General features: G+C 44.0%; 1 non-coding gene across 1 annotated transcript; it reads left to right on the forward strand.

Moving 5' to 3' along the window:
* The first annotated feature begins 106,963 nt into the window (after window positions 1-106,963).
* On the forward strand, window positions 106,964-107,045 carry trnas-uga (transfer RNA serine (anticodon UGA)). Its single transcript has one exon. It is a non-coding gene; the product is annotated as a tRNA-Ser (tRNA).
* Window positions 107,046-144,179: the final 37,134 nt, after the last annotated feature.

Genomic DNA, 144,179 nt, shown 5'->3' on the forward strand with positions numbered 1-144,179 from the left:
GTCACTGTATTCTCTCTGCTCCCTCACACTCACTGTATATCTGTTATAGCACCGACCCCCGAACAAGGCTCATGGTCCAACACTGTCATTGCTGCATGAAGCACCATCCCTCTCTCTCTCTGTCTCTGTCTCTCTCTCTCTCTCTCCCCCTCTCTCTCCCCCCCTCCCTCCACTTCACCCCCACACTAATAACACTGCATGAATACAACACTGTGGACTGGCTCCCTCCAGACACCTCACCATGACCCCCTCCCCACCTACACCAGCACTAACAGCAGGACCACCCACTCCCACCCTCACTCTCTCCCTCCCTTTCTCCCATTCCAGGAGAAACAGCCTGGAATAGGTCAGAAATGGCCAAGCCAGGTGGTGGAGTGCCGGATATCCGTTCCCTCACCCCCCCCCCCGCCATGTGGGGTGGACCCTGGTAGGAGCCGGAGAGGACAGGGACGCCTCATGTGGAGATTCTGAAACATCCACGTCCCACCGACCGAGTAAGGAGCAATGTTCAGTGAAGGGCAATTCTCACTTTAAACCCACTGGCAGCTCCATTTCCCCCTGGCACAACTTAGAAGCCGTGGCCCTGATGCCATCTCCCTTTTGTGTCGAGCTGGTACAAATGGAATCCCCACGGTCTCGGTGGGCAGGAGGGTGGGCTCACATCACATCGTCACCACCACTTCCCAGGAAGGGAGCACCGAGACTGCCTCCTACACCTCCCCCAATAAACAGCTCAGATACTGAAACTAAGTTGTGAGAGTTACTGCTCTCCCCACTTGTCCTGACATCTTCAACAATCTGTGCTCATATACACCCAGCGCTCTCTGCTCCTGCAGCCCCTTTATAATGGCACAGTCTGTTTTAAATTGTCTTTCATTGTCTTTCCTACCAAAGTGTATCACCTCAAACTGCTCTGCACTGATCCCCATCTGCCAGAAACTGAACACTGCAGCAACGTGTGATTGTCCTGTTAGAATTCCACACTCTCCTCCATAGACTTCAGATAACTTCCAGGTTCGGTGCCACCTACAAACATTGAGATTGTTATAGTGTCACAGTCCCCATGAAACAACTGAAATCCTGCCCCACATACATGAGTGTGAGTAAGTGAAATACTGATATATTCCTATGGACAGAGTCGAATAATGACATGCTGTCAATGGAGCAACAAAAGTCCTGACACACACCAGACGGAGCGAATGAAATATTGACAAACCACAGAACAAGAGAAATCGGATAGGTCCCACTTATCGATATTCATCAGGGTATAATGTGATGAAGTTGGAACAGAGAGGGAATACTATTATAAACTGAGAGCTTACAAGCTCCTGTGGTATGAGAGGATAGAAAACCCAGAAACAGTATATTGCTATAGAGCTGGAGTCGGGTAATAAGAAGTTAAGAGATAGAGGGTCCCAGAGTTGTGAATAGTTCATGTAAAATGTTCACTTTCAGAGTGAAAAAAATAAATTGATGATTTTATTTAAACAGTAGAATTTGGCAGATCTGTCCCGCATATTTTAACAGTTTACGAGACGAACTGAGTATTTCTTTTTGTTTCATTTAAATTACCAGATGAGCTTCACGCAGTGTCCTAACCATTCCCGTGTGTGTATCTGTGTGTCTCTGTGTGGGGCAGGTCTGCCAGTCTCTGTGGTGCTTAAAGTGATGCAATGCCACCCTCTGCTGGCCTCCCCACGCCACTGCACAGGCATTGGCAGAGGGTGAAAACCAACAGGGATTCATTCAGAGAGGAGGGGGCAGAGGGCAGCTGCTCACAGCACCATCCAAACTGATGTCCTATCCATGGACTGATCTAAATGTTCTTTAAACGTTGTAACTGTACCTGCTTTCACCACTTCCTCTGGAAGTTCATTCCACACACAAGCCATCTTCTGTCTAACATAATTACCTCTCATGAATTTCGTAAATCTTTTTTCCTCGCACCTTAAAAATCCCTCAGTTTTGAATCCTCAACCCTAGAGAAAAGACATCTATTTAACCCTCATTATTTTATAAACCTGTGCAAAGTTACCCTTTAATCTCATATTCTTCAGTGAAATAAGTCCCAGTCGATCCAGTCTCTCCTTAGAGCTCACTCCCTCCTTTCCCACCAACATCCAGGTTATTCTCTTCTCAATCCTCTCCAGCTTAATAATATCAACGTCAGTAATATCAAAGTGAATAGTCAAGGTATTTTCTAAGGATACACGGAGCCCAAAACTAGAGGACATAGGCTTAAGGTGAGAGGGGAAATATTAAAGTGACCGAAGGGGCAGCTTTTTCAGGCAGAGGGTGATGTGCCTATGGAATGAGCGGGCAGGATGACCAGACTAGACACAGTGTTCCAGAAGAGGTCTCAGCAATATCCTGTACAACCACAACATGACATCCCAATTCCGATAATCAAAGGTCTGTCCTATGAAGACATGTGTGTTAAACACCTTCTTAACCACACTATGTATATGAGATGCAAATTTTAAAGAATTAAACCTGACGGCCTAGGTTTCTGTACTACAGCACTGCCAAAGGCTCTACTTTTAATGTATAGGTCCTGCTGCCGTTTGATTTATCAAATCCAATACCTCGCATTAATCCAAACGAAACTCCATCAGCCACCCCTCAGCCCAGTGTGTGATATTACTGCCACCTCCCCCTCCCCCTTCAATTTTAAAATGCCCATCCCTCTCCAGGAGGCCTGCACACTCCGGCCTTGATTTTCACAAAGACCCTGAGCTTGGGTTGCCTTGTGTGGTTAGGGGGAGGAGGGACAGATTGCAGACACAGTCAGTGGGGAGGAGAGGCTGGACAGTAATCTGCGGCCTTGTGTTATTTCATGGTTTTAGGAAAAGGGGAGTCACACGTGAGAGTTGGGTAAGAGTGATCGGTGTTTTGGGGCCAGAAATTAAGCTCTTCCTTCGTCTCTGGTGTTCAGTAATAAATATCTATTTGAGACCCTTCATTGGGCAGAGTGTGTCTGCAGGATTTCTTTCCTTAATATTGCATACTACAGATAATAGCACTTAAAGATGGTCATAGTTAATTTCAATGGCATAGCATATACACTCAATATCCTACAGTTGAGACAAATATCTTGCATTTGTTTAACAATACAAAGTGTTGTTTGTAATTCAGTAATGGGAACCTAATTATAATAAATCCACATCAAGCTGAAAGTGGGCACTAAAGTATGACCCAAAATCTGGGTATGGTAGTGCAGTGGGTAGTGTCCCTGTCTCTGAGCCAGAGCTCTGGATTTGATTCCAATTCCTGAACTTGTGTGGTAGTGTTCCTAGCTCTGGACTAGAAGTTCTGGATTCAAGTTGTGCCTGTTGCAGAGGTATGTCCCAGCATGTCAGGACAGTCTGATGAACAAACACACAGGAGAATACTGTTACAGCTTTATGGGTATTGTTGAGTGATGCTAGTGTCCCTACCTCCGGGCACAAAGGTCTAGGTGTAAAGCCCACAGAAGTGTCTCAGGATATATCTGAACAAACTGATTAAAGTGGATTTAGATTGTGACTGGATGGAGAAGGAAGAGGTGTCAGTATGGCACTTCAGAATTTAGGCCCAGAATGACTGAAAGTTCAGCCATTCGTGTTGATTGGGGTCGCATTTTGCAGCCGTAAAGGTTTATAAAATCAAAATGGCCATAGATAGGGTGAGTAGTCAGGGGTTTTTCCCCAGGTTAAAACTAGAGGGCTTTGGTGGAAAGTGAGAGGGGAAAGATTTTGAGGAGGCCTAAAGGGCACCATTTCACACAGAGGGTGGTGTGTGTATGGAATGAGCTGCCAGAGGAAGTGGTGGAGGCTGGTACAACTACAGCATCTAGGTACTGAGAGACCTGGCGAGCTTTTCCAGCAATTTCTGTATTTCTTTAAAACAATGCATTCAGTTTAACACAGGTATTCTGAATAAGTTAAACATTTTTATTTTCTAATGACGCAGGGACATATAAATACATCTTCAAATTGACCGAGACCATTTTTCTGCTCAGGGTATGGCTCTGTGTATGACAGCAGCAATGATGCACCTACATGGAACAGGAATGTGATGGAGACACAGTTTGGACAATGTACAAGGAGACCTCACATGGTCCAGTTTGGGAGAGGATGACATTACTGTGTGATTCAACTCAGAGAGGTAGAAAATGTAATCTGCCTGAGAAGGATTGGCCTATTGCACTCTCTCTCCTTCATTGTTCCTCATCACAGCAATGTGTGCGAGCTAAAAAAAACCCTCTACAGTCATCGTTACCGTTCTTATTTTTATGGAATCCCTGCAGTGTGGAAACAGGCCCTTCGACCCAACAAGTCCATACCAACCTTCCGAACCCATTCCCCTATATTTACCTCTGACTATTGCACATAACCTAGAAATCCCTGAACACTACGGACAATTTTGCATGACCAATCCACCGAACCTACACAGTTTGTGGTAGGAAACTGGATCACCCATTAGAAGCTCACACAGACAAGGGGAGAATGTGCAAACTCCACACAGATAGTCACGCAAGGCTGGATTCGCCCCCAAGTCCCTGGTGCTGTGAGGCAGCAGTGCTCACCACTGTACTACCCTTTGGATGATCCCGAACCAGAAGTCACTGGAATCTCCTCACTGCCTAAAGCAAAGGGAATTCAGCCAAATCTAAACTCTCCCAGGATGAAATCCCATTGCTAGCAGCTGTGTGAGTACAATATCTTCAGAAGCAGAATAACGTTTTGGACAATCTCACAATTTTTCCTTTGTCACGAGTTTCAATAATATCTGGACCAAGTTATTTCAAGTTAAAATTGCAGAGATTTTGTGTGTGTGTGTGTGTGTGTGTGTGTGTGTGTGTGTCAGCATTTTTAGAAAGGGAAATATTGATTATATAATTGCAATACTCAAACAGTTTGCCATTCATCTTTCCATCATAGTTTGAGTAACATTGCTCTGGATCATAAATGTGTTGTTTTAGCAATTAAAGAAACTAGCCTGACTTGTTCCTAAAACTGACCCTGACCCAGTCTGAGACCGATATCATCGGCCATATCACCAACCTGGTCACATTTAACATTTGTTGTGAGCAGTGGAGGAGTGGGACAGGAAAAGGAAACAGTGACCCAAAAAGCTGGGGAACTATAGACGGGTGAGCCTAATGTCCATGGTGGGTAAGTTGTTGGAGGGGATTCTGAGGGACAGGATTTACATACATTTGGGAAGGCAAGGGCTGATCGGAGTAGACAACGAAGCTTTCTGCATGGGAAATCATGTCTCATTAATTTGGTTGCGTTTTTTGAAGAGGTGACAAAGACGATTGATGAAGACAGTTTGGTGGACATTGTCTATATGGACTTCAGCATGGTGTTCATTTAAAGAACAAAGACCAAAGAAAATTTACAGCCCAGGAACAGGCCCTTCTCCCTCCAAGCCTGAGCCGATCCAAATGTACTGTCTAAATCTATCGCCCAATTCCTAAGCATCTGTCTTCCTCTGCTCCCCACCTACTCATGCATCTGTCCAGACGAATCTTAAATGAATCGACCGTGCCTGCCTCCACCACCTCTGCTGGCAACGTGTTCCAAATGGCCACCACCCTCTGTGTGAAGTACTTACCGCGTGTATCCCCCTTAAACTTTCCACCTCTCACTTTGAAAGCACAACCTCTCGTTATTGAATCCTTCACCCTGGGAAAAAGCTTGTAGCTATCCACCCTGTCTGTACCCTTCATGATTTTGGAAACCTCAATCAGGTCCCCCCCAATCTCCTTTTATCTCGTGAAAATAAACCTAACCTACTCAGCCTTCCTTCACAGCTAGTATTTCATCCTGATTGGTAGACAGATTAGTAAGTTTCAGTCACATAAGATAGTCACAAATGGCGTGAAGGAAGAGCGATATTTTTCAGCCTGGAGGCTTGTGACCAGCAGTGTGCTGCAAGTATCAGTACTGAGTTCACTGCATTTTATCATTTATGTAAAGGATTTAGATGTGAATATTGGGGCAATAGTTAGTACGTTTACAGATGACATCAGAAAGGTGGTGTAGTCGATTATCTCAGAGTACAACAAGACCACAATTAGATGAGACAAAGGGTCAAGGAGTAACAGATGAAGTTTAATTTAGATAAATATGAAGCTTTGCATTTTGGGAAGGCAAATCAGGGCAGATATTATATACTTCATGGTCAGGTCCTGGGGCATGTTGTGAAACAAAGGGGCATAGGGCTGCAGGTTCATTGTTCCTTGAACGTGGAGTTGCAGGTAGACAGTGTGGTGCAGAACACATTTGGCACATTTGCCTTAATCAGTCAGAGCATTGAGTATAGGAGTTGTGGTGGTATGTTTCATCTGTACAGGATGTTGGTGAGGTCACTTTAAGAATACTGCATACAACTCGGTTTTCTGCAGAAATGACTTACACGGATGTTCCAGGACTGGAGGCTTGAGCTAAAGGGAGAGGCTGGTTAGGTTGAGGTGTTTCCCCCTGGAGTGTCAGAGGCTGAGGGGTGACATTATAGAGGTTTATAAAACCATCAGGTGCATGGATATTCTGAACAGCCACGTTCTGCTCTCCAGGATTGGGGAGTCCAGAACAAGAGGGCAGAGGTTGAAGGTGAGAGGGCGAATAATTTAGAAGGGACCTGAAGGTAAATGTTTCACACAGAGAGTGGTGTGTGTACAGAAAGTGCTGTCAGAGGAAGTAGTGAAGGTGGTTACAATCGCACATTTAAAAAGTATCTGAAAGAAGAGGGATATTTACCAAATGCTGGCAAATGGGACTGGATCAGATTTGATATCTGATCGGAGTGAACAGATTGGACTAACTGGTCTGTTTCCATTCTGCATGACTCTCTGATTCTATAAGAGGGATGATGAAAAATTCTGTAAGGTCCTTTCAAGTCGTACTTCTCTTCTCTGGAAGTTTATCATGCCTCTATGTTTACATTGATTGAAAGCTGCATTAGTAAAATATTTGACAAAGAAGTGAGTCACGGATAATGGGATATAGACAGGAAAGTGGAGCTGAGGCCCCAATCTGATCAGCCAGAATCTTAGTGCCTGGTGGAGAAGGCTCAAAGTATCTAATGACCCACTCCTGCTCCTCAGTCCAATGTTCCTGTGTTCCATTCAGCCCCTCAAACCTGCTAGACAGGAACAGTTGGAGGCCACTTGCTCCTATAACCTGTTGCACAGAAACAGAGGAGACCATTCAGTCCCTCAAGACTGTCCCACATGCTTTGAGGTGATTTGGGAAATGTAATTGGAAAATCCAGGCTGGGTATGAAAGAGGCCCCTCATCTTTCTTTAGAAAGCTTCCCCTATCTGCAGCTTGAGCTCCATTTGTTGATCATGTTGTAGACCCAGATTCACTGTGAAAACAGCCCACATACCTCACCCAGAGATGGCTCACAAAATCACCTGGTCTCCCTGACTGCAATATGCAATACCAGAACATTCATAAAAATAACACTCACTAACATTCCAATAACAGAATGTGAGAGCATCAGAAACAGCGGCATGTCGTTCACTCCCCAAACGTGCCTTGCCCTTCACGAAGATCATGGCTGATCTGCTTCTGGGCTCAAATCCTCTTTCATACCCAATTCTTCATAGCCCTCACCTCTCTGACAGGTCAATATCCATCTACCTCCTCTTCAAATACTTTCAGTCATCTCGCTCCCCGAACACTCTTGAGAAGAGAAATCCTGACATTCAATCCCACCTGTTTGAAGAAAACACTTGCTGCTCCGATATCATGGTTTATTGATATGAACAAAAGAGGTTGAGACAAGGTTGCCGGTAAAAATGACTGGCCCCGATATCAAGGCAGTGGTTGACTTCTGTTGACATCAAGGAGCTGAACTTAATGGGAATCAGAGTAACCTCTCCAGTGTTTGGGGTCAAACCTGGCACAAAGGAAGATGTTCACCATCTCAGTCCTGGGTCACCTCTGTGGGAGATCCTCAGTGTAGCTTCCTCTTCACAAACATCTTCAGCTGCTTCATCAATGTCTCCCCGCCCCCACCTTCCCCACCATAAGATCAGATTTCGGGATGGTCACTGAAGATTCCACAATGTTCAGAACGTTTTGTCCCCCATCAGCTCCTGAACTGGTCTGTGTCCATGTGCAACAAGACCCAGACTCCATTCAGGCGTGTGCTATTAAAGTATCAGTAACATTCATTTAACAGCACTGCCTGACACTGCACATTCCCACAGTAAAACAAGGGTTCATTCAGCACCTCACACTGGTTTCACGGGAATATGAGGAAGCCATTCAGCCCATTGACATTATTGGAGAAGAACAGGGATAGCCCATTCAGTGCCTCCAGCTTATTACTCAGGAAGAGAAGGAGTCTAGTGTGATGGACTAGAGCCCCTCGAAAATATTTGAAGGCAACATCCTAGACCTTTATGTTTTCTTAATTTAAAGGAAATGAAAAGTATCTGTTCCAGATGCAATGTGACTGGTCAAACTCCTCGGTGTGAAGCAAAATACCATCCATTTCAACATGAAAGAAGAAATAACACCACAGAAAGAGGAATTTAGAATAACGTAATTCTATTGGACAGCTTAACAGAATAATAGATCTAGGAACTATTACTAATGAACTGTTCCAATATAGGGAAATCCCATAAACACAGCCCTTGGCAAAAAGAAATATTCAGACACAGAATGTCACAAATATTTATCCAATCCAGGAATTAAAAACAGCATCAAGAGAAAATTCAGAGAGAGTAGCAGCCAGGAGACATTTACTGAAGCTTCCAACTCTATGGAGACCCCAATAGTTTCTGATGTTACTGAGAAACCAAAACCCAGTGATCCTAATCTGTGAGAGCTGGCCACACCCATTCAGGCTGCATTAAAATAAACCCAAGGCCTCCCTCGCTGTTACTCAAGTGGTCTTAACTAACCAGCTTCGTAACGATCGTTCAATCTCTCTTAAAGGAAACCCGGACAAAATAACCTCTTAAAGCTGCAGCACCATCACACTTGTCAGTACATCGAGCTGTCAAACAGGAACCAGGGATAACCCAGTCAGTCCTTTGGCCCTGGCCAATTGGACAAGGAAGAAGCCAGTCAGTCCCTTGAGTCACTTATACAGGAACAGCAGGAGGCCATTCCCACCTCAATACACTTACACGGGGGCAGAATGAGGAAATTGATTCTGATTCCTGATGAATGTCTTATGCCCAATACGTCGATTCTCCTGCTTCAAGGATGCTGTCTGACCCGCTGTGCTTTTCCAGCAATCGACTCTCTTCTCTGATCTCCAGCATCGGCAGTCTTAAGTGTTTCCTGAATGATGCTCTAACATGATGAACAAGTGGAGCAGAGGCTGCACAGACAGAGTGCTCCACGATGTTCCTCTTGGCTCTGTTGCTTATGATACACACGTGGGACTTTAACGTGGTTTTCAAGAGGTGAGCAGGGAAGCCATATGTCTTGTGCGAAGTCTCAAGAAGGCATCTTTCATCTCTGAGAAGGCAGTCTGGTGTTCTCTATGTAGGGTGGAAGCTGGTGGGAATGTCTACCTGTTTCAGATGGAAGGTATTGTGGCTGCTGTTGGGGATTGTGAGCAATCTGACGTTCAGTACAGGGTTCACACGCCGACTGCACAATAACGTGGGGAGAGTTAATTTAGGCATATAAACTATTAGAAAGGTCACGTTAGACTGATGAATTGACTCTCTAAGATCAAATAATGCTGATCTTGTTCATGTTGACCTTGTCTAGTGCATGTCCTGTTCAGTGTAACCTGTATGCCTTACTCTGTCCAAGTCTATTTCCACCCTCTGATCTGTCTGGCCATGCTTACTATGATCTTCCTCCACTGCTCATAAACAAAGTGTTTCCCTGTACTGAGGTACACGTGACAATAAATCAAACCAATCAATCCTGGGTAAATTATGGAATTTCTCTCCCTGTCAATGTCTCTTTTGGAAATAAGTGATCGCTGCCACTCCTCGTGTTTCAGCATCACCATTTCTTCGTCTCTCACAGCTCTACAGATTAAACATTCAGCTTATTCACTCTATCCTCATGTTACCATCACCCGTGTCTGTGGTAAGGAGATCATTCCTTAAAAAGGAGATCAAATCTCTAGAGAGTGCCCCTAATGCTCTCTCAGCAAGGCTCTACAACAGCAGGAAGATGGCTTTACTTATGTACTCGGATCATCTTACAATGAAGGGCAGCGTACCATTGACTGCACCCATTACTTACACAGGGTTTGATTCGGAGCAGTCAGCATAGACTTGTGAGTGGGAGATCATGCATCCCAAATTTCTTAGAGTCCTTTGGTGAAGTGACCAAGAAGGTTAATGAGGGCAGAGCGGTAAATGTAGTCTCTTTGGATTTCAGTATGGCCTATGATAAGTTTCCACATGGCAGGCTGCTCAGGAAGGTTCAATCACGTAGAATACTGGGGGAACTGGCCAATTGGATACACAGTTGGGTTGATGGTAGGAAGCTTGTTAGACTGGAGGTTGGGTCCATAGCTTTTTGTTATCTCTGATTTGGATGAGAATATACAAGGCATGATTAGTAAGTTTGCAGATGACACGAAAATAAATGGCAGCATGATCAGTGAGGACATTTATCAGAAATTGCAGCAGGACCTTAATCAGGTGGGGAAGTGGGCTGAGAAATGGCAAATGGAATTTAATATAGAAGTGTGAGGTCTTGCAGTTTGGAATCTCAAATCAAGGTAGGAGTTTCACAGTGAATGGGCGGGCCTTAAGGGGTGTAGTGGGCAGAGAGACCTTGGAATTCAGGTGCACGGTTCACTGAGAGTGGAGTCACAGGTAGACAGGGCAGTGAAGAAGGCTTTTGACACACTGGCCTTCGTCAGGCAGGACATTGAGTATAGAAGTTGGGAATTTATGTTGCAGTTACGCAGGACTTTGGTAAGGCCGCACTTGGAGGATTGTGTTCAGTTTTGTCAACTTGTTATAGGGGGGATATAATGTAATTAGAAAGAGTGCAGAAGAAATTTACAAGGACATTGCCAGGACCCAATGGTCCGAGTTATAGGGAGAGGTTGGACAAGCTTTGACCTTTTCTTTAGAGTGTAGGAGAATGAGGGAGTCCTTATAGAGCTGTATAAGATCATGAGGGATATGGATAGGGTGAATGCTCTCAGTCTTTTCCAAAGTTTAGAGAATCGAGGAGGAATGGGGATCAGTTTCAGGTTAAAGGGAAAGGAATAAAAGGGAACCTGAGGGACCATTTATTTACATAAATGGCTGGTACTTGGATGAGCTGCCAGAAAATGTGCCTGAGGGGGATGCATTAACAACGTTTCAAAAGCATTTGGATAAATATGTCGATAGGAAAGGATTAGAAGGATATGGGACAACTGCAGGGAAATGGGGTTAGTATGAATGTACATTTACAAGGTGGAGTCGAACCTCTTTGTTAATTAAAACCAAACACCCAGAAAAGCTCGCCTCACCTCGTAATCTGTTAACATATGAGTGATACGATCTCCTACATTCCACTATTTAAACAAAAAATGGCAAGTTAGTTTCTTAACTTTAATAGTGAACACTAAACAAAAACTATTCGCAAATACAAGCCCCTCTTTTCTTAGCTACTTACTATCTGACTCCAACTCTGTAAAAAATATACTGTTCCAACAACCCACATATTAAACGTTACAATCTCAAGACCACACAGTCTCTATCTTCCCCGCTGTCTGCACTCTTTCAGCTGCTGATCTCCCTGGGTCATTTTTTTTTTAACTGCAAGTATGTTTTACATGAACATGTGTCTTTGATAGAGAGTGTTTGAGATGGTCAGTTAGCACTCCTGCTCTACAGCAGTAAATCTGCTGTTGGATGGCAGCGGCTCTCCCTCCAGTGTTCAAATGCTGGATTTATTTACTTCCAATGATACAATAATTCTCATAATTTGATTGATTTCCAGGTGTACGAACAATAATATTCAAATTCCATTGGCATCGGATATTCTGAGCATTATTTAAACTCTTTGATTGCATTTCAATTGCTGTCAAAAAAACAACCAAAAGTCAGGCTTCCATTTCCCATCTAATTGTTACATTTGGAACAGTCCGACCTTTAGCTGGCATCTGTGGCTGTACTTTCGATTCAGCAAAACCCGTCCTATCTTAAAGTGAACAGACATTGATTAGCTTCCAGACAGTAACTCACTCCGCGCTATCTGTTATTCTGTATACTAACCTCCTTGAACCCCTCAATTACTTTCCAGGCTGTAACACACCCCAGAATATCTGTTGTTCTGGATATAAACCACCCTGAACCCCTCAATTAGATTCCAGGCTGTAACTTCCTGTCAGGGTTGAAAGGGAAGACTGGTAGTTATTGGGAATGCTGGCTGACTAAAGAAATTGAGGGTTTCGTTCAGAAAAAGAAGGAAGCATATGTCAGGTATAGACAGGATCGATCGAGTGAATCCTTAGAAGAGTAGAAAGGAAGTAGGAGTATACTTAAGAGGGAAATCAGGAGGGCAAAACGCGGACATGAGATAGCTTTGGAAAATAGAATTAAGGAGATTCCAAAGTGTTTTTACAAATATATTAAGACCAAAGTGTAACTAGGGAGAGAATAGGGCCCCTCTAAGATCAGTAAGGCGGCCTTTGTGTGGAGCCACAATAAATGGGAGAGATATTAAATGAATATTTTGCATCAGTATTTACTGTGGAAAAGGATATGGAAGATATAGACTGCAGGGAAATCGATGGTGACATCTTGCAAAATGTTGCAGATATACAGAGGAGAAAGTGCTGGATTTCTTGAAATGGTAAAAGGTGGATAAATCCCCAGGACCTGATCAGGTGTACCTGAGAACTCTGTGGGAAGCTAGAGAAGTGATTGCTGGGCCTCTTGCTGAGATATTTGTATCATTGATTGTCACAGGTGAGATGCTGGAAGACTGGAGGTTGGCAAACGTGGTGCCAATGATTAAGAAGGGCGGTAAAGACAAGCCAGGGAACTATAAACCAGTGAGCCTGACCTCGGCAGTAGGAAAGTTGTTGGAGGGAATCCTGAGGGACAGGATGTACATGAATTTGGAAAGGCAAGGACTGATGCGGGATAGTTAACATGGCTTTGTGCGTGGGAAATCATGTCTCACAAACTTGATTGAGTTTTTTGAAGAAGTAAAAAAGAAGATTGATAAGGGCAAAGCAGTAGATGTGATCCATATGAACTTCAGTAAGGCATTCGACAAGGTTCCCCATGGCAGACTGATTAGAAAGGTTAGATGTCTTGGAATACAGGGCGAAGTCGCCATTTACATACAGAACTGGCTCAAAGGTAGAAGACAGAGGGTGGTGGTGGAGGGTTGTTTTTCAGAATGGAGGCCTATGACCAGTGAAGTGCCACAAGGATCAGTGTTGGGCCCTCTACTTTTTGTCATTTACATAAATGATTTCGATGCGAGCATAAGAGGTACAGTTAGTAAGTTTACAGATGACACCAAAATTGCAGGTGTAGTGGACATCGAAGAGGGTTTCCTCAGATTACAACAGGATCTCGACCAGATGGGCCAATGGGCTGAGAAGTGACAGATGGAGTTTAATTCAGATAAATGCGAGGTGCTGCATTTTGGGAAAGCAAATCTTACCAGGACTTCTACATTTAATGGTAAGGTCCTAGGGTGTGTTGCTGAACAGAGAGACCTTGGAGTGCAGGTTCATAGCTCCTCGAAAGTGGAGTCGCAGGTAGATAGGATAGTGAAGAAGGCGTTTTGTATGCTTTCCTTTATTGGTCAGAGTACCGATTACAGGAGTTAGGAGGTCATGTTGCAGCTGTACAGGACATTGGTTAGGTCACTCTTGGAGTATTGCGTGCAATTCTGGTCTCCTTCCTGTCGGAAAGATGTTGTGAAACTTGAAAGGGTTCAGAAATGATTTACAAGGATGTTGCCAGCGTTGGAGGATTGGAGCTACAGGGACAGGCTGAACAGTCTGGGGCTGTTTTCCCTGGAGTGTCGGAGGCTGAGGGGTGAACTTATCGAGGTTTACCCTGGGGTAAGGGAGTCCAGAACCACAGGGCATAAGTTTAGTTTGAGAGGGGAAAGATATGAAAGAGTCCTAAGGGACAACGTTTTCACGCAGAAGGTGGTACGTGTATGGAGTGAGCTGCTAGAGGAAGTGGTGGAGGCTGGTACAATTGCAACATTTAAGACGAATTTGGATGAGTATATGAATAAGAAGGGTTTGGAGGGACATGGGCCAGGTGCTGCCAGGTGGGACTAGATTGGGTTGGGATATCTGGTCGGCATTGACAGGTTGGACCTAAGGGTTTGTTTCCATGCTGTACATCTCGATGATTCTATGACTCTATAACTCACTCCGGGCGACCTGTTATTCTGCATATAAACCACCCTGAAACCCTCGATTAGATTCCAGTTTGTAATTCACTCTGGGGTATCTGTTATTGTACACATAATCGTCCTGAATCCCTTCATAAAATTCCAATCTGTAACTGACTTCCAATTTTAAGGGACTCTGTACATTAGCCACTTCAATCGTTTGATTAGATTCCAGTCTGTATCATACTCCTGAGTATCTGTTATTCTGTATATTAACCATCCAATCCAAACTCTGCCAAATTTGTCCACAGTGTTCAAGGATGTGTAGCTGAGGTGCATTAGTCAGGGGTAAATGTGGGGAAGTGGATCTGGATGGGTTATTCTTCTGTGGATCAGTGTGGTCTTGTTGGGCTGAAGGGCTTGTTTCCCCACTGTCGGGATTATATGAATCACCCGGAACCCTCTCTATTAGATTCCAACGTGTAACTCACTTCCATGTACATGTGACTGGCATGTTTCAAAAACACCCCAAAACCTTCAATTGTATTCCACTTCGATAAACACAAGGCGCTGCATTTTGAGAAAGCAAATTTGAGCAGGACTTATATCTTAATGGTCAAGTCCGAGGGAGAGTTGCTGAACCAAGAGACTTTGAAGTGCAGGTTCGTAGCTCCGTGAGAGTAGAGTGGCAGGTGGATAAGATAATGAAGGCAGCGTTTGGTATGCTTTCCTTTATTGGTCAGTGTTTTGAGTATAGACATTGAGAGGTCATGTTGTGGCTGGACTGGACATGGGTTAGGCCACTGTTGGAATATGGCATGCAATTCAGGTCTCCTTCCTATCGGAAGGATGTTGTGAAACTTGGAAGAGTTCATAAAAGATTTACAAGGAGGATGCCAGGGTTAGAGGATTTGAGCCACAGGGAGAGGCTGTATAGGCTGGGGCTGTTTTCCCTGGAGTGTCGGAGGCTGAGGGGTGACCTTATCAAGGTTTATAAAATCATGACGGGCATGGATAGGATAAATAGACAAAGTCTTTTCCTTGGAGTGGGGAGTAAAGAACAAAAGGGTTTAGTGTGAGAGGTAATATGAAAGAGTCCTAAGGGGCAACTTGTTCACTCAGAGGGTGGTACATGAATGGAATGAACTGTCAGAGGAAGTGGTGGGGGCTGGTATAATTGCAACATTTAAAATGCAGTTCGATGGGTATATGAATGGGAAGGTTTGGAGGGAGATGGGCCAAGTGCTTGAAAAAGAGACTAGAGTAGGTTAGGATATCTGGTCGGCATGGTCGGGTTGGACCAAAGGGCCTGTTTCCATGCTGTACATCTCTATGACTGTATGACTCTGTGATTTTGTGACTCATTCCTTGTTATCTGTTGTTCTGTATGTAAACCACCCGGAACCCCTCGATTAGATCCCAGTCTGTAACTCACTCCTGGGTATCTCTTCTGCTGTGTGTAAACCCTAAACGCCTCAATTAGATTCCAGTCTGGAACTCACTCCTGGGGATCTGTTATTGGATCTGTGAAGTGATCCTTGTTGGATGTTAGGCCGAAGACAAGATAAACTAAATGGTCAAATGTTACATTGAGAGCAAGAACACAGAAAGCTCCTGGTTCATTTCTGTCCTGTTACATATCTCCAAGTTTCAAATTGGGGCTGAACTTCTGTCACAATGGGGAAAGTCTCAAAAGCTGTTTACTGTCCTGCATGAATGCATCATCATAACATGAATTCTCTTGCAAGATAGGAAATGGAGACAGCTCCTGGAAGGTGTCTGTATCTCTGTGTGTGTGTGATTCGGTGTGTCTGTGCATGTCTGTTTGTGTGTGATTCTGTGTGCGTATTCAATGGTTTATATATTTTCAAACTGCATTGATATTGCCAGTCTCTCCTGCTTTTCCTAATTTATACACACTCAATAGACAATAGACAAAGACAATAGGTGCAAGAGTAGGCCATTCAGCCCTTCGAGCCTGCACCGCTATTCAATATGATCATGGCTGATCATTCCTAATCAGTATCCTGTTCCTACCTTATCTCCATAACCCTTGATTCCACTATCTTTGAGAGCTCTATCCAACTCTTTCTTAAATAAATCCAAAGACTGGGCTTCAACTGCCCTCTGGGGCAGAGAATTCCGCACAGCCACCACTCTCTGGGTGAAGAAGTTTCTCCTCATCTCTGTCCTAAATGGTCTACCCCGTATTTTTAAGCTGTGTCCTCTGGTTCGGCACTCACCCCTCAGCGGAAGCATGTTTCCTGCTGCCAGAATGTCCAATCCTTTCATCTTATACGTCTCAATCCGATCCCCTCTCAGTCTTCTAAACTCAAGGGTATACAAGCCCAGTCGCTTCAGTCTTTCAGTGTAAGGTAATCCCACCATCCCAGGAATTCACCTCGTGAACCTACGGTGCACTCCCTCAATAGCCAGAATGTCTTTCCTCAAATTTGGAGATCAGAACTGCACACAGTAGTCGTGTAGTTTTACTGATATAAAATGGTGGCTGTGGACAAATCTAAAACGTTTGCCTGACCGATTTGTGTCAGGAATACATTCAGCAAGGGAGAGGGGGCAACGTGTCAAAAGCCATTTCCATTCATTGATGCCAGCAGAGATAGGAAATGGAGACAGCTCTTTGAAGTTGAATAAAATGCAAATGCCAGAACCTTTTTACAGTGAATGCGGAGAGACAATGTGACATTCTAGTAAGGTCTGCCTTACTTTCCAAGCTCCTAATATATGAGAGAGACATACTATACAAAACCTGATAAAACTCAGCCACTGAATTGTAGATTTGCAGCGTTGAATCAGAATCCTGCCTGGCTAGGCCTCATCCCAAATTGAAGGGTTGCTCAAATTCCACACTGACCTTCTGTGGGTTCAAATTGTGTGTTATCTACAAATAAAAGAAAATAATGCACCTGCAATTGAACAAAGCTTTTCTGGAACTTTGTGTCTCTGTTGGTTTAAGTATCTTTCAACAGGATTGAATATAAATGAGACAGTGAGAGATAGGTAGCACTATAACCAGAATGTCAGTGCAGTATAAAAGGTATGTTAATACTTTCAGTGTAAGGGGAAAACAGAGGAGGATAGTCCTCAAACAAGGAAAATTGGGAGTCAGTAAAGTTGTGTAGTTTGTGACTGCATTATGTTTATTTGAGTCAAGATTTGAAACCACTTGGCCAATAGTACACTTTATGACTCACTCCCAGTTACACGTTATTTCACATAAAAAGGTTAACATATCCCTCGATTAGATTCCAGGCTGTAACTCCCTCTGGGCTATCTGTTATTCTGTATCTAAAACTCCCTGAACTCCTCGATTAGATTCCAGGCTGTAACTCACTCCGGGCTATCTGTTATTCTGTACATAAACCATCCTAAATCCCTCGATTAGTTTCCAATCTGTAACACACTCCAGGCTATCTGTTATTCCGTATATAAACCACCCTGAACTCCTCGATTAGATTCCAGACTGTAACTCACTCCATGGCATCTGTTATTCTGTACATAAACCATCCTAAACCACTCGATTAGGTTCCAACCTGTAACACATTCCAGGCTACCTGTTATTCTGTTTATGAACAACCCTGAACCCCTCAATTGGATTCCAGGCTGTAACTCACTCTGGGCTATCTGTTATTCTGTATATAAACCACCCTGAACCCTGCAATTAGATTCCAGGCTGTAACTCACTGCGGGCTACCTGTTATTCTCTATATAAACCACCCTGAATCCCTCGATTAGATTCCAGATTGTAACTCAATCCGGGGTATCTGTTATTCGTATATAAACCACTCTGAACCCCTTGATTAGATTCCAGATTGTAACTCAATCCGGGGTATCTGTTATTCGTATATAAACCACCCTGAACCCCTTGATTAGATTCCAGATTGTAACTCGCTCCGGGGTATCTGGTATTCTGTATATTAACCACCCTGAACCCCTCGATTCGATTCCAGTCTGTAACTCACTCCGGGCTATCTGTTATTTTGTAGATTAATCACCCTGAACCCATTGATTTGATTTCACTTCCTGACATGTTAAGCTCATGTTTCCAACACAATCTAATCTCAATAATGATTAATGTATCACTGGTCCTCCTATCTGCTGGCACTATCATCATGTTAACTTTCTAATGTTTACGTACATGATCACCTGTAGCAGTGAGTCGCAGGTAGACAGGGTGGTGCTGAACACATTTGGCACATTTGCCTTAATCAGTCAGAGCATTGAGTATAGGAGTTGTGGTGGCAGATTGCATCTATACAGGATGTTGGTGAGGCCGCTTTAAGAATACTGCGTACAACTCGGTTTTCTGCAGAAATGACTTACACGGATGTTCCAGGACTGGAGGTTTGAGCTTTAGGGAGAGGCTAATTACGTTGAGGTGCTTCCCCCTGGAGTGTGAGAGGTTGAGAGGCAACATTATAGAGGTTTATAAAATCATCAGGGACATGGATATTCTGAACAGCCATGTGCTACTCCCAAGGATAGGGGAGTCCAGAACAAGACAGCAGAGGTTGGAGGGGAGAGGGCGAATGATTTAGAAGGGACGAGAAGGTAAATATTTCACACAGAGAGTGGTGTGTGGACAGAAAGTGCAGTCAGAGGAAGTGGTCAAGGCGGGTACAATCACAGGAGGAATATTGGCCAAATGCTGGCAAATGGAACTAAATCAGATTTGATATCTGATCGGAGTGAACAGATTGGACTAATGGGTCTGTTTCCATTCTGCATGACTCTCTGATTCTATAAGATGGATGATGAATAATTCTGAAAGGACTTTTCAAGTCGGAATTCTCTTCAGTGGAAGGTTATCGTGTCTCTATGTTCACATTGATTGAAAGCTGCGTTAGTTAAATATTTGACAAAGAAGTGCACAATGGGACGTAGACAGGAAAGTGGAGCTGAGACCACAACCTGATCAGCTACAATTTTAGTGCCTGGTGGAGAAGGCTCAAAGTATCTAATGACCCACTCCTGCTCCTCAGTCCCATGTTCCTGTGTTCCATTCAGCCCCTCAAACCCGCTAGACAGGAGCAGTTGGAGGTTACTTACTCCTATAACCTGTTGCACAGAAACACAGGAGACATTTCAGCCCCTCAGTACTGTCCCACACGGTTTGAAGTGAATTGGGAAATGTAATTGGAAAACTCAGGCTTGGTATGAAAGAGGCCCCTCATCTCTCTTCACAGAGCTTCCCCTCTCTGCAACTTGTGCTTTATTTGTTGGTCATGTTGTACACTCATATTCAATGTGAATACAGCCCCCATACCTCACTCAGGGATGGCTCATAAAATCCTCTGGTCGTCCCTGTCTGCAACATTCAATAACAGAACATTCATGAAAATAACACCCACTAACTTTCCAAGAACAGAATCGGAGAACATCAGAAACAGGGGCATGTTGTTCACTCCCCAAGCCTGCCTTGCCCTTCTTTAAGATCATGACTGATCTGCTCCTGGTCTCAAATCTTCTTTCCTATCCAATTCTTCATCGCCCTCAACTCTCTGACAGGTCAATTTCCATCTATCTCCTCTTCAAATACGTTCCGTCATCTAGCTTCCCGAACACTCTTGAGAAGAGTGATCCTGACATTCAATATCACCTGTTTGAAGAAAACACTTGCTGCTCCTACATCATGGCCTATTGACGTGAACAAAAGAGGTTGCGTCAAGCGTTCAGATAAAAATGACTGGCCCCGATATCAAGGCAGTGGTTGACTTCTGTTGACATAAAGGAGCTTAACAAAACTGAACTTAATGGGAATCAGAGTAACCTCTCCAGTGTTTGGGGTCAAACATGGCACAAAGGAAGATGTTCATCATCTCAGTCCTGGGTCACCTCTGTGGGAGATCCTCAGGGTAGCTTCCTCTTCACAAACACCTTCAGCTGCTTCATCAATGTCTCCCCACCCTGAACCTCCCCACCATAAGATCAGAAGTGGGGATGATCACTGAAGGTTCCACAATGTTCAGAACATTTTGTCCCCCATCAGCTCCTGAACTGGTCTTTGTCCGTGTGTAGCAGGATTCAGATTCCATTGAGACTTGTGCTGTTAAAGTGTCCGTAACATTCATGTAACAGCACTGCCTGACACTGCACATTGCCACAGTAAAACAAGAGTTCATTCAATACCTCAGGCTGGTTTCACAGGAATATGAGGAAGCCATTCAGCCCATTGACATTATTGGAGAAGAACAGGGATAGCCCATTCAGTGCCTTCACCCTATTACTCAGGAAGGGAAGGAGTCTAGTGTGATGGGCCACACCAGAGCCCCTCGAAAATATTTGAAGGCGGTAGCCTAGATTCTAATGTTTTCTTATTTGAAAGGAAATGTAAAGTGTCTGTTCCAGATGCAATGTGACTGGTCAAACTACTCGGTGTGAAGCAAAACACCATCTACTTAAACATGAAAGATAAAATGAAACCAAAGAAAGAGGAATTTAGAATAACGTAATTTTATTGGACAAGTTAACAGAATAATAGATCTAGGAACTATTACTAATGAACTGTTCCAATATAGGGAAATCCCATAAACACAGCCCTTGGCAAAAAGGAATATTCAGACCCAGATTGTCACAAACATTTCTCCAATCCAAGAATTAAAAACAGTATCAAGAGAAATTTCAGAGAGAGTAGCAGCCAGGAGACATCCACTGAAGCTTCCAACTCTGTGGAGACCCCAATAGTTTCTGATGTTACTGAGAAACCAAAACCCAGAGATCCTAATCTGTGAGAGTTGGCCACACCCATTCAGGCTGAAATAAAATTAACCGAAGGCCTCCCTAGCTGTTACTCAAGTGGTCTTAACTGGCAAGCTTGGGAACAATCGTTCAATCTCTATCATAAAATAAACCAGGACAAAATAACATCTTAAAGCTGCAACATTGTCAGTACAATGAGCTGTCAAACAGAACCAGGGTTAACCAGTCAGGCCCTTGGCCCTGTCCAATCAGACGAGATTGAAGCCAATCACTCCCCTGAGTCACTTACACAGGAACAGCAGGAGGCCATTCCCACCTCAATGCACTTACACGGGGGCAGAATGAGGTAATATTTGCTGAATCCTGATGAATGTCTTATGCCCAAAGCGTCGATTCTCCTGGTCCTCGGATGCTGCTTGACTCACTGTGCTTTTCCAGCAATTGATGCTCTAATCTGATCTCCAGCATTGGCAGTCCTCACTGTCTCCTAATTGATGCTCTAACATGATGAACAAGTGGGGCAGAGGCTGCACAGACTGTCTGTTCCACGTTGTTCCTCTTGGCTCCGTTGTTTATGATACACACGTGGGACTTTAACATGGTTTTCTAGTGGTGAGGAGGGAAGCCATATGTCTTGTGTGAAGTCTCAAGAAGGCATCTTCCACCTCCAAGAAGACAGCCTGGTGTTCTCTATGTAGGGCGGAAGCTGGTTGGAATGGCTAAATGTTTCAGATGGAAGGTATTGTTGCTGCTATTAGGGATTGTGAGCAACATGACGGTTCAGTAGGGTTCACTCACCGACTGCACAATAACGGAGCGAGAGTTAATTTAGGCAAATAAACTATTCGGAAAGTCACGTTAGACTGATGAATGGACTCTCTAAGTTCAGTTAATGGTGATCTTGTTCATGTTGACCTTGTCGAGTGCATGTCCTGTTCAGTGTAACCTGTATGCCTTACTCTGTCCAAGTCTATTTCCACCCTATGATCTGTCTGGACATGCTTACTATGATCATCCTCCACTGCTCAAAAACAAAGTGTTTCCCTGTACTGAGGTACACGTGGCAATCAATCAAACCAATCAATCCTGAGTAAAGTATGGAATTTCTCTCCCTGTCAATGTCTCTTTTGCAAATAAGTGATCGCTGCCACTCCTCGTGTTTCAGCGTCACCATTTCTTCGTCTCTCACAGCTCTACAGATTAAACACTCAGCTTATTCACTCTATCCTCATGTTACCATCACCCGTGTCTGTGGTAAGGAGATCATTCCTTACAAAGAGCATCAAATCTGTAGAGAGTGCCCCAAAAGCTCTCTCAGCAAGGCTCTACAACAGCAGGAAGACGGCTTTACTTATGTACTCGAATCATCTTACAATGAAGGACAGCATACCATTGACTGCACCCATTACTTACACAGGGTTTGATTCAGAGCAGTCAGCATAGACTTGTGAGTGGGAGATTATGCTTCCCAAATTTCTTAGAGTCCTTTGATGAAGTTACCAGGACGTTTGATGAGGGAAGAGTGATAGATGTAGTCTCTATGGATTTCAGTAAGGCCTTTGATTAGGTTCCACATGGCAGGCTGCTCAGGAAGGTTACATCTCGTAGAATGTGGGGGGAACTGGCCAACTGGATACACAGTTGGCTTGATGGTAGAAAGCAGAGGGTTGAGTGGAAGGATGTTTGTCAGACCGGAGACTTGGTCCATTGCTGTTTGTTATCTATGATTTGGTTGAGAATATGGAAGGTATGATTAATAAGTTTGCAGATGACACTAAAGTAATTGGGAGCGTGATCAGTGAGAATGTTTATCAAAAGTTGCAGCAGGACCTTAACCAGGTGGGGAAATGGGCCGAGCAATGACAAATGGAATTTAATATAGAAGCGTGAGGTCTTGCATTTTGGAAACTGAAATCAAGGGAGGAGTTTCATTGTAAATGGTCTTAAGGGGTGCAGTGGGCAGAGGGACCTTGGTGTTCAGGTGCACGGTTCTCTAAGAGTGGAGTCACAGGTCGGCAGGGCAGTGAAGAAGGCTTTTGGCACATTGGCATTCATCAGGCAGGATATTGAGTATAAAAGTTGGGAAGTAATGTTACAGTTACACAGGAATTTGGTAAGGCCGCACTTGGAGTATTGTGTTCAGAGTTTGTCACCTTGTTATGGGGACGATGTTATTAAATTAGAAAGAGTGCAGAAGAAATTTACAAAGACGTTGCCAGGACCCACTGGTCTGAGTTATAGGGAGAGGTTGGACAAGCTAGGACCTTTTCTTTAGCGTGTAAGAGACTGAGGGAGTCCTTATAGAGCTGTGTAAAATCACGAGGAGTATGGATAGGGTTAATGCTCTCAGTCTTTTTCCAAGGTGTACAGAATCGAGGATTAGAGGGGATCAGTTTAAGGTTAAAGGGGAAGGAATAAAAGGGAACCTGAGGGGCCACTTCTTTATACAGAGGGCTGGTACAGGGATGAGTTGCCAGCAGATATGGTTAAGGGGGGGTACATTAGATTAGATTAGATTACTTACAGTGTGGAAACAGGCCCTTCGGCCCAACAAGTCCACACCGCCCCGCCGAAGCGCAACCGACCCATACCCCTACATCTACCCCATACCTAACACTACGGGCAATTTAGCATGGCCAATCCACCTGACCTGCACATCTTTGGACTGTGGGAGGAAACCGGAGCACCTGGAGGAAACCCACGCAGACACGGGGAGAACGTACAAACTCCACACAGTCAGTCGCCTGAGGCAGGAATTGAACTCGGGTCTCTGGCGCTGTGAGGCAGCAGTGCTAACCACTATGCCACCGTGCCACCCACGAACAACCAATTAACAACCCATTTCAAAAACATTTGGATAAATATGTGGATAGGAAAGGACTGGAAGCATATGGGCCAACTGCAGGGAAATGGGGTTAGTGTGGATGGATATTTATAAGGTGGACTCGAACCTCTCTGTTAATTAAACCCGAACACCCAGAAAAGCTCGCCTCACCTTGTAATCTGTTAAAATATGAGCGACAGAGATCTCCTACATTCCACTATTAAAACAAAAATTATCAAATTAGTTTCTTAACTTTAATAGTGAACACTAAACAACAACTATTCGCAAATACAAGCCCCTCTTTTCTTAGCTACTTACTATCTGACTCCAACTCTGTAAAAATATGCTGTTCCAACAATCCACATATGAAACATTAAAATCTCAAGACCATACAGTCTCTATCTTTCCCGCTGTGTTCACTCTTTCAGCTGCTGATCTCCCTGGGTCATGTTTTTTTACTGCAAGTAGGTTTACATGAAAATGTGTCTTTGATAGAGAGTGTTTGAGATGGTCACTTAGCACTCCTGCTCTACAGCAGTTGCTCTATTGTTGGATGGCAGCAGCTCTCCCTCCAGTGTTCAAAATGCTGGATTTATATACTCGCCATGAAATAATAATTCTCATAATTTGATTGCTGTCCAGGTGCCCAAACAATAATATTCAAATTCTGTTGATTTCTGGTATCCTGAGCGTTATTTAAACTCTTTGGTTGCATTTGGATGGCTGTCAAAACAGCAACCAAAACTCAGGTATCCATTTCTCAGCTAATGGTGACATGTGGAACAGTGTGAGCTTTAGCTGGCATCTGTGGCTTTAATTTCTATTCAACTAAACCCGATCTGTCTTAAAGTGCCCATACATGCTTTTGGCTTCATAACATCTTCCTGCTTCAGAAAATAAAATGAACCAGCAGAATGAAAAGATGGCATCATTCGTTTTCCTCTAATTCTTAATCCCAATTATATGAAATACAAAAGTAGTAATCTCAGTTAAATCATTCATATTAATTCTGCACACCAATACAACACTGGAATAAGTCTAATCTTATCTACACTGCTTTCCTTTAAATCCGCGAAAACCCATCTGCTATCACATTGTAGGGGCCACAGCCTGTACAGTTTGTGAGTTTCAAGTCGGTAAGGTAAGACTCCAATTAAATAGTCTCATATTCTGGTCTTTAAATATTTCAAAAAATGTGAGAGATTTGTTGTTGTCCACAACCATCTCCGACAATTTGTTTGTCATATAAACATTAAAATATTGTCAGGCCAGTATGAAAATTAATCATTCTTTTTCAATAATGAAGATTTTGTATTTTTTTTTCTGGTGGATATTGAGTTTTTTCAACAAGTAGCCAATTAGCCATACAATTCCGTCATCCTCTTTCTGTATCAATACATCTCCGACCCCTATATCCCAAGCATCAAACACAATTTTCAAAGGGTTTCAGAATATTTGGTGTAGCTAAAACTGATGTGGTGATTAATCCTGCTTTAAAATTCTCAAATGCCTCCTGGAATTGTTCTATCCACCACAATTCAATGTTCTTCTTTAATAAGTCCATTAGAGGTGCCAATATGCTGCTGAAGTTTGGGACAAACTTCCGATAGAATCCATTCAGTTCCAAAAATCGAAGCACCTCTTTCTTCGAGGATGGTCATGGAATTTCCTCAAAGCCCTTCGTATTTGTGTTCCATGGGGTCAACCTTCCATGTCCAATGCAATATCCCAAGAATGTTACCACTGCTTTCGTGAATTCTGTTTTCTTTAAGTTTCTTACTGAGTTTGCTTCTTGTAATCATTCAACATTATCGGTCAACTGTAACATGTGAGCTTTCAATCACTTGCTAAAGATCACTACATCATAAAGATAAGCTGCAAAATTTGTTCATATGGCCACAACTCTGTTTCTGAGTCTTAAATGTGGCTTGTGCATTATTCATCCATATGAAATATTCGATAAAGGTTATTTTGTCATCTCTGGTATCTTTACTGGGTAGTTAAACTGACTCCACATTTTTTTTTATTTGAAAGAGGCCACTAAACCTGGCTTTGAAGGGATTTCTTACCACTGGTGACGATACTAATACGTCATCCCCACGGGAAATCTTCAAAGTTTCAGAGTTTGTATCTGCCACCTCCTTCACTCTATGCTGTGCTCTTCAGATACTGTTTAGCAAACTCACCTACTCCATCTACTCTCTCCTTCACCTCACACACAGAATCCAGGTGTGAGATTTCCGACTTCGGTCCTGTCAATTTATATTTAATTAATTTCAGAGGAGCTCTCACTTCATGTACGAATATTAACTCAAAGGAAGTAAAGTGAGTAGATTTATTTGGGACATCACTAATGGCAAACACTTCAATGGGACACCTTTATCACAATCATTTGGCCAACCCTGACAGTAGCTGTTAACATAGTCTTCAGCATCTGATGCTAACTTTACAAGGCTCCCTGGGATTCAGGATGGGACGCACTTGATTTGAAGTGTTGTATGCCTAAGCCATCCATGACTTCCTTAAACAGCTGAGCGGTAAAATGAGACCCTTGGTCTGACTGAATCTCTCTGGGCAGCCCACAGCGTGTAAAGAAAGCTACCAACTCCTCCACCTCCCTTTTTGCCTTGGCACTCCAATAATGGAATTGCCTCTGGAAATCTGGTAGACACATCCAAGAAAGTAAGCAAATATTGGTTTCCACTTTTACTTTAGAAAGGGGAGCAACACAATTTATCATAACACACATGCAAGTTCTTCGAATGCAGGAATTGGCAAGAAAAGTGCTGGTTTTGTTACTGCCTGTTACTTACCTACCATTTGGGATGTATGTCACGTACAACAAAAATTAACAGCGTCCTTGTGCATTCCAGGACAGTGGAAATGCTTCTGTACCTTAGCCTGAGTCTTCTATACACCTAAGTGACCGCCTGCAGTTAGTTTATGAGCTACCCATAACACTGTACGTTAGTGCTAACACAATCTGGTGCACGTCGGACCATTTCCCTTCTGCAGTAACCTATCGGGGTCTCCATTTTAATTTTATGATTCTATCTTTAAGTTAATAACGTTCAACAATATATTCTGATTCCTTTTCTGTGTGTGTGCATGTGTATGTGTGTGTGAATGTGTGTGTATATTTCTGTTGTAAGTCCATTAGCCTTTCTGGACTAAACCCCTCTGCCTGATCCTCTGCCTGTTCAGGTTTATCCTGCACCGTTACATCAAACAGGGGGTCAGTTCACTGAGCATCAACCCATTTGTCTTTTTCGTTCGGTTTTACTTCCTGCTGTAACTTATGACAGTGGGATCTTGTTACTACACAGTCTGGAAAAATTCCTGGGTAATTTTCTTTTAACTCACCAATTCCCTAGTCTTCCTTTGGCTTCTCCACCACAAGGAGTGCCTATCCCTTCTCACCTCCTGCTAAATCGTTCCCAAGAACAAACTGTATTCCTGGACCTGACACTCTGTTACTCACTGTCACTGTTACTTCCCTAATCTTGATTTGGCATTCCATCCTGATGTTACACAAGGGAATGCTTAATTTATGTCCCCATTCCACAAATTAACACACTCTTGATGAACATGCCAGAAAGAGTGAAAAAACCTTTCATCTCTTCCTATTAGAGGGTGAGAGAGTGAGGGCTGCAGATGCTGGAGATGAGAGTTGAAAAGTGTGGGGCTGGAAAAGCACAGCACGTCGGCAGCATCCGAGGGGCAGGGGCGTTGACGTTTCAGGCATAAATCCTTCATCAGGAAAATGGGAGGTAAGGGAGGGGGAAGGAGGTTGAGAAATAAATGGGAGGGTGGGGATGGAGCTGGGTGGAAGGGAGCTTGGAAGGCGATAGGTAGATGCAAGTGGGGTGTGATGGTGATAGGTCGGTGAGGAGGGTGATAGGACTCCTATCAGTGGTAGGACAGCTGGAACCCTCAAACTGTTCCGCATCAATGTTGACTTCACCAAATTTCAAATCTCCCCTCCACCAACCTCTCCCAGATCCAACCGTACAACCTAGCACTGCCCTCTTGAACCGCCCTAACTAGACCTCTTCCTTTCCACCTATCGACTTCACCCTATCCTCCGACATATCACTATCACTCCCACCTACATCATCTTATTGCCTTCCCAATGACCCTTCCACCAGCTCAGCTACTACCCTCGTATTTATCTTTCAGCCCCCTTGTCCCCCCACCATGTTCCTGACGATGGGTTTGTGCCTGATATTCGATTGTCCTGCTGTTCGGATGTTGCCTGATCTGTTGTGCTTTTCCAGCGTCTCACTTCTCAACTATTACAGACTGAGCAGATCCCATATCTCACAAAATTATAACTTCTTGTCGTTCTCCCCCTGTTCTTTCTGAGTAAACTTTATCCACAGAGGTGAATTCTTTTGAGAGATCAGGCACTACCTCCATACCCAGCCCTTGCCTAGGCTGTGCAATTTCCTGCAGCTCCTCGGCTCCACTTGGGGTCTCCTTTACCAGTTTCACTACTGCCACTGGGCTGAGCCTCTTCTACCACATCTTTCCCCAAAGTGTCTTCCTTTAACGCCCAGCACGGTGTGTCCCAGTTTACTGCAGTGAAAACAACTTTTCCACTGTGCCCTTCCTAAACCACCAGCACTGTAATTTTATGTGTTCCACTCCCTTATAGTGAGAGCACCTGAGGCCTTTCACCACCTTTCAACCCCCTTGGGCTTCTTTCTTCACCTGTGGTAAAATATTGTGAACTACTGTTCGCTTTGTAATGTGTGATCGTCCCTTCTCCCAATTACTATCCCTCACGGGATGAAATTCCTGCCAGAAGCTAAATTTCATCACATTGCACAATGCATATTTACCTGCCATTTCTGCCGCGCTGCTCACTTCTTGAACTTTCTATTCATTCACATGAATTTTTACTATCTCTGGAAGTGAGTCTTTTAACTTCTCCAGCAGATTAATCTCCCTTCAGGCCTCACAGGTCTTATCCATTTTTAAGGCCAGCACCCACTTGTCAAAATGACTGTTGTTAATTCTTTCAAACTCAATATAAGTCTGACCTGGTTCCGTCTCTATTTTTCTGAACTTCTGTCTATATGCTTCTAGTACCAATTCATAACCAATCAAAATAACCAATTTAACATCTTGATAATCTCTTGATCCCTCATCTGACAGCGCTGCACATACCTCACCAGCTGGGCCCATCAGCTTAGTCTGAACTAGCATGACCCACAAGTTCACTGGACACGGCATCTGCCTAGCCATTTTTTCAAATGAAATGAAAAAGGGTTTGACAATTTTCTCAACGAAATATGGCAAGTTACTAACCTAGTTGTATACATCCCTACGTTCTCCCTTCATCTCCATCCTGTTAATTTAAATTTCTTGTCTAATTCCCAACTTCTGAATTTCAAATCCCCTCTCTCTTTCTTTTTCCTCTCTTTCTCTTTCGTCTCTCTCTGTTTCCATCCCTTTATTTATCTTCTAACTCCAGTTGCCACATTTGCAATTTAAGTTTTTATAACTCTACTGCAGTTGCCTGTTTCTCTGATACATCAAAGTGCTTAACCAACTCCATTACAATTTCAGCTTCCCTTTTCTCCCTGGTTGAACCCAATTCCAACCTATTTGCTAATTCTAACAAATGTACTCCTTCTGTCTTTCTAAACTTCCTTGGAAAATTTGGGAACCTCTTTAGTAATGTGAACAGCCATTTCCCTCACTTTTCATTTAACCAACCACAAGTAACAAAATGAAACGAATTTTCCCACTGGTTTTATTTGAAGATCAAAGTCACTAATTGCAATGAGTTGGAATTTGCTGCGACCTGTTGTATCTCAAATCTGTTCAGATCGGTCCAAGTGCCACACGGCAAGGCCCCAAACTGTTATGACATCAATGTCGAACCCCTCTGTTAATTAAAATCACAGACCTAGAAAAGCTCACCTCACATCATAATCTGTCAAAACGTGAGCGATAGAGAACTCCTAAATTCCACTAATAAACAACAAACAACAATTTATATCTGTGCAAGTAAGCTCGCTGAGCTTGAAGGTATGTTTTCAGAAGTTTCGTCACCATGACTTGGTGACATCATCAGTGAGAGCATCTGCTGAAGTGCTGGTGGGATATCCCACCTCTCTATTTATAGGTCTTGGTTTCTTAAAGTGGGTGATGTCATTTCCGGTTATTTTAACAAGAGAATGTAGACAGGATCTAAATTGATGCGTTTATTGATGGACTTCTGGTTATAATACGATTCCTCTAAGAAGGTCCTTGCGTGTCTTAGTATGTGTGTGTGCTTTGTCCCAGTCAAAGTGGTGCCCTTCTTTGTCTGTATGTACGGAACGTAGTGATAGTGGATCATGTCTTTTGGTGGCTAGTTGGTGTTCTGTTGTTTATTTACAATGTGTTGTGCACATATGAAAAATGCGACTTATCTGCACACACACATTGATTAAACAGTGTATATAAAATCATTTTTCCACCATTGAAACTGTCCTGTTATTGTGTTACGAGGATAGATTAGATTAGATTAGATTACTTAGTGTGGAAACAGGCCCTTCGGCCCAACAAGTCCACACCGCCCCGCCAAAGCGCAACCCACCCATACCCCTAACATCTACCCCTTACCTACACTACGGGCAATTTAGGATGGTCAATTCACCTGACCTGCACATCTTTGGACTGTGGGAGAAAACCGGAGCACCCGGAGGAAACCCACGCAGACACGGGGAGAACGTGCAAACTCCACACATTCAGTTGCCTGAGGCGGGGCGGTGTGGACTTGTTGGGCCGAAGGGCCTGTTTCCACACTAAGTAATCTAATCTAATCTAATCTATCCTCGTAACACAACAACAGGACAGTTTCAATGGTGGAACAATGATTTTATATACACTGTTTAATCAATGTGTGTGTGCAGATAAGTCGCATTTTTCATATGTGCACAACACATTGTAAATAAACAACAGAGACACAGTTAACGAAAAATGATGCATATGATGTATAAAATTGATAAAACATTAAAACATGATTTGATCCTCTCAACGAACCCTCCTTTTCTGTGATTCCCAACTCTAATCTCTCATTCTTACCAGGATGTGTGCTCCAAATTCTTGATTCTGGTGTCCCAATTTATTTCAGTTAATCCCCTTTCTACCGGGACTTCAATATGTTGGCCTGGTGGGTTCTTTCCAAAGCTAGTGTCTGTCATATTATTGGAGATAAATATTCTGGCATCAGACTCAGCATTTGAACATATTACTCTGTTGTACATGCACTGTACCAAGGACCACAGCACACAGTCATTGCCAAAACATTGGGGGATGTTCATCTACTTCTTTCGATAATGTAGCTTTCTCATTTTCCAGATCTCCAGATCTCTATCCTCTCTCTCCTTCTCCCTTTGTAACTAGTTAAGAAATCCACCAATTATTCTTCGTGTCCCGTCTCCCAAAACTCCTCCTTTCGCTTTATATGTAATGCTCTTTCAAGATGTAATGTGGTTATAATTGAGCAATGTAACTACAAAGACATGCGGGCGTAGCTGGCCAGAGTTAATTGGAAGGGGAGCTGAGCAGGAAAGACCATGGAGCAGCAATGGGAGGAGGTTCTGGGGAGAAATTCGGAAGATAATACCAGAAATGCAACCCAAAGAACTTGAAACATACTCAAGGGAGAACAAGGCAGCCATGAGTGATAAGGCATCAAACCAAAAGAGAAAATATACAATGTGCTGAAGATGATTGGGACTCCAGAGAATTCTTTGGCTCTGAAACTACATAAGGCTGGCATTACTGACACTACAGAGCTCTTAATCATGGTCAGGTAAAGAAACAGGGGAAACACATTCACTTTAAACACAGCAGATTGGTATTTCTCAATGAAAAATATTTAGGTGAATTAAATATTTGAATTAAGATCAGTTAAATGCTTTTGCGGAATGTGTCAGATTGGAAGCAACACCCGGGGAGAGAGACCCTCAGCAGGATGAGAGTTTGAAAATGGAAGTATTTCCACATCAGAAACCAGGTTAGGTCACTGAGTGCAGGGCTGATGGGTGAATGGGTCACAGTGAGAATTGGGGAACAGACAGCAAAATTGCATTGCAGATATTGCAGCTCGAAACTGTGTATTCACGTAGTGCTGTAGATCACAGAAGCAGGAGAAGCAGATCTGCATTCAAACACAACCTGTAACTTTTTGCCAGGGTAACACCTCAGTCTGTCATTGGCATCAACACCATCTATGGCTCAGTGACGAGGGTGGGTGAAGATGTCAGGGTCAGAATCACGTGAACTTTACCTGATGCTAACTCATTAAAGCTACCAGACTTGACCAACAGATCTGTTCGAAGCAAACTACTCCGAGGTCTGAAAGTATGAAACCGGACAGAAAACCCAGCCTCAGCATCAATGTCGGAAAAGGGAATGGGAACACAGTCCTGTCGACCCTGTAGAAACCTCCTTCCTAACATCTGAGAGCTTGTGACAGCATTTACAGAGCTTTCCCACAGACTTCACAGAAACATTGGGAATGGAAAACACATTGAGCCTCCCCATTCTAGTTCATGGAAAAACTCTCCTCAATGCACTTACCCCACACGATATACATATCCATTCATGTGAATAACCTTGGGAAGCTATAAAATAGGCGGTGCAGTAGTACCTTTGGTCCATCGAGTTTGCGAACCAATTCAATATAATGATGGTTGGCCCTTCATTTCCACACCGTACTCCTGCTCTCCCACTATCCCTTTACTGTCTCTAAATCCTTATTTATAATCAGTGTCTCGGTTTCCAGGTGCGAGAGAATTCCCCAGGTTCCCGATTCATTGAGAGCAGATATTTATTATCATCTCAATGCAGAGTGACTGCCTGTATCTAATACTGTGGCCCCTTGTTTTACAAGTCCCAGCCAGGGGAATTATCATCCCTGCTTCCAATCTGTCTCACCCTGTCAGAGTTTTATATATCTCACTGAGATCTCCACTCATTTTTCTAAACCCCATGGAATACTTGCCCAGTCTCCCATACTCTGCTCCCATAACAAGCCCGTCATCCCAGAGACCAGTCTGGTCATCCTTCACTGCTCTCCCTCAATGTCAGGTTTGTCCTTTATTAGGTAAGGAGACCAAAACTCCCCACAATAGTGCACAATGTTCAAGATGATATCTCACCAAGGCCCTGTACAGCTGCAGTAAGACACCTTTTCTCCTGGACTCACATCCCCTGAAATGAAGATCCACACACCATTTATCTTCCTCACTGCTTTCTGTTTCGGCAATATTACTTTCTGCGACTGGTGTACAGGGAGATGCAGATCCTTTTCAGTGTTACAGCTCCCCACTTGGTGGGTCTGTGTACACTGGGCAGCGTGCCAATGCCATGCCCAGTATTGACTTCTGGTTACAGAACTCACTGCACTGCAGGGGCCTCAGAGGTTTATGCAGAAGGAAACAACAAACAGGAGCATACGTCCCTTTGTAGATCAACATGTTTCAACCAATGCCTTTCAAATGGTAGGCTGCCAATTTATCGTTTCCACCAAAGAGCACACCGTCTCCTCTATCCACATTTTTCTCCATCTGTCACGTATTTACCCATTCACTCCAATTGTCTTCTCGGAGCTTTTTTATAACCTCCTCACCCATCCACAATCCCACATCCGTTAGTGCTGTCAGCAGGCTGGGATATATTGTATCTGATTCCAGTAACCAAATGTTTAAAGGGCATTGTGAACAGCTGGGCCCCAAGCACCGATCCCTGCGACACCTCAGCAACCGTCCTCTGTTAATTTCTATTTATTTATTTCGTGAATCTGGGTGTCACTGGCTGGGCCAGCATTTATTGCCCGTCCCGAGTTGCCCTCGAGAAGGTGGTGGTGAGCTGCCTTGTTGAACGCTGCAGTCCACCTGCTTGGTTGACCTCAAATGCCATTAGGGAGGGAATCCCAGGATTCTGACCCAGTGACTGTGAAGGAGCGGTGATAAAATTCCAAGTCAGGATGGTGACTGGCTTGGAGGGAACCTGAAGATGATGGTATTCCCATACATCTGTAGCCCTTGTCCTTCTAGATAGACATGGGAGTTGTGAAGATGGTCTCTGAGGATCTTTGGTGGATCATTTTATTGCAGCATGTAGATAGTAAAACACTGCTGCTGCTGCTGAGCGTTGATGGTGGAGCATTGTGGATGAAGGGACAGTCAAACTGGCTGCTTTGTCCTGGATGGTATAAAGCTTCTCGAGTGTTGTTGGAACTCCACTCATCCAGGCAAATTGGGAGTCTTCTATCACACCTCTGACTTATGCATTGTAGATGATGGACAGACGTTTGGAAGTCAGGATGTGAGTTACTCGCCGCAGTATTCCTAGCTTCGGACCTGCCCTTATAGTAACTGTGTTCATGTGGCGAGACCAGTGAGTTTCTGAGCAATGATTACCCACCAGGAATTTGACACTGGGTGATTCAGTGATAGTAATACCATTGAATGCCAAGGTGCAGGTTAGATTGTACTTTACTGGTGATGGTCATGGCCTGGCATTCGTGTGGCCTGAATATTACTTGCCACTTGTCAACCTGGATACTCTCCAGATCTTGTCGTGTTTGAACATAGACTGCTTCAGTATCTGAGGAGCCACAAATGTTGCAGAACATTGTACAATCATTGGCGAACATCCCCACTGCTGACCTTAAAATGGAGGGAAGGTCATTGATGAAGTAGCCCTGAAGAAGTTTTCGGTCACTGCTCGAGGGACTCCTACAGACTTGGAGCTGACTTGACTGACCTTTATCAACCATGACCACCTTCCTACGTGTCAGGTATGATTCTAACCAGCGGGGAGTTTGCCCCTGATGCCCATTGATTCCTGTGTTGCTAAGGCCCCTTGATACCACACATAGTCGAATGCAGCCTTGATTTAAAGGGCTATCGCTCTCACCCCACCTCTGGAATTCAGCTCTTTTGTCCATGTTTGAATCACGGTAATGAGATCAGGAGCTGAGTGGCCCTGGTGGAGCCCAAACTGGGCGTCATTGACCAGGGCATTGCTGAGCAAGTGCTACTTAAAAACACTGAGACCTTCCACCACATTACTGATGATCGAGAGGAGACTGATGGGATGGCAATTGGCCGGATTGGATTTGTTCTACGTTTTACATACAGGAACAATGATTAGTTGGGGAAATTTTCCACGTAATCAGGAAAAGCCATTGTTGTAACAGTATTGAAATAGTTTGGCTAGGGGAGTGGCAAGTTATGAGCACAAGTTGTCAGTACTATTGCCAGAATGTTGTAGGATTATGGACCCTATGGAGTATCCAGTATCTCCAATCGTTTCTGGATATCGTGTGGACTGAACCAAATTGGTTGATGACTGGTAACTGAATTGCTGAGGACCACTGGAGGGGGCTGAGATGGATCATCCACTCCGCATTTCTGACTGAAGATTGTTGCGAATGAATCAGCCTTATCTTATAAACTGAAGGGCTGGGCTCTTCCATCATGGAGGAAAGGGTTATTTGTGGAATCTCTTCCTCCAGTGAATTGTTTCATTGTCCCCAACGTTTCTCGGCTAGATGTGGAACAACTGCAGAGCTTAGATCTGTTCCTTTGCTTGTGGGATCACTTAGCTCTGTCTATCACTTACTGCTTATGCTGTTTGGCGCATAAGTAGTCCTGATTGGTGGCTTCACCAGGCTGACACCCCATTATCAGGTATGGCTGGTGCAGTTCCTGCCATCCTGCACACTCCACTGAACCAATATTGATTCTCTAGATTGATGGCAATTGTGAGGGGGATATGCGGGAGGCCATGAGGTTATGCAGGAGTACAACTTGGCTGCTATTGATGACTCACGACACCTTATGGACATCCAGATTTGAGCTGCTAGATCTGTTCGAAGTCTGCCCTGTTTAGCAACGTGATAGTACCACCCAAAATGGTGGAGGTTATTCTCAATGTGAAGGTGTGATTTTGTCTCCACAATGACTATGTGGTGGTCTCTCTTACCGATCATATCATGGACAGATACTTCTGTAACTGGCAGATTAGTAAGGCTGTGTTCAAGTTTGTATTTTCCTCATGTTGGTTCTTTCCCCACCTGCTGCAGAACCAGTCGAGCAGTTCTATCCTTTGGGGCCTGGCCAGCTCGCTGTAATGCTGTCGCTGAGATACTCTTGTTGGTGAACATTGAAATCCCCCACCCAGAGTAGATCTTGCGTCCGTGCTACCCTCAGTGCTTCCTCCAAGTGTTGGTCAGCATGGAGGAGTACTGATTCATCAGTTCAGAGAGGCTGGTACATGGTAATCAGCAGGAGGTTTCCTTTCCCATGTGCAAAGTAATGCCATGAGACTTCATGGGATACAGAGTCACTGTTGAGGACTCCAAGAGCAATTCCCTTCTAACTGTATCCCACTGTGCCGCCACTTCTGCTGTGTCCGTCCTGTTGATAAGACAGGAGATATTCCGGGTAGGTAATGGGGTGTCTGCGATATAGTTATACTCACAGAATCATACCTTACAGACAATGTCAGGCTGTTGCTTGACGAGTCTGTTTATTTCTTTTCACCGTTTCCTGCCAGCTGTCCCATTCTGGAAACATAGCCATATATTAGCCCCCAATCCACTCAGATTTGATTTTGCAAATTGGGCTTGGAGCTTTACCAAAATCTTTCTAAAAGTCCACATGTTTTACATCCATTGTTTCTCTTTCATTTGTCTCCCATTCTGTTTCTCAAACATAATTCCCATTTCATAAATCTCCGTCAGTGTTGCCTATGACCATCACTTTCAGCCACAATAATTTCTCCTCAACCATTTACTTGCCATGTTCTATGTTCAATGTACTCTATCATTTTCCTCCACCAGACTCGGTTTTCCTTGTATTGTTTGAAAGTTCTGTGAAGACAGAACTGAAGTAGTGGCTTCATAGTTCTGCCATTTCCCTGTTTCCCATTCTCTATTCTCTGGTTTCAAACTGTAAGGAAACTGTACTTGTTTTCTCATATTTCTCACATTGACATAATTTAACCAGCTATTACAGTTCACTCTTTTAACCCTTGTGAATATACTCTTCAGAAAGCCATCAATTCCTGCCTTAGACTGCTCAATAATTGACCTTACACACCATCCACTCACAGGAGCACAGACTCTGTGCCAACAGAAATACAGCACAATCTATATTAGTCCCACTTTCCTACACCAGGCCCATAGCCTGGAATGTTATGACACTTCCACGTGCTCGTCCAAATACTTTTTAATGATTGTGAGGTTACCCGTGATAATCCCCCTTCTCAGGAAGTAATCCCAGAACCCCACATCCTCAAGGTGAAAAAAATATTTAAATCCTCTCTGAACCTCAAACTTTTCACTTTAAAAGTGTGCTCATTTGTTCTTGACCCTCTGACTAAAAGGAACAGCTGCTGTCTATCCACCCTGTCCATGTCCCTCATAATCTTATCCTTGTGAATCCCTGACCCCTCAGCTTTCTCTGCTCCAAAGAAAACAACCCGAGCTTATCCAGCCTATCTCCATAGCTGATATGCTCCATCCCAGGGAACATCCTGGTGAATCACCACTGCACCCTCTCCAGTACAATCACATATTTCCTGGAATGTGGCTCCCAGAGCTACATACAGTACTCCAAAGCCCTGTATTGCTCTTATAATCTACTCCTGATTAGGAAATGCTACACCCAAGGTCCAATTCTTAACTAGTCCATTAACCTGTCCAGTCATATTCAGGGATGTGTGGAGAAGCACACCCTGAGGTTCCCAGTGTGCTGCCATTCATTGAGTCCTCCCCTGTCTGGTTCCTTCTCCCAAAGTGCATCAGCTCATATTTATCAGGGTTACATTCCATCTGCCATTCATTTGCCCATCTGACCAATCATCTGCATCTTCCTGTAACTTAAGGCCTTCCTCCTCACTGCGAACCATCCGGTCAATCTTAATGTCAAACATACAGTTACTTATCACACCTCCCCCACTCTCCACCTAGACCTCTCCACATTCACATCTTTTTTTATGAATAACACAAACAATAAGGGACATAGCACTGATCCCTGTGGTACACCAGGGGACACTGGTCTCCAGTCACACAAACAGCCTTCTCCCACCACCCTCTGCCTGCTGCCATTAAGACATTTCTCCTTGTAACCTGTCAAGGTATCCTTCATATTGTGAGATTTTGCATTATTTCTCAGTATCCCGGCTGGAAATTTGTCAGAGACCTTCTTACAAAACTAAACAATCGACCTCCTCAAACTAATTCAATCAAATCCATTAGATGCGACTTCCTTCTGATAAAGTCACGATGATTATCTCTGATCAAACCTTGTGACTCTGATTGGAATTCGATTTTCTCCTTCCCTATTTTATCCTGTAGTTTCCTTAACAGTGATCTAATACTCACTCGTCTATAGTTCCCTTGTCTATCTCTCCCACCCTTACTGTGAAGTGGAATCGTATTCGCAGTCCTCCAGTTCTCTGGCACCTCCCCTATGATCAGATTCTAATTAAAATATTCAATCAAGGTCATTCCTCCCTTGACCCCAACAGCCGCCTGTGATACAACTCTTTCAGACATGGAGATTGGTCCTAATTTGTACAGAACAAAGCCTCAAATCCCTACTCGTATTTTACATCAATCTGTTCAAGAGTTGTCCAGTCCATCTTCTTGAATTCTGTACCTGCATCCTCCTTCTCCCAAGTAAAATAGATGTGAAGGTCTCATGTTACAATCCATCAATATTCTCCCGCTTGACACACAGATTGCCCCTTTGGTTTCAAATGAACACTGACTCTTTGCTGATTATTCTGTTTGACTTGTCCGTGTAGAATATCGTGGGATTCTCCCAGATCTCGCCTACTTGTACTTCCTCATGTCCCTCTGTTACTCAGTCCTTTCGATGTTTCTAAGATTCACTACGATCACCTCTCATGTTTCGAAACTTCAGATTACAGGCTGAGTTACCCCGTCAGACAACCTTGCCAACTTAGGGGTTAATGTGGAGAATAGCTTTTGCAGTTCCTCTGTAGTCAGTATATTCTTTCTTAGATTGGGAATCCGAGCGATACACAATATTCGAAGTGTAGTCTCATTAACACTCGATGCAACTGGTGTACGACATCCTCTATCTTCCAATTACATTCACATGAATGTAAACCTAATTTTTATTTCCCATTTGCATATGTTCTTCCTAATACCTCTCAGTTTAACTTTTCTTATGAGCTCAGTGTGTGAGTTCTTTTAAAAAGCTCATGAATATCCAACTATACATTATCCATTTGTTGTTCATTGCCTATGTCCACAAGAATCATCTTCAAACCATTCCAAAAAAATGTTTGTCACTTCTGGTTTTCCATTCATCGGTGCATTCTCACACTCCCCAGTTATGTTTTTACCTTCTAAATATCTAGTAGCATGTGCTTTGTAATCGAGTCCAAGAGATACCTGACTGCGGATGACAGGTGAACTGGTCTGTAGTTTACCATTCTCCAAATTCATCTCTCCTTAAACCGTTGGATAATATTTATAACCTTTGCCTTATCCAGATTGGATAAATGCATTTCGGGAATGTGTCGGAAAATAAAGTGAAAATCCGCGATGCAATCAACATGTCTGTTGCTGCTTCCTCTGAAAATCTTGTTTGAAGTACATCTAGTCTGTCAGATTTATAAATACTCAATTCAGCTTTCTTTTCAAAGATGACCTCATCACTGATAAGAATGATCTTAGACTTTACTTACACAAGTCCCATGGTCACTTGGTATTTCTGGGAGAATTTCTGGACATTCTTCCATGGAGGTAGACACAAAGGAACTGTTTCTTTTCCCTGCGATTTCTCTGTAATCTGAAATAAGTTATCCTGTCTGCACAGCAACTGTTCCACATTTGACTTTGTTTTTATTTTTTTCATACATTGATAGATGCTTTTTAGCAGTCTTTATGTTTTTCTTCCGTTTGCATGCTTTTTCTCTTTCTGATTTTGGTCATCCTTTGCTGGGCCCTACATTTCTCTGAATCCACTGGCTTACTGCAACACTTGGCATTTTTCTAAGCTGCTTCCTTTCATCGAATAGGTCGATTAAGGTGGGGTTGAAAGTGATAGTCCGAGAGGAGGGTGCACCAGATTGATAGGAAGGAAGGTGGACACATAGGAACATTCAAAAGGGCGGTGCTGACTTGGAAGGTTGGAGTAGGATAAGGTGGAATTAGGGGAAATGGGGAAATCAACTATGATCCCCTGTGGTTGGAGGGTCCCAAGGCAGAAGATGAGGTTTTCTTCCTCCAGGGTTCTGGTGGCTCCGGTTAGGCGATGGAGCAGGCCCAGGACTCTCATGTCCTTGGCAGAGTGGGAAGGGGATTTAAAGTGCTCAGCCACTAGGCGATGGAGTTGTTCAATGTAGTTGTCCTAGAGATGTTCGCTGAAATCATCTACAAGTTGACCTCCTGCCTCGCCAATGAAGAGAAGACCACATTGTCTTTAATGGATGCAGTATATGAGGCGTTCTGTCTCCCTTCATCACCTTTCACTTTCAACCCCACCTTCATCTACCTATCGTAATCCCAGCTACCTCCCTCCTGCCGCACCCTCTTGTCATTTATCTCTCAGCCCCCTAGGCCCATAAGCTTCATTCCTGATGAAAGGCTTATGCCTGAAACGTCGATTTATCTGCTCTTAGTATGCTGCCTGACTGTGCTTTTCCAGCACCACACTCTTCGACTCTGATCTTCAGCATCTGTCATCCCCACTTTCTCCTCACACCTTCATGGTCTGCATGACTCAGATTTCAAATGATTACTTCAAATACAACAAAAAACTGTCGTGTACTCAAACAGCATAAAAGAAAACCAATACATTGTGGTCACTGTTCCCAAAATGTCCTTGCCAGCAAAATTTTCAATTAGCTCTTCTGATCACTCAACACCAATTCCTAAATAACCTGATCTCGAGCTCAGTGCTCAACATAATGTTCATGTAAACCATCTCACACGCGGTCATGAAATCCATTTTCCCAGCATTAGCATTCAGTTGGGTTAACACAGTTTAGATATAATGTAAGCAGTATATTATTACTGCAGTACCCACAAATGTGTATATCTCATTTCCTGTTTTATCATATGTCCAGCATTTATATTGCAGCTTTCACTTTGAGATATAACTCCCATCAATGTTTGCTCCATCTTACTAGATTCTGTGGAATCTGAGCGATGTGGGCTCTGGAGAGATTAATGGTAGAGATCATCTCGCCACATCATTTATTAACTTCTCAAACTTTAATTTCTCCAGATCTCCCGTTATGCTGATGGAGTAGAGAAGGACAATGATTTTCCAACAATGCTCTATATTCCCCCAGAGAGCTGAGACAGCTCTAACCTGGGTGGGAACCTTACAACAGGCTGGTAAAATGTTGCTGCTGCTGTACAGGGTCTTAGTGAGATCACATCTGGAGTAGTGTGTACAGATTTAATCTCTTCAGTGAAGAAATGATGTTGTTCCATTGGAAGCAGCTCAGAGATGGTTCCCTCAACTGATTCCTGCAATGAAGGTGCTAGCTTATAACGAAAGGATGATCAGGTTGATCCAGTAGCCATTGGAGTTTGCAAAAAATAAGGTGACCTTATTTCAACATAGGTGACAGATGTAGTCAACGAGTGAAGCGAATGACACAGATAGTGGAGGAACCATTCCGTTCTCCAGTGTGTTATGCAGGAACAACAGAAGGATAATCAAGCCTTCGACCCTGTTACACCAAAACAGGATGAGGCTATTCAGCCCCTGGAGCCTGATATACATTTACAGAAGGAGGCCAATTAGCCATTCAACCCTATAACAGTAGGCCATGCTGCACCAGTATCCTGTTAAACAGCAACAGGATCAGTCCATTCAGCCTCCTCAAGTCTGTAACATAGGAACTGGAAGAGGTCACACAATGACTGGAGATTGTTACACTGGGATAACAGGAGGCCATTCAGACCCACCGAGCCTATTGCAAGGGAATTAGATAAGGATAAAAACTATCTGAGACTTCTTTAATGAGAAAGGAAGTAGTAATTTCGACACGTGTCTGTTGTATGGGAACAAGATAAGACCAATCAATCCCTCGGAACCATCTCCCGGATACATGAGGAGACCGTTCAATATTTCGATGGAGAAGTATGAGAAGACCCATCAGCCCATCAAAATGTTAGAGAGCAACAGTAAGATTCCATAATCTCCCAATCCTCTAAAGGATCAACGGGCGCAGATCATTCTGGCCTTGGAGACGACAACATGGGAACACCAGAAAGACGTCAGCCCATCGAGTTTGTACACCAACAGAATGGTGAGTCCATTCAGCCACACATGACTCTTACTCAGTAATTGGAGCAGATCTCTTAAAAACGTGTGCCCATTAAATAGGAATTCAAAGAAAACGTGAAGGTTTTCGAAAGGGATGAACTTATAATAATGGTTTACATTAGGGACTAAAGTGTAACAATAAACCATTGTAATTTAAGGCAAATTGTTAGAGTCCATTGTTCAGGACATTTGCAAAATTAAACCACAATCCGTCAGAGTCAACATGGTTTTACAAAGGACAATCAAGTTTGAAGTGTTTGCTTGAGTTATTTGAAGATGTCACAAAAAAGGTGGATCGTGGGAGATGGAACATCTCAGGTCTTCCTGAAGGCATTGGATGTGTCGCTTCTCCAAAGACTAAGTGGTAAGATCAGACAACATGGGTTTAGGAGTAATTTATTCGCTTGGATGGAGGATTGGTTAACCAACAAAATGCAGTCAGATGGAATAAATGTGTCATTTTATTTTGGCAAATGCAATTTGTGGGGTACCATTGATTTCAGTACTCATGCCTCAACCATTTGCGATCGATGGTATTACTGTACTCGGTTGATGGGATAGAAAATACAATGTCACATTTTCAGATGACTCTCACATCGGTGGGAAATTACTTTGGAATGACGATGCAAGAGATTTCAAAACTATATGGATAGGTTGCGTGAATGGGCCAAAAGTTAGCAAGGAATATTAAAGGGAATAAATATGGGGCTATTCATGTTTGCCAGGATAATAGAAAGACAAATTATTATCTAAATGGAGAGAAAGTTCAAAGTGCTTAGGTGCAGAGGGATCTGGGTGTCTGCTTGCATATCACAGAAAACCTGCCTGTGGGTACTGCAAGTAATGAGAAATACAAGCATAATTTCAGTGTTTATTTCTAAAAGGATAGAGTAGAAAGGTAAGGAGTGTTGGTGTAGCTACGCAAGGCATTAGTGAGGCTGCAACTGGAGTACAGTTTGGGTGTCCTGCAGAATGAGGTATTTCCATTGAAGGCAATTCAGAAGAGGTTCATTAGAATGATTCCATATTTGTAGTGTTTGCCTTATGAAGAGTAATTGAGCAGCTTAAGCATATACTCTCGAGTTTATAAGAATGAAAGGAGATCTCATTGATGTCTGTAACATTCTAAAAGTAATTGAATGTGTAGATATGGAGTGGAGTTTTTTTCGAAAGTGGAACAGAGGCCGTGTTGACATCAGTGTCATCGAGGGGTTGGATTCCTCACAGATGCTCCTTGTTCTTATTCAACCCTTCGACAGTGTTTCACAGGAATGGGGGAGGACTGGGTATCATACACGAAGCAGGCACTCAGGATAAATCAGTCTCAATCAGTTAGAGGGAATGTAACCAGTAGGGTCACACAGTGACCAGCGCTGGGTTCTCAACTATTTACAATCTATATTAATGATCAGGTGGACGGAACAGATATACAGATGCTGAGTTTGGTGATGTCGCTGTGGTAAGCAAGAGAATAAATTATCAAGAGAGGGTGGAGAGTCTGCAAACAGATTCAGAAATGTAAAGGCAATAGATAATAGTTTAGCAGGTGGAATTTAACATGATATAACCTGTCATTTCATTTACAGGAATAATAGAAAGCAATATGTTACTGAAATGGAGAGGGATTATCGGACTTAATGATACGGTGTACTGGGGGGGTCACTCAGATCCGTTCAGACATGGGAGGTTTTGTTCCATCCCTGATCGTCTGCTCCCAGACACTCCAAGTGACCCAATTGCCTCCGTACACATGGAATACTTTGATCTGGTTAATTAGATTAGATTAGATTAGATTAGATTACTTACAGTGTGGAAACAGGCCCTCCGGCCCAACAAGTCCACACCGCCCCGCCGAAGCGTAACCCACCCATACTCCTCCATCGACATTTACCCCTTACCTAACACTATGGGCAATTTAGCATGGCCAATTCACCTGGCCTGCACATCTTTGGACTGTGGGAGGAAACCGGAGCACCCGGAGGAAACCCACGCAGACACGGGGAGAACGTGCAAACTCCACACAGTCAGTCGCCTGAGGCGGGAATTGAACCCGGGTCTCAGGCGCTGTGAGGCAGCAGTGCTAACCACTGTGCCACCGTGCCGCCCATAATTGGTGGTGGGAATGGTGTTTTGAAACGTGCATCAAGGGGATGGACTTTATCCAAGATATATTCATTCCTTTCTACGTGGAGACCCGATGACGATGGGAATGGCTGACTGCTTCTGAATGAAGAGACCATTACTGCTGCCAGTTCAGTGGGTATTCGCCAACATGATGTACTGGGATGGGCACACTGTGACATTAATGGAGAGGGAGAAAACTCCTTCAGTTCCTCTACCTCTCCCCATTGACATGGATACTCTGCAGATGCCATGGACACCATCGGGGATCCCACTATACTGGATATAACCGGCAGCTTCCTGCTGAGGGAGAAACAATCTATTTACCTCATCCACCATATATATACTCCACCATCGAATGTTGACATTGATGTTGAGACACTGGGAGAGGATGGATATGTCACCCAGTCTTGCCTGGAAAGTTCTGGATCATAGAAGCTGAATGAAACAGTGACCCTAACAGCCACTGGCAGCACCGTCCTCCTCCTGGTGTGAAGCTGCAGGTCGTGTTGAAGGAGGTGACACCGCTCTGTGACCAGCTCCTTGTTCAGTAAGGGTCCCCTCATACTTTGATCCTGGGTTAAGTGGAGTTTGGGAAATTGGTCCTGGAAAATCCTGGGTGGATACAGCAGATCCCTTTCCCCACACACACTCACTCCGTGGTTTCAGAGCTTCCCCTCTCTGCAGCCTCTGCTCCATTTGTTGTTCATGTTGCAGACCCAGATGCTGGAGCTGCAGTCCCCATGCTCCATCCAGAGTTGGGTCACATAATCCTCAGATCTCCCTGAATGTCTGAGGCAACTTACAGCACAACCTCCAGCAAAACATCCCCTGCCCCTCCACTAAATTTTCAATTGCAGAAGCCAGTCAGAAGCCCCTCACTACAAGTGTTTTGGACCAGACCAGATTCCCTCAAAATATTTCCAGAAGGCCGTTTAGACCCAAACCTTTCCTTATTTTAAATATAGATGTGAAGTGTGTGTTCCAGTTATGTTGTGACTAGTCAAACCACTCGACATTGAGCAAAATATAATCTATTCAAATGCTTTAGTTAAAATACAATCAAAGAAAAGAACGTTTTGGAATAGCTTATATGTTGGAACACTTACACAAACAATAGATACCGTACCTGTTTGGTTTACACCGCATGGCACAAAGATATATTCAAATACAGATCCTTACAGCAGTTTTCCAATCCAGGGGGAAACAAGCTGAACAGAGATCTCAGAGAGAAAAGCATCTGGGGATCATGTATTGAAACTTCCAACCCTTCTGGGATCCCCAGCAGCTTCTGAATGCTGCAGCTAAAAGCAAAATGAGGTAATCTGGTCTGGGAGAGCTGGCCACTGCCCTTCCATTGTTACCAAAGTTTTAATGAAACCTAAAATCTCAGTTATTTATTTAAACTGTTTTCAGACAGCTGTTCTACACCTCTGCCTTTAACACCTCTCTTCAAAAAAAACCAAGAGAAATAATCTTTTTACAGTGATAGCATCCTCACAACTCCATCTTTAATAAAATAATCCATCAATACATTTGGATTCATTTTAGACATCCTAATCTTCCTCGATTAGTAGACTGAAATGCATATATATTACATTGACTCTGAGCATACAAATATTCACATCTATTTCGATTTCAGTCATTTTACTCCTGCCACAGAATGCCTTTGACTTTCTTCATCCAAGTCTCCACACTTAGGTTTTATCGCCCTGTCACCTGTATAGTTTCAAACTGAATGGCAGCAATAATAGGCTCAATGGAAACAGACTGGTATTTTTCTCCCTAATCTTCTCCAAAAACTTTAAGGGGTTATGATCAGTGATAAAGATTTGTCTCAGGTATGTTATTGGCAATATAAATCTGAAAAGTTGTAACGCCAACACCAAGCTCAAGGCCTCCTTCCCCATTGTGGAATAAATCTGTTGATGTTTCCACTGGACACTCCAACCACACGTTACATAATGGAGCACTTCTCATCTCTCCAATAGACCTTTTGAATGACATAGCTCCTCATGTCTCAGCATAAAAGAATTACATGCTTCTGTATCTCTTAATGCTCTAACCTCTTTACCTGCTACTCCTGGCCTATGCCTGTAAACCTTAACAAGACCTCGCACATTCTTCTCCATCTCTCACAGAAACCAAACTTTGATTTCTGAACTCAATCATCATCATCAGCCATTTCAGCTTCTAATCTTGCCGTTTTAACTCTGCTCTTCCACACGAGTTTTCACGGCTGCAGGAAGTGAATTGTTGAACTTCTCCAAAATAAGAATCTTTCTAAGAGTGTCTTAGGTTTGCTCTGTTTTGAATACCCTTACCACCTTTCAAAATTACTGTGTTTGATCCTTTCAAACTCAATGTGCGTTTAACCAGAGACCCTCTTTTAGATTCCTGTAACGCTGTCTGTCAGTGTCTGGCCCAAGCTCATATACACTTCAGATGGTTTTCTTCACCACTCCATACTGGCCAGATACCTCCTCCGATAGGGATGCAAATACCTCTCAGCTTTGGATCAAATAAATTCACATGGTCACTGGTGTCTGCTTTTGTTTAGCCACTTTCTCAAATGAAATTCAAAAGGCTTCCCCATCCTTCTCATCAAATTTAGAGAATGCCTGGATGCATTTAAATAGAACCTCGTTAGGCCATTGGTGACAATAGGGTTGCTCAACCGCACTATCCTCCTCATCCCACCGACATTCTACCTTCATCTCCACCTTCTATATCAACTTTCCTCTCTAATTGCTACCGTTTTAAGTTGAAACTCTCTGCTTTTCTTCTGTCCTTTTCTCTCTTTTCTCTTCGTTTCCCTTTCTTTTATTTCTACTTTTCATCATAATTCAAACTCTTTCAATTCCTTCTCAGGTTCAAAGGCCATCATTTCAAATTCAATTCCGGCCATTTCCAAAGAGTCTGATGGCGGTTCCACTAAACGTAATTGCCGATATATAGCTGTAATTATCTCTAATTTTCTCACAGACAATCGCAACCACAACTCCAGGTTGTCTGTCAATTCCTAAAGCTTTACCATCATTACGTTTTGTAAAACCGCCAACTTCACTTTTCCACACCCAGAGAACTCTTAATGACTGAATCTTTATACACAAAATACTGTTGAAAACAACCGAATTCAACATCCAGAAAAAAGACACTATCAACTACCATACACGACCTTTGAACCGAATTGCCTCCTGGTGCATACTCTCCAATGTCTGCATGAGCTTATTCTGGATGATTTGGTTTCCTCCCATAATCCAAAGATGTGCATGTCAGGTGTATTGGCCATGATAAATTGTTCATAGTTTTCAGGGATGTGTGAGTTAGTTGCCTTCGTCGGGGTAAATGTGTGATAATAGGGTAGAGGAATGGGTCTGTGTAGGTTACTCCTCGGAGGGTCGGTGTGGACTTGTTGGGGAGAATGGCCTGTTTGCAAATTCTAAACCCAATTTTGTATTATCGATTTAGAACCGGACAAGAGTCCCCTGTTTGCTATAGTCGAACCAGGCTGCCTCAAACTATTTTAAGAAGGTAGGTTGGATGCCAACCTTTCCTTATTTTAAAGGTAGACGTGAGTTGGGTGTTCCAGATGTCAAACTATTCAAACCACTCACCATTAAGCAAAATACAATATATTTAAACACTCTAATGAAAATCCAATTAGAAATGAAGATGAATTTAGAATAATTTTTCTATTGGCAATCTTAACCGAGTAATGGATACAGTACCTTCTACTAATGAACTGTTCCAATATATCAACATCCCATAAACACACCCCTTGGCAAAAAAGAACATTCAGACATGCATTCTTGCATACAGTTCTCCAATCCAGGAGGAAACACCATCAAGTGAGGTTCCAGAGAGAATAGCAGCTGTGGATAATTTACTGAAACTTACAACCCTTCTGTGACCTGGTGATTGTTACAGCTACAATATATAAAAAAAACTAGAAATCCTGGTCTGTGCCAGCTGGCCATTGTTTCTGCTATTTATTTAAAAACCCTAAAAGCCCCATAAGTCATTTACTTGAGCCGTTTTCAGTCGGAAGTTTTGCTTTTAAGGTCTCTTACTAAATAAAAGGGAGAACATAACCTTTTATTAAAAAAGTGACAGCATTGTCAGGCAATTTATATGCGTGGTCCTTCACTCAGTGGGCTTCCTTTTGTTACTGATCGCATGGTCACCTGAGAGCGACAGCCACAGGTACAGACCAAGTTACAAGGATGTTTCTCATAACTTCAGAAACACGCCTGTCCATGGACCATCACATGGGACATACCAGGAAGTGAACAACAGCTTGACACACCCCATTTCAGTATTTCTGAGCTACACAATGCCAGCACTCGATACACTAGGGAGGCCAAAACCCAAGGACAGGGAAAGAAAGAAAGGGACAAGAGATTCACATTAAAGACAGAAACAGACAGTTAATTAACTGAAAAGATGTTGTGGAAATATGTGGAAAACGTCAGGGCAGTGGGACTAACTGGCGAAGTGAGATCTTCGTGAGTAAAATTACAAGAATGAGAACATTGAATAAAGACATTGTCAGATCAGCTGAAATGGTTTGTTACATCAAGTTCTCAATGTGCTTCACAGAACACCACAAACAACATAAACTGGGACAAGATGACAGCCCAGCATGGAGAGCTGTGCAGACCATGCTAGTGTGTTGCTCAGTAAACTGCACTATCAGCACAGCATAGAGAGTATTGCAAACTCTACTATCATATGCTAACTATACAACAGATTTACTGCTTACAGTGGGAAGGTTTGCTCTCTCTGCGCACGCGCACGCGTGTTTATGTGTGTGTGCATATGTTCATCAGAGACTGAGAGAGTGTGTGTGTGTGCGCGCGCGATTGGCGTGGTTGAATGCAAAACTCATTGTTTGAGAAGGAACGCACATGGAGGAAATTATTTTAAATACGAACAACAGGCAAGCTTTTTGTTAATCAGTAGAGAGAACGAGAGAAGTTGCATGGACAGATGAGCTAAGGTGTTTGAGAATGTTAAAATAAAGGCATTGCCATACACAATAGCAATATACATCCGCGTGCACATGAATGACAGATGGATGGGAGTTTGGTGTGAGGTTGAATCAGATTTGCTTCGTCAGGTTTGAAGCCGGGAGTGTCAGCAGCAGATTATTGGCTTCATTAAGATTGTATTTCATAGCTCAAGGTTCAAACAACAGATGAAATAAACCAGTGAGATATATTCTGGAGTGGTGAGTATTTCAAGTTAGACATGTTCAGGATATGGTGTCAAGAATCAGCTCATAGTCAAAGGGATCTCCCACAGTTGTGACCTGACTGTTTCAGCTGCAGATATTGGCCAGGAATGGGATGGAAACAGTGGAAGGAAGTGGAGTTTGTAACCAGAAGAGTAGAAAGTGTCCTCCAGCACTTAACAGCAAAGGCAATGAGACAATGCATTGTGGTTCTCCCCTGAAACTGAATAGTTCAACATAGAGACCCGTGAGTTACACTGCCAGAGCAGAGAGCGAGACAGTAATTGAACACCTTCATTGATGCAGTTAGTAGTGGTCTGTAGAGTGAATGTCTGGATTGTGAGATTCAACAGGAACAATAACAGTGGCAGGAAGTGTAGACAATATGAAATAACAATAATACACTCATAACTGGTGTATAAAAAACAAAACCTGGATAGTGACACTCACCAGGAACACCAACGATAGCCAGGAAGGGATAATAAAAGTATTGAATAATGAGAAGAGCGAAATAGATCTGCGATGATAATGGCAACAAATAAAATTCAGAAAGATACCAAACATAATCAGATAAGCTCCTGTATATTGTTGGAATATTCTTGTCTAATGTCCTCAGATTCTGATCCATTGTTGGAATATTTCAGTCTAATGTTCTCAGATTCTGATTCATTGTTGGAATATTTCAGTCTAATGTTCTCAGATTCTGATCGATTGTTGGAACATTCCAGTCTCATGTTCTCAGATTCTGATTTCTCCTCCCCTTCTCTCTGGATCTGCTGATCCCTGTCAGTGCTGTCGGTGATGCTCTGCTCATGTTATGGGTTGACACATTGAATGGAGCCCATTTATCATTAAAAGATTGAAACCCTCCACTGGGATAATTAGAATCCATGGAGATTGGCATTAATCACAGTCACTGAACAAATAGGCTCAGTTAACCAATTCAAAACATCACTTTTCATTTACTGGTTTTGGACGGAATGGATAAGGGTTGCTGAGGGATGGACCATAAATCTTTCAATATTTTTAATCTTTTTTCCCTTGTATATAAGAGTATTAACAGAACACTGCAGCGGCCTATATATGTTCCACTCTGCTTATGAAAATAGGCAGTTACAAAATGATAGATCTGCTGCGTAAAAAAACAAACGTCGGGTGGGCAAGTTTCTAGATACCTGAAACAAAGTACGGTACTTATTGACCAGTGTGAGGCTACTCCTGGTTTTAATGCCCTGTTTTCAAATCCTTTCATAACCTTGAGTCAGACCATTGAGACTGCTGCTCAGTAACAGACCAAAGCAATTCTGTCCCTATGGGCCCCTTACAGAGGGATAGGAGAAGGCCATTCAGCCCATATTAACCTGTTGCTAGTTGAAAAGGTAGAAAGTTGGAATATTGGCACATTTTGCCAACAGAATCATTCAAAACAAAGAGATTTGTCGCTGCAGCTGTATGAGGTGTCACTGAGAGGGCACCTAGAGTACATTGTGTTGTTTGTGTTTCTGTAACTGAAAAGGAATGGGTCTCCATTAGATACAGTTTACCGGCTGCTCGTAATCCACAGGTTGCTGTGTCTCGGATCTGTTACACAGGGACAGGAGGAGGCCATGCAGCCTCTCTAGTGTGTTTAGAAGAACTGGAGGAGGCCATTAAGCCTCTTGGGTCTATTACAGAGGGACAGCATTTCCAGTGTAATACAGAGGGACAGGATGAGCCTATTCAGTCTCCCGAGCCCGTTATAGAGGCACAGGAAGTGTTTATTTAACTTTCAAGTTTGTTATGCATAAATATTAGTTTTAAATTAAAGTGAATCGGAAATACCTGATGTCAACATTAAAGTTCTAACTTTGAACAAGGCCAATTTTGAAAGTGTTAGGTGAGCCCTGTGAAAGGCTGATTGAAATAACCTATTCACAGGTAAAGGGATGGTTGGAAAATGCAAGGCCATCAAAACTTGGTTTCAGAGAGTCCAGAGCCAACGTGTTCCTATTAGAGAGGTGGGCAAGGCTGGTGGGTGCAGGGAGTGCTGGATGGCTAGATATATTGATGTTATGGTCAAGGTAAGGAAGGAGGCGTATGTCAGGTAAACAGAGCTGAGATCAAGTGAATCCCGAGAGGTGTATAAGGGCAGCAAGTGCATAGTCAATGGGGAAATCGGGCCAGAAAAATGCGGACAAGAGATTGCTTTAGAAATTGGGTTAATGAGGCATTGAACAAATTCTACAAATCCTTCAATGGCAAAAGATTAACTAGGGAGACAATAGGGCCCCTTAAAGATCAGTAAGGCTACCTATTTATGGAACCACAACAAATTTGAGGGATACTAAACAAGTATTTCTCCTCAGTATTTAATGTGGAGGAGGTTACAAGAGCGAGAGAATGAAGAAATATGCAATGATACCTTGAAAAGTGTCTATATTACAAGGAGGTGTTGGACATTTTAAAACACATAAAGGTGAACTAACCCCTGGGACCTGATCAGTTGTATCCCAGATGTTTGCGGGAAGCTAGGAAATAGATTGCTTATGCATTTTGCTGATATATTTGTAACATTGATTTTCACAGGTGAGGTGTCAAAAGACTGGAGGGCTGCTAACATAGCGCAATTATTTAAGAAAGTAAAGAAAAAACAGGTAACTCGAGATTGGTGAGCATGACGTCAATGGTGACTAAATTGTTGGAGGGGATTTCGAGGAAAAAGATCGATATGTATTTGGAAAGACAAGGACTGAAGAGGGGTTTGTACAATTGAGATTACGTCTCACTGACTCGGTGGAATTTTTTGAGGATGTGATGAAGATGATTGATGAAGGCAGGACAGTGGATGTTGGCTTTATGGAATTCAGTAAGAAAACCAAAATGTTCTACATGGTAGACTGGTTAGCAAGGTCAGACTGCCTGGGATCCAGGGAGAACTCGCCATTTAGGTCCAAACTTTTCTTGAATATTGGAGACAGGGCGTGACAGTGTCATTTGTTCATTAAACTTGGAGACCTGAGACCAGTGGCGTGCCGCAAAGATCAATAGTGGGCCCACTGCCTTTTGTCACTGATACAAATCATTTACATTTGAGTATATGAAGTATGGTCAGTAAGTTTGTAGATAATACCAGATTTGGTGGTGTCGTCGACAGTGATGAATGATCTCTCAGACTATAATGGGACTTTGCTTAGGTGAGCCGAGGAGTGGCAGATAGAGTTTATTTTAGTGAAATGTGAGGTGTCGCATTTTGGCAAGACATATCAAGGCAAGACCTGTAGGTAGGGTCCTGTCGAAAGCTGCCAATAAAGGAGAATTCCATACAAGTTATCGAATCCCTACAGTGAGGAAACAGGCTTTTCGGCTCATCGAGGCCACACCGACCCTCTAAACAGTATCCCACTAGACAAACCCCTACCCTATCCCTCTGAGCCTGCATTTTCCATAGCTAATCCACCTCGCCTACACATCCCGGGGTACTTTACTCAATTTAGCATGGCCGATCTACCCTTATCTGTATATCTTTATACTGTCGGAGGAAAACATAACATCCGGAGGAAACTCATACAGACACGGGGAGAATGTGCAAACTCCACACAGTCAGTCATTCAAGGATGGAGTTAAACCCAGATCGTTGTGCTCTGAAGCAGCAATGCTAGTCACTGAGCTACTGTGTCACCTTGTGGTGCAGGTTCTCTGTTCTTTGAAAGTGCCATCACAGGTAGACAGTGCAGTGAAGAAGGCACTTGGTGATCTTCCCTTTATTGGTGCGTGCTTTGTGTCTAAACATTTTCACGACGCGTTGCATCTGTACAGGACATTGGTTTGGCCACTTTTGTAATATTGCCTTTAATTCCAGTTTCCCTGCTGTCGGAAAGATGTTGTCAAACTTGAAAGGGTACAGAAGAGATTTAAAAGAATGTTGCAGGTGTTGGAGGGTTACAGCTACAGGGAGAGTTTGAATAGGCTGGGACTATTTTCAAGTGTTGAGGCTGAGGGGTGATCTTAAAGGGGTTTATAAAACCATGAGGGGAATAGATAAGGTAAACAGTCAACGTCTTTTCCCAGGATAGGCGAGTCCAAAATTAGAAGACAAAAGTTTAAGGTGAGAGGGGAAAGATTTAAATAGGGACATGAGGGATAACATTTTCACACAGAGACTGCTGTGAGTATGGATTGAACAGACAAAAGAGGTGGTGGAGGCAGGTACAGTTACACCATTTAAAAGGTATTTGGATGGATACATGCATGAGAGATGTTCAGACGGAAATGGGCCAAATGCTGGCAAGGGGAACGAGATTTATTTAGGATATTTGGTTTGGCATAGACGACCGGACTGAAGGATTGTTTTCTGTACTGTACATCTCTGAGACTCTATTGCCTTTTGAGTGTATAACACAGGAACAGGAGGAGGCTACTCAGCTTCTGAATTCTGTCAGTCAGATTGTTTGCTCAATTACTGAGAGCAAAATACAAAAATACATCATTCAGATTTTGATGGTGATTTACAGAATCAGGAGAATTGCTTTTAGTCAACAGAAGCTGTAAGGAATGTGAAGAGGCTATTCAGTCCCTCAGTTCCATTCCACAGGAGCAGGAGGTGAGCACAGAGCTATTGGAGCCTGTTACACAGGAACAGGAGGAGGACATCCATATTCACAGACTTGGGATCAGGAAGCAGTCATTCAACTGCTTGAGACTGGGACACAGGAACAGGAGGGAGTCATTCAACTGCTCGAGGCTGGAACACAGGAACAGGAAGGAGTCATTCAACTGCTCGAGGCTGGGACATAGGAACAGGAGGGAGTCACTCAACTGCTTGAGACTGGGACACAGGAACAGGAGGGAGTCACTCAAATGCTCGAGGCTGGGACATAGGAACAGGAGGGAGTCACTCAACTGCTTGAGACTGGGACACAGGAACAGAAGGGTGTCATTCAACTGCTCGAGGCTAGAACACAGGAACAGGAGGGAGTCACTCAACTGCTTGAGACTGGGACACAGGAACAGAAGGGTGTCATTCAACTGCTCGAGGCTAGAACACAGGAACAGGAGGGAGTCACTTAACTGCTCGGGACTGGAACGGGAGAAATCAGGGGCGAGTGAGGCCCCAGGGTCCTGTTATGCAGGAACACAAGGAGATTATTCACTCCCCATCAGTATGGGTCACTGGGAGAGAAGGGAATTGTCTTGTTTCAGACAAAAATATCAGAGCTTTGAAACTGCTGCTCAGAAACAGGGAAAAACAGGAGGTATTCACTCAACTGCTCGAGCCTGGGACACAGGACCAGGAGGCATTCACTCAACTGCTCGAGGCTGTGACATAGGACCAGGAGGCATCCAGTCAACTCCTAGAGGCTGGGACACAGGAACAGGAGGCATTCACTCAACTGCTCGATAGTGGAACACAGGAACAGGAGGTAGTCACTCAACTGCTCGAGACTGGGACACAGGAACAGGAGGTAGTCACTCAACTGCTCGAGCCTGGGACACAGGAACAGGATGGAATTACTCAACTGCTCGAGATTGGGACACAGGAACAGGAGGCAGTCACTCAAATGCTAGAGGCTGGGACACAGGAACAGGAGGCAGTCATTCAACTGCTCAATACTGGGACACAGGAACAAGAGGCAGTCACTCAACTGGTCAGGACTGGAACGGGAGAAATCAGAGGGCGAGTGAGGCCCCAGGGTCCTATTACGCAGGAACACAAGGAGGTGACTCACTCCCCATCAGTATGGGTCACTGGGAGAGAAGGGGAATTGTCTTGTTTCAGACAGAAATATGTGAAAAAGTTGCATGAGCGAGCCATTCAATCCTGCTCCAACATTCTCTAAGACCACGGCTGATCTGATTGTGATTTCCTCATTCCGCTCTCTGCAGCCTCTGCTCCATTCGTTGATCATGTTGCAGACCCAGATGCCCTAACTGCAGCCCCCATGACCCATCAAGAGTAGGTCACCAAAGCCTCTGGTCTTCCTGAATGTCCCACAGCAGTTTAAAGCACAGTCTCCAGGAAACGGTGCTCAACATTTCCACGAATGTACCAAAACTAGAATTAAGTCAAATGACACTCAACTGCAAGTAAGAAACCTGGTCTGAATCAGTAACAGTTGAGGGGATTCCTCATGTTACTGAGCACACGATCAGCAGCGAGTGATTAACACAGGCATTCAATGGATAGGCACAGAGCAAGTGACAAAGATGTGCCTGAAAACTGCTCGAAACCTATTGTTCAAAATGGAGCACAGGAAAGGATACTTGGAAGTCAAAGAAAATGCAAGCTATGCATTTTTCACATTGTTTTTAAGCATCTTAATGTTAGAAACTGATGCTCTCGGGTGAGCAACATTCAAGGTAAGAGGAAGATATGGGACAATTATTCACATTAAAACTGGACAACTAAAACTGGATGTCAGGGTTTAAATACCAACAGTTTTAAATAGCAACAAATGGGAGGGATTTGGGAAATAGACAGAGAGAGAGACTTAGATAAAGTGCTATGGGAGGATGTGTTCACAGGTTTCAGAATGCTGAAGTGAAGGCATTTGGATGGCATCTCACCACATAAACTGGTATTTCCGGGAATGAATAATTAATGGGATATTGGAGTGAGGTCAGACAGTGACATGGAGTCTTGGAGATATGCAGCACGGAAACAGATCCTTCAGTCTAACCCGTCCATGTCGATCAGATATCCCAAATTAAACGAGTCCCATTTGCCAACATTTGGCCCATATCATTGTAAACCCTTACTCTTCATGTACCCATTCAAATGTCTTTTAAATGTTGTAAGTGTAACAGCCTCCTCCATCTCCACTGGCAGCTCATTCCAAACATGCACCAACCTCTGTTGGAAAAAGTTGCTCCTTCGGTCATTTTTAAATCTTACCCCTCTCACCATAAATCCATGTCCTCTAGGTTTGGGGAAAAGACATTGGCGATTCACCCTATACATGCCCCTCACGCTCCAGGAAAAATCACCCCAACGTACTCACCCTCTCCCTATTGCTCAAATTCTGGCAACTACCTTGTAAATCTTTTCTGACTCGCTTCAATATTCATAATATCTTTCCGATAGGAGGGAAACGCGAATTGAATGCAATACTGCAGAAGTGGCCAAATTAGGTGCTGTACAGCAGCAACGTGACCTCCCAATTCAAAGCACTAGCCAGTAAAGGCAAGCATACCAAATGCCTTCTTCACTATCCTACCTACCTGCGATTCTACTTTCAATGAACTATGAACCTGGATTGGAAGGTCTCATGGATCAGGAACACCCCGCAGAACCTTACCATTAAGTGTATACGTCCTTTCCTGATTTGCATTTCCAAAATGCAGCACCTCACATTTATCTAAATTAAACACCATTTGCCACGCCTCAGCCCATCAGCCATCTGACCAGGATCCCATTTTATTCTGAGGTAAACCTTCTTGCTGTCCACTCAACCATCAATTTTGGTGTCATCTGCAAATTTACCAATTATCGCTGCTATGTTCGCATCCAAATGATTTACATAAATCCTGAAAATACTGGACCCAGCACGGATATTTGTAGAACACCACTGGTCACAGACCTCCTGTTGGAAAAGCAACCCTTCACCACCACCCTCGTATCTTACCTTCGAGCCAATTTTATATCCACGTGGCTAGTTCTCCATGTCTTCCATGTGAACTAAACTTGTTAACCAGTCTGCCATGTGGAAAGGGTCAAATGTTTGACTGAAGTCCATGTCGACAAGGTGCACCTCTCGGCTTCAATGAACCCTCTTAGTCACTTCTTCAAAATAAATCTCCGTCAATTTAGCAAGACACGATTCCCCAAGCTTCAAGCCTTGTTACCTATCCCTTATCAGTCCTTGCCATTCAAAATACATGCAAACCTTGTGCCACATAATCCTCACCAACAATTTGCCCTCCACTGACGTCAGCCTCACCGGCTTTTCCTTACCATCCTTCTTAAATGGTTTTAGTAATTCCAACAAGTTATCAAATCTCCTATCTCCCGGTACCTCACCTGTGGCAATTGACAATACAAATATCCCAGCAAGGGGCCCAACAATCACTTCCCTTGTTCTCGGGTACACCTGATCAGGTCCTGGGGATTTTCCCACCTTTACAGGCTTTACGAAGTCCAGCATCTCCTCCTCTGTAATGCAAACACTTTTCACGATACCACTGTTAAGTTCTCTGGCTTCCATATCCTTCTGCACAGTCAAAATGCTTGTTCAGTGTCGCCTCCATCTCCTGTGGTTCCGCACATCGGCGGCATTGCTAATCTTTAGATGGCCCAAAACTCTCCGGAGTTACTTTTTTCTCCTAAATGTATGGGTAGAGTACATTTGGATTCTCTTTAACCCTATTTGCCAAAACTATCTCATGTCCCCATCATGGCCTCCTTATATCCCGCTTAAGTATACTCCTACTGGCTTTAGACTCACTGGACATTGACTTTAAATCTGGAATTAAGAGGCTAATGATGATGACAAAGACATTTTCGATTTTTGGAAAAAACCCAACTGGTTCGCTGACGTTCTTGAAGTCAGTAAACTGCCACCCTCACGTGTCATTGGTTACATGTGACTCCAGATCGACAATAATATGTATGACTCTTAACTGCCCTCTAGGCAATTAGTAATCGGCAATAAATGCAGGCCCAACCAGCGATACTCTCATCCCGTGAATGAATACTGAAACCCCTCGATTCCTCCTCTCTCTACCTGAAATATGTTTCCCTCTTATCCATGACCAGACCCTCAATTTCTCCAGTCCTCCAGCATTCCTTACACTTACCAGCCTTACCCTTCACCCTAACAGGGACATACTGTGTCTGGGCTCTTGACATCTCATTTTTGAAGGCTTCAATCTTCACAGTTGGCCCGTTATTTGCGAATATCTGTCCAAATCCAGTTTGGAAGTTCTTGCTAATATCATCAAAATTGGCCTTACTCAAATCTCCTTTTCCATCTCTATTTTAAAACTAACGGAATTATGATTATTTGTCCAAAGGTGCGTCCTAACTGATATCTCAGTCACCTGACCTGCCTTATTTCCCAAGCGTAGTTCATGTTTAGCTCGTTCTCTGTGATGGAGAGTATTGGATAAGCAAATGCAGCTTTGTTACTGTTAGTGGGGGTCAGCAGTGTATTCGACTCATTGGATTGAATCCAACAATAATTCGTCTCCAAGCTATTTTCACTGAGTGTGACAGAGGGATCGACTGCACAAAGCCGAGTTCGTTTCCTGGTGCTATCTTATAAAACTTTTCTCATTAACCCCCACCCCATGGTGTCCTTCTCATTCAATGCCAGCCCTATTCTCCCACCCATCATGTCTGGAGGTATTCAACATCGCCCAGATACCCCTGGATATTCCGTGATCCCTGGCACTGGTGCCATCTTTAAAAGGCCAATAGGCACACGGTGGAGCTTTCTCAGTTTGGAGCTGCCCTGCACAGTTTACCCCGAGTATTGCAGATAATTGGAAATTACAAGACGGTTTGTCGACAGGGGAACGGAGGTCCTACTGGATGGGCGAGTACAGAGGGGGGCCTTACTCTTCCCAGAGGGGGGCCCCACCACCAGACCCACCAAACATGGTCTGAGCTCTCCACCCAGCTCAGTGCAGTATCTGCGGTCTGATTAAATGTCCAGCAATACAGGACAATCATCCAAAACCTTCCCCGCTCTGCCAGGGTCAGTGTCACTCGATTCCCTCTGCTCCCTCACACTCACTGTATATCTGTTATAGCACCAACCCCGAACAAGGCTCATGGCCCACCACTCTCACTGCTGCATGCAGCACCTTCCCCCGTCTCTCTCTCTCTCTCTCTCTCTCTCACCCCCTCTCTGTCCCCCCACTATCCAGCCCCCCCCCGCCACTAATTAACTATGGACTGACTCCCTCCGGACACCTCACCATATCTCCCCCTACCTACACCAGCACTAACAACAGTGCCACCCACTCCTACCCTCCCTCCCTCCCCTTCTCCCATTCCAGGAGAAACAGCCTGGAATAGGACAGAAGGTGCCATGCCGTGTGGTGGAGTGCCCGATATCCATTCCCTCACCCAGCTCCCCCCGCCATGTGGGGAGTACCCTGGTCGGAGCTGGACAGGACCGGGATGCCTCGTGTGGAGATTCTGAAACATCCACATCCCACCGACCGAGTAATGAGCAATGTTCAGTGAAGGGAAATTCTCACTTTAAACCCGCTGGCAGCTCCTTTTCCCCCCGGCACAACTTGGAAGCCATGGCCCTGATGCCATCTCCCTTTTGTGTTGAGCTGGTACAAACAGAATCCCCACAGCTTCGCTGGGCATGAGGTTGAACTGACAACACACCATCTCTACCACCTCCCAGGAAGCGGGCACAGTGACTCCTTCCTCCTGTAAACAGCTCAGATTCTGACACTAATTTGTGAGATTTTCCGCTACCCCTACTTGTCCTGACTTCTTCGATAATCTGTGCTCATACATCCAGCACCCTCTGCTCTTGCACCTCCTTTATAACAGTATAGCCTGTTTAATGTTACCTTTCAATGTCCTTCCTACCAAAGAGCATCACCTCACACTGTTCTGCTTTGATCAGCATTTGCCATACGCCTGAACACTACACCAAAATATAACTTTCCTGATGGACTTCCATGCTGTCCTCAACAAACTTTACAATTCTTCCAAGTTTGATATCTGCAAAGATTGAAATTGTCCTACAATCACACTCCACACAGAAATACTGACACACACCAGACAGAACGACTGAAATATTGACAAGGTTACCATGAAGCGAGAGAAATACTGATACTCTCCATGTCTGTAGTGTCAATGAACAGCAAGTGCCTCTATGTGTGTATATTGGTGTGTGTATCTGTGTGTGGCGAACCTGGCAGTCTCTGTGGTGTTTAAAGTGATGTAATGTCCCCCGACACGAGTTCTGAGTAAGGATCACTCGATCCAAAACGTCAACTTTCATTTGTGTCCAAAGATGGCTTCCAGAGCTGCTGAGCTTTCTGTTGTTGTCAATCTCTGTTGCACTCCAAACCCCATCCCCCACCTCCCACCTCCGACGTCACTGTAATCGTGGTGGTAAAGTGTGTAAACCATCAGGGATTCAGTTTGGGAGGGAGAGAGAGGGCAGCAGTTCACAGCACAATCCAATCTAAATTTTGATTGCACCAAACACACACACACACACACACACAAACACACACACACACAGACAAGGTTGGTGTGGACAGGATTGTCATTGGACTGAAGCCCTCAGAGTGGAACAGTTTCATGTGCACAAATGTCTGCTCTCCTTCTCTAATGTGGAAACGGTTTGTCACTGGGTAGTATTTTTAATACACAGTATACTCATTAAAGCATATTTCCATTGCAATTATATCCAAGCAAATCCGAGTAGCCACATTGCAAGGCGATGAGATTAATTTTAATGCACTTCCTGTAACTTGCAATTTTTAATGTCTTACTCTTACAAGTCAACTTACATGTGAGAAAGGATTGAAAAGACCGAAACCAGACCAGCAGAGTGTGGGATTGATCACTTTAAAGAAAAGAGGGAAAGGGAGAGGAAGGGAGAGCGGTTTTGACCCCGTTTCAGTGATTTACACCAAAAACAACAAGAGTTCCAATTCCACAGAGATGCAGAGACAGAGATCCACACACTAATGCAGGAACACATCTAACAAGCACAGAGAGATAGACACGCACATAATGGTACACCGCGACATATGTAGACACACGGGAATAGACAAACACAACAGAAACATGCAGATATATAATTGGATATGTAAATACACATAGACCCATCGAGTTATACAGGGTATTTGCAAACAGACCTATCGGCCCATACAGTCCATGCTGACAATAATTCCAAACTAAACCAGTCCCATCTGCCTGCGCTTGGTCCAGATTTATCCAAACATTCGCTTATTCTTGTCCTTAATCAAGTGCATTTTAAATGCTGTAACTTTACCCATAATCCATCACATCCTCAGGAAGTTCACTCTCTACATGAACCACATGCTGTGTAAAAAAACAACCTCACGGGTCCTGATCATGTGAACCCAATAACTCTGTAGGAGGATCAGGAATTGATTGCAGGGCCCCTTGCTGAGATGTTTTTATCATGAAAAGCCACAGGTGAAATGCTGGAATTCATGAGTTTGACTAAAGTTGTGCTATTAAACAAAATGGAAAGGAAGAGCTCGGGAACTATAGATTGGTGAACCTGATATCGGTGGTAGGCAAGTTTTTGGAGGGAATCATGAGGTAGAGGATTTACATGTGTTTGGAAAGATACATTAGGGATAGACAAATGTGAGGGCTGTAAATGCTGGAGATGAGAGTCTAGATTAGAGTGGTGCTGGAAAAGCACAGCAGGTCAGGCAGCATCTGAGGAGCAGGAAAATAGATGTATTGGGCAAAAGCGCTTTATCAGGATAGGCAAATTGGATTGTGCCTGGAAAATCATGGCTCACTAACTTGATTATTTTTTGTTTAGAAGTAACGGAGAGGATTGATGTGGGCTGAACGCTGGATGTGATCTATACAGACTTCAATTAGGCATTCGACAAGGTTCTGCATGGGAGACTGGTTAGCAAGGTTAGGTCACATGGAATACAGGGGGAATTAGCCAGTTGGATACAGAATTGGCTTAAAAGTAGAGGACAGAGGGTTGTGGTGGAGGGTTGTTTTTCAGACTGGAGGCCTGTGACCAGTGGAGTGCCACAAGGATCGGTGCTGGTTCTGCTACTTTTCATCATGTATATAAATGGTTTGCATATGAACATCGGAGATATAGTTCGTAAGTTTGCAGATGACACCAAAATTGGAGGTATAATGGCCAACAAATAAGATTACCTCAGATTACGACAGGATCTTTATCAGATGAGCCAATGGACCGAGGAGTGGCCGACTGAGTTTAACTTAGATAAATGTGAGATGCTGCATATGGGAAAGGCAAATCAGGGCAGGACTTATACATTTAATGGTCAAGTTATGGGGAGCGGTGCTGAACAAAGTGACCTCAGAGTATAGGTTTATAGTTCCTTGAAAGTGGATTTGCAGGTAGATAGAATAGTGAAGAAAGTATTTGGCATGTTATTGGTCAGTGTATTGTGTATGTGAGTTAGGAGAATGGGTTACATCTGTACAGGACAAAGGTTAGACCACTTTTAGAATACTGTATGCAATTCTATTCTACCTGCTGTAGGAAGGATGTTGTGAAACCTGAAAGGGTTCAGAAAGGGTTTACAACAATGTTGCCAGGACTGGAGTGTTTAAGCTACAGGTAGAGGCTGAATAGGCTATGGCTGTTTTCCCTGGAGCATCCGAGGATGAGGATTGACTTTAGAGGTTGTTAAAATCATGGGTGCTATGGTTAGAGTGAATAGCCAAGGTCTTTTCCCTACGGTAATGCAGCCGAAAACTAGACGGCAAAGGTTTAAGGTGAGATGGGAAAGACATAAAAGGGATCCAATGGGCAACATTTTCATGTAGAGGGTGGTTGTGTGTAATGAGCTTCCAGAGGAAGGTGTGGAGGCTGGCACAATTACAACATTTAAAAGGCATCTGGATGGGCAGATGAATGGGAAGGGTTCAGGTAGACATGGGCCAAATTCTGGCAAAGGGATAAGATTAATTTTGGCTATCTAGTCTGCATGGACGCGTTGGACCAAAGGGACTCTTTCCATGCTATACAGCTCTATGACGCTATGTCTTTTTAGAAAAGTGCTCCTCTTATCTAAAAACAATCTCCCACTCGAGGTAAAAGACGCCTACAATTCAACATTATCGATACCCCTCATGATATTATAAATCTCTATAATGTCACCTCTCAGCCTCCTACGCTCCAGTAGATAATGTCCAAGTCTATTGAGCCTGTCCTTATAACTCAAAGACTCCATTCCCAGCAACATCCTGATAAATCTCTTCTGAACGCTCTCGAACTTGATAATATCCTTTATATAACAGGGCGGACAGAACTGCACACAGTCCTCCAAGACATGCCTCACGAATGTCCTGTGCAACCTGAACATACCGTCCCAAATCCTGCACTCAAATGACTGTCCACTGCTACTTGTCATGTATATAAATGATTTGGATGTGAACATGTGAGATATAGTTAGTAAATTTGCAGGTGACACCAAAATTGGAAATGTAGTGGACAATGAAGAAGGCTACCTCAGAGTAAAATGGTATCTTGATCAGATGGGCCAATGGATTGAGGAGTGGCAGATGGAGAGATATTTAGATAAATGTGAGGTGCTTCATTTTGGAAAGCAAATCAGAGCAGGACGCATACACTCAATGGTAAAGTCCCGGAGAATGTTGCTGAACAAAGAGACCTTGGAGTACAGGTTCGTAGTTCCTTGAAAGTAGAGTCACAGGTAGATACGATAGTGAAGGTGTTTGGTATGCTTTCCTTTATTGTTCAGACCACTGAGTACAAGAGTTGGGAGGTCATGTTGTGGCTGCAAAGAACATTGGCTAGGCCACTTTTGGAATAGTGTGTGCAATTCTGGTCTCATTCCCATTGGAAAGATGTGAAACTTATAAGAGTTCACAAAAGATTTACAAGGATGTTGCCAAGGCTGGAGGATTTGAGCTGTAGGGAGAGCCTAAATAGGCTGGGGCAGTTTTCTCTGTGGGTGAATTATAGAGGTTCATAAAATCATGAGAGGCATGCAAAGGGTAAATAGACAATGTCTTTTCCTTAGGTTGGGCGAGTCTACAACTGGAAGGCAAAGGTTTAGGATGAGCGGGGAAAGATTTAAAAGTGACCTCAGGGGCAATTTTGTTTTTGCACAGAGGTTGGTGCGCGTATGGAATGAATTGCCAGAGGAAGTTGTGGAGGCTGGTCAAATTAAAGTATTTAAAAGACGTCCGGATGAGTATATGAATACGAAGGGTCCAGAGGGATATGGGCAACGTGTTGGCAAATTTAACGAGATTAGGTTAAGCCAACTGGTCGGCATGAACGAGTTGGACCAGACGGTCTCTTTCCACGCAGTACCCCTCTATGACTCTATGTCTCTATTATGAAGGCCTGCAAGCGAAACACCTTCATAACTACTCTGCCCACACATGATACAAACTTCAAAGAATTATGCCTGAAACCATAAGTCGTTCTGTTCTACAACACTACTATTGGCTCGACTTTTCATTGTATATGTGTTTTCTTTGTTTGTTTTACCAAAGTACAATACCTTGCATTTATCAACATTATACTCCATCTGCCATTCTTTAGCTAGTGAGTGATCGTACTGGGGAAGAAAGGCTGGAAAGTAATCAGCTGCCTGTATCATTTAATAGTTTTAGGAAGAGGGCAGTCACACGTTAGAGGTGGGAAACAGTGATCGGTGTTTGAGGCCAGAAAGTATGTGCTTTCTTTGTCTCAGATGTTCAGTATTAATATCTATTCGAGTTCCTTCATAGCGCAGTGTGTTTCTGCATGACTTCATTCCCTCATATTGCAGACTACAGATAATATTCATTTATGCTGGAAATAATAGCCAAGTATTTAAAGATGTTCATATTTTATCTTGAAAGTAGAGCACATAAACTCGACATCCTACAATTGAGGCAAGTACCTTGTATTTTTTAAACAATGTTATTATTCTCACTGTTTTTTTCAGTAAAGTGAACCAGATTTCAATGAATCTATACCAAACTGAAAGCTGGCATTTAAAATTAAACATTTAGGCACTGTTTAGGTCTTGTGTAGTCAGGAGTGTTCCTACCTCTGATGCAGAGCTCTGGATTCTATTCCAATTCCTGAATTTGTCTGAACGTGTCCCTAGCTCGAGACCAAACAGTCTGGATTCAGATGCAGAGATGTGTCACAGCATGTCAGAACAGGCTGCTGAACAAACACACAGGAGAATAGTGTTCGAAGTTTAGGGACTATTGTGGAGTGGTGGTAGGGTCCCTACCTCTGGCTGCAAAGCTCGATGTTCAAATCCTACTAGACGTGTTTTATAATATGTTTGAACACGTTGACTAAAATGAGTTTAGAATTGTGATTTGATCGAGATGGAAGAGGTTTCAGTATTCAATTTCAGAATTTAATCTCCGGATGACTGAAACCACAGGCCCTGGTTTGGAGTCACATTTGCACCTTCTAGAGGTTTATAAATTCATGAAGGGCATGGATAGTGCGAGTAGTCAAGATCTTTTCACCACGTTTGGAAGTCCAGAATTAGAAGGCATATATTTAATGTGAGAGGGGAAAGATTTTAAAGGGAGCTCAGTGGCAACTTTTTCACTCAGAAATTGGAGCGTGTATATGATGAAATGCCGGAGGAAGTGGTGGAGGTTGGTATAATTACAACATTTAAAAGGGACCCAGATGGGTATATTAATAGGAAGGATTTAGAAGGATATGGGCAAATTGATGACACATAGATCAGATTTCCTGCAGAGTAGAAACAGGCCTTTTTGCCCAACAAGTCAACACCAACCCTGTGAAGAGTTACCCACCCAGAACCATTTAACCTTGACTAATGCATCTGAAATTATGTTCAATTTAGCATGGCCAATTCACCCAATCTGCACATCTTTGGACTGTGGGAGGAAGCCAACGCAGACGAAGGGATAAAGTGCAAATTCCACACAGTCAGTCACCCTGGTAATATGAGGCAGCAGTGCTAACCACTGAGCCACCGCACCGACCCAAATAGGGCACGATTAATTTAGGAAATCAGGTTGCATGGACGTGTTCGTCAAAAGTGTTTGCTTCAGCGCTGTACAATTCTAGGATTCGTTAAGACATTTGATCAAGGTACCTGTATAATCTTCACTGTCCACTATATAGCCAATCTTGGTTTCATCTTTCTAACCACACCTTCCATAATTATCACCTGAATCATTTCTATAAATGACAAACAAAAATGGATTGAGCATAAGTCCCTGTGGAACACCACTGTGCACGGTGTCACAAAGCTTGTCCCTTTTCACTGAAAGTTTCCTTTTCTTAAAGATACTGTATTATTTATTTTTTTTTCAGAGGTATCGTAAGTAGCTCTAAGCTCCAAGGTGACTGGTTTGGTCCAGAGATTAAACGGTGTTGTGATCAAAGGTACAATGAAAGGGGGGTGGTCAGCTGTCTCGGTGAGCTGATCAGTCCAGATGGAGTTCAGCTGTGTGGACAATCTCTCTCTCTCTCTCTCCCTCTCTCTCTCTCCTTGTGCCCTTCTTACTTCAACCGGTTAGCAGATGTTCCACCTTTCCAGTTTTTAATGTGGGTTTGCTTATTGGGACTGGTGTGTAGGTTCAGAACAGCTAATTAAGTCTAGTTTGAATAGACTGAGTTCTGTAGGGTTCTTTATTCTGTTCATTGTGTTTCATTGTGTAATTTTGTGAATTACATTTTGTCTATATTAAAACATGATTGTCAACCTAGCTAGGTTACTCTGGGTAATTTTCACTGTGCAATTATTGAAACAAATTGCATTCTTAAGCAGGTCTCCCCTGCCTGCTTAAGAACGTTTTGAGTGAGCTGGCCGAGAACATAACATCATGCCTCCAGTCTGAAAAATAGCCCTCCTCAATAATGCTGCTTCCTGCTATTAGGCAAACACACACACAGGTACACAGATCCACACGCACACACACACACACACAGATACAGACACATACACAGAGACACACACAGACAGACAAACAGACACACAGACACATGCACACACTCAGACACATGCACAGAGACACACATACGCACACAGACACACATACACAGATACACACGCACAAAGGCACGCACACAGCGTCACACAGACACATAGACAAGCACAGACACACACAGAGACAAAACATGCACGCAGACACACAAACACACACACACACGTTCAGACACACATACACACACAGAGAGACACGTTAGCGTTTTTAGGATAAAACTAGATAAGTTATGCTTTAAGATGGGATCAAGGCTTGTTGTGAGTAGGCAGGAGAATTGGCCTGATAAACATGTCAGCCATGATCAGTAGCTCAGTAGACTGAATGGGCCAAATGGCCTTTTTTCTGCACTCCTTTTTTTACGTTCTACGGTACATGCATTTCTCTGTGTTTGTGCGTACACTTGTATGTGAACATGTCTGTGTGTGTATCCGTGTTTTTGTGTCAGTGTTTTTGTGTGTTTGAGTGTGGCTGTGTGAACATGTCTATGTGTGTGTTTGAGTGCGTCTGAGCGTGTGTGTTTGGGTGTGTATTTGAGTGTGCCTGTGTGTGCTTGTCTGTGTATGTATCTGTGCGTGTGTCTGTGTGTGTTTGTGCTCCTCAGTATTTTTAGAAATGGAAATATCAACGTACATTTTTGTAATTTCTATTCTGTTTGACATTCACCTTTCCATCATAGTTTGAGGAACTTGTTTTCGTCATGATTTTGTTATTTTAACAAATGAAAGAAATCAACCTGACCTCTTCCGAGGTTGACCCTGACCCAATGTGAGACCTATATCTCTAGCCATATCATCAACCTGGTTTCACCGATAATTTGCTGTGACCAATTGAGAAGTGGCAGTAGAAAAGGTAACAGTTACACAACAACTCAAGGAACTCTGGACCAGTGAGCCAGACATCAGTGGTGGGTGAGTTGTTGGAGTAGTTTCTGAGGGATAGCTAATTGCTTGCATTTTCAAATGCAATGATTGATTGGGGATAGTCACCATGGCTTTTTGCATGAGAAATCGTGTCGCACTGATTGGACTGAGTTTGTTAAAGAGGTGACAAAGCAGATTGTTGAAGGCAGTGTTGTAGATGTTTTCCATGCACACTGGAACAAGTTGTTCGACAAGATTCTGCATATTCGGCAAGTTAGTAAGGTTAGATCACGTGGGAACCAGCGCACCCAAGCCAATTGAATAAAAAAAATAGATTGAAGGGAGGAGACAGAGGTTGGTAGAGGATTGCTTTTCAGACTAGAGGCCTGTTTTAAGGTACGAGGGGAAATATTTTAGAGGGAACTTAGACGCATTGTTTTCATACGGGGAGGGGGTAGGGTCTCCATATGGAATTATCTGCCAGAGGAAGTGGTGGAGTCTGGCATCCTTTTGGGTATCTGAATAAGGAGGTTGAGAGGAATATGAGCCAAATGCTGTCAAATCAGACACGATGATAATGGGATATCTGGTCAGCACTTACACAATTGCATGCTTTATGACTCGATAAGAGGAATGAGCAGAAATTCTAAACAGGCATTTCAAGTGGGAATTCTCTTCCCCACAAGTTTGAATTCTCTCTTTGTTCACATTTATTCAACCCTGAGTTAGTTAAATATTGGACAGAGAAGTGGCACGCAGACAGGAAAGTGGAGCTGAGACCACAACCTGATCAGCCGCAATCGTAGTCCCTGGTGGAGAAGGCTCAAAGTGTCTAATGACACACTCCTGCTCCTCAGTCCCATGTTTCTGTGTCCCATTCCGCCCATCAAACCTGCTAGATAGGAGCAGTTAGAGGCTACTTACTGCTATATCCTGGTACACAGAAACAGAGGAGTCCATTCAGCCCCTCAAAACTGTCCAACCCTGTTTGGGCTGGTTTGGAAAGTGCAATTGGAAAACCCAGGCTGGGGTGTGAAAGAGGCTCCTCATCACTCCGAACTGAGCTTCCCCTTTCTGAAACTTGTGCTTCGTTTGTTGGTCAAGTTGTAGACCCAGTTTCAATGTGAATACAGCCCCCATTCCTCACCCAGAGATGGTCCAGCTAATCTGGTAATATTCAATAACAGAGCTTCCAGGAGAATAACAGTGTCTACTTTCCAATAACAGAATGTGAGAACATCACAAACAGGAGAATGTAATTCATCCACATCATCCACACTCCCCGACCACCCCCACCATACCACACCCTACGCCCCACACCCCTCTCCCGCAAGCCTGCCTTGCCCCACAATAAGATCATAAGTTCCAATATCCGCTTTCATGTCCAATTCTTCACAGCCCACAATGCTCTGACTGATCAAAAAACACTCCCTGCCCCCACACTGTGGCCTGTTGATATGACCAAAAGATGTGAACACAAGGGCTCAGGGAAGAGTGTCCGGCCCTGACATCAAGGCAGCATTTAACCAAGGGCGGTCTCAATGAGCCTGAGCAGGATTTCACTTAATGGCAATGAGTTGTAAACTTTCCTGGTTAGTGTGATTGAAAGCATAAAGCACAATGATTGTGGTTTGTGTACAAAAATCCAAGCAGTCCTGGACATGTCTGCAAAAGATCCTCAAGGAAGCTTCCTCAGCACAAACATCTTCAGCTGTTTAACAAATATCTTGCCCACACCATAAGATTACAAGTGGGGGTGTTTACTGAAGATCATGCAATATTCAGAGAAAAAGACCCCTTCAGCTCCTGAACCAGTCTGTATCCATGTGCAGCAAGACCTGTACAACATTCAGGCTTGTGCTGTTGAAATGTTGGTAACATTCATGTAACAGTACTGCTGGACACTGCACATTTCCACAGTTAAAAGGAAGAGCTCATTCAGCTCCTCACGCTAGTTTCACAGGAATACGAGGAAATCATTCTGCTCTATGAAATGATTGGAGAAGTGTATAGATAGCCCATTTAGTGCCTCCATACAATTACACAAGAAGGGAGGAGTCACGTGTTTCGGACCACACCAGAGCCCCTCAAAAATAATTGAAGGCGGGAGTCTAAACTCTAATGTTTTCTTATTTTAAAGTAAATGTAAAGTGTCTGTTCCAGATGCAATGTGCCTGGTCAAACTACAAGACCATAAGAAAAACACAATTTATTTACACACGACAGTTAAAATACAGGCAAACAAACAGAAATTCCGAAAATTATGTGGCTGCCAGAACAGCACACAGCATTGTATCTGTGGCCTAACCAATGGCATGTTTTGCTCATATTATTTCGCCTCGATGCGTAAACTCTGTGACGACAGTCCCATGTGCTTTCTTAACTAGCTATTACACTGTCCAGTCACATTTAGAGATATGTGGAGAAACGCCCTCTGAGCTTCCTAGTGTGCTGCCATTTATTGAGTACTCCCCTATGTGGTTCCTTCTTCCACACTGCATCACCTCATATTCATCAGGTTTGCATTCCGTCTGCCATTGATCTGCCCATCTGACCATTCCATTTGTATCTTCCTGTAAAATAAGGCCTTCCTCCTCACTGCCAACCACCTGGCCAATCTTTGTATCAAACACAAAATTACTTATTACACTCAACCCCCAAACCCACTCTTCACTCCACATTCACATCTACATCATTTATGAATATCACAAATAATAAGATACACTGCACTGCTCGCTGTGGTACACCACTGGATACTGGTCTATCTCCACCAACTTTCCAGTAACTTGGCAAAACATCGCTGTTCTCTCGTCCTCTGGCATCTCCTTCGCGATGAGATTCGACTGAAACATTTAGGTCAGATCATTTCCTCTCTTGTCTCCAACAGTATCCTGAGATACAACTCATCTGGACTTTAAATCATTCAAAACCATCAATCCCAACTTGCATATTATATCAATTTGTTCGAGAGCTTCACAATGCATCTTCTTGAATTCTGTACATGCTCCTCCTTCTCCCAAGTAAAACAGATGTGAAGCTCTTGTGTCAAAATCGATCAATGTTCATCAGCTTCACACACAGATAGCCGCATTGGTTTTGAAATTGTTCCCTGGTTATTCTGTTCTGATCGATATTTTTGTAGAACACCTTGGGTTTCCCCCAACCTTGCCTGCTGCACTTCTCCATGCCCCTGTATTAGTCAATCTGTTGTGCATGAATTTTCTAAGATCCCCTGAGATTCTTTGAAACAGTACAGAACACAGGTATAATCTCATCCGCACTGCATGCAGCCTGTGCAGAACGCTTTTACATCGATATTCCAATTTCTATTAAATGAACGCCAACTTTACTTTTACCTTTCCATTTCCAAATGTCCCTCCTGAACAGCGTTGGTTTAATTTTATTTAATATTCACGTTCTGAACTCTTAAACATCCACCTGAATATCCAACTATATTACATGCAATGTTTCTTTATTGTCTCCATCTACAAGAAACATCTTCAAACCATTTCAAAAACACTTTGTTAACAGTGATTATTCGGGTGAGATCCAAGATGGTGGCGATCCAGTAGGACTGCCCTGCTGAGCTCTGCACAAGAAACCAGACACAGTGGTGCGTTCATCCTCTATTTCTTCCCTGTTGTCGTAAACATCGTTCGCTTTTGATCCCCAGTATTGCTCTCTGCCATTTTAAGTGAGTAAGGAAAATGTCTAAGAGAAAATGACCATGATGATCACAACCAGCAGGGCACTTCTGCAATGGATACGCCCGCAGCTGTGACGTCGGCCTCCGCGAGCACCCCAGGGAACTTATTTGTGGAGCAGAGCCTGGTCTCGGAGTGCAGGAGCTTGCGAGAGAAGATTGATTCAGCAATGGAGGAGACCTGAACCATGGTGAATTGATCTCAGCCAAGCTGCAGAAGCAATGCCAGGAGATCCAGCATCTCGGGCCACATGTCGTGGAGGTGGAAGAGCAGACTGCGGCTTTGGAAACCACGACAGGATCCGCAGCGGGTCAGGTCCAAGCCCGAGAAATTTAGGTACAGGCCTTAGTAGAATAGGTCGTGGACCTCGAAAATCGGAGCCATCAGAAGAACATCAGTTTGGTCGGTTGCTGGAATGAGAAAAAGAAGACCAGCTCGTCAGCTTCTTGGAACAATGGCTCACACAATTTTTGAAGCTGCATGTCAGGGCATACAGGGTGCGGGTCGAGCGGACCCACCGGGTAGCAGTGTACAGGCCGAGATAGGACCAACATTCCTGCCTGGTCCTAGTGTAACTCCAACAGGATAGAGAAAAACAGGTGCTGGAAGCTTCTCAAGCTCTGCGGAAGGATACATAGGTTCTGATCGACAAAGGATCACAAATTGTGTATTTCTATGGCTGTGATCCGCAAGAGGCAAGCCTTTGATATGGCAAAAAGGAGGCTGAGGGACGTGAATATTCTGTACTTGGGAAGATATCCAGCAATATTATGTTTCAGGCATGGAATGTCTGTGTTTAATTTGACTCACTAGAAAACGCAAAGGACTTCCTGTACACATTAAAATAGACTGGCTGGTTCAAATACTATGGACAAATGTGTTCCCTTTGTTTTCTCTGGGCTTTGCCTGGTTTACCTCGTTTTTGTTTTTTTTAGTATGTGCAGGTCCCATTTTTCCTTTTTCTCTCTCCTCCTTTCTTCCTCCCCTCCCATTATCCTTTGTTTTTTCTATCATTTGCTTTTCGTTTCTCTCTCTTCGTACGGAATGGGAAAGGGGGTTGGGGAGGTGGCGGTGGTTACAATTTCCTTCTCAGGTGAAGGTATGGATGGGACGGGGTTGAATGTCCACTTTTAATTTTCTTGTTGTAAGACCCATGTAATGTTTTTTAACTTTGTTTTGTCTGGGTTGGGAGCGGCTTCAGCTAGGAGGAGCCATGGGGGATTAGTGGTAGTATGAGCGTCCCCTGTGGGCAAGGGGGAAGCCTCTGCTTATTTGTGTTCTATGTTGGTTCATGGTCAAATTAGTTGTTAGAAGTTTTAATTTGGTTGCTTTTGTCGTTATATTTTCAAGTTTATACGAACTGTTTACAGCTTTCACTCGGCGCTCTATAAATGGGATTCTTCTCTCAGTGGGTCATCGGCTTCTTCGGATGGTTATGGCTAACCGCTCGTTTAAATGGTGCACCTGGAATGTTAAAGGGAGTCATTCACTGATTAAGGGGAAAAGAAATATACGTTCAAGCCTTAAAAAAGGAAATGGTTGATGTAGTCTTGCTGCAAGAAACACATCTGACTGATAAGGAACATTGAAAGTTACAGCAGGGAAGGTTCAGCCAGGTTTTTTTTATCCTTTAATTCAGCAAGTAGAGGAGTCGCAATACTCATTCATAAGAAGCTTCCACTTCAGTTGTTTGACTAAATTAAGAGTGAATGTGAGTGGTCTCTGATCCTTAAATCTTTAATACATGGAGAGGAATATGGGACGTGGATTAATATTGCCCCAGCACACCCCCTCAAATTACAAATAGATGCACTCTCACAGTTGATGATCCTTGAAGCAAGTCATACAATTAAGGGGAGACTTTAACTGACGTATAGACCCCGAGATGGATAGGATGTCGAGGGGTCTCGCGGGTATTTCCCCGCCACCCAGGCAGCTGGTGGACCTGAACAGGTAGCTGGGTTGGTGGATGTGTGAGATGTCTTCACCCTGATGATCGGGACCTCACCTTTTTTTCTAATCTACATAAATGCTATACTGGGATTGACATGTTATATGTCACATTGGTCTTTTTAAATTCGGTGTTGTACTGTAGAATTGGGAACATAGCCATTTCTGATCATGTGACAGTGTACATGGAGGTCAAGGATGGTGGCGAAGGGTCAGGCTCACGGCACTGGCACGTGGATCCTTTCCTCCTGAAGTATAGCAAATTCATTGAGTATTTTTCGGGGGAATTTAATTTTTTTTGGAATATTAACTTGTGTACGGCCAGTAATCCGACGGTGCTCTGGAAGACTGACAAGGCCTAGTCAAGAGGTTTGATTATTTCTTACTCGGCGACTCAGAAGCGGCAGAATGGAGAGCAGGAACGTATGCTTGAGGCTCTGCTGAAGAGAGCTGAGACACCATATTTTGTCAGACCGTCTGTAACTTAATTGCCGCAGATTACAGCCCTCCGGACTGCTCTGAATGCTGCACTCACACAGATAGCAAAGAGAGAGATTTCCTTTGCGAAACAGAAGTTATTTGAGCATGGTGATAACCAGGTAGATATTAGGAGTACTTGGCCAGAAAGAAGATTGCTGCTATTATCACCCGCGATCCCAAAACGATTAAGGCAGCGTTAAAGAAGTTCTACTCTGAGTTGTTCCAGTCAGCGGGCTGGGAGGACAGATTGGTGACGGTAGAGTCCTTTATTAATACCTTGAACCTCCCAGGTATACGTTCAGAGCTGCAATTTGTCCAGGTTGATAGGAGGCCATCTCTTTAGACTGCCCCTCTGATAATCCGAGATATACAGGAGACAGCTCCAGAGTGGAAAAGAACCCGGGCCCAGATGGATTTTCGGAGTGAAATTTAGAAGGAGTTGATAGACATGCTGGCTGGGCCAATGTTGGATATGTACAATTATTGTAAAGTCAGGGCTGCCTCCCATCCTTTCTGAGAGAAGGAAATATTTATCTTATTCTCAAGAGAGGAAAAGTCCCAGAATGCCTATGTCATTATTAAACGTGGTCTTTAAAATTTTGTCGAAAATGCCGGCTTTGAAGGCCCATCGTGAAAGAGGACCATTTTTATTAGGGGCCGTACTCCTCTGATAACAATAGAAGAGTGCTAAATATGGGTCCAGTGTGTCAGCAAGGTTCGATTCCAGGGTCGGTAATCTCCCTGGATGCAGAGAAAGCACTTGACTGGATGGAGAGGATGGGCACCTTTTATGTCCTTGAATGGTTTGGTCTTGGAGGGGTCTTCGCCAAGTGGGTGGCACTGTTATATATTGACCCGAAAGCAGCGGATTTCACTAATAGTATAAGATCTGACACTTTCAGTATTGGCAGTGTTAGCCAATGAAGTTGCCCCCTTTCACCGTTACCGTTTACATTAATGATTGTGCTGTTGGCAGAAGCCAAACAGAGCGACACCAATATCACTAACATGGAGGTAGGACCAGGAAGGCATAAGATCACCCTTTAAACAGATGGTGTTCCTCTTTTTCTAACTAACCGAATGATATCTGTGTCCTGTTTAATACTAATGATTAATTTATTTGGATCTTTCTCGGGGTATAAAATTAACTTTATGAAATCAGAGTCCATCCCTGTTGGGTGTCTTATTAGAGTACCCGATCTTGGGGTGGAATCTGATTCTCTTCCAGATGGTCACAAGGAGGTTTAGGTTTTTTTTATCATCCAAACCTTCGATTAATTATATGAAGTTTACTTCGTGCAGTTGCTACAGAAGTTAAGATAGAATCTTCCAATATCCTGTTTGAGTTAGTTCTGGTTAAAATGAATGTTCTTCCTTGTTTTTGATACCCCATGTCAATGCTCCCTTTGACCCTGCCCAGGCAGGCGCTACGGAGGATTAACACTTGGCTTTGATCTTTCATCTGGCGTCACAGATGGCCTCTTATTAACCCGGAAAAATTGCAGCTTCCACAGTGAATGGGGGCGTGTAGATTTTCCATAGTTTACGAAATACCAACCAATTTCCTTGCTTTCCGATGTGGCTGATTGGACTTGTCAGGACCCCTGGTCAATTTGGCTGGACATCGAGGCCTTCTAGGCAAATTGTCCCCTCATTAATCTGTTGTTCATGGACAAGATGAGGACTGTTATGGAGAATTGCAGAAACCGATTGTCCCTAAAACAGTGAAAGCATGGAGAAACGTGGGACAATTTGAGGGCACTTTACAAAACAAAAAACTTCGGCTTTCACTCCCATTGTACGATTGGTAGGATTCCAGTGGGATTTATGCATTCTGGCTTTAGGCTCTGGGAGTCCAGATGAGTTTCCTGTTTGGGCGAATGTTTTGACAACGAGGTCATGATGAATTTTGAGCAGCTGATCCAGGAATATGAGGTATCTGGGTGGGACCTCGTTTGTTACTTTCAGCTTCAGGACTTGATACAGAAAAAAGACTATATTAATGGTTCATCTCTGTAAGTCAGATATGGCGACGAGAGTGCTTCAGAGTACGGGCACTCACTCGTTCAGCGTCTTCTGTCATTTATTAGGAGGTAGTGTCTCAAAGGACATTGACCCTGTTACAACAGCACAGGAAGAGGCTATTCAGACCCTGGAGCCTAATATAGAGTTACGGGAGGAGGCCAGTCAGCTCCTCGAGTCGATATCACTGGGCCCAGAGTAGGCCATGCAGCACCAGAACCCTGTTATTCAGCAATAGGATCAGTCTATTCACCCTCCTCAAGTCTGTAACATAGGAACTAGAAGAGGGACTGGAGATTGGTGCATTGGGACACCAGGAGGATTATCAGTCCCATCGAGCCTGTTGCACGGGAATTGGAGAAGGATGCAACCTATAAGATTTCTTATGGGAAAGGAGGAAGAAGTTTACATCACGTGTCTCGTGTATGGGAACAGAAGAAGGCCAATCATTCCCTCAGTCCTCTATCAGGGATGGAGGAGAGACCGTTCAGTATCTCCAGCCTGTGATGGAGGAATATGATAAGGAGTTTTCAGCCCCTCAAACTGTGACACAGCAACAGGAAGGTTGCATAAGCCCTCACGACTCTTACGCATCAACAGGAGGAGGAAAGGCAGGCCATCGAGACTGTGATGTGGAACACCAGAAAGACATCAGCCCACCGACTTTGAACACAAGGAAGAGAATGAGTCCATTCAGCGACTCCGACCTCTTACAGAGCAATCAGAGCAGGTCATTTCACGCCATGTGCCAATTTTACAGGATTGGAGCGAACAAAGAGATTATAGAGCAGTAAGAATTTAGAATTATCACCTTCACGATGGAATATATAGTAGTGAGAAAAATGTTCGAATTTAAGAAATATTGGTAAAGTCCATTATTCCGGAATTAATGACGAGAAATTTGAAAAGTCAAACCACAATCCATCAGAATCAACATGATTTAGATCATGGGGATCTGAGAGATGAAATACTTGGACTTCCAGAAGGCATTGAATAGCTCTGCACAAATGATTAATCTGCAGAATAAGATCGTTTTTGGGTAAAAGTAATTTATCAACTTGGTACAGGCTTGGTGAGGCAACAAAATACAGTGAGATGGAAAAATATAGGTAATTTTCTGTTGTCAAAATTCAACGTTTAGGAAACCATATGTCTTGGTCCCCATGCCCCAACTATTTACAATCTATAGTCTTAACTGGTTGAGAGGATAGAACATGTTATATCCAATTAACAGATGACACTAACTCAGGTGGAAATTGCAATGAAGATGTAAGAAGTTAGAAAATGTATATGGATAGGTTGGGGCAACATTTGACAGAAGTAACTGAACAATGAAAAGTATGAGTGTATCCGTTTGGATCAGTGCAGCAGAAAGGCAAATTATTATCCAAATGGAGAGAGACTTCTAAATGATTAGGTGCAGAGGGACCTGGCTGTCCGCGTCCATACTACAGAATACTCAGATGTAGGTACAGCAGATAATAAGAAAGGCAAGTGCAACTTTGGCATTTATTTCTAAAAAAAGTGGATTATAAAGGGAGGGAGGTGTGAGATCCCAACTGAGTACAGTGTGCAGTCTTGGTGTCCTGACTGTAGGAGGGATGTATTTACCATGAGGCAGTTCAGAAGTGGTTTACTCGATTTACTCCAGAGATGTGGAGTTTGTCCTCTGAAGAGAGATTGAGCAGTTCAGGCCAATACTGCCTGGAGTATAGAAAAATGAGAGGAGATGTCAGAGGTCTGGACGAAGTTAAAGGTGATTGACAATGAAGATGTGAAGTGGATATTTCCTCATGTGGGACAATCTCGAACGATCCGAAAACCACAGTTTTAGGATGAGGTGGGGGAGAATTGAAACAGGGGTGAGGAGAACATACTTCTGTCACAGGGTTGGGAATCAGTGTAATTCACTGCCCCAGAGTGCAGTAGGTGCTGGGATATTGAGTCAATGAAGGAATCTGGAGATCGGACAGGAACATGGAACTGAAGCCGCAATGACATCAGCTATGATTGTATTCAATGTCGGAAGAGGCCTGAGGGGCTGGATTGCTGAACTGATGCTCCTCGTTCTTATTCAGCGCTTCGAATGCGTTACATATAAATGGGAGAGGACTGGTTGTCAGACAGGAACAGGGGTGTGTGTGTGCTGGATAAGTCAGCCTTACTCAGTTTGACAGAACGTCACCAGTGGAGTCACACAGTGACCAGTGCAGGGTCCACAGCTCTTTACAATCTGTATCAATGATCAGGAGGAGTGGAACAAATATACTGTAACTATGTATGCCGATTAAACTAAGATAACCAGGAAACTAAATTATCAAGGGAAGGTGGAGAGTCTGTAATTGGATATGGACAGGTGAAGTCAATGGATAAAGGTTTAGCAAAGGGGATTAAAGATAATATATAATCTGTCATTTTCTTTAGGAAGAATAGTAGGCAGTATGTTACTGAAACGAAAAAATACTACAGGACTTAGTGATGCAGTGTGTACTGGAGGGTTCATTCTGACCCGATCAGACACGGGAAGTGTTTCTCCATCTTCCTAATGTTCCCAGGGACCCCACTGCTCTCAACCACTATGTATATCCTCCGTCTCCAAATGGTGATGTTGACGTAGGCATACTGGGAGATGATGGATCTGTCACCCACTCCTGCCTGGAAAGTTCGGGATCATAGAAGCTCAGTGAAACAGTGATCCTAACAGCCACTGGCAGCACCGTCCTACCCCTGGTGTGAAGCTTCAGATCGTGTTGAAGGAGGTGACACTGCTCTGTGAACAGCTCCTTGTTCAATCAGTGTCCGCACACACTCTGCTCCTGAGTTAAATGTAACTTGGGAAGCTGTTCCTGGAAAACACGGTGTGGATACAGCAGATCCCTTTCCCCAAAGACACTCATTCCGTGGTTTCAGATCTTCCTCTCTGTGCAGGCTCTGCTCCATTTATTGTTCACCTTACAGATGCAGGCGTTGTAACTACAGTCGCTATAGGTCACCAAATCCTCAGGTCTCCCTGAATGTCTGAGCCCAACCTCTGGCAAACCATCCACTAAATTTACAATAACACGAATCAGTCAGAAGCCCCTCAGCTACAAGTTCGATGCCAGCTCTTTTACAATTATACTCGAGAGATTTCCTCGTGTTACTGACGACACAATCATCTGAGAGGGACAAGCGCAGGTGTTCAGTGGACACGCACAGTCCAAGGTTCAAAGGACTGTCTAAAGCTGCCGGAAACCCTGTCCATGGATCACCACATGGGGCACACTGGGAAGTGAACAATAGCGCAGGACACACACACACCTGTTCATGGATCACCACATGGGGCACACTGGGAAGTAAACAATAGCCCAGCACACACGCACCTCCCTGTCCATGGATCACCACATGGGACACACCGGGAAGTGAACAAAAGCCAAGCACACACACACACACCTGTCCATGGATCACCACATGGGGCACACTGGGAAGTGAACAATAGCCCAGCACACACACACACCTGTCCATGGATCACCACATGTGGCAAACCGGGAAGTGAACAATGGCACAGCACACACACACCCCTGTCCATGGATCAACACATGGGACACACCAGGAAGTGAACAATAGCCCAGCACACACACACCTCCCTGTCCATGGATCACCACATCGGGCACACCGGGAAGTGAACACTAGCCCAGCACACACGCACCTCCCTGTCCATGGATCACCACATGGGGCACACCGGGAAGTGAACAATAGCCCAGCACACACACACCTCCCTGTCCATGGATCACCACATCGGGCACACCGGGAAATGAACACTAGCCCAGCACACACGCACCTCCCTGTCCATGGATCACCACATGGGGCACACCGGGAAGTGAACAATAGCCCAGCACACAGACACCTCTGTCCATGGATCACCACATCGGGCACACCAGGAAGTGAATAACAGCCCAGCACACACACACCTCTGTCCATGGATCACCACATGGGGCACACCGGGAAGTGAACACTAGCACAGCACACACACACCTCCCTGTCCATGGATCACCACATGGGGCACACTGAGAAGTGAACACTAGCCCAGCACACACACACCTCTGTCCATGGATCACCACATCGGGCACACCAGGAAGTGAATAACAGCCCAGCACACACACACCTCTGTCCATGGATCACCACATGGGGCACACCAGGAAGTGAATAACAGCCCAGCACACATACACCACTGTCCATGGATCACCACATGGGGCACACCGGGAAGTGAACAATAGCCCAGCACACACACACCTCCCTGTCCATGGATCACCACATGGGGCACACCGGGAAGTGAACAATAACACAGGACACACACACCCCTCTCCATGGATCATCACATGGTCACACCAAGAAGTGAACAATAGCCCAGGACACATGCACCCCTGTCCATTGATCGCCACACGGAAGACACCGGGAAGTGAACAGTAGCTAAGGACACACACACCCCTGTCCATGGATCACCACATGGGGCACACCGGGAAGTGAAAACCATCCAAACACCCCCCCCCCCCCCCGTTTATGGATCACCACATGCGGCACACTGGGAAGTGATCAGAAGCCAAACACACACCCCCCCCCGCCCATGGAGAAGTACACGAGATACACCGGGAAGTGAGCAACAGTCAAACACATACCTCCTGTCCATGGATCACCACATAGGCCACACCATGCAATGAACAACAGCCCAGCACACACCTCCATGTCTATGGAGTATGACATGTGACACACCCGGAAGTGAGCAATAGTCAAACACACACCCCTGTTCATGGAGTACCACATGAGACACACCACGAAGTGAACAACAGCCCAGCAATTACATCCCTGTCTATGGACTACCACATGGAACACACCTGGAAGTGAACAACAGCCCAGTGCACACACCCCTGTCTATGGAGCACCACATGGAACACACTGGGAAGTGAACAGCAGTCTGACACACACCATTTCATTATTTCTGAGCTTTGCAATGCCAGCTCTCGATACACTAGGGATCCAAATGGGACCCACAGCCGGGACGTACAGGAGACCACGAGCCATACGTTTTGCACATTGTTTCTGAGCTTCATAATAGTTTCCCCGGGATTCCAGGGATATGAGCACCAACGGTCAGGTTAAAGTACAGACGGACGGATATTCATGTTATAATTGGATGATTACTTGTTCGACAAGTTCAGTAAACGTGGCTCTTCTCAGACAAATGGGATTAACCGGATGAGTAGTACTATCTCAGGTCCAATAACAAAAATAAGAATATAAAGTAAATGTGGTGACAAATCAGCTAAAATCCACGTCACAGAATTAGACACCATAATCCAGATGATATATCTGTGCAGCATGTAGCAGTGTTCAGACCAGGCTAGTGTACTGCTCAAGACAACCCAGCAATCTGTGCAGACCACACCAGTCCATGAACTGCCTCTCCGCACTGGGAGCTATGCATTGAACAGCAGTGAATTGTTATGTAAACCAGGAGCATTTACCCTCCCAGCATGTAGAGCAGTGTACGCCACCCCAGGGCATGGACCTGTAAACCAGGAGTAGTTACTCTACCAGCATGGAGAGCTGTGTACACTGCCCCAATGCATTGTTTAGTAACATTGTGTTAGATCCCTGCCCAGCGAGGGGAAACCTGCAGCCCATGCTGGAAGTGACAGGATGTGCAACTCCAATCCATTTGCAGCTCCATATCTCCATTGTATCAATGGATGTAGAATATCTCAAGAGGAAGGAGGAAAATGACTTAGGGTTAAGGAGGCAAGGATCAGACAAGGCTCTAGAGGGTTACAAGGTAGTCAGGAAGGAAGTGAAGAATAATCTCAGGAGAGCGAGAAGCGGGCATGAAAAAGACTTGGTGAATAGGATTAAAGTAAAACTTAAGATTGTCTATACTTTTGTGAGGAACAAGATGATGGCTTTAGTGAGGGTAGGGCTCATCAGGATAGTGGAGGGAACTTGCGCCAGGGGTCGGAGGAGGTAGGGGAACATGCAACATAGAACACTACAGTGCAGTACAGGCCCTTCGGCCCACGATGTTGTGCCAACGTGTCATACCAATCTGAAGCCGATCTAACTTACACTATTCCATGTACGTCCATGTGCTTGTCCAATGACGACTTAAATGTGCTTACAGTTGGCGAATCTACTACTGTTGCAGGCAAAACATTCAAAAGCCCTCTCTTTAGGTCTTTCCTGGCTACCTTGTAACCCTCAAGTGCCCTAACTGAGACTTCACATCCCATCCTAACATAAGTCACCGTCTTCCTCTTGACCAGAGATTCCACTTCATTTGTAAACAACCGCTCCCGCACTCTACAGCTTCCTCCCTGCCTGACAGGTACATACATATCAAGGACACACAGTAGCTTTTCCTTGAATGAGCTCCACATTTCTAATGTGCCCATCCCCAACAGTTTCCTTCCCCATCATATGCTTCCTAAATCTTGCCTAATGGCATCGTAATTGCCTTTCCCCCAGCTGTAACTCTTGCCCAGTGGTATACACCTATCCCTTTCTATCACTAAAGTAAACGTAACAGAATTGTGATTGCTATCACCAAAGTGCTCACCTTATTCCAAGTCTAACACCTGGCCGGGCTCATTACACAGTATCAAAACTAATGTGGCATCGCCCCTTGTTGGCCTGTCTATATATTGTGTCAGGAAGACCTCCTGCACACACTGGACAAAATCTGAACACTCTATAGTACTCGTACTATAGTGTTGCCGTTCAATATTTCAAAATTTGAAGTTCCCCATTACATCTACCCTGTCGTTGTCACTCCTATCGAGAATCATCTTTGCTATCCTTTCCTCTACATCTCTGGAACTATTCGGAGGCCAATAGAAAACTCCCAACAGGGTGACCCCCTCCTTTCCTGTTTCTAACTTCAGCCATACCACCTCAGGTGACGAGTCCTCAAACATTCTGTCTGCATCTGCAATACTGTCCTTGACCAACAATGTAACACCTCCCCCTCTTTTAGCATCTTCTCTGTTCTTACTGAAACATCTAAATCCTGGAACCTGCAATAACTATTCCTGTCACTGCTCTAACCATGTCTCCAAAATGGCCACAGCATTGAAGTCCCAGTTACCAACCCTTGCTGCAAGTTCACCCACCTTATTCCGGATACTCCTGGCGTTGATGTTGACACACTTCATTCCAACTTCTTGCTTGCCGGTGCCATCTTGCGTCACTGAAACTTGATTTTGGACCTCCCTACTCTCAACCCTTTCTATACTCGAACTACAATTTTGGTTCCCATCCCCCTGCTGGATTAGTTTAAACCCACCCCAACAGCCTTAGCGAATTCCACACTCCCGCCCCCCAGGAAATTGGTGCCCCTCTAGTTCAGATGAAGCCCATCCTGCTTGTAGAGGTCCCACCTACCCTAGAAAGAGCCCCAGTATCCAAGAATCCGAAACCCTCCCTCCTGCCCCATCCCTGCAGCCACGTGTTCACCTTCTCTCTCTCCCTATGCTTTGCCTCACTAGCACATGTCACGGGCAGGAAACCAGAGCCAACAACTCTGTTCGTCCTAGCTCTAAGCTTCCATCCTAGCTCGCTGAATTTCTGCCTTTAATCCCCATCTCTCTTCCTAACTATGTCGTTGGTGCCTATGTGGACCACGACCTGGGGCTGCTCCCTCTCCCCCTTAAGGATCTCAAAAACACGATCAGTGACATCACGAACTCTGGTACCTGGGAGAAAACACACCAATCGTGAGTCTCTCTCGTCCCCACAGACCCTCATATCTGTCCCCCAAACTATGGAGTCCCCAATGACTACTGATCTGCTCCTCTTCCCCTTTCCCTTCTGAGCAGCAGGGACAGACGCTGTGCCAGAGCCCTCTACCCCACTGCTGTCCCCTGGTAAGTCCCCCCCCATAGTATCCAAAATGATATATTTATTGCCGAGTTGAATGGCCGCAGGGGATTCCTGCACTGTCTGCCAGTTCCCTTTCCATCCCCTGACTGTAACCCATTTGCCTTTTTCTTGTACCTTAAGAGTGACTACCTCCCTGTAACTCCTCTCAATAACCCCCTCTGCCACCCGAATGATCCGAAGTTCATCCAGCTCCAGCTCCAGTTCCCTAACGCGATTTTCAAGGAGCTGGAGTCAGATGCACTTCCAGCAGATGTAATCAGCAGGGACACTGATGGTGACCCTTACCTCCCACATGCTGCAGGAGGAACATTCAACTGCCCTCACCTCCATTCCCACTAGTCTAAATTCCCAAAGAGGCTGTTGAAAAAAAAATTAAGGAATAAAAAAACTCGTTTAATTTCCAAGCTGTGGCAAAGGTGCTTTGTCTTTGGTTAGAGGAGGAGGATGGGTGCTTTAACAGATTATAAGGCAAGGTAAGCTTTTCTGGGTGTTTGGTTTAACTCACAAATGGGTTCATTGCTGTGTCGTAATAGCACACTTGGAACATTGTGTTTGTTTCTGGTTGCCTTGTTATCGGAAAGATGTAGAAGCTATAGTGAGGGTGCAGAGGAATCCCAAGGGATCAACAGAAATATTGGCACACACCACACGATCGAGTGAAATATTGTGGAAATCACTAAGCGAAAAACAAATAATGGCAGATTCTGCATATCTGTATAAACGTCAATGTGTCAGTGTTTGTGGTGTGTCTGCACTGATATCTGTATATCTGTGTGTGCACGTGCATCAGTGTATTGGCATTTCTCTCTGTGTGCTTTAGTATTTGTGTGACTGCACCAATCTCTATGTGTGCCTGTGTAACTATATGCATATCTTTGTGTATCTGCTTGTCTCTGTGCGTATCCGTGTGCACAGCGGATCTGCCAGCCTCTGTGGTGTTTAAAGTTATGCAATATCCGCCTCTGCTGGCCTTCACACTCTACTGCATTGATGGCATTGTAGGGAGAAAACCATAACGGATTCAGTCTAGGAGGTGTGGAGAGGGAGGTAGATCATAGCACCATCCAAATCGACAGCAGCATCTGCACATCTACACACACACAGTTGGGTATAGAGAGGATCATAATTATACTGAGGACACTCAGAGTGGCGAATGCTCCTGAGTAATATCTGTGCTCTCTCTGCAATGTGAAAGTGATTTGTATTTGAAGATTATTCGTTGCACAGAGTGTACACCTTAAAGAATATTTCCACTGCAACTGCATCCAAGCAACTCTGACCAAGTCATCTGTCAGGTGATGCGATGAATTTATTACATGTTCTTTAAATTGAAATATTTTATAATTCACCTCAACAAGGTGTAAGTGAGAAATGTTTGAAAAGTCCTGAAACTGACCCAGTGGTGATGGTAATATATCTAGGTATCAGACAAAACTGTTCTGTGCATCCAAAGATATTTGCAAAACCAAACAACCGTGCAATGTGAGAGATTCACAGTATTTGATGTCCTCTGAGAGAAAAAAAACTGACACTTGTGCAGTGGCATGGGGAGACCAGCAGAGGGTGGCATTGTATGACTATAAACTTAACAGGGACAGACGTAGAGGTGGAAGAGGGCAGTCAGGGTTTGTCTCAATTTCAATGGATTTACCCCCAAAATCACAGAGCCATTATTTCACAGAGATGCACACAAACATACATAGACACATTAAACACACATCACACATACATACCGATATGGACACTTACACACAAACACATGCACACGCCCGCACACAGACACCGTGTTTTCTTTAAGATAGAGATAAGTATGTTTTTCATGACTAAGGGAATCAATGGTTCAGTTGGTGAAGGCAGGAGAATGTGGCTGAGAAACATTTTAACTGTGATCAAACGGCACAGCAGATCCAAGGGGCTAAATGGCCTAATTCTGTAGCAGTGTGGAGGAACAAACGGATCTTGGGGTCCATGTCTGTAGGTGTCTCAGTTGCCACCTAAATTGATAGGGTTATTAAGAAGGCGTATGGTGTGTTGGTTTTCATTAGCAGGTGGACTCAGTTGAAGAGCCGCAAAATTGTGCTGCAGGTCTATAAAGCTCTGGTGAGACCACAATTGAAATGTTCTGGTCGCCTCAGTAAAGAAAGGATATAAAAGCTTTAGAGCGGGTACAGAGGAGATTTACCAGAATGCTGCCTGGACTAGAGGGCTTGTCTTATGAAGAAAGGTTGAGGGAGCTATGGCTTTTCTCATTGGAGTAAAGAAGGATGAGAGGTAACTTGATAGAGCTGAACAAAATAGTGAGAGTTACAGACAGAGTAAATAGCCAGAGACTTCCTCCCACGACTGATTGTCCCGAGGTGAGCATAATTTTAAGGTATTTGGAGAAAGGTTTTGGAGAAGTCAAAGGCAGTGAGACACCAGTCCCCCTCCCTCTCCCCACAAACCGGGTCCCAGGTACTGTGAAACAGCAGTGCTAACCACTGAGATGTCATGTCCCTTCCCCCTACCCCCCGCCCCCCAAACGGGGTCCCTGGTCCTGTGAGACAGCAGTGCTAACCACTGAGACACCATGTCCTCCTCCTCCTCCCCCAAACCCAGGTTCCTGGTACTGTGAAACAGCCGTGCTAACCACTGAGACATCATGCCCCACACCCCCTCCCCCAAACCGGGTCCCTGGTACTGTGAGACAGCCGTGCTCGCCACTGAGACACCATGCCATCCCTCCCTATCCCACCCAAAACGGGTCCTTGTTGCTGTGAGACTGCCATAATAACCACTGAGACACCATGCCACCCCTCCCTATCCCACCCAAAACGGGTCCTTGTTGCTGTGAGACTGCCATAATAACCACTGAGACACCATGCCCCCCCTCCACTCCCCTCAAACCGGGTTGCTGGTTATGTGAGTCAGCCATGCTCACCACTGAGACACCATGCCCCCCCCCTCCCCTCAAACCAGGTCCCTGTACTGTGAGACAGCTGTGCTCACCACTGAGACACCATGCCCCCCTCCCCTCCTCCTCAAACCGATTCCCTGCTACTTTGAGACAGCTGTGTTAACCACTGAGACACCATGTCCCCCTCTCCCTCTCCCCAAACCGGGTCCCTGCTACTGAGAGTCTGCCGTGCTAAGCACTGAGACACCATGCACCCTCGCCCTCCTCCTGTCCCTCAATCCGGGTCCCTGGTACTGTGAAACAACCATGCTAACCACTGAGACACAATTCCCCATCCCCGCCTCCTCCCTCAAAACGGAGCCACTGTGCTCGGTAATACTGGGGAAATGTAAATAAAAGTGATGAGCTTAGAGCTATGATGTTGTGGCCATAACAGAGACATGGGTTTCTCAGGGTCAGAAACGGTTGCTGGATGTTCCAGGGTTTAGAACATTTAAAAAGAATAGGGAGGAGGTAAAAAGAGGAACGGGTGTAGCACTGCTAATCAGAGAGGGTATCACAGTTACAGAAGTTAACATTATCGAGGAAGGTCTGCCTACTGAGTCATTATGGGTGGAAATTAGGAACAGTAAGGCAGCAATCACCTCACTAGGGGTTAAATACAGGTCCCCCAATAGAAGCAGGGAGATTGAAGAAAGCATAGGTCGGCAGATTTTGGAAAAGTTTGAATGGAATAGGGTAGTTGTAATGGTGACTAACTTTCCGACTGTTGATTGGAACCTCCTTCCAGTAGATGATTTGGAAGGAGCTGTTTTTGTAAAGTGTGTTCAAGAGGGTTTCCTAACTCAGTACATTGACAGGCCGACGAAGGTAGAGACCATTTTGGATTTGGTGCTCGGCAATGAGTATGGGCAGGTTTCAGATCTTGCGGTGGGAGAGCATTTTGGTGATATTGACCACAACTGCCTCATCTTCTACATCGCCATGGAGAAGGAGAGATGCAGGAACAATGGAAGGATATTTAGTTGGGGAAAAGGAAACTATGATACTATCATACTGTGTTGCGAAGCATGGACTGGGAGCAATTGTTCCATGGAAAGGCCACTATGGACATGTGGAGGCTGTTTAAGGAACTGTTGTTGCGAGTGATGCATAAATGTGTTCCTCTGAGACAGGTAAGAAGGTGTAAGATAGAGGAACCTTGGATGACGAGAGCGGCTGAGTTTCTCGTCAAAAGAAAGAAGGCAACTTATGTGAGGTGAAGGAAGCAAGGGTCTTGCTCAGCTCTAGAGGATGACAGGCAGGCGAGGAAGGAGCTCAAAAATGGTCTGAGGAGAGCCAGGAGGGAGCAGGAAAAAGGCTTGGCAGGAATGATTAGGGAGAATCTAAAAACATTTGCACATATGTGAGGAATAAGAGAATGATCAAAGAAAGAGTATGGACGATCAGGGATAGCTTAGGGAACTTGTGGATAGAGTCTGAGGAGGTAGGGGAAGCCTTAAATGAGTTTTTTTTTGCTTCTGTCTTTATGAAAGAAAAGGACTTTGTCGTGAATGAAACCATTGAGGAGCAGGTAACCCTGCTGCAACAGATAGATTGAGGAAGCTGATGTGTTGAAAATTTTGACAAACATTAATATTATCAAGTCGCCAGGGCCAGACCAGATTTGATCTCGGCTGCTATGGGAAGCGAGAAATGTGATTGCTTCGCCGCTTGTGAAGATCTTTGCATCCTCGCTCTCCACCGGATTCGTACCTGAGGACTGGAGGGAGGCAAATGTAATTCCTCTCTTCAAGAAAGGAAATAGGGAAATCCCCGGAAATTACAGGCCAGTTAGTCTCACGTCTGTCATCTGCAAGGTGTTAGAAAGGATTCTGCGGGATAGGATTTATGACCATCTGGTAGAGCATGGCTTCATTAAATGCAGTCAGCACGGCTTTGTGAGGGGCAGGTCATGCCTCACGAATCTTATTGAGTTCTTTGAGGATGTTACTAGAAACGTTGATGAGGGTCGAGCGGTGGATGTTGTGTATCTGGACTACAGCAAGGCATTTGATAAGATTTCCCATGGTAGGCTCGTTCAGAAGGTCAGGAGGAATGGGCTACAGGGAAATTTAGCTGTCTGGATATAGAATTGGCTGGTCGACAGAAGACAGCGAGTGGTTGTGGAAGGAAAATATTCTGCCTGGAAGTCAGTGGTGAATTGTGTTCCACGGACTCTGTTCTTGGCCCTCTGCTCGTTGTAATTTTTATTTATGATTTGGATGAGGAGATTGAAGGATGGATTAGCAGGTTTGCAGAGGACACAAAGATTATAGGTATCATTGACAGTATACAGGACTGTTGCAGGCTGCAGCACGACATTGCCAGATGCAGAGATGGGCTGAGAGGTTGTCGATGGAATTCAAACTGGATAAATGCGAGGTGATGCATTTTGGAAGATCGAACTTGAAAGTTGAGTACAGCACCAAAGGCAGCATTCTTGGCCATGGGGAGGAACAGCGGGATCTTGGTGTGCAGGTACATAGATCCCTTAAAATGTCCACCCAAGTGGACAGGGTTGTTAAGAAGGCCTATGGTGTTGTTGGCTTTCATGAACAGGGGGATTGAGTTTAAGAGCCGTGAGATCTTGTTGCAGCTCCATTTACTCATACCCCTATACTTATTCTCCCATTTCCTCATACTCCGACACTGAATTCTCCTGCTTTTTCATATAACGATACTAATTCTGCCATTTCCTCATATCCCAGTATGATTCTTTCATTTTCTGATGCCCGAGTTGAAATCTCGCATTTAGGATTGCCCTGCTCTAATTGTACATTTTAATGGTGACTTGCACCAAATATCTAATTTAGGTCCACTCCGCACCACTTCTTCCATTAACTATGTAGCTGCAATGATTCTCCCATGTCGTGGTCGACTGCTGTAATTCTCCAATTTAGGCGTTTACTGCATCAAATTCTCAAATTGACAAATTCTGCGCTAATCCACCCTTTCGTCATGAACTGAAGAAACTCTCCCACTGAGTATTGCCTTGCCCCAACTCTCCTGTTTTGCTGTTTCCTGACAGACATATTCCACATAATGGTTTACTGCTCAAAGTCTTTTTCATTATTGGCGCCCTGCATCGAATGGCCACTTTCCTGCACTTTACAACATTTCTCCGACTTACTGATTCCTGCCCGTGTTCTCCCATTTAACTATGCTCTGTTCCAACTCTGCATGCTTTAAGCACCCCACACGAATTCTCGAATTCAATATTGCCCTGAAACAATTCTCATGTTCTTTGGTAGCCAAACCAACTTCTCCCAGTGTGGGGAACGCGACTTTGACTCTCTGAGATAGTGGTGCCATACCCCAATTCGCTGTTAAAGTTCCACTGTGCAATTTTTCCATTTTGTCGATCGTGCAACAATTGTCCCAAATACAACTTAACTTCCGTGCACCATTCTCCCATTTTCGAATCCTGCACGAATCTTCTTTTCATCAGTAACTGCACCTCCACCACATTTAATATTATTCAGCCCCAGTTCTCCCACGTCTTCCACCAATTCTGTACTTTCATGACATCGGCACCAACTCTCCCATTATTGATGCCCTGCGTCAATATCCCATTGCGTTGTTTACTGATGCACTTCCTCCACGTATTGGCTTCCCTGCTCCAAAGTTTTTTTTCATTTCTTGGTGGGCGGACTCGAATCTCGACTTTACTGCTGCTTGCAAAATTGTTCCTTCTCAATCATTCCCGGCCCCTATTCTTCCAATTAGAGGTGTTCTGCTAAAATTCTTTTATGAATAGGCAATTTGTACTAATTTTCAACTGTAATGGCACTGTGCAACAATTCTCCCATTTACTGATACCCAACAATTCTCCCACTGCCTGACATCCTGACACCTGTCGTGGAAATTTAATTGACTCGAGTCAACTGGTAGCAAGAGCAAAGGAAAGGTTTTATTTTTGAACCTCTGCATGCAGAGCGGCCAATACACTTGGCAAAAGTGCTTTATGTAAGGGCTGTGAACAAAATTCACATATTCGTATTATAATATTCTTATCACATGCTCAAGGACAAGTGTTGGGAAACATTCGAGCTCATATTTTCTCTTTCCCATGCCTTGGACATAATTGTCTTTATGTTTTCCGAAGCTTTTTTTCTGAACTCGGCTGCTCGCAAGGCCAGGTGAAATGTTTGCAAAGTTCCACAAAGACAAGCTGACTCCTCGATGCAGAATTCAGCAAAGTATTTGCATATTTCAGCGAATTACTAAATATTGCAAAACATTCTCTGACAGATTTCACAGTAAATGTTAATTTTGATAATTTTCCATTACATTTTCCAAATTTTTGTCATTTCACAACAAGGACAACAACCAAAAAAAAAAGCCAGATAGCTATATATCAAAAATAATTTATGAACATCAGGCATTTCCTCAGACACCACCTAACTCTATCAAAGCTTTGTGGTGGTTTTTCCATTTCCCTGGTTTGCCCGATACACAGCCCATCTTCACACGTCCCATTCGTCAACATCGCTGTATGGTGCGGACAAGCAATCGGATCTTCCTTCTTTGGGGCCACTGATAGTTTATCATTTCGTATCCTACTGCATTCATACGCAAGTGCTGTAGGCAGGTACACAACTAGGGTCTTATTCAAAGCAGTATGAGTAAGACCAGTCCTACAACGAGTAGAACGATAAGGGTCCATTACCCCCATCCTCCATAAGGGACGTGAGCCATCAGGAGGAGAAGTCATCTGCTCGTGGAGGCGGTCATTTAGCTGCCTTCATACCATTTATTAAACCAGTAATATTTTGGGACTCATCAGGAACATTAATAAAGCACGAGGTACCTAACATTTTGCAGACTCCCCTCTCTCGGCCGTCAGGATGTTTAGTACTAATCGATTTTGTGTCACTGCTTCCTAACCGCCATTAACTCAGTGTTAATGAGTGCTAGGCCTTCCTCCGTCTCATTTGCAAATACACCATATGCGAGCATGTTCTGCGAGTGTGTACCCATTCCAATGCAGAGGGATGCCCCTTCGAGTTCGGCAATCGCTGCCTTTTAGGGCGAACACTGTTGTGTTGGTGGACAGTATCGCGGTGTAGCAGCACCCCTTTCTCCCCGGGGGAGTGGTGGTACCCTTTCTCGCCACCTGCCCATATTATACCTGCTATCCTGATTAGATTAGATCACTTACAGTGTGGAAACAGGCTTTTCCACCCAACAAGTCCACACACACCAGCCGAAGCACAACCCACCCATACATTTACCTAACACCGAACACTACAGGCAATTTAGCATGGCCCATTCACCCTATCTGCACATCTGGTGACTGTGGGAGGAAACCCACGCAGACTCAGGGAGAATGTGCAAACCACACACTGTCAGTCACCTGAGGCGGGAATTAAACCGGGGTCTCTGGCGCCGTGAGGCAGCAATGCTAACCACTGTGCCCACCATGCCGCTCATGGTCTGACCATTGATAAAGGAACAAGCAATGTTTATGGTCGTATCATTTGTGTATGTTGCTGTACAAGAGTCATTGTTCAAGTACAGCATCAAGGTACACTGGGAGATACCCAAAAGGAGTCTCCCCCGATTGGTGCAAATACACGTTTCTTCCCTGCAATCCACTATGTGGAAGGCTGTGGATGGTAGCGTGTCAGGCTTGGGGCTGTAGTTAGCCTGGAGTTCGGGTGGTGACACGAGATTTGCCCAAATTGCCCCCCACTATCATGGTCAGGCTAGTCACCTCCCGTGGAAGCAGACAGCTGGCATTTCTCGCCAGGCTCTCAGTAATTTGCTGGGCAGTCTACCTTTGGGCTGTGTGCAAACATATCCAACAAGTGTAGCCTACGTCTAATCTCTCGTTTTGTCTTATGACCAAAGCACATGCTCTATTCCCTTCATATCTAGCAATGGCCGTTCCCAGTTCCCAACCTACTGGCGTCGCATTTACGCCATTTATACCCACCAGGCAAATTCCCCTCATGCTTTAATTTCACTCTCTCGCCAGGGCCGTCTCCCTTCGGGTTCGGGTGTGTCATTAATGACCTTTGCCCGGTTGGGGTTAGGTCCATGGTCTGGTTTGATTGGTTGCCATGTCCCACTGCTCCTATCGTCTGTAGTACATTCTGCACTGCATCTCGGAGGGCGGGGGTGGGGCGGTTGCACCACTACATTCACCTGTCTAAAGATGTCGGAGAAGGATCTATCTATTCCACACCACGAGACTCCCTCATTGCTCTTCTCAGTCGTACTTTGATCATAGAATATCTATTTCCCATGTCAGGTGCCCCTTTTGCCGTGGTGGCTACTACTAACTGCCAGTCACCGGCGCAGCATGGATCCCTGCATAAATCTGAATTATCCAATTTATAGTCGTCCTTGTTACTGAACGGCTATGGGTCGCATGTAAAGATCCACTTCGTCCTATCAGTTTAGATGACCTTCAGCTGCTGCATCCCAGACGCCCCTGCCCTGATGAATAGTCCGACCAGGGCGCTTGCTAACAGTGTGAACTGGGACAGCCCCACTTTTGCTTATGACTTCGAATAAATACTTGCTCTAAATTGGTTTTGGCGTTGTGCGATGTCTCCTCAGTCCCAGCTGCAAGTTTGTAATGGCGGGCGTGTATCCACGTCGCTGTTCCGGCGACCTTAACAGCTATCTGTGCTGTAAAACGTACTTGAAACGGTCCCAGCCACCTCTTCGCCTTCCTGTTTTCCCTCCTGAAGTGTTTTGCCACTATTCGGGCTCCAGGTTATAGATCGTACATCTTCCCTTCTGCTGATTGGGGTAGTGCTGTCTTCAGTTGATTCTGTATTTGGGACCGAAGTGTAGAGAGTTTCATGCAGTAACACAACATCTCATCCTCACAGTGGCCTGTTATCTGGCTTCCCTTACGTCTCGGGAAAATTCCTGTGTTTCCGCTGCCCTACCGCTCGTCTGGTGGTAGGCACAGTGTTAGCACATGTTTATTCCAAATACTCTCTAATCTGCTGTAGGGCATTATGGACAAATGGTGTCCCACTGTCACTACTAAGCCTAGAGTGTAGGGTTGCTCGCTGAACTGTAGGTTTGACATCTAGACGTTTCAGTACCTGGCATATGGAGGTTAGTGGGCGAGTGTAGGTTACGTGGGCTTGGATCGGAGCAAAATCGAGGGCCAAAGGGCCTGTCCTGCCCTGTATTTTTCTATGTTCAATGTTCCCACGTCACATCATCAGTGACGAACGCCAAGTGAAGAGAAGCTGTTGTCTCCTCCTTTCTAGTTATATGTTTCTCCAGGATGGGGTTCCTGGGGTTTGTGGTGATGCCATTTCCTGTTCATTTTCTGAGGGGTTGATAGATGCTATCAAGATACATATCTTTTTTATGGCATTGTGGTTGGAGTGCTAGGCCTCAAGGAATTATCTGACATGTCTTTGTTTAGCCGGTCCCAGGATAGATGTGTTGTCCAAGTCAAAATGGTGTTTAAATTTCATCCGTGTGAAGGGCTACGAGGGAGAGAGGGTCGTGTCTTTTTGTGGCTAGCTGGTGTTCGTGTATCCTGGTGGCTACCTTTCTTCCTGTCTGTCCTACGTAGTGTTTGTGGCAGTCCTTGCATGGAATTTTGTAGAAGACGTTGGTTTTGTCCATGGGTTGTACTGGGTCTTTTAAATTTGTTAGTTTTGTTTGAGACTGTTGGTGGGATTCCGAGGGGTCTTAATAGTCTGGCTCCTTCTTCTGAGACTTCATTGATGTATGGAAAGGTCTATAGGGTTTCTGGCTGTGTTAAGTCTACTTGTCGTAGTTTGTTCCTGAGGAATCTGTGGACTGTATTTTTAAAGTATCCGTTCTTCTTAAATACGATTTATAGGCGGTTCTCCTCTGTTTTCCGAAGTTCGCCTATGCTGAAATGTGTGGTAGTTCGTTGGAATAGTGTTCTGATACAGCTTCCTTTTTGCGAGTTGGGATGGTTGCTGGTGTAGTTAAGTATTTGGTCAGTGTTTGTCGGTTTGCTGTATATGCAGACACACCAGAGAATTCCGAGAGGCCTCGCACTCCAATCACAGCGCCATAAACAAACACATAGATCGATTTACCATCTGTCAACAACTCAGAAAACGAATAGGAAATGATATCACCACAAACCCCAGGAACCCCAAACCATAACAAACATATAAATAGAAAGCTGGAGACAACATCTTCACTTCACTTCACTTGGAGGTCGCCACTGATGATGTTACCTATCCAGGTAATGAAACGTCTGGATATCAAACCTACAGCTCAGCGAGCAAACCTACACCCTAAACCTCAACCGGAGCTATAAACCTTCACAAACCTTGGGACTACTAAGCCTCTCAGGGATGCTCCATCTCAAAATTATTTCAGTTAGGAAAGCTTTGGTTATGGCACTGGCATTCTGTTTTGCCGTGGGGAACGCTTGCACCCATTTGGAAAACATATCACCTATTACCAGACAATACCTTTTTCCTTCGCAGGGTGTTAGTTCGGTAAAATCCAGTTGTAAATGTTCAAATTGTTTTTGGGGGTGTAAGTGCTACATGACATATCTGTATTCCCCTCCCCACATTATTGTTAGAAATAACACATCAGTCACATTATTTCTGGAAGTAATGAATAAATCCCTCAGTGTACCACTGTGCTGAAATGCTGTCATATCTCCCCTCTTTTGACACATGTTCCTTACTTTGTGTCAGTTTGGAATAGGATGGAAATAATGATCCTGGTAGAAAAGGTTTAACATTGGGGCCACACCATACCCCTTACCTCAAACTGAACTCTGCTTTTTCCCACTCAAACGTGTCTTCAAGCCTGGACTTCGACTGTGACTCCCGTACGTCTGCTGTTGAGGTAAGGATTTTTGTCATTCCCATGTCAAACTGATCATTTACCGGCTGCTGGGCTGCCGTCCTTGCCGCCGAGTCTGTCCTTGCATTTCCTTGAGAAACGGAATCGTTATTTTTCGTGTGGGCTTAACATTTACACACAGCGATTGATTTAGGCAATAGGACCGCTTCCAAGAGGTCAGAAATCTGATCACGGTGTGTGATGGGCTTTCCGGTGAAGGTCAAGGACTCCCTGTATTTCCATAAGGTTCTAACATCATGTGGAACTCCGAATGCGTATCTGCTATCGTTTAAGTATTCGCTGTCATTCCCTAAGCAAATTTACATGACTCAGTCAATGCAACCAGCTCCTATGCTTGAGCTGACAATTGAGAAGGGAGTGATCCCGCTTTGAATACCTCATGGGTAGTTACTACAGCATCCCCAATACAATTCTGGCCTATCTCCTTGCTCCTGAATGTTGACCCATCCACAAAAATAAACGCCATATTTGTATTCTCAAGTGATGAATTCTGTAAGTCTTGTCTAGGTAGCACATTTCATTAATTACAGCAATACAATCATGTGGGTCTCCATCTCCTTCTCTAGTGAGAGGACTAGCAGTATTAAGGACGTTGCATCGTTTTATTGCAATGTTAGGCTTCTCCAAGAACACAGTATTGTATCTGAGTCAACGTGCTGCCGACTATGTGCTGTCTTTTTGCTCGGAAAGCAGTAAGGATACTGCATGTGTGATCAGTTTGGTTAAGTCGCCATAGCCGATTATATAGCAACCACAGCTCGCGGGCATTTACGCAATCCTGCCGCTACGAGGTCTGGCTTAGCCGAAAAATAAGTTGCCAGCCTGAATTTTCCCCCATGATCCTGCAATAACACAGATGTCATGCAGCCATGTTTTTCATCTACCATTTGACAGAAGGCTTGTTTGGATTCGGAATCCCCAGTGTAGGTGTACTTTGAAACGTCTTTTTCAATTCAACTCGGCCGCTGGGATCCATTGCAACGGACCTTGGTTCTGCTAAACTTTTCCATGGGCCATGTCACTTCAGAGCGCCTCAAGATTTGTGTAATGTGGGATAAACGTTCTTCAGTAGGAGCGTATGCCCAAAAAGGATAGCAATTGTTTCCTCATGTGAGGCCTTGGAATTTGCTGAATTACTTGCACTCTGTCTTGACCAATGGTCTTCCCTTGTTCAGATATTAAGTGACTGGAGAACTTCACCTGTTGTTGCATAAATCGAAGCTTTGCGAGACTGGCTTTCTGCCCTTCCCTCGTGCAATGCAAGGGAATCCTTCTCACATTGTTCCTCTTTCGGTGCTACTATTAACAATCGTCTACAGATTGCAGAAGCGCAGACCCAGGGGCTAAAACAAGAGTCTCCAGACTCCTGCGTAGAACCTCATTATATATGGTGGGTGACTCACAGTAACATTGACAAAGTTGTGTGAACTCATAAGATTTGTCTTTGAATGAAAAAGCGAACCACAATTGACTATCTGGATGCACCATTGCACTAAAGAATGTATTTGGTAAATCCACAGAAGGGAACCACTTACTGTCGGGTGGAAATTGAGCTAATACAGTATAGGGGTTGGGAACATTTGATGCGCGCGGGACAACACTGTTATTGACTGCCTGCAGGTCTTGAACAAACCTCCATTCCTCCGGTTCACTTGGAATTTTTGCCTTTTTGATCAGAAAAAAGGGAGTTCTCACCGGTGAGTTAACACAGGGGATTATCTCTCAAGCCTTTGGGAAGGACTGAAAGACTGGAGTAACTACGTCCATGGCCTCGGGTTTTCACGGGTATTGCGCCCTGCCAGGACGATATTCCGACTTCGGGGTTACTCGTATTGGTTCACAACCTCGTATATGACCCACATCATGTTTGCCTTTTAGCCATAATTCAGTAGGAACGTTATTAATCTTGGGTCTGAGAAGTTTATCTTAGGGAAACGCCAGGCCAGCCTTCGAGGCTCTTCGGGACTAGAGGGGGTTATCCCCGACTGTTCTATTGCCTGAGTTAGACAAAATAATTTCTTCATATATGTCGACACATCTGCATTGAACCACATACCCACATCGTCCCAGAACACCCAACATTTCGTTCTTTATGCCTTTAGTCCCCATGGCCCCAAATCCTGCCACCAGTCACTAGACATCTTCGCCAGTGACACGCGAGGAGCATAACCTTCCACATCAAAAATATAGAGTTTACTTGCCGTCGCAGATAATTTACATTAGTTCACACTGACTGCACATCTGTCATCTCTTCAATAAAATTCGCACAATAACAACTGACCTGGTTTAACCAATCTCCTGAACAAATACTTCTCTTATGGTTCCTCAGGGTTATCGTGGTGTATGTGTGCTGTGCAGTGCAGCATATTCCCGCAAAAAAATCGGTGTTAATAGGATTATCATGGTTACCTGCTTCCAGGGCGAGTGAATTGCTCACTGAACTCATTGCTCTCTGGCTTAATAGCCACTCATAGACAAACACCAGGGCTGGTGGGTTGTATTTTACAGTTTACACTTGTGAATCTTCCCTTTGAATTACCTGCAAGCCCGTCGGAGTACTGAGCAAATACAACCCCAGTCTCATAATGAGATCCCAAGCCATCAAATGTAAAGGACAGAATTCCGCTAACAAAATTGAGAATTAGAATGGATACACATTACTGATTTCACACAATATGGGTGAGGTAAAACTCTCCCATATCACGATGCCTGATGCCTCCATTGAGTTCAGGAACATTCCACTCATCTTTATTGGCGTCAACTCTCTGAACTGTCTTGATTTGAGGAGTGAATATGCTGGCCATGTATCTACCAAAAAGGTAACTGGTGTACCTTCCACGTATAACATAGAGGTAGGCATCGACAAATACGCATCATTGTTATATTGAACATATTGTCCACACGTCGCAATCTCAATGTTCAATATAGAGTTTGGATACATCTCAGTGCCCGTTAGGTTAGTAGAAGTGATTAGCATTAGGGATTCTTCGTTGCCAAGTATAAAGGAAAGAGGTTAACCTGTACCTTGTGGCCTGCCCCCCTCAACCTCAGTCGTCCCCTGTCAGTCACTATGCTGTCCGGCCTCCAGGACCGATTGAGGCTGTCTGCGCGGGCACTGTCTTGACCAGTGGTCCATTGCTCCGCAAACAAAACACCAGCCAGATCTATCTCTGCAAGCGCACTTCCACGATCCCTTCCTCTTTTGTGAACTCCACCTGTGCCTCTCTCTTTTCCCGCAGTCCCTCCCTCCAATGGCTGAACGACCATTTGCATCATAATAAGCTGAGGTTCATGTGATTGCTGTTCCATCTTTAATTTCCGGTTATGGTTCACTTGAGCCAGTAGTTTTTCAGCATGTATCACGTATTGCTCTATCAAATTCAACTTTCCCGTGTCCCAGTTAATAGACGTATATTATTACCTATTTTGTTGTTTCGTACTTGATTCCATTGATGAAGCTGCTCCTCAGGTGTGCCTCATACGGTGTGATCTCTGCTGTCGTTATGTCCTTGGGTGGTATCAGGCCACAATAGACGTAATCGACTTTCGTGAGGCGCTAAAGGTACTGGGACATTGTCTCGACTTCTTTAGGGATTCTTGCTTCAATTGATTGTGGGTACGATATGCTATTGGTGAATCAGCAGACCCTGAGGCGGCGACCGTTGACTTGGAATCTTCGTGAAGTGGATCTCGTAGGGGGGCTGTAGCTCTTCGAGGGCACCCATTAAGGTCAGGATCTGATCCAGTCTTAAGACACTGTCCAGCTTCATTAGTTTGTTTTCCGTGTGTGTGTGCATGTGCACTGGTGTTTGTACGTGTACTTGATCTATCTTTATTTCGAGATTTTCTTTCCCTGAGATCAGGCTCAGCCTTCAACATGTGATAAGCACTCCAATTCACAGGTTCTATTTTACCCTTCCGTTTCTCCTTCTCTCTCTCCTCCAACGGTGACCTCAGCATTTGCAACTGAATATTACTAAAACTTCGTTCCTCCAGAAAAACACATTCCTTGATTTATATTTTTAACTGCCTTACAGAAACTGGGCCATAATTATTTAGCATATATTGTATTTTTTCTTGACCATTCTGAGTTGTCTGTCGACCCTCTTTTTGTTCGCTCTTGCTGGAGCCGATTTTCATGGATATTGGAAAAGTGTTCATCTCTCTCTGTCTGTCTCTCTGTCTGGGCAAAAACAATGACTGCAGATGCTGAAAACCAAATACTGGATTAGTGGTGCTGGAAGAGCACAGCAGTTCAGGCAGCATCCAACGAGCAGCTGTCTCTCTGTCTGTCAATCTCTCTCTCTCTCTCTTCTCTCACGATATCATAATCTTCTCTTTGCCAATATAACTTGCTTTTACCTCCGGAGGTCCCCCCTCATTGGGCACTACCGCCTCATTGCCTTGGTTTTCACAAACCAAGAACCCAAGTAACCGGTCCGGCTTTGGCGACTCCAACGCTGCCCATGTTGACTCCAAGTCTCAAACCACCGTTAGTCTTGCTGTCACTTCAACTCTCTAGAGACGGCAATCCTTTCCCTTGAGTTTTCCTCGAATACTGCGCGAGAGTTCACTGGTCCCTCTTCCTGGTTCGTCTACTCTCTTCGAACAAGTCTCTATGTCGGATTACTTTAGCAACAACTCTTACCCTGAACCGATTCAATTCGGAACGCGACTCTGGGGCGATCCACTTATCCCCAGTCCTCTCACTCAAAGGGGCCAATTCAGCGCTCGAGATGAAGTGAAAGACCTTCAAAGCAGTATACCTCCTGGGAATCTTCAAAATCTTACCCAGTCGCAGGGTCCCAGACGAGCCCCCGAGTTTACTGCCGTGGAATTTCAATCGACTCGATGCAAATGCTACCAAGAACAAAGAAAAAGTTTATTTTTGACATTTGTAGAATGGACCCGACACATTTGCAAGACGCCTCAGAAAATGGAGCCTGACGGTTTTCACATATTCCCTTTATACTATATATTGCCTTGCCTTATCACACCTCAAGGCAGGAACCTGGATCAGTCGAGTTCCTTTCCACGCATGGGGTTGTTTTTTTCTAATTCATTGACTGCTGATATAATAGATTATTGGCCTTGAGAGTCAGCTGTAAATTAGGTTGAACTTTACATTTTTTCTGTCTTTTTGTAAAGTTAGGTCCATACTTCTTTGTTTCAACCATGCTTTCATAGATTTCACAAAAAATGATACTTTTCCATTACACGGGATCAGGCTGACAGTAACTGATGGAGTGAGGATGATAGTGACACAATGAGGGTGAGGTGTCAGCGTGATAGTGACGCAGACTGTGTGAGTGGATCAGGCCGATAGTTATACAGTGAGGGGGCCAGAGTGAAAATGATGCAGTAAGTCTGAGGGATCAGACCAATAGTGACGCACTTCGTGTGAGGGGTCCGTGTGACAGTGACGCAGTAAGAGTGAGTGGTCAGGCTGATAGTGACGCAGTAATTGGAAGGAGATCAGGCTGATAGTGATGCAGTAAGTGTTACTGTGTCATGTTGATCCTGATGCATAAAGTGGGAGGGGACAGGGTGAAAGTGCCGTAGTAAGTGTGATGGGGTCAGGCAGAGACTGACGCAGTGAGTGTGAGACAGTCAGGGTGATAGTGAGGGAGTAAGTGTGTGCGTTCAGGCTGGTAGTGACACAGTAAGTTGAGAGCGTCAGGCAGATAGTGGCCAATAAAAGTGAAGTGCTAGGGGAATAGTGACGCAGAAAGTGTGAGGTGTCAGGCTGTTAGTGAAGCGGTAAGTGTGAGGGGTCAGTCTGATAGTGAAGCAGTAAGTGTGAGGGGGTCAAGCTGATAGTGTCACAGTATGTGTGAGAGGTCAGGCTCATAGTGATGCAACAAGTGTCAGTGAGTCAGAGTGATCCTAATGCAGGAAGTGAGAGGGTACAGGGTGATAGTGATGCAATGAGAGTGAGGGGGTCAGTGTGATGGTGACAGAGTAAGTGTGAGTGTTCAGGCTGATATTGATGCAGTATGTTCAGGGCGTCAGGCTAATACTGGCCAGTAAGTGTTCAGTGACAGGGTGATAGTGATGTAGGAAATGTGAGGAGTCAGACTGAAAGACACGGTGAAATTGTGAGGTGTCAGGCTGATAGTGATGCGGGAAGTGTGCGAGTGTCAGGCTGATAGTGATGCAGTAAGTGTGTTGGGACCAGAGTGATAGGAACACAATAAGTGTGAGGAGCTTTGGATGATAGTGACAGGTCAGTATGAGGGGGAGGATGGTAGTGATCCAGTGAGTGTGAGGTGTCAGGATGACAGTGAAGCAGACTGTTGAATGTGTCATTGTGATGGTGACATGGCAAGTGTGATGTGGTCAGGGTGACAGTTACGCAGATGCTTTCAGGGGCTCAGGTTGTAGTGAAGCAATAATTGTGAGGGGGCAGGTGATAGTGACGCAGTGAGTGTGAGATGTCAGTGCGATAGTGATGCAGAACATTTGAGGGCCAGGCTTATAGTGACTCAGTATGGGTAAGGGGTCAGGGTCACAGGGTCAGGGCCAGGTTGTAGTAAAGCTGTAAGTGTGAGTGTCTCAGGCTGATAGTGATGAAGTAAATGTGAGGGGGTAAGGCGGTTAGAGATGTAGTAAGTGTGCAGGGGTAGTGCTAGAAGTGACGCAGTAAATGTGAGTGTTGAAGCTGATAGTGACGCATTAACTTTGAGGGGATCAGGCTGATCTTGACGCAGTAAGTGTGACGTTGTCAGGATGATAGTTACGCTGTAAGTGTACGGGGGCACAATGATCTTGACGCAGTAAGAGTGGGGAGTCAGGGTGATAGTGACACAGTAAGTATGAGTGGGTAAGCCTGATAGTGACGCAGCATATGTGAGGGAGTCAACCTGGTAGTGGCGCAGTATGTGTGAAATGGTCAGGCTGATATTGATGCAGTTAGTGTGTTGGGGTCAAAGTGATAGTGACGTAATAGGTGTAAGTGGCTCAGGATGATAGTGACACAGTGGGTGTGAGATACCAGTGTGATAGTGACGCAGTAAGTGTAAGGGGTCAGGATGACAGTGACACAGTGGGTGTGAGATACCAGTGTGATAATGATGCAGTAAGTGGAAGGGGTCAGGATGACAGTGATACTAAGTGTACGGCCCTCAGTGTGAGAGTGCCACAGCAAGTGTGGGGTGTCAGGGTTTAAATGACGTCGTAAGTGAGAGAGGGGCATTGCGATTGTGAAGCAGTAAGTGTGAGGGGGTCAGGCTGATAGTGACACAGTCTATGTGACGGGGCAGTGTTTTAGTGACAAGATAAGTGTGAGGCGTCAGTCTGATACTTACACAATAAATGTGATGGAGTCAGGCTGATAGTGACACAGTAAGTGTGAGGGGTCAGCCTGATAATGACACAATAAGTGTAAGGATTCAGGGTGATAATAACATGGGAAGTGTGAGGGCGTGGCTGAAAGTGACGCAATAATGTGTGGCTGTTAGGCTGATGGGGCCGCAATAAAAATAAGGCCATCAAGGTGAAATTGGCAAAGACTGTGTGAGTGGGTCAGGGTGATAGTGACACAGTATATGTGAGGAGGTCAGGGTGAGAGTGACGCAGTAAGTCTGAGGGGTCAGACTGATATTGACGCAGTCAGTATGAAGGGGTCAGGCTGAGAGTTACACAGTCAGTGTGAGGGGGAGAGTTTTAGTTATACAGTAAATGCGAGGCGTCAGACTGAAACTGATACAAAAGGTGTGAGTGGGTCAGGGTGACATTGACGCAGTCAGTGTGATGGGGCAGAGTTTTAGCAACATGATAAGCGTGAGGCGTGAGTCTGGTACTGACACAAAAAGTGTGATGGAGTCAGGCTGATAGTGATGCAGTAGGTTTTAGGAGTGAGCGTGATATTAACATAGGAAGTGTGAGGGCATCACTGATAGTGACGCAATATGTGTGTGGCTGTCAGGCTGATAGTGATGCAGTAAAAATGAGGATGTCAAGGTGAAACTGGTGAAATAAGTGTGAGGATGGCAGATGGATAGTGATGCAGTAAGTGTGAGGGGTTCACACTGATATTGAGGCATGCAAGTGTGAGGGGCCAGGTTGATAGTGACGCTGTGTGCTGGCGGGTCCGACTGATAACGACGCAGAAAATGTGAGTGTCTCAGTGTGACAGTCATGCATTACGTGTGAAAGGGTCAGGGTGATAATGACAGAGAAAGTGTGAGGGGGTCAGGTTGATAGTGATGCTGTAATTGTGAGCTTGATCAGCGTGATAGTGAGGGGCTCAGGCTAATGGCGACACAGCAATTGTGAGGGGGTCAGGGTAGTAGTGACGCAAAACGTGTGAGCGGGTCAGGCTAATAGTGATGCAGTACGTGTGAGGTGTCAGGCCGATAGTGACGCAGTAAAGGTAAGAGTGTTGGTGTGCTAGTGACGCAGTAAGTGCGAGCCGCTCAGGATGATAGTGAGGCAATAAGCGTGAGGTTTCAGGTAGACACCCATGCAGTACGTGTGACGTGTTCGGGGTGACAGTGATGCAGACATTTTGAGGGTGTCAGATTGAGAGTAACACAGGAAATGTGAGGGGACAGGCTGAGAGTGACACAGTAAGTGTAAGAGGTCAGGCTAATAATGATATACGAATTGTGATGGAGTCAGGAATTTCGTGGTGCAGTGAGTATGAGTTGTCAGGGTGATAGTGAAACACGGTTTGGGTGGGATAGAGTTATAGTAATGCAGCAAGTATGAGGAGTGTGCAGGGTCTGGCTGAAGGTGATGCAAGAAGAGTGAAAGGTTCGGTGTGATCTGGACTCACTAAGTTTGGGGTGTCAAGGTGATAGTGATGCTGTAAGTATGAGTGGGTCAGGCTGATATTGATGCAGTAAGCATGAGGGGGTCAGGCTGATATTGATGCACTAAGTGAGAGAGTGTCAAGGTGATGGGGATATATTAAGTGTGAGCAAGTTAGAGGGAGAGTGACGCCATTAGTGAGTGGGGTTTGGCTGATAGGGATGCAGTAGGTGCGCATGTGTCAGGGTGTGAGTGATGCAGGAAGTATGAGGGTGCCAGAGGGATAGTGACGCATTAAGTATGAGGGGTCAGAGTGATTGTGATGCAGTAATTCTGAGGGGATCAGAGAGATACCAACGCAGTAAGTATGAGGGGTCAGGCTATTAGTGACACTGTCAGTGTGAGTGTTGAAGCTCATAGTGAAGCAGTAGGTGTGAGGTGGTCAGTGTGATTGTGGTGCAGTAAATGTGAGAGGGTCAAGGTGATAGTGACATAGTAAGTTTGAGGAAGCAGTGTTGTAGTGACACGGTAAGTGTAAGGAGTCAGGGTAATAGTAATATAGGAAGTGTAAGGGCGTGACTGATAGGACAAAGTAAGTGTTTGGCAATCAGACTAATAATGACCCAGTCAAAATGAGGGTCTCCAAGTGAAAGTGGCGCAGTAAATGTGAGGGCGCCAGATGGATAGTGATGCAGTAAGTTTGAGGGGTTCACGCTGATATTAAGGGGGTAAGTGTGAGGGGTCAGGTCTATAGTGATGCAGTAAGTGTCGGCGGGTCAGGCTGATAGTGATGCATTCAAAGACCAAATATCCAAGGCTCACTGTAGTGCTGAATAGCGAGACTTCTCAAGGCTAAGACAAAAATCAATAGTTCTCATCCTGGTCATAAATCACAATGCTTCATTTTAAAATTGTCCTCTCCTGCATTCACCAATGAGGGAACAAAATTTAATTGCACCACCCTGTTTACCTCTTCAAATATTTTGCAACTCTCAACGAAATTGCCTCTCTTGTTTTGAAACTGTTAAAAAAAAGACCGGATTTGCCCAATTTCAATTCACAGGACTAGCGTTCATACATGATATCAAGGCTAATCACCATTCGTGGTATTCCTCATATGGCATTAGTATCTTTCCTAAATTGAGGATTATAATTCCTCATACTGTAGTCCAAGTGCGGTCGAACTGAGCCACAATACATTGGAAATAATACTTCGTTCTCGTGCCCTGAAATCCTTCTGCAGCTTTCACAACAGACTTCTACAACTGCTACTAGACTTCAATGACTCAGTAAAAACTTCTCCAAGATGCAATTCTAAAAATCTGTACATCAGACTTTCTACTTCAAACCTTCGATAAATAATCTCCACACATCTCCCTCCTGACAAGTATGATAAAGTCAAATCCTTGCTAATTATTAAATCATGAGGGACATGGATAGGTTTACTCATCAAGGTGTTTTCCTGCTGGTGAGTAAGTCAAAATTTAGAAAATATCGTTTTAAAATTAGTGGGTAAGGATTTAAAAGGGACGTCAGGGTCAACTTTTTCAGTCGTGTCCAGAATGAGCTGCCAGAGAAATTGTTGGAGACTGGTACAACTGTAACATTTAATGGCATCTGGTTGGATATATGAGTAACAAGGTTTAGAGGGATGTGGGCCAAATGTTGGAAAATGGGACCTATTAATACAGGACAACTGTCCACCGTGGGCAAGTTGGAAAGAAGGGCCACTTTCCATGTTGTATTGTTCAAGGACTTGATGACTCTAGAACAACCGCAAAAGCTTTGCAAATAATTCCGTCAAGACGATTTCAAGTTCCAAATCTTCGGTCAATCTTCCTCTCTTGTACTCACAAGTTCATTAACTGTTGTCAGAACTTACGGATTAGTTGCTGGATCCATTCCTGTAAATTGGTTCTGCATTCTTTCTAATTCCGATTTTGATTTTACGAATATAGCTAGTGTTTATGGACTTAGCATCAGTATTTCTAATACCATATTTTGATGAATGTTAAAAAACAACTTTGGCACCAGATGATGAGCAATTGAGTCAAAGTCGATCGGACGCAGTGAGACTATGATCCTCTCTTCATGTGGTGTACATCCGTGACTCTAAAATTCGATGAAGAATCATTCCCACAACTTCAGCTGTGTCAGAATCTAGTTTGCGATGAAAGCCTGTCAATCTGCTAAGGTAACGTTCGTCTGAGTCCCAGCAAAGGATTTGGCGAAATCTTTGGGTCTTACAATGTGTTCTTCAAATTACGTATTTCATTAATTCAGTTCTTTTACTATGAAAATTGGCAATTCTGTCGGAGCTGTGATGGCCGAGAGGTTAAGGCGTTGGATTTGAAATCCAATGGGATCTTCCTACGCAGGTTCGAGTCCTGTTCACAGCGTTGAATTTTTCAAAATCATTAATTCCTTTGCAGAATTTCGATTCCGTGGAGCTTGAGCTTTGCATTCAATCGAAACTAAATTTTCAACTGTAAAGAATCCGAAGTAATTTCAAGACGTCTAATAAAATAAATTATATGTCGAGACACAAAAAGCCACCAACTTCCAACATGAATCAGTTTCAAAACATTTGTCGAACTATCGTGAAATTTGGATGTTCGGGAGCGGGGGTTTGGAATTAAGCAAAACAAGAAGCAATGCAATACATTACCTGTAGATGATGATTTTTTAAAAAATCAATTGAAAGTCAAGCTGAGAAAGTTCAACCTAATTTACAACTGACTCTCTAGGCCAATAATCTAGTATATCAGTAGTCAATGAATTAGAAAAAGCAACTCCATGTGTGGAAAGGATCTCGACTGATCCAGGTTCCTGGCTTGAGGTGTGATAAGGCAAGGCGATATCAGCGGAGTAGAATTTTCTGGAAATATTAGAAATAGAATGTTAACGGTCTTCTGCTGTCCACATTCGTAAGAAACTGTGCATTAAGACCTGAATTTGAAAATTAACGATGAAAATCAGACTTAGCCCTCTGCTTGTGGGGTACCATTGTGCAGAACAATTGGTTGTTGCTGAGACTAAAATTGACCAAGATAATCGATGGGGATCTTATCCACGACCTTCGTTGGAGCGGTTGGTGTGGAGAGCTCAGCTTGAAGAACCAAATGCCAATTATTCATTTTGGCGGTCTGAATTGCTTAGTTAAACATACTCACAGTTTAATGAAAAAATTTTTGTTATCAGAGCTAGATGTTTTCATGTCAGCATGTTCCGATATGAGAAGACACTCCATGGAGTAGATGTGACTTAAATTTTGACTCTAACGTCAGAGATGTTGACACATTTCTGCACCAAAACAGCACTACCATTGGTATCAAATCAAACTGAACAAAGGACTAGTTCACTTATACATTTCCTTTCTGCAGACTCTGCCAATGGACCGTTCAGGCCCGATGTAGGAATAGGGCGTGGTGACATCTGTTCGCAAGTGGATCACTTCATTCTTGCTCACGATCCATAAACCGTATTTCATTTTGAACTTCTTAGCCATCAGCATGATAAGTGGTACATAATGCACAGGTTTTCTTTTCGAAGAAAGAGCGAAATCTTATTCAATGCTGACGCAAATTCAAGTTGTCGCTGGTCGACCAGAAGACAGATATCGCGAAACAAAGTGAATACAGAAAACAATCAATGTTTTCTGGGAGTCAAAAAGATGTACTGGAAGAACGGAAACATATATTTGGAACTAAAGTCACATACCACTTTCAGACTAAATGTTCTTGTACCGTTATCTTATTTTGACCTTCATGTCCACCATTGCTGCAAAAATTATCTTAACAACTCAGTACTTTGTGTTCTTTGATATTGTCTCCTTCATGTTTCTATTGATTTTGAAACTAAAAACGGGCAATAGTAATGCACCCTATTTCATTTGCAAAGATCAGAAGAAGATCAATTTATTAGAGAACAGAAATAAAGCTACGTCTGTCTTCTGAGAGAAAACACAGTTACCATTTCGAATCCAAAAAGTCTTCTTCAGAAGTCAGCGCAATGAACTCGAAATGGTCGACCGAAAACGAAGAAAAGAAGCCATAATGCCGCGAATACACCACCAGCAAGCGCATCAAGTCCTACTCGAATAGGCTGTATTACAACTCTCAACATCAGTGGAGAACGGAACAAAGCTCATTCTGCATTTGCCAACCTGTTATGACGTATATTGTAAAGTCAGAAATATGATTAGGTAAAAAGCGGGATGAAAGCGGGATATCGGAAGTCTGAAAAAAGCAAGTGCATGCTTTGCTTTGAAGAAGGTTGGCAGTGATGAAAATGGAAATTACCTACAGTGAGGGGGGCTTCATTAATACTCAGAATCGTTGCAACACACAGCAATTATTTTTGCTGGGTTTCTGTTCTGCCATTTTATAATCACGACTGCTGTCGGGTTTGGTTTCCATTCCAGGCTTAGGTGACTGCCTGATGGAAGTTTGTACATTCGCCCAATTTCTGTGTGGTAGCTCTGGTTTGCTGCCACATTCTAAACATTTGCAGGTTATTTGGATTCGCCATTGAACGCACACGGTTACAGAGACAGGGATGTGGAGAGTGTCTGGATACAACGTACTTGAGAGGATATTAGTGAACTTCAATAGACAGAGTGGGGTTAGTCTGCTGTTTCCTGGGTGAGCTACATGGACAGAGAGGGGTCAGGATATTCTTCCCTGAGGGAGAGACTTTGACAGGGTTGGATTAGTTGCTCTTACCTGTGTCAGTCACGCAGATACAGTAGGGTCAGTCTGCCCTTCCCTGGGCGAATTTCTTTCACAGTTTGGTGACAGTCTGCTCTTCCCTGCCTGAGTGAAACAGAAAGAGCGGGGTCAGTATTCTCTTCCCTCGATAATTTATGTTGCCAGTCTGGCTTCCGTCTGCTCTTCTCTGGCGAGTTACATTTGTAGAGTGGGGTTAGTGTTCATTCATTGAGTGAAATGCTATAGACAGAATGGGATCAGTCTGCTCTTCCCTGAGTGAATTACATTTATAGACGGGGGTCAGATTGCTATTCAGTGAATGACTTATATTGACCGTGTGGGATCAGTCTGCTGAGTTACACTGAGAGTGTGGGATCAGTCTGCCCTTCCCCTCTGTGAGTAACAGTGACTGAGTGGCGTCAGTTTGCTCTTCCCTCAGTGAGTTACATTGACAGAGTGGCATCAGTCTACTCTTCCCTGGGTGAGTTGCATTGACAGAGTGGCGTCAGTCTGCAATTTCCTAGTTGTGATAAAGTGATCGCGTGAGGTCAGAGTGCTCTTCCCTGGTTGAGTCACATTGACAGATTGGGCTTCATCTGCTCTACCCTGGGAGAGTCATATTAACAGAATGGGGTCAGTCTGCTCCTTTCTGATTGAGTAATATCACAGAGTGCACTCAGTCTGTTCTTCCCTGGGTGAGCTACGTTAAGAGAGTGGTGTCAGTCTGCTTCTCCACGGGCGTGTTACTTTCTCAGAATCGTGAGAGTCTGCTCTTCTCTGTCTGAGTTTAACAGCAAGTATGGTTTCATTCCTGTCTTCGCTGGATGATTTACACAGACAGAATGGAATAAGTCTTCTCTTCTCTGAGTGAGTTACTTTGACAGAGTGGGGTCAGGCTCGTCTCCCTGCTTGTGTTTCATTGACAGAATCAGATCAGCCTGCTCTTTCCTGGATGAGTGACAGAGACAGAATGGGTACAGCCTGTTCTTCTCTGAGTGAGTTACGTTGACAGACTGGCATCAGTCTGGTCTTTCTTGGGTAAATTTTACTGACTGAGTGGTGTCAGTCTGCCATTTGCTGGGTGAGTTACATATAAAGTGTTGGGTCAGTCTGCTCTTCCCTGGATGACTAACATTGACAGAGTGGCGTCAGTCTACTCTTCCCTGGGTGAGTTACATTAACAGACTGCGGTCAGGCCATAATTTCCTCGTTGAGTTACATTGATCGTGTGATGTCAGACTTCTGTCCACTGGTTGAGTTACATTGACAGAGTCGGGTCCATCTGCTCTTCCCTGGGTGAGTTACGTCAGCAGTTTTGGGTCGGTCTGCTTTCCGCAATCCAGGAACTCCATCTCGAGTGGTTTCTTTTCAGTACCTCCATACCATGGATTTGAGGAGTTAACAAAAGTAACTCTGCCCCTACATCTTTGGGATAATTAGGGATGGGCAGTGAATCTTATCTCATTGAAAGACAACTGTGTCCCAGAAATGCATTTCTAATAATTGCATGTTTTAATTCGACACTGCAAGCGGTCGAGAATAACTTGAGGAGAGTTGCAGGGTAGAATAATTAAAGTCAAATGCACTGATGCCTAGGAGACATGACACAAGATGTGAGTGTGGAGCTGATGGTGCAAGGCTCAGTGTCAGTGCTATTGGTTCAGCATTTATTGCTCACTGTTCACAATGACTCACACACCACTGCTGTCAATTCACAACAATGAGCCTGTTCATCTTGGTTTGAAAATCCCTCCGTGTGTATTAACGCGGTTAATGGGACGCGAGAGGAGATGAGCACATCCTCTTTATTCTGTCAGTTTAAACAGACAAAAATATCTGTTGGATGCCAATGCAAGAGGATACTGTCTTTTTCTGTGCCTTTTTAGTGGGGCATGCTCAGCATTGAAACGTCTGTTTTTGCACAAGCAGAGTTTGATTGCCATTCAGACTGAGCAACATTAATACAGAAAACGCGTTTTCGAATTCCTGGGATCAAGTGGTTCAGCCATTGCACATATGAACGAGAAATCTGGCTTTGAAAGTGGCGCCATGGCTTAGCTGGTGAAAGCAGCTCCCATCACACTGGTGCCTGCTCATTGTATTGAAAGCTCGTTATTTCTCTCAAGTATTGTGTTGCTGATCGAGAAACTCAGTGTCCTGTTTGAATTGCTCCACATTCTGATTTCGCGTTCCGGCTTCATTTTCCTGGTTTAAATCCAGTCGTGTAGGTTGCTCTTTTTAACTACTATTTTATCCTGGAGATTCTTCCCGCAGTTCCACAAGCACTTCTGCTTCTCATCCTCTTATTCTCATTCCTTCATTCCCAGTTTTGTGGAAATTAAGTGGTGAGGCTGGAGACACTGCAGCATTCCCGGGAACTGTTGTGGTCATGGCACTGACACCACGACATGATCACCCTCATTCTCTACTGTCACCATTCATTCGTTGTACACCAACAGTAAATGCATCGTTGTTCTTCTTCAGCTATCATGTAATTACTTTCTTTTTCTGTTGGATAAGGAAATCAACTTTAACTTCGAAAGGGTCTTTAGATTTTGAGGAAGAAATGTCTCCTTGCCTTAGGTCGAAGTGACAGACGCATTATCCAGAGAATGTGAGACTACTTCGACCGACTCCAGCCAGGTGTCAGAAAACCTCTCAGCAATTCGAATCTCAAACTGTCTCTGAATGTCAGGCTTTTCAAGAGCAGAAATGGGAAATGAGGGATATGGACAGCCAGACAGTCGGAGAATGTGAAAAATGCCCAGGAGGACACAGAGACAAATATAGAAAAAACAAAGACCCATATTGCGTCAGACACTGAAAGAAACAATTCTCCATTCGGCGTGACTGCTTAATAACGGAAACTAAAAGGAAATGTAGCCATTAAAACATAGCCTTCCACCAGCTCAGGAAAATGAAAGTAGCTTGACAGCTGATTAAGTCCTTTTAAGATTGTAGATTCGATGTTTGGAAGCTCAGGAGTGATTTTGATAAATATCCTGATTCGATAGGTAAGATTATCATTTTCCCAACAGTATAATCTAGAAATCTGTAAGTAACCTGTTTCCTGTCCATCTTAAGGGAAAAAAAAACTGTTTCTCTCCACAGATGTTGCCAGTTGTAGCGGTTTCTCTATCAATTCTCGCTTTTAGTTCATATTTCCAAAACCTGTATCTTTTTGATTTTTGATAACCTGGCACAAAACCAAGCATTACCAGGTTCGGACCAGTGGTAAGAAATACTGGTACCACGATATATTTACACAATAAAACATGCATTCCCTGTCCGAGAATAGAACCAACACTATTGTGGATAGAGTTCCAAATCCGAACTACGAGATTACACGGAATGAAGACAGACGCTCTTGCACTTATTCTCAATGAAATGGATTTTCCATTTCATTTCTGATCAGTTCCCCTGCAGATTGGTTTCTACTCGTCTTCAAGTTTTGCAGAATGGAAAATCCAATTTGGCCCATGGTGCAGTCTGGTTTAAAGACTTTCATCTATTCTATTCCCAGTTTCCAGCTTTGGTCCATAACCTTATGTGTTCTGATGCTTCCAGTGCAAATGGAAGTGAGGTTCTCGCTTTGATCTTAGATGACACAACAATGGGATTGAAGTTTGACATACTCACACTGTGTTATTACCCACGTCGTGTCTCCCACAGAAAGAGAAACACCGACACATTCGCCAAGAATTGCAATAACGTCATATTCCCAGGCACCAACCTAAGCCCTACGTTCATCTGTCTATATTCCATGTATTAAAGTAGATGCATTTCAGGCCACCAGTTCTTTTGCATTTATCTGCTCTCTGCCTACTCTTCCCATTATTAATGCTATCTTCCAGATTCTCAGCGTTTCCAGTTTCCACCTCACTGCCAACCTGTTTAATCTTGTGGTTCCCAGTCCCCTGCCACATTAGTATAAAACCTCCCCAACAGCAGTAGCAAAAACTCCCGAAAGGACATACGTTCCCGTCTGGTTCAGATGTAGGTCGTCAATTTTCTTATAGTCTCACATTCCCCAGAACTGGTCACAAAATCCAACAAATCTGAAACCCGCCCTGCAGCACCATTCCTCAACTCACGTGTTCACCGTGCCGTTTCTTAATTCATTTCTACGCTGGCAGTCACATGGCACCGGCAGTAATTCCGAGATTACTACCTTTGAGGTCCTCCTCTTTAATTTCTCTCCTAGCTTCCTGAATTCTCCCTGCAGGTCCACATCTCGTTTTTTTTTTCGTTGGTGCCTGTATGCACCAAGATAACTGGCTGTTAACGATCCCCTTTTCGAATGCTCTTCAATCGAAGGGCGACATCCCTGGCCTGAGCACCTGGGAGGTAACATAACTCTCCAGAATTGCTGATGCTCCACAGTGAGTCCACCCACAGCTCCAGAGTAGGCACGCGGTCAAACAAGTGCTGCAGCTGGACACACGTCTTGCAAGTGTAAGTTTAGAAAACCTTTACAAGGATTTGCAAGGTTTGCCCTGCTTGGACATGAGAACGAAACTGAATAGGTTTTGTCAGATTCCCAGGAGCTTCAGGGCTTAGATATGGCCTCACAGAAGCTTATAAAATCATGAGGAAGACAGACAGAGGAAATAGTCAGGGAACACTTCTTCACAAGACACACGAGTTCAGATCAACATAGCAAATGTTTCATGTGAGAGAGGAAAATTTTAAAAGGGATGTGAGGGACACATGTTTTTCACACAGAACTTTTGTGTGTGTGGAATGAATTGTCACATTTTGTGGCAGAGTCTGGTGCACTCACAACATTTCAAAGGCATCTGAATGGGTGTATAGACATTAAGACCTCGGAGAGATAAGGCACAAATATTGGCAGAAAAGTATGGATTAATTTCGGTTATCTATTCAGCAAGGGCAAGTTGGATCACGGGATTTGTTTCCATTCTGGACAAGTCTGAGATTCTCCAGCCACCGGCAACAGTTTGAATACACCATTTGCAAAAAAACGCATGTTGTTTGTTACTCAGCCAGTGAGTTTGGCTATTTTGTTTGGAGGGTGGATGAGCCCAACCGATCCAGAGATGAAGGTTTTCCGGATATTTGCTGCCAATGACCATTCTTCTTGACACTTTCCCAAGTTCGCCATCAAAGAGTTTGGCTGAAGACAAATACCTCACATATCGCATTACCCACTTTGCTCTCCAGCGAATCCACAAACTGACAGCTCTTATCGTGGACCAGAATCAAAACTGAAAAGGCAGAACCATGATCAGACACACCGAAGCTTAAGTGCTGTCTGTGAGGCACTGTGAGTCGTCTCTGACATGAACTGCTCGCACAAATAACAGCGAGGCAATTCCAAACCTACTGGAGATTAAGTGTATTGCCAAGTCCCAGAAATGCTCAAGTATCATAAAACAAAACACAACAACGAACCATTAAAAGTGAACATTTCCAATTATATCCGTGATTAAATTAGGCCATCAATGCGCCGGTACCCCCATCTGATCGAGAGAGCCAATCACCTTTCTCCCTCACCAGGACAGTAATGAAGGAAATGAAAGTATAGCAACGTTTCACATCACGATTGCCCACCTTTTCGCCACAACATCAAAAAACGGCGAACAGATTCAATGCAGGATCTTCTTTCGAAATAACGGTGAAATAACTATGTCTATTCACTTTCAGAGTAAACGGGGAACAACGAAAGTTGTCTGGAATATGAATAACCAACGTAGACTACTTTGGTCCCAGATTACACTGATGCACAGACTTTCATATGAAAAGGTACCTTGGGCGATTGCCCTACACCCAGAAATCTTCTGGCTGCCTTCTGTTTGCCCTGTCACATTAAACTTGTGCTGCTCTAATCGAATTTGTAGTTCTTGCCATTTGTCCGTATTGCTACTAGGGATAGCTGGTCGTGGCAACTCGTGATTGCCACACAAATTCTTTGCCAAACTTGGATAGTCCTGCAACGTGATTCGCAGTGCACAAACTTTGCAAAGAGTATATGCCACGCGGCAAGTTAAAAAGCACGCTTCAATTTATTAAAGTAGGTTTCTGGGAACTGACAGCCAGATTCCTCCTTACACTCGCAATTATGACAACACATAAACCAACAGCCTCTCTCAGAGACAAGTGACCAATGCCCATCTTGTGTCGGACAAACGTAGTTGACAAGATTACACGCAGGGACTGCACAGAAAACTATAGAGGAGAAGCAGACAGACGACCATCGAGCTGCAGTCATGCAGTTCAGTTACCCTGTAAACCCCATGCACAGCTGTTCCTTGTAGGTACACACAGGGCACTGAGTGTCTCTGACTCAGGGACTTGCAACTCGGATTATATGACCGTCTGCAGCACTGGTTACTTCCTTGTGTGAGGTAACTCCCGATGGAACATATGTAAAATACGATAGCTCATTGAGAAATACGTCCAAAATAGGACCCAAGAGACGTATTTCTGTTGTGTTCCTAGTCCTGTTCCTGACATGACCTCCAGCATTGTACTTATTGTGTGCTTCCTGACGGTTCGGTGCATGCTTCCGTGATCGCATTGTGTGCAGTAATCTGCGTTTTAGCTGCAACTACGTGTGTTTGAAACCTCGGACCACCGGCCTCTATTTTATTTTCCTCTTCTCGTGCGCAATTGCAACACAGTAAACGATCAATTAATATTGGAAAATGACATACACAGGCGTGTGAAAAGCCCAGTTTCCGTAGCAATTATGCAATGGTTAGAGATTACTTTGATTCAGGAGATAAGAATGGAAAGTGTGTTTGGGAAGAGAGGAGGAACTTTGAGGAAAGAGGAAACCAGCCGCTGTGGCTGACAAGAACACTAACAGTAACCATAGTGTAAAAAAAAAGTACAGGAAAAAATACCGCCTGTGAATGATAAAAGAAGGCAAGAATTATGGGAGACATTCATTGCCCTTCTTCCGCTCCTGTTTGAATTGTATAGAAACTTTGAAGAAAAACAATCGAAAAGTTATATATGCCCCATCGAACAACGTCATTGCTCATTGACTACTGTAGATTAGAATACTTACAATGTGCAAACAGGCCCAGCAACTCCACACCGACCCGCCCGAGCACAAATGCATTCCTCTCCTTTAACCCCGTCAATTTAGCACGGCCAATCCAACTAACCGGTACATTTTTGGACCGTGGGACAAAACCAGAGCAAGCCCACGCAGCCACGGGAAGAATGTGCAAACCCCACACATTCAGTTGTTTGAGGCGGGAATTGACCCTGACTCTGTGGCATTGTGAAACAGCAGCGCTCACGATGGTGTCAGCGTGAGATGGGATTTATTTGCCGTCTTTAATTGGGAAAAATCTCTGTCATTGTGAGCATCTGGAAAGTTCGGTTCCTTCGCCAGAAAAAGAAATGAATATGTCATTAAACTTTGTTTGTTTCATGTCCAAGAATACTCAGATCAATAGCTCCCTTGATTACCTCTGCTGGACATGTTCGCAAAGAGATCCAGCAAATTGCCAAGTGTGATTTTCCTTTCAATGAATAATTTTGACTCAATTTGGCTGGAAATATCTTTTCCTAACTTTGTGCTTTTCTTCTTTTACATTGGTGTCTCGTACCTCACAAATGACAGCAAAGGTATGAAAGGAGATGGAAACATTTAACTCAAGTCAGCGGCAGCTTTCAATGAGATCACGGCTGATTTGGTCAGTGCTCAGGGCGCGCTGCTGTCTGTCGTCATGGCCGAGTGTTTAAGGCGATAGATTTGAAATCCATTGGGGTTTCCTCACGTAGGTTTGAATCCTGCTGGCTACGTTATGAATGCTTTCCTGCTGAAACAATTCAAAGTTCAAACACCCTGAGTTGCAAGCCAGGCCTGTCATTTGATTAGACTTGAGAAAGTCGAGTTCTTCATCAGAAATGCTCCACATTTAAAGCATCTCTGTTTCTCTTTCCAGATACGCTGCTCGACACATCGGGTTTCTGCAGTTGATATTGAACGCCCTGAGCAGAAGTACTGCTTTCCTTTAATCCCTTGTCCTCTGTTCTCTGACTCTGGTCATTGGCAACACTTCCTCCTGCTCGTCAGAGTGCTCATTCCCCACCGCTCCCTCTCCCATCATTACAAACAACCGCAGGAAATTGCCACTTAACCATCTTTGTTCCAAAGTGAAACTCACCAGTCTAGGAACTCTCTCCACCAAATGGGACTTCTCATCCCTGGACATGGTGCAAGCCAGAGGATTATGAAAATATTGTCAGTTGGCAGTTGGAAAAATGTTTAGGAAGCAAACCATATAATTTAGGTTCCAGCTTTGGAAATCTTGAGAAACTCTTTGGGAAATGGAATCATAGGAGATTGAAGAAGTGTAAATTGTCAGTCCGAGTAGAGCAAGGGACATTTACTCTGATGTTCTCGGCACAGGAACTGATCTGAGGCATTGAAAGAATTCTCGCTCCCGTACGTGAGGAATACAAACTTCATCTGGACTGTGGGACAATGAAAAACTCTGGAGCACTCAAGACAATATCCAAATATTGACTGAGATCACCACAGTACGAGTACAATAGATGGGTCAGTTTTGGTCCAGTGTGTGCGGGAGGGCTTCCTGACACAGTATGTAGACATGCCTTCAAGGGAAGAAGCCACTTTCGATGTAGTACTGGGTAACGAGCCTGGCCAGGTTTTAGATATGGAAGTAGGTGAGCACTGTGGAGACAGCGATCACAATTCTCTCAGGTTTACTTTCGTGATGGAAACGGATAGGTGTACTCCACGGAGCAAGAGTTTCAGCTGGTGGAAGGGAAATCACAATGCAATGAGGTGGGAAAAGCTGCTGTGTGTCCTAGATAAGTATTACCTGTCAGGCAGGGAGGAAGATATAGAACGCGTGAGCCGTGGTTTACGAAGGAAGTGGAATCCCTGGTCAAGAAGAACAAGAAGTGTTATGTTAGGACAAAATGTGAAAACTCAGTTAGAGCGCTCGAGGGTTCCGACGATATCAGGAAAGACCTAAAAAGGGAGCTGAGAAGAGCCAGGAGGAGACATGAGAAGATGTTGGCAGATAGGATCAGGGTTAATGCTAAGGCTTTTCATAGGTATGTCAGGAATAAAAAATCACGAGAGTTAAAATTGAGACAATCAAGGCTAATAGTCAGTGTGTGGAGTCAGTGGAGATAGAGGAAGCACTAAATAAATACTTTTCGACAGAGTTCGCTATAGATAATGAAAATGTTGGCGAGGAAGATACAGAGATACTTGCGTCTGGACGAGAAGAGATTGAGGTTCACAAGGAAGAGATATTAGAAATGCTGCAGAGTGTGAAAATAGATAAGTCAGCTGGGCCGGATGGGATCTATCTGATGTTGTTTCGCAAATGCACTGCAGGACGGTACAAATCAAGCTGATGCTAACGGCTCGTTTTGAGCCGCTAATTTGCAGTGAAGTGGCGGTGCCAATAAAAGGTGTCACGCAGCTCGTCTAATTCCACATCCTGAGCTCGAAATGACCAGATGTCTCTCGCTGAGTTTCGGCAGGGTCTTGCTCAGACGACACCTTGACACGTTTTCACTGGAGTAGATCATGAAATCGCATCGGGACTGTGAATAAAACGATGGAAACTTCCAGCAGAGAAGGAGGCGACCCTGAAGCAGGCAGCTGAGGACAAATGTTTCTCCTTTGCCAGTGAAAGGCACTGCTTCACAAATTGGAAACTTCGAAGTGAAGCAGAGACGGTGATTATCTTCGCTGCTTGTTCACCTTTTTAATTCTGATTCCGTGAATGTCCATGGCATTACATATCGACATTCTGCCGTTGGTGAGCGTGCCTGTCGGGCCAGTGGCGTAATGGATAATGTGTCTAACTTCAGATCAGAAGATTGTAGGTTCGAGTCCTACCTGGCTCGAGGGGAATGTCTCCCCTTAACCGTACCCCACGTTGATGCGACTTGCATTTGTCCGATTGTCCATTTCAAATTCCAGCTCACCACAACGGAGACCTTTCTGTGTGTCTCCCTTTGTGGGTGAAAATGAGCATGAGTTCCTCAAAAGAGTTACAAGTCGTTGTGGGAGTGTCATACATCAGTGCCATTTAAGAACACAGGATAAAGTCATGGACATTTGCCCTGGGAACATTAGAACACACGACACTTTGGGCCAAAGTTGGGAACTGCGACTGGATGGTTCTCTGATTAGCTGCAATGCACACAGGCGGAATGGCCTTTTCCCACTTTGTAAATCTACGAAGACAAGTTGCAAATAATCTGCAACCAAAATGTTCATAAAGGGTGTTTCATTTACACTAAATACGATAGTATCTATCGCCTTGTCTTGTTATTTACTTGTGAAGATTCGGTACTCTCAGCACCGTGGCCCGGATCGTATTCCCGCTCATGGAATGGTTGTACTGTTCAGCTAACATATCGGTGTACCAGTACTTCTGCCGATTTTCCGATAGTAGCAGGTCATTGGTTTTGTCCAAAACGTTATGAATGTTAACATAATACACATAGCTGCAGTTGCTGGAAATCTGAGCCAAAAAAAAATTGTTTGCGGAACGCAGAAAGACTGGCAACAGAAACATCGACTTTCCTGCTCCTCGGATGCTGCTGTGCTTTTCCAGCATTTTCTGATCTAAAATCAGGTTTCCAGCATCTGCAGTCCTCACTTTTGCCGAGTTCCTTCAGAGTCGCTGGTTCCCAATTCAAGAACTCCATCTCTGGCGGTTTCATGTTTGTACCTCCATGCTGTGGAATTGAAGAGTGAAGAAAAGTAACTCACCCCCTCCATCTCTGGGGTAATTAGGGGCTGAAAGTAAATCGTATCACATTGAAGTATATCTACAATCGACTTAATCTCTGTCTTAAATTGGGAAAAAATCTCTGTCATTGTGAGCACCTGGAATAACCATTTCGCTCGCTAAAAAAAGAAATGAATATGTCATTAAACTTTGTTTGTTTCATGTCCAAGAATACTCAGATCAATAGCTCCCTTGATTACCTCTGCTGGTCATGTTCGCAAAGAGATCCAGCAAATTGCCAAGTGTGATTTTCCTTTCAATGAATAATTTTGACTCAATTTGGCTGGAAATATCTTTTCCTAACTTTGTGCTTTTCTTCTTTTACATTGGTGTCTCGCACCTCACAAATGACAGCAAAGGTATGAATGGAGATGGAAACATTTAACTCAAGTCAGCGCAGCTTTCAATGGGATCACGGCTGATTTGGTCAGTGCTCAGGGCGCGCTGCTGTCTGTCGTCATGGCCGAGTGGTTAAGGCGATAGATTTGAAATCCATGGGGGTTTCGTCACATAGGTTCGAATCCTGCTGGCTACGTTATGAATGCTTTCCTGCTGAAACAATTCAAAGTTCAAACACCCTGAGTTACAAACCAGGCCTGTCATTTGATTAGACTTGAGAAAGTCGAGTTCTTCATCAGAAATGCTCCACATTTAAAGCATCTCTGTTTCTCTTTCCAGATACGCTGCTCGACACATCGGGTTTCTGCAGTTGCTATTGAACGCCCTGAGCAGAAGTACTGCTTTCCTTTAATCCCTTGTCCTCTGTTCTCTGACTCTGGTCATTGGCAACACTTCCTCCTGCTCGTCAGAGTGCTCATTCCCCACCGCTCCCTCTCCCATCATTACAAACAACCGCAGGAAATTGCCACTTAACCATCTTTGTTCCAAAGTGAAACTCACCAGTCTAGGAACTCTCTCCACCAAATGGGACTTCTCATCCCTGGACATGGTGCAAGCCAGAGGATTATGAAAATATTGTCAGTTGGCAGTTGGAAAAATGTTTAGGAAGCAAACCATATAATTTAGGTTCCAGCTTTGGAAATCTTGAGAAACTCTTTGGGAAATTGAATCATAGGAGATTGAAGAAGTGTAAATTGTCAGTCCGAGTGGAGCAAGGGACATTGATTCTGATGTTCTCGGCACAGGAACTGATCTGAGGCATTGAAAGAATTCTCGCTCCCGTACGTGAGGAATACAAACTTCATCTGGACTGTGGGACAATGAAAAACTCTGGAGCACTCAAGACAATATCCAAATATTGACTGAGATCACCACAGTACGAGTACAATAGATGGGTCAGTTTTGGTCCAGTGTGTGCGGGAGGGCTTCCTGACACAGTATGTAGACATGCCTTCAAGGGAAGAAGCCACTTTCGATGTAGTACTGGGTAACGAGCCTGGCCAGGTTTTAGATATGGAAGTAGGTGAGCACTGTGGAGACAGCGATCACAATTCTCTCAGGTTTACTTTCGTGATGGAAACGGATAGGTGTACTCCACGGAGCAAGAGTTTCAGCTGGTGGAAGGGAAATCACGATGCAATGAGGTGGGAAAAGCTGCTGTGTGTCCTAGATAAGTATTACCTGTCAGGCAGGGAGGAAGATATCGAACGCGTGAGCTGTGGTTTACTAAGGAAGTGGAATCCCTGGTCAAGAAGAACAAGAAGTGTTATGTTAGGACAAAATGTGAAAACTCAGTTAGAGCGCTCGAGGGTTCCAATGATATCAGGAAAGACCTAAAAAGGGAGATGAGAAGAGCCAGGAGGAGACATGAGAAGATGTTGGCAGATAGGATCAGGGTTAATGCTAAGGCTTTCCATAGGTATGTCAGGAATAAAAGAATCACGAGAGTTAAATTTGGGACAATCAAGGATAATAGTGGGAAGTTTTGTGTGGATTCAGAGGAGATAGAGGAAGCACTAAATAAATATTTTTCGACAGTGTTCGCAATAGAAAATGAAAATGTTGGCGACGAAGATACATCGATACTTGCGTCTAGTGTAGTAGATTCTGAAGTTCAAAAGGATTAGGTGACAGAAATACTGAAGAGTGTGAAACCAGACAAGTCCCCTGGGCCGGATGGGATCTGTCCTAGGATCCTCTGGGAAGCAAGGGAAGAGATTGATGAGCCTTTGGAATTGATCGTCAAATCATCGTTTTCTAGAGGAATAGTGCCTGTGGAATGGAGCATAGCATATGTTTTTCCCTTGATCAAAAAGTTTCGTAGAGACAACCCTGGTAATTACAGACCAGTGAGTCTCACTGCAGTTGTTGGAAACGTGTTGGAAAAGGTTATTATAGATAGGATTTATGACCATCTCGAAAAGAATAATCTTATCAGGGACAGTCAGCACGGTTTTTTGAAGGGTAGGCCTTGCCTAACGAATATTGTTGACTTTTTTGACAAAGTGACCAAACAGGTAGATGACAGTAACCCGGTTGATGTGGTGTATATGGGTTTCAGCAAGTTGTTCGATAAGTTTCCCGACAATAGGCTATGATACAAAATGGAACTGTGGGAGAGATTGCAGCTTTGATCAGTAATTGGCTTGCCAATAGAAAACGGTGTTGTAGTTGATGGAACATATTCTTCTTGGTGTCCAGGTCCTGGCGACGTACCACAAGGGTTGGTGTTAGGTCCACTGCTGTTACATGAGATCAAACCTTGCCAATCAGTTTCCCATGCGGGAACATTATTGAACGCCTTACTGAAGACGGTATGGATCACATTTACTGCTCTGCCCTCATCAATCTTCTTTGTTACTTCTTCAAAAAACTCAATCAAGTTTGTGAGACATGATTTCCCACGCACAAAGCCATGTTAACAATCCCAAATCAGTCCTTGCCTTTCCAAATACATGTACATTCTGTTCCTCAGGATTCCCTCCAACAATTGGAGTATTCTTGGCAGATGCAGTTTCATGTAGGGAATGCGAGGTCATATACTTTGTTGGGAAGAATCAAAAGACACACTCGTGTTAAAATCGATAGAAACGCCAAAGAAGTGCGGTGCAGAGGAGTCTCAGTGTTCTTATACATGAAACGAACAATGCTTAATCACATATTTATTTCTTGCTGGCCAAAAAAAGTTTTTTCTGATGCTCACAATTAAAGAGATGGTTTCCAAGAAAATAGGAAAATTAAGTCACCAGTAGAGTAACCAATTACCAAGATATCCCTCGTGATGTTTTATGGGACATGTGGGAATTTTTCTGATTTTGGTTCTCCAATCGTTTTTACAATGGAACCGAGAGTTTTCACACGCATTTTTTCCTCCTGTACGATTTATTTCGCTTTGTGGTTACTGCGAGTGGGCTTGTAAACTACACATGCTTGTGAGTCCATTCCTCACTGTTCCTCAACTCCAGCCAAACAGACTTTACATCCTTAATTCCTGAATTGAAGGTAATCTCTAAACATTGCATAAATGTCATAAAAACTTCGGGATTTCACACGCCTCTGTATATCACCTTTCAATATTAATTGATCCTTTACTGTATTGCAGTTGTGCATAAGAAGAGAAAAATAGAATAGAGAATGGTGGACCTCCGCTTCACACACCCGTTATTGAAGCGAAAATGCAGATTACTGCCCATAATACGATCGTGGAAGCATGTGCCGAACCCTCAGGAAACACAGAATAAGTGCAGTGCCACAGGGCATGTCAGGGACAGTCCCAGAAGGACAACGGAAATGCTGCTCAAAGCTCCTATTTTGGATGTATTTCTCAATGAGCAATAGAGTGTGACATGTTTTCCATCAGGAGTTATCTCACACAAGGAAGTATCCAGTGCTGCAGACGGTCATATTATCCGAATTCCAAGCCCTGGAATCAGAGACATTCAATATTCTGTGCATAACTGCAAGGAACATCTGTCCGAGGCGATTTTACAGTCCAGATGAAATTATGAATGCAGCTCTCTAGTTGTCAGTCTCTTTCTCCTATGTCGTGTTTCGTGCAGTCCATGCGTGGAATCTCGTCAACCACGTTTGAACTGCACATGATGGGGTATTGGGCCTTGTTTTCTCGTGAGTTGTCTGAGTGAAGCCCTCGGTTTCTGTGCTGTCATATGTCCGAGTGTTCGGAGGAATCTGGATATCGTTTTCCAGAATTTGTTTTTAACACAGGGAAGCATGATTTAAAAATTACCTCATAGCAAATCCACGTTGCGAACTTTGTGTGCCATGCATTTGCGAATGAAGGTGGGTGGATATTGGTTCTTGGCAAAGAATTTGTGTGGGCGTCAGTCCAGCAGTCCCTAGTAGCAATACGTACAAACGGCAGGGGCCACACATTCGACTAGAATAGCACAACAATAATAGGACAGGGAAGCAGAAGACAGCCAGACAATTCATGGAAGCAGGGCACTCATCCACGGATTCCATCCATTGGACCCAATCTGCAATCCCAACAAACGGAAGCAGCGGGAATTAAACCAAATTAATTAGTACCAAAACATGAGAGCAGCGCTTCACAGGAACCTCTGCAGAGCTGAGAATGTCACCCAGAAAGGGACGAAAAGTCTACAAACCATCTTCCTAGCGTCACGAACTTTTCAACAAGAACACTAGAAGCATCCGAACTTCACATCTTTCTGCTCCAAGACACTCCGCTTTTCCACAACAGAGAATTGCACACTCAACTACCGCGTGTAAGAAGAGAATTTCAGCCCCTACACGACCAAGGGCGGCAGTAAGAGCGAGGGGAAACAGCTGCCACTGTCATTCCACAGCTACAAACGCTCTCTTTGTAAGGTACATTATTGTATGAATGTCGGGGCAGCAGTAGAATATGGGAATTAAACAGCCTGCGCTGTGTATTCATATTCTGGACAATGTGACTTGTTCACAGTTTTCCCTGAAAGTGAGTGGACGTCGTTATTTCACCGCTGTTGTGAAGCCAGATCCTGCACTGAATCTGCTCCCTGGCTTTTAGTTGTTGTGGCTAAAAGGTGGACAATCGCAACGTGAAACTTTGTTATAATTCTCTCATTTCCTTCATTACTGTCCTGGTGAGGGAGGCTGGAGATTGGCTCGCTCGCTCAGATGGAGGCACCAGCGCATTGTTGACCTAATGTAATCGAGAATATAATTGGTAATATCACTTTGCATGGTACATTTCTCTGTTTTGTTTAATGTTACTTGAGCACTTTCTGTTACTTGGCAATGCACTAAATCTCCAGAAAGTCGGAAAGCTCCATTTGGAATTGCTTCGGTGTTATTTGTGTGAGCAGTTCTTGACATACACGTCTCGCACTGCCCCACAGACAGAAGTAATGAGTTTGCGTGTCTGATAATGACTCTGCCTTTTGAGTTTTGCACTTGGTCGACGTTAAGAGCTGTCAGTTTTTGGATTCACTGGAGTGTTAAGGGGGTAACACGATTTGTGAGGTTTTTTTTAGTCAACGAAATTATTTGATGGAGAACTTGGGAATGTATCAAGGAGAATGGCCATTGTCTGTAAATATCTGGAAAATATTCCTCTCTGTGTCATTTCAAAACATTACGCCTCAAGAAAAAAATAAAATTCAAACACGCTAACTTAGTAACAAACAGCATGCGTTTTTGCAAGTGGTCTATTCAAACTGTTGTCAGGTACTGGAGTGTCACAGAATTGCCGAGCATGGAAGCAAACCTTCCTATCCAACTTGCACCTGTTGAACAGATGACAGTAACTAATCTAAATATATTTGCCAATATTTGTCCCTTATCTCTCCGAACAATTCCTGTCTGCATACCCATTTAGATGCCTTTGAAGTGTTGTGAGTGCACCAAACTCTGCCACTAAATGTGACAATTTATTCCACAAGCACAAAAATGTCTGTATTAAAAACAAGTGTTGCTCACGTCCCTTTCAAATTGTACTGCTCTCACATTAAACCTATGCTATCTCACTGTAAACTCATGTGACTTCTGAAAAAGTGTAGATTGACTATGTTCTTTGCTCGTCTACCTCATGATTTTGTAAACTTTTCCAAGGACATCCCTCAGGCCTGAAGCTCCGGGGAAAACTGTCGAAGAATATTCAGCTTCTCAATAATGTCCACACCGTGTAAACCTTTCAAATCGTTGTAAATATTTTTTTTAAAATTATGCTCAGGTATTCATAGAAAGTGCCAGGGGATATTGCCTGAAGTGAAGCGATGCTGACACATTAGTCTTAACAGGTTTGGCGCTTAGTTATCGTCAGGGGGCGTCTCCGAGTGGTTTAATGTCGGTAAAAGCAATGAATGCAGATGCTGGAGACCAGATTCAGGATTCGTGGTGCTGAAGAGCGTAGCAGTACAGGCAGCATCCGAGGAGCAGTAAAATCGACGTTTCTAGTGAAACCCTCTATTCCTGATGAAGGGCTTTTGCCTGAAACGTCGATTTTACTGCTTCTTGGATGCTGCCTGAACTGCTGTGCTCTTCCAGAACCACTAATCCAGAGAGTTTTAATGTGCTGGGTTTAGGATCCAGTCTCTATTGCGTCGTGGGTTTGAAACCCAACTTTGCAATAGAACAACTGCAGGCAGCTTTTTATGACTGAACTACACAGGTCCTGATATTGCTTTGTGGGTGTGTTTGTTACTCCTCGGGTCTCTCACCCTCTCCGTGATAAACACGAAAACATGAACAACTGATTCTTAAAATAATGAGAACTACTGCTGTCCACATCCTCTCGATCACTGTGCGTTTGGATGTGTACACGCACAATTTTGCTGTCAGTTGCTGTGTCTCAAATGATCAGAGCATTTGGCTGAAATGTTGGTTGTCCTAGCCCAAAAAGAGCACAGAGCCTCAAATATTTCACATCAAGTAGTGAGATCGACCATGTACTGACAATACAACCACGAGAACTCATCCATGATTGACCCTGAGTCCGCAATGAGTGAGACGGTCACGTGCAGCAAAATGTGACCCCACTCTCTACAAGCCCCTGCTGCCAACTGAAAGGGGCCACTGCAGTTTCAATCAGCGGCTTCCTGCCCAGCCCTGGGACACAGCTCATGGAAACTCCTTCCTCAGGAACGGCTGTTACTGTGTGAAAGGGTAAAACATTCTAATTCAAATTGGAAATGGCTTCAGAAGATTGTTCCTGTTTTCAAAACATTTTATAATCAGAATTCCTTTCTCGAATATTAGAACTGGTAAACTTTGTAGGCAGGTAGAACAAAGAAAGTGTTGATTGTGAGGACTCTGTCTCTTCAGCAGGTGGGATTCCCTACACTCTAATCAGAAATGATTTGGTTTCCTGAGGTATTTTCCCGATTGATTTGCAGTCTGACAGAGTGTCTGGGAATCACTTCGGTGACCTAAGGATCAGGGTCAAAATATGAAAATATTACCAGAGAATAGTAAATCCCGGGGCAAGGCCTAAATGGATTGTAATGGTCTGAAGGAATAAATCTGAGAATTGAACGACTTGGAAAATGTTATTTGCAATGGGGAGGAATGAACGAGTGTTTTGAAAATTGCCGTGTCAGCTGAATGAAAGTCAGTATGAAATGATAAATTAAGCAAAACGAATGCTGCCCTGGTACGCTCAGTCAGTAGAGCTTGAGACCGTTAATCTCAATGGTGTGGGGTCGAGACCCACGCTGGGCGCTGTTGTTTGTTAATAGGTTTGCCGCTCTCCATTAATGTTGCAAGAGCGAATTCACTCGCTGAGGCAGGTTTTGTTGACACATTTTTTTCCTCCGTTTTTGATCATCTCTTGGTTTCTGAGTGAAAACTGTCTCCACTGTACTGCAGGTGCAAGAGACAAGGTTATCAGTTCAGCCGAATATGCTATAAACGATGTCCCTTCCAAATCTTGAGGTTCCATTCCAAATGTGCCCCAACCAAAATGTCCTGAGACGTCGAATGCGAATGGCCACATGACAGTGACAGCTGCATGTCAAATGATGCTGCAATAGAATTAACTGAATGAGAATGCTTTGATGGAAACTGAATGGAACTCTCCCTGAAATTCTCCCAATTCACTCGGTAAATGATGCTGTTGTGTCCCCATATGTGTTTACGTAATGAACAGCTTATTGTCAGTAACAGGGGTGGGGGTGATGCAGGATAGTGAGGATTCCGTGTGGGTCAGAAGTGATTTGTTCGAACAGGGAATTCAAACGTCCACAGAGCAGACATAGCTGATTGGTCCAGGATCAGACTTTTTCCTTCTGTTTCCGTACCAACAAAAGAAATTGCGGGAAAATCTCAGCAGGTCTGGTAGAATCTTGGAATGGAAAACCGAGTTAAGTCTTCAAGACCAGTGACACTTCTTACTCCATGTCCATCTCCGTCTACCTTTTTATTGAATATCTCCTGACTCTCAACTTTATACTCAGTTTCTCTTTTATTACTCCATCTTCAAACATTCTCCCAGTCTCAAAATTTAATAGCAGAACTGTTCCATCTCTCACCTCGCCGAGTTATGAGATGAGGACTTCGAAATGCACGATTAACTCTGTTTCTATTTCCTTAGATACTGGACGGTCAGAGACCAGAAGGCATCGGAGGACAGTTAGAGCTTTCAGCCCATCTGGTCTGCCCGCCATTCGGTCATGACTCATATCGTTCCCAAACCAATTTTCAGCCTTCTATCTGTGACATTTATCTCCCCTGAATTTAGGATCCAGTCTTTTTCCCAGAGTGCGAATGAAACTGTCCCAACCGTCTCCACATCTGCTGGCAGCTGTTACACCGTATTTGTGTGTGATCGAGCTCAATTTCAGTCCCACGCAGCAAACACGTCTGTTCTGAGCAATGCAATCCCCGCTGCATGACAGATCGATCGGGTCTCTGACCCCACGGTTTTTCTGCGAGGCAGTAGTTAGCTCCTTCACCACCCACGGCAAGGACCGGTGCTTCAAAATGTGGGGACAAAGAACGATAGGCACAAGAGTTTGTACAGGTTAGGTCGAAAGGGTTATTGTCAACTTCAGTGGAGTCCCTGCTTCAGAGTCTGGATTTGAATCGCCCAGGCCTGGATAAAATTCCAAGTCAGGAAATGAAGATTTATTTCTCTTCTTGTGGCTACTCTGAATGAAAACCATTTTCTGCTTCAACAGAGAGCACAGACCCGGTTCTGCCAGAAGGAATCCAGTGATTGATTGCATCCAACTGGAATCATAGAGTCATAGAGATGTACTGCAGGGAAACAGACCCTTCATTCAAACCTGTCCATGCTGATCGGAAATCCCAACCCAATTTGGTCCCTCTTGCCAGCACACGGCCCGTATCCCTCCAAACACTTCCTACTCATATACAATTTCAAATGCCTCTTAAATGTTGCAATTGTACGAGCCTCCACCACATCCTCTGGCAGCCATGGCAGCACAGACACTGAATAAATTGTCACTGCAAATCCCCTCTAAGGATCTCGCCTTTCTGCGCTGAAACTATCTCGCTGTTAATTCAATGTCGCTATGTCTAATTCTTGGAAGTCGCTCCCTATCGACATCATGGCTGTATCACTGTATTGAGCACTTCGAGGACGAAGTAAAGGAACTTACCATCTCAATCTCTTGAGTAATTATGGTTGGGCAGTGAAGCCTATCCCAAAGAGTGACGTGCATTCTCCAGAATTTCGTTTGAAAAAACTGCAGTTTCCAAGTGGACATCCGAAAGTGGTCCGGAAAAAAAGTAAAGTTTTGAAGGGAAAGTAGGATAAACTGAAAGTCAATGATGACTGAGATGAATGAGGCAGAAAGTGAGTAAGGAGCTGTTGGTACAAGGATCAATGTCAGTGCTAATGGTTTAGCCCTTACTGCCCACTGTTAACATCAACTCACACACCACTCCTGGTAAATTCACCACAATTACCCTGGTCTCTTGGTATGAGTTTCTATCTGTACATATTCAGGTGTTAAATCGGCCCCGAGAGCATGAACGCATACTGTTTATCCTGTCAGGTTAAAGAGGTGAAGGCATCAGTTTGAAATCAAAGCAAGAAGAGATTGCCTCTTCCTGTACATTTTCAGTGGACAGTTAACAGCTGTGAACTTCTTTCCTGCACAAGCGGACGTTGATATAAATTCTCATCGAGCAGCTTTATTACAGAAAGGTAGTCCGATTACCTGTGATCAAATATTTCATTAAATGCCTTGATTGATTTGAAGAACCGTGTCTGAGGTTTCTTCAGTTAAATCATATGATAATAACCATGATAATGGTGTCAAATGCTGTCAAATGTTCTGTACATTGAAATTTCATTATTTAATCTTCTTGTAAAAGCCGTATTGTTTATCCAATATCGCGAAAGTGACGGCTCAGCATGCTTCTTTTGTTTGAGCTCAGACCGTTATTATTTCGTGCTCCCAAGCACTACCTCCTGATGTGGACCCATTAGTCTATGTTCTATCCTGCTAATTCAACGCAGAGTTCTTTTTACTCTGTTCGACTAGGATTTGTCTATCTCTTCTACTATTATTCTCCGTCCGTCTTTTCAAGTTTTTTGGGAATAATGAAGAGACGCAGGAGACACTGCAGACTTGCGGGACAATGTTGTAGTAATAACGCATCCAATGAGATAATGGCTCTCATTGTCTGGGGTCACCATTCATTGATTTTCGGCAAACGGCAATGGCATCATAGAAATCCTATAATTGGAGTGAAACTGCTTTTTTTTCTGGTCTATTATGAATACTAATTAGAATTGTAAAAGCTCATAACATTTTGAGTGAACAGATGTCACCTGATCTCACACCGAAGTAACACAGACATTACTTGGAGACTGTGAGCCCAGTTCTACACACTCTGGCCGGGAGGTGGGGGGGGGGGGGGGGGTGGCGGAGCAAGCCACGGAACAGCCTCCGATTTTAACACTTTTCCAGGAGTAGAAATGAAAAATTAGGGAGAGATGGTACAGAGAGACAAAGGGACACAAACAGAAATTCTCCATTCACCATGGCTGCTCATCGATATAAAGGAGAAGAAAAAGGTAGTGAATGCCAGCTTTTCGCCAACTCATGGCAACAGCAACAGCATTACAGCCGATAAAGGAATTTTGCATTTTTACAGATGACATCTGTCAGCTAATGAGAGATTCTGGTAAGTATGCTGTTTAGCGAAATGAAATTGACAATTACCCAGGCAATAAAACAATAAAAAGCATAAATAGCCTGAATCTGTGATATGAATCAATAAATCTCTTTGTCTCCATAGTTGCTGTCAGGCCTGCAGAGTTTCTCTGTCAATTCCTGTTGTTGATTCAGATTTCCAGGTATCACACTTCTTTGTTTTATGCTAGTCTGAATCCTGTTTGTGACAATACTGGATTAATTGCCAGTTCCATACAAATTCCCTGCTTTGGGAAGGTTGTCAACAACATAAACGGACAGAGGAAATCCCCCTTTGCTACAGCAGTGAGACCACTCAGTCCTTAACAGTAGACTTTCACGGAAAGTGAAATATGACGCTGTATGTTTTCTCAATGAATCCACTTTTACTTTTTTTCATTTGTGATTATTTTAGCTGCACATACAGTTTATTTCTTTCTTCCATTTCTGTCAGCTTGTAAAAGGCCTTTCTGCCCATCTGCAGTGCGGGTCATTGGACATTCATCTTTTCGAGTTCAGGAGCTACTATTTCTTGGAGGACCGTCTGCACTGCATCTCGGGTGGGGTGGGTGCGAGGCTGTACCACTATATTCACCTGTCTATAGATATCGGAGAATGGCCTATCTATTCCACACCACCAGGCTTCCTCATCGCTCTTCTGAATCTCGGTTATTATTACCCTTGTCATGGCACCTCCTTCTTTGGTAGCAGGAAACCGATATCCCGTGTCAGGTGTACCTGTAGCCGTGATGGATACTACTCAGTGCCAGTAACTGGGTACACAAGGATCTCTGTGTAAATATTTATTGCCTTATTTATAGTCGTCCTGGTTACCAAACGGGCATGGGTGGCATGTAAAGGTCAACTTCGCATCCTTGGTTAAGATTACCGTCTGCTGTTGTATCGCAGACACCCCTGCCTTCACGACCCGTCCTGCCATGCAGCCCCATATTTCTATGAGTCTTCTAATCATTACTTACACTTATTTGGATCCGGTGTTGTCCAATCTCTCTTCAGGTTCAGCTACAAGTTTGCAACGGCTGGCGTGTATCAACGTGGCTCTTTCGGCGATCTTAACAGCTGTCTGTGTTGTAGGGAGCCCTTGGAACGGTCCCAGCCAGCTCTTCACCTTCATGCTTTTGCTCCTGAAGTGTTTCACCACTATCCAGTCTTCAGGTTCTTTTTTTTTGCATCTTCCCTTCTGCTGATTGGGGTAGTGCTGCCCTTCTTTTGTTTCTGTATTGGAGACAGAAGTGTGGAGAGATTTATACCGTAACATAATATCTCGTCCTGACAGCGGTCTGTTAACTGTTTTACAATCGGTCTTGGCCAATTCCTGTATTGGGCCATCTTCCAAACAAAATCTCAAACATCCTAAATTTACTCTTCCTCTCCTTCATATATATTAGCACAATTGGAAATGCCTTTGTCCGTGTCACCTCTAGTTCCTCACAACATTTTGCCAATTTATTTTTAAGGATAGTTTTCTCTCTTTCCACTGCCCCACCGCTCGCTGGGTGGTAGGCACAATGTTGCCTCCCCTTTATTCCCAAGTAATCACTGATCTGCTGTAGGGCTTTCCATTTTCGCTGCTTAGCCTTTCAGGGATGCCCCATCTCGGAATTATTTCAGTTAGCAAAGCCTTGGCTACTGCACTGGCATCCTGTTTAGACGTGGGAGCACTTGCACCCCATGGGAAAACATCAACTATTACCAGATAATGCTTTATCCCTTCGCTGGGTGTTAGTTCAATAAAATCCATCTTAAATGTTCAAAGGGTCTTTGGGTTTGGGGGGTGTTCTGCCTGATTAATTTGTATTCCCCTCCCCACATTATTAGTGGCAGAGATATCACATTATTCACATTATTTTTATGAGTAATGAGTAAATCCCTTTCTGTACCAGCGTGCTGAAATATTGTCGTACATCACCATTTTTGACACATGGTCCTTACCGTGTGTTATTTTGGCATAGAAAGGGAATAAAGATCGTGGTAGACAGGGTTTCCCACTGGGGCCACACCACACCCATCCCCTCATTCTGCACCCTGCCCTTGTCCATTCACGCTTCTCCTTCGATGTAGCCTGAGACTGTAACTCCCATAAGTCTGCTTTGGATTACAAATATTTGACATACACATGTCAAACTCATCACTTGGCGGCTGATTGACTGCCGTCCTTGCCGCTCAGTCTACATTTACATTGCCTTGAGAAATTGAATCATAATCTTTCCTGTGGGCTTCCCATGTACATACAGTAATTGATTTAGGCAATCGGACTGCTTTCAGGAGGTCAGAGATCAGGCCATTTTATGTGATTGGCTTTCCAGTGGAGGTCAAGAAGCCCTTGTTTTTCCACAGGGATCCAAAATTATGTACAACCCCGAATGCATATCTGCTGTCGATGTAAATATTCACTGTTCTTCCCTCGGCCAATTTACATGCCTCAATCAAGGCAATCAGCTCTGCTGCTTGCGCTGACAGATGAGAAGGAAGTGATCCCGCTTTGACTACCTCGTGGGTAGTTGCTACAACATACCAGACACTTGCCTTTCGCTTTGCTTCTGAATGCTGACCTATCCACAATAAAACTCCGTATCCAGATTCTAAATTGGTGAATCCTACAAGTCTGGACTCGGGCTTCAAATGTCATTAATACAGCGACACAGTCATGTGTGTCTCCGTCTCCTTCTGTGGGGAGAAGACAAGCAGCATTAAGGACGTTACATCGCTTTATCGTCATGTTAACCTTCTCCAATAGCATAGCATTGCATGTGAGCCAACGTGCTGCCGACATGTGTGCTGTGCTTTGCTCAGAAAGCAGTAAGGATACTGCATGTGGGACCAGTCGGTTTAATTCAACAAAGCCGTCTATGTCCCTGGAAGCTACAACAGCCTTTTCAAATGCAGGCACAACACGGAGGCATTTATGCAATCCTGCCATTACGGGATCTAAGTTGAGGTGAAAAATAAGCTACGGGCCTCAATTTTCCACACATAATTCTGCATCAGCACAAATATCATGCAGGCACGCTTCTCATCCACTGTTTGCACAAAAGGCTTGTTTAGATTTGGAATCCCAGTGTCGGTGTAGTTTGGAGTGCCATTTCAATTCAACAAAGGCACTCTAGTCCTCAGGGGTCACTGGAACAGACTCTAGCTTTGCAAACCTGAACCATGAACTATGTCACTTTTAGGCGCCGAAAGGTTTGCGTAATGCAGGTTGAACATTCTAAGTAGGATCGCATGACCAGAAAGGATAACAATTGTTTCTTCATGCGAGGCTTTGAATTTTGCTGGTTTGCTTGAACTCTGTCTTGACCAATGGCCTTTCCTTGTTCAGATATTAAGTGACATAAGAACTTCAACTGTTGTTCCACAAGTTGTAGTTGTGCGAGACTAGATGGCAGAGCATCGCAAGCCTACCTTTCTCACATTGTTTCTCTGTTGATGCTGCAATTAAGCATTCGTTTACATACTGCAGAAGCGCTGACCCCCCCTGTTAAAACAAGAGTCTCCAGACTCCTGTGTAGAGCCTCGTTAATTATGGTGGGGACTCACAGTAATCTTGAAAATGTCACGTGAAAGTATACCATTTGCCTTTGAATGGAAAATTGAACCAGAATTGACTGTTGGCGTGTAACGGTACACAAAACAAGGCATTTGCTAAATCCACAATAGAGAGCCATTTACATCCGGTGGAATTTGAGCCAATATAATATAGGGGTTGGGAACATTTGGGGTGTGCGGAACAACAGCGTTCTTGATAACCTGCAGATCATGAACAAATCTCCATTCCCCCGATTGACCTAGAAGGTTTGCCGTTTTGAACGAAAAAAATGGGTGTTCTCACCAGTGATTATTCACGGGGGATTATCACTCCAGCGTGTAAGAGAGATTCAAAGACTGGAGTAATTCCTTGCACAGCCTCGGGTTTGAACGGCTCTTTTGCTTTGCAAGGACAATTCTCAGAATTCGGGGTTATTCTTAAGGATTCGAATGAGCCCCACATCGTGTTTGCCTTTTGTCCTGAAATCAGTTGGGACCCTTCTAATCTTGGGTCAGAGACATCTACCATCGGAAAACGCCAGACGACACTCCTGCCGGGGATTACCTGGACTGCCCTGTCTGCCTGAGTTAGCCAATTTAGATTCTTCCTATACGTCCTTATAACTGCATTGTTGCAGATACCCACACCGACCCTGAATATACAATCTTTCGTTTTTTGTGCCTGTCGTACCCATGGTCCCAAATTCTGACACTTGTCGCTGGATGCCTTCGCCAATGATCCGTGAGGAAAAGAGCATTCCACATCAAAAAACAGGGTCTATTTACCGTCACAGATACTTAAAAAAGTTTAAAGTGACAGCACATCTGTGATCATTCCAATAAAATTCACACAATAACAACTGATCTGGTTTAACCAATCTCCTGAACCAATCCTTCTCTTATGATTTGTCAGGACCATCGCGGTGTATGTTTGCTGTGCAGTGCAGCATATCTCCAGCAAGAAAATCGGTGTTAATGGGATTAACATGGCTACTTGCTTCCTGGATGAGTGAATCGCTCAAGGAACCTATCGCTCTCTGACATGCATCAGGGGTCGTGATTCATATTTTCCAGCCTGCAATGTTAAATCTTCTTTTTGTATTACTTGCAAGCCCGTCGGGGTACTGTGCAAATCGGACCCCAGTCTCACTATGAGATCCCGAGACATCCGATTTAAAGTACAGAATTCCGATAACAGAAATGCGAATTGGAATATTTCCCCATTACTGGTTTGGCACAATAGGGGTGCGGTAAATCTCTCACGTGTCATGACTCCTGATGAGCCCATTAAGTTCAGGAAGCTTCTGTTCATCTTTATTTGCGTCGACTCTCTGAACTGCCTTGATTTATGAACTGAATATGTTGCCCTTGTATCTTCCAAAAAAGTAAGAGGTGCACCTTCCACATATAACATAGATGTAAGCATTGACTTATATGCATCATCGTTGTACTGAAAATATAGTTCACGCTTTGCAAACTCAGTGCTCAGTATAGAGGTGGGACATGTTTCAGTGCCCATAAGGTTAGGAGTAGAGATGAGCATAAGCGAGTATTCATTGCCAAGCCTAAAGCAAAGAGGCTTACCTTTAACTTTGGGGCTGCCCACCTCCACCTCAGCCTTCCTCCATTAGTCACCCTGCGGCCCAGCCTCCAGGGCCGACTGAGGCTGTCTGGGCGTACGCTGCCTCACTCAGTGGTCCAATGCTCTGCAAACAAAGCACCCGCCAGATTTACCTCTGCCAGCCCTTCTTTTCACGCAGCACCTCCTTCCAGCAGCTAAGCGACCATTTGCATCATAGTAAGCTGAGCTTTAAGTGTTTGCTATTCCATCTTTAATATCCGTTTTTCCTTCTCTTGGGCCAGAAACTTTTCAGCATGTTGCGCGTGGAGATCCATCAAATTCAGTTTTCCCGTGTCCCAGGTAATACATTGGCAAGATGCCTCATGTAATGGGTGCCTGATAGCTTTTACATATTCCCTTTAAAGTTCAATTCGCTTCTTTTTATCAACACTTCAAGGTCAGTGGCCTGAAACATTCGAGTCCCTTTCCAGATATGGAGTTGTTTTTTTCTAATTCCTTGGCTATTGATATGGTATTTTGTTGGCCTTGTAAGTCTGCTATTAGTTCGGTTTAAATATACATAGATTTTCTTTCTGTCTGCAACACTTGCCCTTTGCAAAGTCAGGCCCTTACATTTTTTGTTTCCCTGTGCTTTTATTGGTTTCAAAAGAAATGTTACTTTTCCACTGCAATGGACATCACATTATTTTCACAGGTCGGTGCAACATCGAGGGTCGAAGTGCGTGGACTGCACTGTAACGTTCTATGTTGTAAGATACATTTTCTGCTGGTTTCCGATGTCTCTCCTCACTGTGGAAACTTCCAGACACATCTTCCAGTGATTTGTCTGCACTTCATTCAATCCAGAAAACTGTCGTTCCTGCTGAGAATGTAATCTCTCTCCAATGGAGAGAGGAAAACAGAGTCGGTGACAAAGCTGAGATCACTTTAGTTCTGTCCAGAATCAACAAAAATTACCCCAGTCTTCCAGTGTCCTGCCGCTTTAAGATTGCATTGTGTACCCAAGCCATCATACCAGTCTCTGGTCTGCTGCAGTTCTTCTTCAAGGCACAGCGCAAGCTGGAAGATCGGGCAACTCATTTTCTACTGAAAGACCATGCAGATTTCAGGAGCCAACATCGGGTTCAATCATTTTGCATCCTGTCGGCACTCTTCCACATTTTTCACCCACCCATACATCCCATCAGTTCCGAACATGAATCATTGGTTCACTGTCCTTTCTCATCATAGATGGACAAGAGCTGCTGATTATGTTCAGACATTTTGGCATTTCTTCAAAGAGCATTTCATTTTCCGTTGTAATCGCAAGACTGCAGGAACCATCTGATTGCAGGAGGAGAAGTTCACAGGAGATGAAAATAATGCCAAGGGCTGGACCATTCCCATTGTGAAGGTAGATGAGCTAAGCTGGGGCTGTGTAACTAAGCACAGAGAAGGCTGAGTGAGAAACTGATTAACATGCACATCTTATGAAGAGGTTAGATATGTATGACAGGCTTTTCGGGAAGGAATAATAACCAGTGACATAGATGAAAAGCAGGAGAAAAGCGGTTTAGAGGAGAATTAGGAAGAACGCTTTCACCCATAGAGTGTTGTTCATCTGGAATTTCTTATTTGAACGTGTGGTAATGCTAAGTGTTATGAGGACATTTCAGCAGTATGTAGCCGAACACTTAAAGATCCAGAGCACACGTGGATAAGGACCAGATACTGGAAAGTGTGACGAGGTCAGACAGACGTGAGATGGGTGTCCCGAACGAAATCGTTCTAAGGCAGACTTTTGTGCTGAAAACTGATTGAGACCGTGACTCGGTGGTGCAACGGAAAGCGCGTTGAATTTCTAAGCCTTTCTTAAGACTTCCATTCAAAAGTTGTGGATGCAAATCTTATCAGAGTCGAGTTTTATTTTATGGTTTGAAAGGTGTTCAGACCAGACTCGGCTGCTCATCTGCAAAACCTATAACAATCATGCAGAAACCCAACTGTCTCGAAATGCAACATTTTCCTCACAGCGATGAATAACTTCGATGTCTATTTTTGGTAGAGATCGATAAATATGTGTTAGCCACTTGACAACACGATGATATGGATACGCTGGAAAAAGACATAAAAGTGCTGTGTGAGCTATGATGGTATAGAATGACGTGGCGGGGCAGGAGCAGTGTTAAGAATGGCCTACTTCTGCTCCTTTCTGCTTGAGGCTTTTCTGGCCCAGGTTTTTAAACAATCACAATGAGAACAATGTGAATCTACACCAATTAATATTTTCTGCCTCACCTCCACTTCGCTAACCTCCAAGCTGGAATAGATAGCTCCTGTTTCAGCTTGAGGTCAGACAGTGGAGGATTCTCACAAGTTCTCTGTCAGGCTGAACATACATTCATATCGGTTTCCAAGTGGACACATGGAGCAAGCGATTACATGGATGCTGGGGATTGAGGGACAGATTTCCCTCTTGCTGGGCTAGAATTCTGGCCAAGGTAATGAACGTGAATTTCTGACATTTTGAAACTTACTCTGGATTCTTGCGACTTTACTAATTAAACTAAAATTCAATTTGCCCTTGCATAACATGATTAATTTATCACTATTTATAAAAAAACCACGCCACGTGCCCTTGGATGGAGTAATGCAGAAGATTGTTGACGTTGTGTACAGTGTGGGTCATTGTGCCGTATGAACTTTCCAAAGGATGCTGGTGAAGTATCAGTGAAACGAATTCGCTGACGAATTGATACCGATAGAAGGAAAATCCCAGTACAGTAGCGACATAACATTGCCTGTGTTCAACGCAGGAAGCCACGGTAAACGAACACAGAATTCAATTATGCCTATTTTCACCACATTTTACTATTCATTTTCCTGAACCTGATGCTCCATAATCGATGATCCATCATCAGTATAACCTCGTCTGCACTGTGTTTCATTTCAGATCTTCAGCAAAAAAGGAGTAATTGGTTTGAGGGGCCCAGTGGTAAGATCAGTAGTCATTGGTCATCAGTACACGGCAGCTCCAGTGGTGCAATTCGTGAATTTGATGTAATTGCACAACAGACTTGAAGTGCGTAAAGTGCCAAAGTTGCACATTCGGTTCTCGCCAGGTGTTGGTTTCATTGATAGTGACCAGAGATGATTGCAACTTCAAACTGAAGAACACTTCAAACACCGAAAATGACACTGCAATAAAGTTCATTTTGGCCCTAACGTTGCATCGACCTGTGATACCAATCTGACTAGTATTTTACCATCATAATCCGCAAGTTTATACAATGACCATTTCATTGCCCTGAAAGTTGATGAGTCGATGAGTGTTGAAGGCAAGGCGTTCAGCACCCTTTCTACTCACTGATAAAGGAACCTACCTCGGGATCTATCACCCTCAACTTACATCGATGTGCCCCTGTGCCAAAATTACCATTTGAAGAAAAATGCCTTCACTGTCCACCTTATGGCAACCTCTGATCATCTTCTATGTCTCTCTAAATTCACCCCTCAAACTTCTTGTTGCTATCAAAAACCGCCTCAAGTCCCTCAACCTTTCCTCGTAAGACCATCTCTCCATAGAAGGCAACATCCTAGAAAATGTGCTCTGCACCCTTTCCAATGCTTTCACATCCATCGTATAATGTGGCGACCAGAAATGCACGCAACTCTACGAGTGCGGCCCCACCAGTTAACTTCTGGAGCTGCAAAGTTATAATTTCACTCTGAAACTGAATCACTCTCCCAAGAAAAACTAACACAACGTACTCCTTGCAAACAAACCTGTCAGTGTGGGTGGTAACTTTCCGAATTTGAGATACATGGGCACCGAGATCGCTCTGCACATCTACACTTCCAAGAATATAACAATTAGCCAAGAACTCTTTATTCTGACCGCCATGATGTCGATTCGAGCCGAGATCGCTGCAATCACAACGCAGAATATGGACTACTAAACGGGTCCAGCATTCCACAGGCCACACTTGTAAACTACAACCAGTATGGTAGCAGAGGGAATGTCAGGCAGAATGTACGATATCAGGACTTGGCGACAGGCATGTGGGAAAGCAGAATGAACCGAATCTTTAACATCAGCGTCCCCAGATACTGTGGAGGTTACATGAATGAGAGTACTGGAGAATGGGATTAATGAAACTCTTCAAACTCTTGGGAGAGTGCAGAACATTGTTGAAACGTATGCTTCAATAGCATTATAGTTGAACATCGGCTACTTCATCGCTGTGCCCACACAAGGCAGTACCAACTGCTGCAGGCAATCACACATCATCCCAGTTCCAGACCCGGAATCAGAGAAACTGTAGTTCATATTCTGCGTTGTGATTGCAGCGACCTCGGCTCGAATTGACATCATGGCGGTCAGTTCATTCAAAGTTTTACTTTTGGTGAAACACGGTCAGAAATAAATAATTTTTAAATGATAATATTTTCTGAGGTGATGATCTGTTTTCCATCGAATTTTGTTCTCTGATGTTTCTGCGTTTTATGTATCAGGATTTAAACCCAAAAGATCTCAAAGATGTCTCTCCCTCGCACTCTCCCTAACTCTCTTTTCCGTCCCTCGTCCCATTTGACTAAGGCTTTGCACAATCAAACATAAACTTTCACTTTGAAGCTTTCACGGAGATCCAATTGTAAACTGGGATGGAATGACGGGAGAGAGGCGCGTGTATTTCCGAGGTTGGGACATCTCCTGGTCAAAAGCGGGGCGGAAGGGAATACTTGCCCCCATTTACAATATTATGACCATAAACAGTACATGTTGCTGAGACAGCCGATTGGCGCATCTAAAGCGTGTTGAGACTTTAACTTTGGGGTGACAATGTTCGAAATTTCATTTTCCTGTTTGGATCAGTGGTTTTGACATTGGCATCTGCTTTTGTTCGTATCAGCTCAGAATCAGCTTCTTGTTCCCAATAAATACTGCAACCTGGAGAAGGTGGTGTTGTGGTTATATACTAAACTAGTCATCCTTGGGGACTCAGACACGGAACTGGTAATGTTAAAGTTTGACGAATAAAACCTGGAATGGAAGCTTGACCTCAGGAACAGAGAACATGCCTTTAATTTCCTGCAATCCCATTCATACATGACTCTTATGCAGGGGATGCTACCATCTTTACCCATCCTGCCTACTTGTGACTCCAGGACCTGAGCAACATAGCTGACCCTTAATCCGAGAATGACGACCATGTGGGAAAGCAGGCCATTCGGTCCTTCCAGTCGACACCATCCCTCCGACGCACATCCTTGCAGACTCACACTCCATATCTATTCCGTTCCCCTTCATTTCCCATGGCTGATGCCAGTAACCCACACACCTTCAGACTGTGGGAGGAAACTCACACAATCAAAGAGAGAATGTGCAAACTGCACACAGTCACACGAGACTGGGATCGAATCCATGTCTCTAGTGCAGCGAGACAGCAGCGAATCAGAAAGAACAACAAATGCTGTCCAGACCAGCGTCATCCACACCCTATGGGTATATCAGGAAGCATAAAAACACGTTCACAACATGGACAACGGGACTTGCGTCTGCGTGGATTTTATTTGAACCAATCGTTCATCCTGTAAGATACAAGGACACCGATATCACAGAGAAACCAGCGTAATGCGGGATACAATTACCTGCTGTAGTGGAAACTCATCTACTCAGTCAAACTGGGGACAGACTATTCAACAACCCCTTGTGTGCGACGGGCTCAATGAGCAGAAGAACCTCGAGATTTACCAGCAAGATTACATATCCCAGAAGGAGATCAACTAAACTGTCAACGCTGCTGTTAATCCAAACCAGCTGCCAGTTTCATAGCGTCAAAGTCATAGACTCACACAGCATGAAAATAGGCCTTTCAGTCCTACCAGCTCATACTGAACATAATGACAAACTAAACGAGTCGCATCTGATGGCTCTTGTAACTGCTGATGGTTAATAATGCCCTTGTGATATTGTTAATATGAATGTCCAGATATAATTCTGTGGACATGGGTTCAAACCCTGGCAAGGCAGATGCTGGAATTTTATTTAAACAAATACCTAGAGTCTAATGATGATGTTGAATCAGTTGTTGTAGGTCTGATTCACTAATGCCTGAGAGGGAAGGAAACTGCCATACCTATCTGGTCTGGCTGGTATGTGACTCCAGATCCATAATCTCGTTGTTGATTCTGATCTTCCCTCTGGGCAATAAATTATGTACTAGGCATGAATCAATAGCTTTTGTTAATCCCACTGATACTTTCCAACTCATTTATCGATCCAAATATCCTGTAAATATTGTAAATGTACTTTCATTCCTCACTGCCTCAGGAGGTGAATTGCAGACATAAACCATCCTCTGTTTTAAAAAGCCTCTAATGTCTTTTTTTAAATCCCTCTTTTCACTTTAAACATTTGCCCTCTCGTCTTGAAGTGCCCCTCCTTGGAGAAAAGACAGTTACAGTTAACTCGAGCCGAACTCTCAATAATTTATACATTTCTATCAGGTCGCCTTTCAAACTCCAGTGCTCGAGTGAAAATATTCTCAGTCTCTCCAGCCTTTCGTTATAACTCAAACCTTCCCCACTAGCCATACGCTGGTATACCTGTTCTAATCCCACTCCAGCTGAATAATTTCCTTGCTATTACTGGGCGACAAGAACTGGACAGTTTTCCAGAAGACGCATCACCCAATATCCTATTCAACTTCAACATAACGTACCAACTCCGACGCTCAAAGGACTGAGAAACGAAGGCAAGATGACATTTTTTTTTAACCATTCTGTCTATATATGAAGCAAATTAAAATGAATTATGTACTTGCAATCCTGGCCTCTGTGTTCCACAACACGATGCAATGACCTATCATTAATTATATAAGCCCTACTAATATTTGATGTAGCAAAATGCAATACCTTCCATTTATCCAGATTGAACTTCATGTGACATTTTTCAGCCCAAAGACGCAATGGATTACGATCCTTCTGGAATCTTAGATCACCTTCTTTGCAGTCTCCAATTCTGCTGTCTTTTGCAAGCTTATGAACCATGGCTTCTATGAGTTCTGTTGTTTTCTCATACAGGTCAACGATTTTTAATTATTTGTCGTGGCCATCATTTAGCTCCTTGCAAATCAGGTAACAATTCTTCATGTCGTTAACCATGAGGAAGAAAGCCATGGACTGCAGGGAGATTGGAAACAATTAGCAAGAAAATGTGCTGAAAGGAATTCAATCCAGTGAAGTGGGTGATAATGAATTTGGGGAGGATCAATGATATAAGTGTGAATACTGAGTGGTTTAAAGTAATAAAAGAGAAATTGGAGTAGACATTCACGAATGTTTGAAGGTGATTGGACAAGGGATCAAGTGGTCTCGAGGGGTTGGAGATACTTTCTGTTCTTGACCGCAGGTGGGAATATAAGAGCAGGGAAACGATGCTGGAACTTTAGCAACGGCCTATTCAAGATCAATAGACAGGGGAATCAGATGGACGGAAGTGCGTACTGCAGGTGCTGGAAATCAGAATCAAGATTAGAGTGGTGCTGAAGAAGCACAGCAGGTCAGGCAGCATCCGGGTTGCAGAAAAAAATAACATTTCGGCAAATGCCCTTCATCAGGAAAAAAGCTGGGAGCCTCGTGGGTGGAGCGATAAACGGGAGAACTGGGTCTGGGAAGAATTTAGCTGAGAGTGCAAGAGGTGGACAGAGATGGGGGTTAAAGGTGATAGGTCAGAGACGAGGGTGGAGCGGATAGGTGGAAAGGAAGATTGACAGGTGGGACAGTTCAGTAGGCTGGTGCCAAGTTTAAAAATTGGAACTCGGATAAGGTGGCCGTGGGGAGATGAGGAAACTCGTGAAGACCATGAAGATGCCCTTGTGTTGAGGGTCGCAAGGTGGAAGATCTGGCGTCTGGTGGT

The sequence above is a fragment of the Chiloscyllium punctatum genome, chromosome 16, assembly GCF_047496795.1.
Source record: "Chiloscyllium punctatum isolate Juve2018m chromosome 16, sChiPun1.3, whole genome shotgun sequence".
NCBI lineage: Eukaryota > Metazoa > Chordata > Chondrichthyes > Orectolobiformes > Hemiscylliidae > Chiloscyllium > Chiloscyllium punctatum.